Raw genomic sequence first — 144,179 nt, 5'->3', positions numbered from 1 at the left:
ACACTGCACATAAGAGGAGGAGCAGTGCTGCAAGGCTGTTCAGAGAGTGCCTATGAAGGACAGCCACCAGCAGCACACTCAAAATACTCTAAGGAGAGGAGGCAGCACTCCATGGAGAGGGGGAGAAGCACATTACAAGGTACACAGTGTCCTTAATTTGTTCCTTTGATTTTGTTGTTTGATGGATGGAAAGGGGAAGGCAGAAAGCAGAAGTGTTCTGGTGACACAGAAATGAGAAGGAAATGTGAAGAGCAAGTGCAGGGAGGGAGGACAGAAAAGGGGTAGTGGAGGAATGGAGAAGGAGGAAGGCAGAGAGATGAGGGATTTTTACATAGGTGAAGCAGAGAGGATACGAATTTTAATATCCAGTAAGCCAGACATCCTCCCAGCAGCCCTGCCTCCCTCTCCTATGCTCTGCTGCTCCCACTCAATTACTCTTGCACTGTGATTTCCACTTCTTCAGCTCTGCATCATTTGGGGCATCAGTAGGACATTTCCTGCTATCTAGCAGAGCTGGGAGAATTGTCAGCTAGAAAGAGCTGACATCTCAGAGGTGGTGAATACTGGAGGAAATGGGAAAAGGCTAGGACTTCAGGGTCCAAGGAGAAGGGCCCTTTGCTTCTTTGCTCTTCCTCTGATACTTCGACAGCAGCGGTTTTCAAACTGTGGGTCAGACTGCAAAGTGGGTTGTGACCCCATTAAAAGGGGGTTGCCAAGGCTGGCTTAGACTTGCTGGGACCCGGGCCTGAAGCCCAAGCCCCACCACCTGGGGCTGAATCTGAAGCATGAGGGCTTCAGCTTTGCCCCCCACCCAGGGTTGTGGGGCTCAGGTGGGCTCAAGCTTCGGTCCCCCTTCTGGGGTCATATAGTAATTTTTGTTGTCAGAAGGGGGTCGTGGTGCAATTAAGTTTGAGAAACCCTGCTCTACAGGGAGCTGCTGTGCTTGTCTCTCATATTGCACCTGGGTCTGTTCCAGGCCATATTAGCAATCTTATGTCTGCCAGATAGGTGCAGATTCTGCTGGTAGCCCAGGCTAGCCTCAGCTTCTGCAGGAAGTCCTGATGGCTTTTTTCAACTGGATCACTGCCTGCCAAACCAGACGCTGTAATAGCATCCCTGCTTAATAGCCTTGTTTGATTGTGTGCACCTAGCCCACAGTGGATGGGGTACCAGCTAGTTTGGTGGTAATAGCCCTGAACAAATAGTTAATATATTCTATTGTGTCAGTAAACACACAGGTTTAATGAAAAGTATAAACTGGTGAAAGCAGAGTGCAAATCCAGAACAGATTGACATTTTGGAACAGGAGGAAGCAGCTAGCAGCATAGAACTATAAAGAGATGAACTGGGCACAATATTTCCGCATGCTGCCTCCTGTAAATGTGTAAGAAAGTGCAATCATTTATGAATAAAAGACAATGCAATGAAAGGGATAACATATTTGTCTTTTGACTTCGTCAGTCAGTGCCACAAGCTGCATACGTATATATCGACTTGTTACAGTCCAGATTTGAAGGGTGTATAACCAAGGCTGAAGACTGCAGGTACAGGGATAGAAAAGATACGGAAGAACAAAAATAAAGTTTGTAGACAACATAGACAAGAGTTAGGGTCCCCATTTTCAGAACTGCACCTACACAATTGCTCATGCAAAAGTGTGAGTGTAACCAAACATGCAACTTCTGCAGTTGTTTACTCTGTTGTGCTAAATGCAGGCAAATGACAGTTTAGATTTCTCACTGGCTGTTTACCTGCACAGTAACCATCACTATACGCACACAACAGCAACAACTGCCAATGCAGATTAGTCATGCAATTGTGCAAGCATATTTTTTCATGGATAATTCTTAGAATTTGGGGCTAAAAGTTTGAAAGCCAAATTGCGATACAGTAACTCATCACTTGACCTGCTAACTCATGTGAAAACTACAAACTGCCTTAGCTTCACTAGAATTTGACCTCAAGTAAGTTACCTCAAGTTAGCAACATCAAGTTAAGAACACACCTTTTTTTTCCTAATAAAGACAAGGCCATTGAGAAGAATCTGACCCCATGTGAAGTTCTATAAGAGTCAATTGGGACTACTTGCAAAGTAAGGTGCTACCAAACATGAGTAAGGGTAGCATAATGTGGCCATAAAGGAGTAGAAGAAAATAGGTAGAATTCTCAGAGCACTCCTTCACCCCTGTAAAAAAATTAACAGCACTTTTTGGAAGTTCTCATTAAATGACAGTCCAGTCTCTGATCAGCTGGAAATTTATCAAAGTCTGCCTCTGACAGTTTCTACACACCCCTAGCATGGAACTGGTACCCAGTTTAGGGGGATGATATTTGTTCTGCCAGCTTCAACAAATTACAGAATGGTGCCAAGACATTAAAAGTCCAGCTAGCATTTTATGAGTTTTACCAATATCTTTGTAGAGCCTGGCACTTTCAATTCAGGTGTCAAAGAGGAGACTATCTAGTGGTCCAATCCTGTGCGTGTAGAACACTTCCCCTGTAAGGCTGGTGATGGTCAGCATCTCTCAGCATCTGACCCTTTGTTATTCAGTACTAGTTAGTTTGCAATTTCATTTCCCCTGCAGCTCTTCCTATGATCACTATCAAATATTTTATTTAAGAGAGATGGTAGGTGATGGTAGCTGTGCCATGCAGGGAGTGACTGGGAGTTACAGTTGATTACTTTATTTTGCAACCCCAGTCAAAAAAATTAATGATTTTTTCCCCATTTTTCAAATACCCAGTTTTGCAACATTTAGGTCTGATCATGAGCCCTTTAAAGTCAGTGGAAGTATTATAATTGGACCATAAGGATATGTGTGTGGTAGCAATGTATACATTTTAAACAACACACCCGCATATACACACAGTGCACAGCATAAATACATAGCATATGGCTCTTCATGCAGGACCATTGAAAAATAATTATTGATGCAGCCATGAATCTAACTTCACAAGTTTTATAAAAGACACAACAGGGTGTGTGCTTAATTTCATAATAAGATCACACCTAGGTGGCACTGGTAGCATGAGACTAAAGGCTGGGTACGGACTAGCATTTAGGTGTACTGTCAATTTATTTAATGTTGTTGTGTCTGGAGTAATAGTTAAGAGACTGGAGGCACATAAGTATTTATTAAGATGTTTTAATACTTAACTGCAAGAACATCAGAGTTGAAATGTTCTCTTTGCAGGAGGGACTGGTTCAGACCTGTTTTCTGACTGCTCCACCTGCTAAACTTTCTACCAAGACTATTAAGGCCCTAATCCTGATAGAATTTATGCACGTGCTTAACTTCAAGAATGTGAGTCATCCCACTGAAGTCAATGGGACTAGTCACATGTGTAAAGTTGAGGTGCCTTTGAAAGTTCAGGACTGACATCCACAGAAGGGACACAAGGTGGATGAGGTAATATCTTTTACTGGACCAACTTCTGTTGGTGAAAGAGACAAGCTTTCAAGTTACGCAGGACTCTTCTTCAGGTCTGGCAGAAATGGGCACTGGTTTATTGATGACTCTTACACCATGCACTTCCCAAGGTGTGTCTGAGAGCTGGCTTTTTCGGAGTGTCACATCCCTCACCCCCCACCCCGCAAGAAGACAATACCAATCAAAATGTTTTGAAAGAGACACCTTTTCACCTTGAAGTAATTAGCTGTGGAATGATAGGTCAAAATATTAAGAGTTTGTCACTGACCTTTTCAAAAGGTTGAGGTGCTTTCTCTGAGTATGTCTGCACAGCACAAAACAAAACAAAAACACAAAACCAAAAAGCCTGTGGCAGTGAGTCCACAGACAGGCTCACACTATGGCACTAAAATAGCTGTGTAGACATTCAGGCTTGGGCTGGAGCTTGGGCTCTGAAATCCACCTACCTCCTCGGGCTTCAGAGCCTGCGCTCGAACGTCTACACGTCTATTTTTGGCATCTGCAGACCTGGGCTCTGAGACTCACTGAGGCAGGGTTTTTTTTCCGTGAAGACATATCAATACTGTCTGTCTCTGATGGTGTTAGCCCATCTCTGGATACTTCTAATTTATCCCTACAAGAGATGACTTACCCTGGGGCTCATAAAAATGCCTCGGAGGAGCAAAATCTCTTTTCTGTGGAATGCACCAGATTGCACCAGATGGCAGGTACTTTCAAACATTTTCCAAGGGAAAACATTCCAGGCTCTCCTAGATAGTGGATAAAGGAAATCCAGTGGTTATAGTTTATTTGGATTTTCAAAAAGCATTTGACAAAGTCCCTCACAAGAAGCTATTAAATAACGAAGTGGTCATGGCATGAGAAGTAATGTACTGTCAGAGATTTGAAATTGGCTAATGGGGAAAAAAAGATTAGGAAAAATGGTCAATTTTCAACATGGCAAAAGCTTAACAGTGGAGTGCCAGATGTTCTGTACTAGGAGTAGTGTTGTTTAATATATTTATTAATGATCTCTGAAAGGGGGTGAACAGTAAGGTGGCAAAAACGACAAGTGACACAAAATTCCCTAGGTTAGTGAAGCCTATGAAAGATTGTGAGGAACTTCAGAGGGACCTCACACAGCTAGGTGAATGGGCAACACAGTGGTAGATGACACTCAGTATTGAATCATGCAAGTCAATGTACACTGGAAGGAAAAAATTTGGACAACTCAGATGCACTGCTGGATTTTAAATTAACAACTTAGAATAAAACCAGAGGTGAAATTCTGGCTCCATTGAACTCAATGGCAAAGCTCCCATTTACTAATAGTTTCAGGATTTCACCATACACTGCAAGTATGACAAGCTTAATGGAAACCTCTGCTTGGTAAGCAGTGGAAGTCAAAACAAGCGAAATGTTGGACTGTATAAAAAATGTGATTGAAAATAAATCATATCAATATTAAAATGCCATTATATAAATCAATGATATGCCCTCACTTAGAATGCTCAGTTCCTGTCAACCTAACTAAACATATATGCATATATACAGCAAAAATAGAAATGGTCCAAAGATAGGCAATGAAAACTATTAGAGACGTGGAAAAAGTTCCATATGAAGAGAGATGAAAAGATTGGAACAGTTTAGTTTAAAGAGGAGATGAATAAGAGGGGACATGATAGAGGTAAACAATATAATGAATTAAATAGTATAATAAATCAGGTACTCCTATTTACCTTCTCATAATATATGACACAGAGGCTATTCCAGGGGATACTGCAAAAAAAAAATTTTTTTTAACAAAATGCATAATTAACCAGTAGAACTCACTGCCACAAGTCATCATTGAGACTCAGAGCTTCGTAGGATTTAAAAAAAAGATTAGACGTGTATGGATAATGAGAATATTCACTGTTACATTAGATACAGGGCCGGCTCTAGGCACCAGCAAAACAAGCTGGTGCTTGGGGCGGCACATTTTTAGGGGCGGCATGGCCGGCGCCAGAATGCTGCCCCTAAAAATATGCCCCGGCCGCCTTAGCTCACCTCCGCTGCTGCTGCCGCTCCCGGGCCACAGCGCGCGAAACAGCTTATTCGCGCACCGCGGCCACTCGGAGTCTCCCCCTCCCTCCCAGGCTCTCAAACCTGGGAGGGAGGGGGAGATCCCGAGCGGCCGTTTCGCGCGCCGCTGCTCCCCCTCCCTCCCAGGCTTGAGAGCTTGAGGCTTGAGAGCCTGGGAGGGAGGGGGAGACTCCGAGTGGCCGTGGCGCGGGCGCCGCTTCTCTTGAGGCTTGAGAGCCTGGGAGGGAGGGGGAGACTCCGAGTGGCCGTGGCGCGGGCGCCGCTTCTCCCCTCCCTCCCAGGCTTGAGAGCCTGGGAGGGAGGGGGAGAAGCGGCGCCCGCGCCACGGCCACTCGGAGTCTCCCCCTCCCTCCCAGGCTTGAGAGCCTGGGAGGGAGGGGGAGACTCCGAGTGGCCGCGGCGCGGGCGCCGCTTCTCCCCCTCCCTCCTAAGCTTGAGAGCCTGGGGGGAGGAGGCAAGGCTGGGGATTTGGGGAAGGGGCGGAGTTGAGGCGGGGCCGGGGGTGGGGTAATTAAAAAACGGGGGGGGGGGGGGGCGGCCAAAATTGTTTTTGCTTTGGGCGGCAAAAATCCTAGAGCCGGCCCTGATTAGATAAGATTTTTTTTAAATATGGGATATAAATCCTTCATAGCACAGATTACACACTAACTTCTATAGCTGTCTATTAAGAGGATCTTAACATCTTCCTCTGAAGTGCCTGGTTTTGGCTAGTGACAGAGAGAGGTTATTAGACTAAATGTACCACTGGTCTGATCTGATATGTTAATTCCTATATTTCAATAAGTCTTTCACTCCTGTCCACGAGTTCCACTGAGCAAGGAGTTAAATACAGGCTAGTGGGGGAAATGTTTGTGGGAGGGAGTCTTCTGTTTAACTATTGGCAGCATATCACTTCCCATATCAGAACAGTCTCAAACTATGTGGGAATTGGAATCCAGTTCTGAATTTCACACCTCAAGCCTGTCTTTAGATGTAACCAAGCTCCTGCACCCCTTGCGTTGAAGTGAATTCATTTTCATTTTGTCTCCTTGACTCTGTCCTCATAGTCTTTATTCATGTAATTAAACTCCCCACTTGCCACACAGAAGGTATAGTGTAAAGCAGTGGTTCCCAAACTTGTTCCGCTGCTTGTGCAGGGAAAGCTCCTGGAGGGCCAGGCTGGTTTGTTTACCTGCTGCGTCCGCAGGTTCGGCCGATCGCGGCTCCCAGTAGCCGCGGTTCGCTGCTCCAGGCCAATGGGAGCTGCTGGAAGCGGCGCGGGCCAAGGGACATACTGGCCGCCGCTTCCAGCAGCTCCCATTGGCCTGGAGCGGCGAACCGCGGCCACTGGGAGCCGCGATCGGCTGAACCTGCGGACGCAGCAGGTAAACAAACCAGCCTGGCCCGCCAGGGGCTTTCCTTGCACAAGCGGCGGAACAAGTTTGGGAACCACTGGTGTAAAGAATAGGGGCTGGGAATAAAGATGGTCTGAAACTTAGGAAGTGGCCGACAGCAAAGAAAAGTTTGAGAATCATGTCATTTAGCGCTTCAAATGGAAATAATTATTAAAATGCTATTTCCTCTTATCTTGGCCTGCAGGCTGTTTTCACTGAGCTGGGATGGTTAAATTAGATTCCTCAGTTAGTTTTATTTCTAATCACTTTCACTTTGCGGTTCTCAAGCCCTTAGTGCAACATGACAGAAGCTGGACTGAGAAAACACAGCAGGGAAATGTCTACATTTAAATATTTTTATTTGAATTTAAAAACCAAAACATTTCTGGTAATACTAGGTTTGTTTTTTTTAATAACCCCATATCCTGGGCTGAGCTGTGGCCACTTTGCACTGGCACAAAGTGGCTCTAATGCCATTTTAGACAGCCTTAGGGAGATCACTCCAGCACAGATGGATCCTCCACAGGTTTACACAGCAGTTTCTATTATTATTGTTATTTTTATTAGCAGTAGTATTGCATTGATGCCTAAGAGTCCCAGTCACAGACCAGGGCCCTATTGTGCTAGGTGCTGTACAAACTCAGAACACACCACTCTCCCCCTTTACATACAATATAGAGGATGTGGCCAAGGGCAAAGGGGTATGGTTGGGCCTCCCTTACTCCCACCTGACCACTATCTTTGGTCACCTGGCACAAATTAGAGCAGCCTTTAGGTGCACAACTGACCCAGGACTGGAGGAGTACAAAGGTGACATAAAGCCACTATTACACATCTCCTCCTGAGTTGCATTGTATATTCTTTGGGCATAGCCCAAGGTATGGACTCCTGACATTATGATCCAAACTTGCTAGCAGTGCCCTTCCAAGAATTTCTCCCTGCTATTCATTTCTTTATTTTTACCCTTTCATGATCTATTGACATGATCAAGTTGAGCAAGAAACAATTTTTATGCAACTAAATAGTAACTGATTATAAATGCCCACAGAAAAAGTTCACTCCTGGCTTCCTGATATACAAGGCTAGTAAAGCCTAGTGCTGAACTGTTCTAGGGTCTTCCTTAGCTAAGGAAACTATGGAATGTCATTGGAGAAAATAAATACATTCAGGAAGCCAAGATGCATCCATGTGTCTCACAGAATAAGCATGATAATGCCAGGATCTGAGTAGTAAAGCTCCTCAGAACTTGAAATAAGACTCAAAGCAAAAACATCAGACTCAAAAGGAAGTAACATTAACTTGTAACCAAGGAACAAAGTTTGACTGAATAAAGTTCATTCTAAATATAAAATAACCTGTGTTCATTCATTATCTGGGATCAAGTATAATTATAGCATTGGCTATAGTGTCTGCAGTAGCAAAGGGGAATGGAAGATGTGGGAAGATACATTCACTGTTATGTCATAACCCCACTAAGTGCTTATTAGAATGTCCCTCAAATAATGTACACCTCAAGTGCTAATATAGTTGCTGTGTCACAGGCATTGAGGGCTTGACCTTGTACCCACTGAAGTAAATTGAAGCATTGCCACTCACTTCAATGGGCACAGGATGAGAACTTGAAGGCTAAAATTTCAAAGGGGGCTCAGTTCTGCCTCTTATTGTGCATAAGTTGTGTGCAAATGATAGATTTCAGACCTCAGTGATTCTTAATCAGGGGTACGTGTATTCCTCGGTGTACGCAGAGGTCTTCCGGGGGTACATCAACTCATCTAGATATTTGCCTAGTTTTACAACAGGCTACATAAAAAACACTGGCAAAGTCAGTAAAAACTAAAATTTCATACAATGACTTGTTCATACTGTTCTATATACGAGGGGTGGAAAAATGTACTCACTCTCCGAGCTGCATACAATAATCTTCAGAAGTTCAAGAGCTGGGTGAGCCTGCCGGGGCTTGGGACTCCAACCCCACAAGAGGCGCCAGCCAGGGCTCATGGCTCCAGCCCTGCGGGAAAGGGAGTTTCAGGGCTCGGAGCTCCAGCCCTGTGGGGAGGCACCGGCCGGGGCTTCTGCACCACAGGGAGGGGGGATTCAGGGCTCTAGCACTGCAGGGAGGGGCCTGCCAGGCCTTGGGACAGCCTTAGGGAGATCACTCCAGCATAAATGGATCCTCCACAGGTTTACACAGCAGTTTCTATTATTGTTGTTATTTGTATTAGTAGTAGTATTGCATTGATGCCTAAGAGCCCCAGTCACAGACCAGGGCCCTATTGTGCTAGGTGCTGTACAAACTCAGAACATACCACTCTCCCCCTTTACATACAATATAGAGGATGTGGCCAAGGGGTATGGCTGAGCCTCCCTTACACTCACCTGACCACTATCTTTGGTCACCTGGCACAAAGTAGAGCAGCCTTCAGGTACACAGCTGGCCCAGGACTGGAGGAGTACAAAGGTGACATAAAGCCACTATTGCACACCTCCTCCTCAGTTGCATTGTATATTCTTTGGGCATAGCCCAAGGTTTGGACTCCTAACATTGTGATCCAAACTTGCTAGCAGTGCCCTTCCGAGGGTGGGGATGCTGAATGCTCTGAGGTCAGATCCAGGAAGGTCGAAGCTGGGTCAGCTTCTTGCCCTGGTGACAATATGCTCAGAGAGAGGATGCATGCTACACCAGAGTCCTGACTGGCTTTGTATGGAGTAGTTCCAGAGCATCGGCCCGGTGATTCTGTGACACTAGGTAGGTAGGCACTAGGCACTGATTCTGTGACACTAGGTAGGCCTTCATGGGACTGGGAGGCCAGTTGCAAGCATTAATTAGGAGGCTATTCCAGGCATACAGGCCTGCATGAAAGAAGGCATGGAGTTGGGTGTGGGAGGAGGGAACAGTCAAGAGAAAGCACTGGATGGAGCTAGGCAGTGGAAAGGGGTGTGGGAAGAGATACTTAGCATGTGTGTAGTGCTCCTCGCCATCAAAGGGCTTTACAAATATAAACAAATGAATCCTCACTACACCCTGCAATATAGCTATTATTATTATTCCATTATACAGATGAGCAACATGAGGCACAGAGATGTTAAGTGACTTGCCCATAGCCACAGACGGAGTCACTGTCAGGAGTGGGATTAGAGATCAGGTGTTTCGTGTTTCCAGTGCTGTGCTCATTCCAACAGGCTAGTACTGCATTTGATATGAATTGTAGTACACAATCACAGCACAACCCTAGTGGTTTCAAACAGAGCAGGATTAGGCCCAACAGCACACATTTATTTATGCAAATAAGTCAAGCAGGATTTGGGCCAGGTAATGACCCACACTTCTAGACAAAATAAACTTGGCCACTTTCCCCTCCCCCTAAAATAGCCCCAGGTACTCACGTGCATTATAAACGACAGGACTCCGCAACATCAGCTTAAATGACAAAATCATTTTTGAGTGATAGAGGCATAAAAGAAACAACTGAACTCAGCAACTCAATGCTTTTGCTCTCCTGTGACTTGAAAACAAAGACATGGATTTTTTTTTTTCACGTCAGGTTTTAAATCTTGTCTATTTTTTATGGCCTAGCAACAAATGGTGAAATATGAGGTTTCTATCACAGAAATGGTAACAAACCTTAAAGTACAGCCGTGCTAGTGGGCACTGTTATAATAAAAGAAAGCTCCTGTTTGGATACACATGAAATAGAAAAATCGAGTCCACACTCATCCTGTTAATTAACTCCCCAAATGGGCCAGAGTATTAAAAAGATTAAATTAATTTGTCATAAGAAATCTGAAGTCTTCCAAATATATGGGTGTCAGTTATACAGCAACCACCTTGTCAGGCTTTAAGCAGAAGAATGTGCATAATAGATTTCAAGCACCAAGTACAAGAAATAAAGAGCATGACTGCATCTGCATTGCTTACAGCGTTAACCACATTAGCACAGAGGACTGTTCTACACAGAACCAGAGTTTGAGAACAATAGGCAGAAATATTTGTGAGTATGCTCACTAAATCCAGAGCTCAGTTTGATCCAGCCACAATCAGATCATTTTTTGTCTGCTTTTCTACAAACATTGCCTACCTGTGTTGTGTCTGCATAAAGACTTGCGGGGGGGTGTGTGTAATTTTTGTGAATACAGGTAGCTGTTAATGATCAAGAGTATTCTCTGTTCATCTGAGGTCAGAAGGTAGAAACCATATCCTGTGACTTTGCAGGCCAGTTACCCAGCTCGAACAGTAAACTCTGAATACTTAGGCCTGGTCTACACTAGGAGTTTATGTCGAATTTAGCACCGTTACATCGAATTAACTCTGCACCCGTCCACACCACGAAGCTATTTAGTTCAACATAGAGGTCTCTTAAATTCGACTTCTGTACTCCTCCCCAACGAGGGGAGTAGCGCTAAATTCGACATGGCCATGTCGAATTAGGCTAGGTGTGGATGGAAATCAACGCTAATAGCTCCGGGAGCTATCCCACAGTGCACCACTCTGTTGACGCTCTGGACAGCAGTCCGAGCTCGGATGCTCTGACCAGCCACACAGGAAAAGCCCCCGGAAAATTTGAATTCCTTTTCCTGTCTGGGCAGTTTGAATTTCATTTCCTGTTTGGACATCGTGGCGAGCTCAGCAGCACTGGCAACGATGCAGAGCTCTCCAGCAGAGATGGCCGTGCAATCTCAGAATAGAAAGAGGGCCCCAGCATGGACTGATCGGGAAGTCTTGGATCTGATTGCTGTGTGGGGCGATGAGTCCGTGCTTTCCGAGCTGCGCTCCAAAAGACAGAATGCAAAGATCTACGAGAAGATCTCTAAAGCCATGGCAGAGAGAGGATACAGCGGGATGCAACGCAGTGCCGCGTGAAAATCAAGGAGCTGAGACAAGGCTACCAGAAGACCAAAGAGGCAAACGGACGCTCCGGATCCCAGCCCCAGACATCCCGTTTCTACGAGGCACTGCATTCCATCCTAGGTGCGGCCGCCACCACTACCCCACCACTGACCGTGGACTCTGAGGATGGGATATTGTCAACGGCCGGTTCCTCGGACATGTTAGCGGACGGGGAAGATGAGGAAGGAGATGAGGAGGACGAGGCAGTTGACAGCGCTTACAACGCTGATTTCCCCGACAGCCAGGATCTCTTCATCACCCTTACAGAGATCCCCTACCAACCGTCCCCAGCCGTTAACCCGGACACAGAATCAGGGGAAGGATCAGCCAGTAAGTGTTTTAAACATCTAAACATTTATTTTTAACAGAACAGGAATATTAACAATAACAACAATGGGTTTCTCATGATTAGTTTGCCCTAGGCGCTTAACATTTCAGTCCTGGGCAGTGCAACTATTGAAAAAAAATCTAACAATGTCCGGTTTAGCATGATTGTTCTGCCCAAGCCGCTCTACTGTTTAGTCCCTGCCAGTGCAGCTACAGTAAAATGCGGTCTATATGTCCGGGGATAGAGCTGAAATCCTCAATGGACATCTCCACGAAGCTCTCCTGGAGGTAATTGGAAAGCCTTTGCATCAGGTTCCTGGGGAGAGCGGCCTTATTGGGTCCTCCGTAATAGCAGACATTTCCACGCCAGGAGACAAGCAAGTACTCCGGGATCATTGCCCTGCAGAGCATGGCGGCATACGGCCCTGGTCTTTGCAGGCTTTCCCGAAGCATTCTTTCTTTTTCCGTGTCTGAGATCCTCATCAGGGTGATGTCGCTCATGGTGACCTGCTTTGAATTAGGTAGGGGAATGTTAGTATTGGGACTGCTTGCACGTTCCTTTACAGAACTGTAACCGGCGGTTTACAGCCACGCGGTGGAGGCGGGAGAGGGGCAGCATACAGGGATCTTTCCCTGGGACAGCCGCGAGGGGGTGGGACAGGGGCAGAGTTCATGCTTGCCGGATTGCTGGCAGCAGGGACTGGCATTGCTTTCAATGTGAAAGGAGGCCAGTGCAACTATTAAAGTTTTAAGCAGCCACAAGTCTACGGCTTACCATGTCAGCCTGCTACCCAAATTCCGCTGTCCTGCCCCGCTTGTCAGATCTGCACTGCAAGACCCCAGGCACTGAATGCGAAGGCCGAAAATTCGACCTTGTCCTGAGTGCGCATGTGATAGGTGCTGTGCATGGTCTTGTTCACAGAGAAAGACTATGTTCTTTGTTCACAACTAAATTTATCTTTCTGAGGAATTCACTCCCTTTTTCCCATTCCCACAGCTGCGACTGTCTCCCAACGTAGCCTGGCATCACACTCCCAGAGGCTAGTGCAGATTAGGCGTAGGAAGAAGAGGACACGGGAGGACATGTTCTCGGAACTTATGGGCTGCTCCCGAGCCCAGGCAGCACAGCAGACCCAGTGGAGGGAGAACTTGTCCCAAATGCACCGTTCACACATGGAACGGGAGGAGAGGTGGCGGCAGGAAGACCAGCAGGCGACTCAAACGCTGCTTGGACTTATGAGGGAGCAAACGGACACGCTCCGGCGCCTTGTGGATGTTCTGCAGGACCGGAGGCAGGAGGACAGAGCCCCGCTGCAGTCTATCTGTAACCGCCCTCCCCCGCCACCAAGTCCCATACCCCCCTCACCCAAAGTCCAAAGAAGGAGGGGCGGCAGAGTCCGTGAAAACTCTCACTCCACCCCTGCAGACTGCTCTACTACTAGAAGGCTCTCATTCCCCAAAATTTGACAAGTCCTTTCCTTCCCGCCTCACCCAAGCCCCCGTCCAAGTTTCACCTCCCAGTTTCATGTGTAGTTGCTAATAAAAAATATGTTTCTGTTAATTACTGTTTCCATCATGTTCTTTAGAGGAGAGTCTGTCTGAAGGGGGGGAAGGGGGTTGGTAATTGGACAGGACAGTCACCTTTACCAGGGTACAGAGGCGGGGGCAGGTTCAGCAGCAGGGCACACACACATTGCAGTCATTAGTTACCCTGGTCAGTCTGGGAGGTGGTTTTAGTGTTCTGTGGGGGGTGGGGGGTGCTCTGTGACTTTGTGGCGGGGGAGGGCAGTTACAGATCTTATGCAGCGGTCCTTATCCTGGATCACAGAGCCACGCAGCAGGGGATCTGTAACCGTCCTCCCCCTGCCACAAAGTCACATAGCCCCCCCCCCCCCCCCACAGAGTCCCGAACAGGAGGGGTGGCAGGGTCCGTTGAAAGCACCAGTCCACCACTGCGGAGCCTGTCATTCCTGGAGTTTGGAAGCGTCATTTGCATCACTACACTACACCCGCTCTCCACCACAGTCTGCGTCCCAGGTTCAACACTTTCCCACGAAAACAGTAATAAAGAAAACGGTGTTCATTAACAAAATTCAAGTGATTTTATTTTTAAACGTGTGTTGGAAGGGGGGGAACGGGGTATGTAACTGGAGAGGATACTGAACATTTAGTGGGTAAAGAAACGGGAGCAGGTTCAGCTTCTCTGTACACAAACTGAAAAGTCACTGGTTACCCTGCTCACTCAGGAACCTAGCTTTCAAAGCCTCCCGGATGCACAGCGCGTCCCGCTGGGCTCTTCTAATCGCCTGGCTGTCTGGCTGGGCGTAATCAGAAGCCAGGCTACTTGCCTCAACCTCCCACCCCGCCATAAAGGTCTCCGCCTTGCTCTCACAGAGATTGTGGAGCACACAGCAAGCTGCAATAACAATGGGGATATTGGTTTCGCTGAGATCACAGCGAGTCAGTAAGCTTCTCCATCTCCCCTTGAGACGGCCAAAAGCACACTCCACCACCATTCTGCACTTGCTCAGCCGGTAGTTGAAGAGTTCTTTTTCAGTGTCCAGGGCGCCAGTATAGGGCTTCATGAGCCAGGGCATTAGCGGGTAGGCTGGGTCCCCGAGGATGACTATAGGCATCTCCACATCCCCAAGAGTTATTTTGTGGTCTGGGAAGTAAATACCTTCTGCAGCCGTCTAAACAGACCTGAGTTCCTGAAAACACGAGCGTCATGAACCTTGCCCGGCCATCCGACGTTGATGTTTGTAAAACGTCCCCTATGGTCCACCAGTGCTTGCAGCACCATTGAAAAGTAGCCCTTTCGGTTGATGTACTGGCTGGCCTGGTGGTCCGGTCCCAGGATAGGGATGTGAATTCCAGCTATAGCCCCACCGCAGTTTGGGAATCCCATCGCAGCGAAGCCATCTATGATGGCCTGCGCGTTTCCCAGGGTCACTACCTTTGAGAGCAGTAGCTCAACGATTGCGTTGGCTACTTGCATCACAACAACCCCCACGGTAGATTTGCCCACGCCAAAGTGGTTCGCGACTGACCGGTAGCTGTCTGGCGTTGCAAGCTTCCAGAGGGCTATGGCCACTCGCTTCTGGACAGTCAGGGCTGCTCGCATCCGGGTGTCATTGCGCTTCAGGGCAGGGGACAACAACTCACAAAGTTCAAGGAAAGTCCCCTTCCGCATGCGAAAGTTTCGCAGCCACTGGGATTCATCCCAGACCTGCAGCACTATGCGGTCCCACCAGTCCGTGCTTGTTTCCCGGGCCCAGAATCGCCGTTCCACAACATCCACATAACCCATTGCCACCGTGATGTCCTCGGCGCTGGGTCCCGTGCTTTCTGACAGGTCTGTGCTACTCTCAGACTTCAGGCCCTCACCGCGGTGCCGTAGCCTCCTCGCCTGATTTATCTGCATCTGCCTCTGGGAAAGATGGATGATAAGCTGCGAGGCATTGACAACGGCCACAACTGCAGCGATGGTCGCAGTGGGCTCCATGCTCGCAGTGCTGTGGCGTCCGCGCTGTCACTGACCAGAAAAGTGCGTGAACTGATTTCCCGCCGGTGCTTTCAGGGAGGGAGGGCGGGAGTGACGGTTGGATGACAACAGTTACCCAAAACCACCCTCGACACATTTTTTTCCCCAGAAGGCATTGGGGGCTCGACCCAGAATTCCAACGGGCAGCGGGGACTGCGGGAACTGTGGGATAGCTGCCCACAGTGCACCGCTTCCAATGTCGACGCTTGCCCCGTTAGTGTGGACTCACAAAGTCGAATTACTGTCCTTAGTGTGGACACACACGTTCGACTTTGCAATATCGATTCCACATATTCGATTTAAGTAAAATCGAACTACTCTCGTAGTGTAGACATACCCTTAGTATGAATAGTTAGCAAAAATCCAGCAGGCTGAAACATGGTTCATAAACTCTATTAATCAAATAACAAACAAAACAATTAAAAAGGTCTAAATCTGCCAAATTAATTATTTCTAATGAACAGTTCATGCAGTTTTACTCAGAAGATCAGAACCAGGATTTTCAGATTGATGCATGTACAGATATGCACACAAAAGTAGGTATGGATTTACATGTCTAAATTGCAAGTACTAGCAATACTGCTAGTTGGTCATTTGTGTGTACAAGTTAGATATACAAATGAATTTGCATATTTGAGTGTAACACTGTCCTGGGATATTTTCTTAATATGTCTCGTACAAGGAGCACAATATCAGCTCTTAGCACATCACAATTAATTTAAATGTAGTTCAATTAAGTAATTATAAGACTTTCAAGAGCACATTGGGCAGAGAAGATTTCAAATTATTCAGATGAACTCCCCGTTTTTTACACATAGGGGCTAATAAATATGCATTAGCAGGGCCAGATATTTTCTTTTCCAGGTGTTGTGATGCTGACCTACAGAGATGGATTTAGCTGCAAAACTCTAACCTGGTGGGTTTGGATTCGGGATGTTCAGTTAGCCCTGAAGTCAATGTAGTTACCCCTGTGTAAAACTGGTGTAATGTAGTGCAGGCTTAGGCTCAGGGAACCATTAAGTTTTGGAGTATGATCTAGAGTTTGGTTTGAGCCTGAGACCATCTCTGCTGGTAAGTGTCCCACATTTGGCAGCTGCCTTTCTCCCACACTGGGTTGTAGGTGAGTTCCTACATCTTTGAGCATGGGGAAGGAGACAGTGCTAACATGCAAAAGAAAGTAAGGATAGTCTATAGCTGACAGGGTCTCTTACACTCTCTCACTAAGGTCACTAGAACCTCTCATAAGAACACAAAACTAGGTGACTGAGCAACAATATAGTAAAACAAGCTAACAATGTTAGAACCATTAGGAAAGGGATAGCTAATAAGACAGTAAATATCATAATGCCACTATTTAAAGCTATGGTATGCCCACACCTTGAATACTGTGTGCAGTTCTGGTTGCCCCATCTCAAAAAAAGATATATTAGAATTGGAAAAAGTACACAGAAGAGCAACAAAATAATTAGGGGTATGAAACTAATTCTGTATGAGAGAGATTAAAAAAACTGGGACTGTTCTACTTGGAAAATATATAACTAAGGGGGATATGTTAGATGTCTATAAAATCATGAATGGTGGAGAGAAAGTGAATAAGTAAGTGTTATTTATCTCTTCATATGACACATGAACCAGGGCTCACCAATGAAATTAATAGACAACAGGTTTAAAACAAACAAAAGAAAGTACTTCTTCACACAATGCACAGTCATCCCGTTTAACTCATTGCTAGAGGATGTTTTAAAGGCCAAAAGTATAATTGCGTTAAAAAAATAATTAGATAAGTTCATGGAGAATAGGTCCATCAGTGGCTATTAGCTAGGATGATCAGGGGATGCAACCCCATGCTCTGGGCATTCTAATCCTTTGACTGCCAGATGCTGGGACTGGACAACAGGGGATGGATCACTCAATGATTGCCTTGGTCTGTTCATTAACTCTGAAGCATCTGGCACAAGCCACTGTTAAAAGACAGGATACTGGTCTAGATGGACCATTAGACTGACCCAGTATGGCTGTTCTTATGTTCTTAAGTTGAGAGCTGGAGCTCCAGCCTGGGGCCACAACTTCAAAGCGCTGTCTACACAGCTATTTTTAGAGCACTAGTGTGAGCCTCACAAGCCAGAGTTTTTCAGCCTGGGCTAGGAGGCTCACTGTCATGGACTGTACCCAATGGGTCCTAAGCATGGGTTTAAGAACTTTGTTGAATTGGGGCTTTAGTGGAAGCATTGCACTGTCTACGCAGCTATATTCTGATGCTGATACAAGCCATGCATCGCTGCTGTGGGCTGTGTAGACATACCCATTGACTTTAGTGGGATTTAAATGCGTGCTTAAATGCTTTGATGAATCAGTGATTAAGAGTGCTGATTATCCCCAATGTGGACTACTGCAAACCTAAAGTCTGGTCTACACTAAAATCTAGGTGAAAAATCCATACCCCTGAGTGACATACTTAAGCCAACTTAACTCCCGGTGTAGACAGCCCTAGGTCAATGGAAGAATTCTGTTGACCTAGCTACTGCGTCTCAGGAAGGTGTATTACCTATGCTGATGGGAGAACCCCTCCCATCAATGTAGGTAGTATCTACACTGAAGCACCACTGGGGTGCAGCTGCAGTGCTTCAGCTGTGCCCCTACATCATTTCAAGCATATAAAAGCCCTTAGGGTCATTTTTGGTTCTCTCTCTTCTACCTTTAATTCCTATCTATTCCCAGCATTTAGTACCATTTGCATTTTTACTTTTTTTTCCCCAAAAGGGAGATTTTACCTCCTCTTTCTATATCTAGTTTATTCCAAGTAAATCCTGCTTATTTTCCTCCTTTGCTCAGTATTGTTCATATTAGCGGAGGCGGGGGGGGGGGGTGTTCTTGCTGTTCTATAAATATCCAATTCCAAAGTCTTTGCAAGAGAAAGCATGACAGAGTGGAAAAGGTGATATCAAGCTAGAGAGGCCTTTGCCCTGCTCTGAACACAGCTGCTACGGTGGCTTCTATTCAAAATGATTTTTACCTCATCTGGAGAACAACGGTTCAAAGACCAGAGTTATTGCCACTAATGATTACTTGGCTGCACTCAGGTTTTGCTGACATACTGTGTAATATTTTTTGCATGGAAGTGTCACTATGAGGGAAGTTAATTGCTTTTAATGTGGATAGTGATGAGAATGTTTTCAAAAAGCTATTTGCATACATTTTCTAGAACATAAAATGTGTAACTCCATCCAAGGCTGCGTGCTCAGGCAGACTAAGAGTGTTCCAATGGATTAGTCAGCTTCACAGTATCCATCAGAAAAAATAACCACCAGAAATCTCCCAGCATCAAACATAACTAAAACCAGACCCATTCAGTTTGGATGTAGGGTTACATGTAACAAATAAAATAATAATACTTACTCAGAGTACCAAGCCATAAACAATATATATGACATTGTAACAAACCATTAGCTACTTGGGGCTTCATAACCACCACTATGCTGTTCAGTAAGGCCATTCTGAATTTTATAGCAATGGGAATAGAACCCAGGTCCTCTTATTTCAAAAGCATAAGCTTCACCCACTTGAGTCCAAGAAACTTTATTAGTTAGTATATCAATATAGGGCCTGTGACACACAGCTAATCAGTTCTGATTCTTTCCAGCAGAGAGAGAGAGAGAGAAAGAGAGCGAGCGCGCATATACACTCACACACTCCAGTTCATTGCAATACTTTACAAACAAGTTACTATATAGATCCCATCTTTCTTGATGTTCATTGTTGAATATACTCCCCATGTTTATTTGTATGCAGATTTTACTACAAGGAGATTTTAATTCTGTGTTGTGTCTGATCCACGCAAACAGCTCCCTTTTCCTTTAATGGAACTTTTATACGTGGCCCAAGGCCAGCGTATCTCTCCAGTTGTCCTGGATATTTATATAGCACCAGCCATTGTATTCTGGCCTAATACTTTTTACTGAAACACTAAGACTCTCCCTGCCAAATTGCTACGTTTTACAAAAACAGAAAACCTAATGCTTAGAAGCACCAGGTATTGACAAAGACAGGAGTCTGGACCATATGAACCTACCGTGTGGTCTCATCTGGTATGATAATGATCTTACATTTATATAACATCTTTCTGTGCAAGGAGCCCAAGGCACCTTAAAACTGATTTGTTACTGAAATGCAGTCAGCTCTTCGGGAACTTGCAAGATGCAAAGCACTTCCTGTGAGAGGCTAAGTACCCTCAATTCCAAATGAAGTCAATAGGGGTTGTGGATGTTCTGCCTGTCTATCCACCTACCCATCTTATCCATTATGTTGCTCTTGCCACCACTGTATTTGACACCCTGTACTCAGAAGAACACACAGCAATAGTACAAAAGATGGGACAGGATATGTGGAATATCATTTGGCAATAAAAACTCATTGGGAGTTTTAGGGAGGCAGAGTGTGATCATCCATATTGGAATTCAGTCAAGACACCATTGCTAACATTCTGACAGTTATCACAAGTGCCATGTGATCTTGAATGGACACAAGGCATAGCAAGAACCAACACCTGGAAGCTGAAGCCATACAAATTCAAATTAAATTTAGGCACATATTATTAACAGTGACAATGATTAACCATTGGCACAAACTACCATGGGAAGTGGTGGACTCTCCATCTCTTGATATCTTCAGATCAAGACAGGATGCTTTTTGGAAGAGATGCTTTAACCAATCACAAATTATATTTTAGTCAGATCCAAGCAGAGGTGAAAGTAAGCCAGTCCAGTCCAGTCCAGCATACCAGTAAGAGCCGGTACACAGCCGACCGTACCGGCAGGGCCACTGATGAGGGGGGCCAAAAGGGGCAGCTTCCCCGGGGCCCAGCAATTTAAAAGGGCCTGGGGCTCCCGGCAGGGGCCAGAGCCCCAAGGCTCCCAGCTGCCGCTACCGCTACCATGGGGCTCCGCTGGTGATTTAAAGGGCCCGGGGCTCCGGCCCTTTAAATCACTGCTGCAGCCCCAGGATAGCGCTGGCGGCGGCGGCTGGAAGCCCCTGGCCCTTTAAATCTCCACCAGGCCACGCAAATGGCTGGCAGGGAGAGTCTGGCCCCAGCCCCGCCCCTTCTGCCCAAGCCCCCCCCATTCTGATTGAGCCCCCCACACACACATCCCCTCCAATACAGAGCGCTAGCACCACAGCTTGCATATCAAGGTGAATGGATTTTTATATTCTTAAGTATCGTTGATTCGTTCTTCACAGCTGCTGAATGTTGCTAAAGGCTATAGTTCACTAAAGACAGTGCCTTTTAACAATGCAAACTAGATTTTGCTTTTCAATGTGCAATTACAGGAATAAACTCTGAATGTTACATAATCTGTGCTTAAACGATCAAGTTTAAAAGGACATTTTAAGCTGACCAAACACATTTAAGTCTATGTCTTGTGGACACTGCAGATTTCTTAGGTTTGCAGTAACTTAAAATCAATAGTGATCCTGTGAAGCAGAGGGGAATGAAACTTCTAACACCAGGCCAAATCCGGAGACTCTGACTCAGATTTTACTCAGTCCTTTCTCTAGCAAACTCCCATTGAAGTCAATGGAAGGCTGCCTCAGTAAAGACCCAGGTTCTGATTCTGCAGTCACTTATACTAGCTTCACATAGGCAGAATTCCATTGACTCCTAGCTAGTTACTTCAGAGATGAGGGGGTGAGATCAGAATCAGGCCCTGAGGCAGGACCTCAGGTTCTGGCATAGAGAAAAGGAGTGGTTGCTGGAAGATCCCTACTGAGGGCTCATTTTTTACACTATAGAGGTGAAAACAAATGAGGCTAGTTGACATCACTTCTCCGTCAGAAGAGAGGATTCCAAGGAGGATCCCCTCATCTGGCCAAGGAAATAGTCCTATTAACTGGATAACCTCAACCCTTCCTCTTTCTTAAAAGTCCCCCATGAATGTCTCACCTCAGCTTTGGAATGCCTAGCTACATAGTTTCTATTCCATGTTAATTCATCATGTTTATTTGTTTCATTAAATCAACTTTGACCTGTGATCAGGGCTGCACTAGCTATAGGCAAACTAGGCAGCTGCCTAAGGTGGCAGATTCTGCATAGGGTGGCTGGGGCAGCTGGGCCAAACCTGAGTGGTGCTGCAAACCCCATATGCCAGGTCAGAATGCCCCCCACTCAAATTTTGCCTGGCTGTCCCATCATGACAGAAGGGGAGCTGGGCCAACCCTGAGTAAATGGTGCTACAACCTGCAACTTGACACACACCCCCGTCACCTCCCTCCCCCTGCACCCCTACCACAAGCACTGAAACATCAGACGGCTCACTGCATCCCTTCTCCCCTCTCTGTTCTAGAGAGCTGGAGCGGGTAGCATACTGAAGTTTGCCTAGGATGGCAGATTGTCATGAGTGGCCTCTGCCCATTGCTAGTGCTAAGCCTTTATCACTCTGGATTTCTCTTTGTATGTCCCTTAAATCTGCACGTCTCCCTCTATCTCAGCTCCAGAGACCAAGGACCCTATTCCAGTCCTTTATTTAGGGCAAGAAAGGCCATACAGTGTTGGGAACTGATGTCTCTAGATGTAAAATATAGAACCTGTGTGTAGCGTACGAGAAGTGATTTGTATGCTGTGTGTTCATGAGAGCTATGCTTTAAGAAACATAGCCAATGTTATCCTGAGGAGGAATTACAGAGATAGCCTAAGAAGCAGGACATTCTACTGATGAAAGCTTCAGAGATGTGCCCTTGAAAAAAAAATTCCTCTAATAAAAAAGGAACTGTGAGAGAGCGTGTGGTTTGGTAGTTAGAGTAAGAGTCGACACACTGAGTTTCTTATTCCTAGCTCCGCCACTGACTTGCTGTGTCACCTTGGATAAGTGACCTGACCCCATTTTATCCATTAGGAACAATGCTCAACTAGCAGAGGCAGCGTGGTCCAGTGGATGGGGCATTGGCCTGGGAGGCAGAAAACCTGGGTTCTATACATTGGCTGCGAGTATCTGGCACAATGGAGCTTTCATCATTGAGTGGGGCTCCTAGGTTCTACTGCATTATAAGTAAATACATTACTATTTATTTATTATTGTTAATAGTTAGTATTTACAAAGGAGACAGAGGAAATGAGCCTGTGAAATCCCTCAGTGGTCAAGGAGATCTGCACGCCAACTGAAGATAGGAAAAGGCTGGTGAAGACATGGATTATGCAGCATTCCATCAGCCAACTACCAATAAACTCTTCCCTATACTGTCCCCCTTTTAATTAACGTGCCTCAACCCTGACCATGGTGAGAGGGGAGTTCACGCTCCATGGCCCACTGTCCTTGACCATTCTGCTGAGCCTGCCAGCAAGGGTGTGATATGACAGTATCCCTGAACAATGTCCCCTCCCTGTGCCCTTTGGATTCCTGTTGGGCTGGGTTTGTGTCAGTTTCATTCTTTATTATTTTATGACTGGTAACAGTCATAAAGTGTTGACTCTGCTGGTACATCATGCCCAGCACTGCCCACACCCCATAAGGTGTGATTTATTTACATCTCCAACTGTCCTATATAAACTCAGGATTTATTACTTTACAATATAGAAATATTAAGTGAAAAGCAAACAAACCACTGGACTCCAAAGTACCTAACGATTTCCAAGTAACTAATACAAAGGGGGCAGGAGAGGTGCTATCTGCTAATGGCTCATGCTCAGATCTTTCCAAATATATTTTATTAAGATTAAGATAAGAAGATATAAAAACAAATCTGTTATGTGAAGGGTTTGAAACAATTTTCAGTATTTTATCAGTCAGCCTGAGAGAATCCTCCCCATCTGCCCAAAAGCAATAAAGCAAGTACATTACATGGCTGTCTCTTCCTCTCCCTTCTTTCAGTGGCATGCTTAGCCTTCCTCTCGAAAATTAATACATATCCTGAGTTTGATAGCAAAAGTCATTCATCATCAGTCCACTCAGCGTACAATGAGTTCTCTTTCCTCGACCCCATTCTGAAGTGTAGAGGGGAAATAAAATAAGGGACTGCAAGCAGATGATCTTCTGACAAATAGGTAATTTCACAACAGTTCATTAGCATCCACTGTGTCTGGCATGGGTCTGACAGCATTTGAGGAGTCGCTGTGAGCCTGATCCTGAGGAATGCTGAACACATCTCGGGGCACTGAGCACCTCTGAGGTGAGGGCGTTGTATCAACAGGATGGATGCTAGAGCACTGCTGGTATAATCCTTCTATAAACTCACAAACATGCAAGCAAAGGACGTGGACCATCTTAGGCCCATTTAGGTTCTGATGTTACATATCATCTTTAGAACACCCAACTGATTTTGCCTGCAAAGTGGGCCTGCATCCCATTTTCCACATGCAGCTCCAACAGCCAGCCATTGTCCTGCATGTGCAAAAGTGGGCACCCAAAATCAGAAGCTGACTTGAGGTCAGCTGAAAATTTGATCCCTGTCTTATCTTCACTCAAAGAAAGTAATTCCTTTCACTTATTTTTTCCCATTGCAGAGCCAAGATGCCATGATAAAGAACATCTTATAAACATCTTAGATAAAAAGGCCCAACTTCAGCTATTAGTTTCACTGATGTAAGTATATCTCAGGTTCTTCTATAGCTCCCAATTACCACAATCTTTAATGTACACAACACCCTGTGAGGTAGAGAAGTACTATTTTCTCCATTTTACAGATGGAGAATTGAGCCAGGGAAAGACCAAGTGACTTGGCCAAGGTCACATAGGAAGTTTGTGGCACAGCAGGAACTTGACCCCTGGCTTTCTAAGCCCAAGGCTACCACCCAAATCACTGGACCATTCCTTCTTTCTTCAAGAGTAAATCTAAAGTAACTCTGCTGACTGCAGCTAGTTACCTACACATTTACACTGGTATAACTGAGAAGAGAATTTGCCCTAGACCTAAAGATTAATTATTTCTCCCAAGCTTCCAGTGCACGGGTTACATATAGTCAGGTACTCACGTGTGTCTGCTCTTAATTATAATCATAATTATTTATTTAGGCTACTCTGTATTATTCAAGAAATAAGATTAAATACAATGATACCTACAGCCACATCATTTTGGATGAATTTTAAACAATTATGAAATTCCTGGGATCTTTTAAAAGAATCATTTCAACACACACATTTGCCAGCAGATGCTCATTAGACACACATCAAAAAACCACAAATGAAAAGTCTGCAGAAAGTCCTCCTGCAAAAAATGATCAGTTTGTGTTGTGCTGGTGCTCTCAGAGCATGAAGAGCCCATCTGTGCAATTATGCCAGCCTAGTATTTGATTCAGTTACTATCAGTGTCACTGACAGTAAGTTTGTTTTTTGTTTCCTTCAGTGATGTCTCTAGGTCAAAATGTCAAGCACTGTGGTATGTTCCACCTCTGAATCAAGAACAGGAAATGAGGATTGTTCCCGTCATCGTCATGGAGTATTATATAGTTTGTAACCCTATATGGTCTGGGTCCTGGCTGTCTGAGAGATGTACCAATGAGATCGCCTGAGATAACTCTGCTAGCAGTCTATAGATTTGAAGGCTGAGACTTGATTTCAATGGAGCTATAATAATTTACACCCCTCAAGTTCTGCCCTGGAAACTATAAACTCTCTGTATTTCCCAATCTTCATGTATGTCTCCCCAGTTCCCATACACAAACACCTTATATGCCTCCCCTGGTTCTTTGTACCCCCTTCCAGGTCCATCTCCCTTGCCCACATTCCTTGCCCTCCTTTCCTATGCTCCTGGGGTCCCCTGCCCATATTGCAACCCTCCTTCCATTCCACATCAGCACCCTGCCCTCCTCCAATGCATCGCCTCCTTTGGCTTCCTTCAGAGCTCACCCATACTAAGGCTGGGAGCATGGCTCCGTGCCACCCTTCTATGTCTCTCTGATTCTCTATTCTCAGTCCAGGTCCCCCAAATCCCCTCCCCTTTATTCCCCTTCCCAAATTCTTGTCCCAATACATTTTCTCTGGTCCCCTGCCCCCCAATCCGTTCCCCACTTTTGCCCCAGCTGAGTCAAGCAGCTGGAGTTAAACTGACCTCCTTCTATATTATAAACAGTTCTATTACTGGCCTTGCACTTTAGACACATTACAATACCTTTTTATTAAAGGATCATCTCTTCAGCAAAGCCAACAAACAAATGTGGAGCTTCTAGATCAGTGGTTCTCAACCAGGGGTACATGTATCCTCTGGGAGTATGCAGAGGTCTTACGAGGGGTGGGGTACATCAACTCATCTAGATACTTGCCTAGTTTTACAACAGGCTACCTAAAAAGCACTAGCGAAGTCAGTAGAAACTAACATTTCATACTGACAATGACTTGTTTATATTGCTCTATATACTATAGACTGAAATGTAAGTACAATATTTATATTCCAATTGATGTATTTTATAATGATATGGTAAAAATGAGAAAGTAAGCAATTTGTCGGTAATAGTAGCTGTGACACGTTTGCATTTTTATGTCTGATATTGTAAGCAAGTACTTTTTAAGTAAGATAAAACTTTGGGGTATGCAAGACAAATCAGACTCCTGAAAGGGGTACAGTAGTCTGGAAAGGTTCAGAGCTACTGGACTAAATCACACCAGTCAGGAAATATAATAATCCTAAAAAAAGCACCATAAAAAAGAAAACTCCAGCTAAATTTTCAGACTACCATGGCTAGGTCCAAGAGTCTGTCCTTTTGTGCCAGGCACAGCTCAGGTGTCAGGGAAGGGGAAGGGGCACAAGTGGCTAGAAAATACCTTTGTTCCACACCAATCCTAGGACCACTGATGACTGAAAGATGCTTGCTGGGCTAGCTGCCCATGGCTCCCAAGGACCATTCCAGCAGCTGAGGCACATCACCAGGGCACACAACAGCCTTAGCCATGTCCCCTTTTCTCTGGGTATGCTTACTGAACAAGGTTCTGGGGTGGGTAGCATATGAACCCTTATGGTGACTCTAACACTTCCACTGATCGTATCCATCAGCTTTAGAGAAGTATGTTACTACATAGCCACCCAAAGCTGATTGTACAGGGAGAGTTGTGGGGGTATATCTGTCCAGAAAATGACAGGAAGCCTGAGTCATAAACATGACCTTTCTATAAATTGCAAGCATGGTCCTAAAATGGGGGAGGGAGGAATAGCACCTCCTCCAGTTTTAAAAATTTTTTTAAACACACCTACATTTTATTACATTTTAATGCATGTTAGAATAACATTCACAAACACATATACAAAGTGAGTATGTAAGTGTCTGCAAAAACCCTAACCATTACTGGATTGTGTATGCATAATGAATAATAATCCCAATTATTAAACTTGGATTACAACTTCAAATGGGCCTCCAAAAATGCACCCAAAATGTGCAGGCACATATGCCTGTGTGCACAAATCCAGCTATTTTCTTGAGGCACTCTTATTGGAAAGTGAAGTGACAGATCCTTAGATTCCTTGCAGGGGCTGAAAAAGAGCCTTACAAAGGAATAACATGGCACAGCTATCTATTTTAGTACTTACACTGTAGTATCTCACCTCTTTACCATCTTTATTGTATTTTATCCTCACAACACCAAAGCGCTATCATCTCTATTTTACAGATGTAGAACTGTGGCACAGAGAAGTTAAATGATACAGGCCACACAGGAAGTGTGTGGGAAAGCAGAGAATTGAAACTGCATTTCCCTAGTCTCAGGCTTATGCCCTTACCATTCAGTTGTCCTTTCCCTTTCTTGTGGCACAATTTGGTGATATTTTTATGAGTTGGACATTTTCATCCAAGTATGTTTTGACACAGATTTTGAGACACAGTATTCTGATTCAGCTTGAGGGTAGTTTGATACAATGCTATTTAGAGACAATTGCATTTTTGTTTAGCATCAGGATGAAAGAACCATTCTGACACAACATGAAGATATTTTGAAATGATGGATTATCACACTTCAGTGATTGAATCATAGAAGATTAGAGTTGGAAGAGACCTCAGGAGGTCATCTAGTCCAACCTCCTGCTCAAAGCAGGACCAACCCCAACTAAACCATCCCACCCAGGGCTTTGTCAAGCCAGGATAACATCGAGATAATTTCAATGGTGCTTCCGAACCAATCACTGCATCAAAACAGCACCATGATCAGACAAAAATGACACTTGGCCACGCTTCCAGGCACACAGAGTTTCGGTATCATTGAATCGGATCACAGCATAAGGCGACCTGCCAATGCAGAGATGTTTCTTTAGGCAGCACTACACGTAGACGCGGTGTGAGGACCCAGCACGCTGGCACGGCTGCACAATCACACCATCCGCTGACGCAGCGTTGCTTGCCAGCACTTGCAAGTGTAGGGTGAGGCTGAAGATATTGAGTGTTTTCTTACAGCCCCAGCTCCTGCAGCCACGTGATTACACCACGAGCTCGACTGCCATTGAGAAGAGTTAAGTCCGTCCCCCTCCCCCTACAGTTGGCGGCTGTGGTCAGCGCATCGCTTGAAACCGTGGCGTGGCTGTACTGACGTGTCACTCACTGGACGGCAATAATAGTAACCGCGGCGGCTGTTATGAAAGCTCGGGATTCCCGGGGGCGGGGGGGGGGCAATTTCAGATTTGGGGGCTGGTGACACCAGCGACGCGATGACACAGCACGATGCCATGGCAACCGCGTGAGGCCACAGCACACTGGCATGACGCGGTGGCTGCTCTTTACATTCCTCCCCACAAGGCGCTCCCGGGGGAGGGCGGTGGCTCTCATATTACGGGACGGACAGGTCCCACTCGTCACGTGACACCACCCCCGGGTCACGTGAGCTGTTCCTGTACCTTTTCCGTCACGGTTAAACCTCACCCTCCTCGTCCCGCCCCTTCTCTCACCATAGAGTTGCCTAGAGCGCCGCCGCCGGCAGAACCCGGAAGCAGGAAGCGCACTGCGCAGCCGCTCCCGACCCTAAGCGCTGTGGAGGACTCAGGAAGAAGGGGCGGGGCCAGGGCGGAGCGAGCGGCACGATGGCGGAAGTGGAGTGAGTTGATTCTCTGTAGGGCGCTGCGGGACGAGGGGAGAGTTTGCAGGGCGGGGGGACCAGGCCCTCTCCCCAGCGGGGCGGGAATACGGGGGCGGGAGGCCGAGCCCCTCATTTCAGGCCCAGCCCCAGGCCGGGGGCTCTCGCTGTGGGGGAGGGGCAGTGGTAGCCACCCCCTAGCTCCATTGCCCTGGCTTATCCAGTGACTGTATAGCTGCTGTGTGCCCCCCTCCCCCCGCCCAAGGGGCCCTGACATCGCTACTGGGCCCCTTGTGAAACGGGGCCACCGGCCCTGCCACAGGAATCGCAAGGCCCTCTCCCCCGTGAAATGGGTCTGCCTAGTGCAGCCACTGCGAGCCCCTCTGGGGGGAGCGATAGCTCAGTGGTTTAAGCATTGGCCTGCTAAACCCAGGGTTGTGAGTTCAATCCTTGAGGCGGCCATTTAGGGATCTGGGCAAAAATCTGTCTGGGGATGGGCCCTGCTTTGAGCAGGGGGTTGGACTAGATGACGTCCTGAGGTACCTTCCAACCCTGATCTTCTATGAAACGGGGCTGTCTGGTCCCGCTGCCACATTTGTACAGGCATAACAAGCCTCTCCCCAGCACACATGCACTGATGCACAAATTAACCAAGAGGCCACTCTGTGAGGCTCATCTGAGCAGGCTGGGGCCTGCCCCTTCCCTTGGGTTGTGAGTGAGCCAGCCTGCCCTGGCAGGTATGTTTGTCTTACAGTTGAGGTTTGGCATGATGCAAACCCCGTGGATAGGACATGCACAGTCAAATGATGGCCAGGCAGTACTGGTGCACTGGGGTGTAGCAGAGTGGTTTATCTTTAAAGGTGGGAAGGCTTAAGTACCATTAAGTGAATCATAGGCGCATCTCAGTTTTAACATGGTAACAAGGCAAAGAATGGTCATCAAATGTCCTGATGCAGTATTTAATGTATAGGGGGAGGGTCCCTCAAAATATTGCCACTTTGCCTGGTACAGTAGTGTGCAAATGCAATACCATGGCACCTCCATGGAGATTACAGTAGATTTGTTCCACTGGACAAACTAAACAAAATAAGTCCCTGTCCACACTGCACACCTTCCATTCATCTGTGTGCTAAATCCCAGCTCCAATACAGAGTATTCTTTGCACACAGTGAGTGAAAGAATTCAGCAATAAATTATTCCACGAGCCTGAAATCCTAGTACTTGCACATGGGCCCATTATTAGGGACCACTTCTTTAAGGCAGCTGCACATGATTATCATTAATTCTGTTGCCAAGATAACTTGTTGATGAGTTTTGTTTTTAATCTTTCAGTAGTTTTGTGCTTCCCCGTGACCGACCTCCCCCACAATGTCCAGCTTTTGCTAAGTCTAATCATGTTCTGTTTTGCCCTGACAGGTTCTCAAATGCTACCCATGAAGTCCTCAATGTCACCCTCCACACCACGCTGTCTGTTACTACTAAACTGGTGGTTCCTACACCTGCCAAACCTATCCTTCCAGTGCAGACTGGAGTCCAAGCTCAGCAAGAGGAGCAATCTAGTGGCATGACTATATTCTTTAGTCTCCTTGTATTAGGTGAATGCTGAACTGAAAAATCTCTTATTGTTCACTGTTGAGTTTGTATTATGTCTGAAACATTTGTAAGATGCATGAGTCCTGGGGATACTTTTTTAGTATGGTGCTGTATTTCTCCTACAAACCCCTAGCCATGAAAGTTTGTCATATCAACCCAGATTTTTAGAAAAATTGGATATGCAATTACGTGTTCAAAAAGGTGAGCTTGTGGAACTGAGTGACTGTGGAATAAACTCCTAAGGGAACTAAGGACCCTCACAGACCTCACCACCTTCTGCTCCAACTGCAAGGCATGTTTCTTTGCCCTTGTCTTTAATATAAACACATAGCAATGTGTGTGTGTCCTACCAAAACAAACTACTGCACTATGCACAGTTTTTCCCTTGAGGAGAGGATGAGCGAACACATGAGAGACATTAGTCACGTCGCTTAAAGCACTGCTGGAAGGCGCTCAGCGATGGTGAAGAGTGCGGTGTAAGAACCTGTATAGCATTTGCATGCACAGTTACCGTAATTATACATACATTAGGTAACTATAGTGAAAATTGCCACCGTTTTCCATAGGCATGTACACTTACCCAATTTGAACACTAATTTGTGATAATTGCACAGATATTTTGCACATACAGTTGCGCACACAATTTTTCTGAAAATCTGGGCCATCAGTAAGTCTGTCTGTTTACATTATACAACTTTTTGATAAACAGTGTTAATTGATATCTATCTAGTGCAGGGGTGGGCAAACTACAGCTCGCGGGCCACATCCGGCCCGTGGGACAGTCCTGTTCAGCTCCCGAGCACCTGGCCCGGGAGGCTCACCCCGGCCCTTCCCCTGCTGTCCCCACTCCCCTACAGCCTCGGCTCTCTCGCTCTGCTGCCAGTGCAATGCTCTGGGGGGCGGGGCTGTGAGCTCCTGGGGCAGCGCAGCTGCAGAGCCCAGCCTGACCTGGTGCTCTGTGCGGCGTTGTGGTGGCGGCGGCGGCGGCAGAGTGGCCCGGCTCCAGCCGGGCAGTGCGGCTGTAGCGCCGCCAGCCACTGGTGCTCCAGACAGTGCAGTAAGGAGGCAGGGGAGTTTGGGGTGGCGGTCGGGGGCTGGGGTGTGGATGGTGGTCAGGGGGAAAACGGGGTTGAATGGGGGCAGGGGTCCCGGGGGCAGTCAGGAAGGAGGGGGTTGGATGGGGCAGTCAGGGGCAGGGGTTCCGGGGAGAGTCAGGGGACAGGGAGAAGGGGTGGTTGGATGGGGCAGGGGTTCCAGGGGCGGCGGGGGGCTGTCAGGAATGAGAGGAGGGATTGGATGAGGCGGCGGGGGTCCGGGGGCAGTCGGGACAGGGAGTGGCGGTGTGTGGATGGGGCAGGGGTTCCAGAGGGGCCGTCAGGGAACAGGGCGGGTTGGATGGGACAGGAGTCCCGGGGGGGGGGGGGGGATGGCAGATAGGAGGTGAGGGCCAGGCCACGACCCCCTACCCTAACCGGCCCTCCATACAATTTATGAAACCTGATGCGGCCCTCAGGCCAAAAAGTTTGCCCACCCCGATCTAGTGTAAACTATACGGTAGTCAAAACTGTAACAACACAATTTCAGTAGCGTGTTTAAGGGTTTTGTCCTACCTCTTGCTGTATGAAATACAAGCAAAGTGGGGGACCTATAAACAAACCGCAATAAGAGATCCTTTCTGAAGAAGTATGTAATATTACTTGCTTGGTTCTTCAATATCTTCTAGATCAGGGGTCGGCAACCTCTGGCACGCGGCTCGCTAGGGTAAGCACCCTGGCGGGCCGGGCCAGTTTATTTACCTGCTGACGCGGCAGGTTCGGCCGATCGTGGCCCCCACTGGCCGCGGTTCGCCGTCCCAGGCCAATAGGGGCGGCGGGAAGCCGCGGCCAGCACATCCCTCGCCCGCGCCGCTTCCCGCCACCCCTATTGGCCTGGGACGGCGAACCGCGGCCAGTGGGGGCCGTGATCGGCCGAATCTGCCGCGTCAGCAGGTAAATAAACTGGCCCGGTCCGCCAGGGTGCTTACCCTAGCGAGCCGTGTGCCAGAGGTTGCCGACCCCTGTTCTAGATGATCACTGTTTGCAGTGTTGATATGTGGTTTGTGTCACAATCTGGCAAACTCAGTAGGAAAGCATGTGTGTATTTGTCGTAACAGCAAATTTTATAAGTCCACTTGGATAAAATCCTACCTGTGTCACCCTCTTTGAAGTATATTTTATTAAATGCAACAAAGAGAAAACCCAGTCCTTTAGATATATGCACATCTCCCTCTGATGTTCTCCCTGTGACCAATACCAAAGTGATATTTGAGTAGGTATTAAAGAAAAATCAAAACAAAATGCAATAGATCAGAAAAAACATGAAGTTTAAAAGAAAAATTCTGTGTGTGTGTGTGTGTCAATTGGAATTTAAAAGGCTTATTCATGGTAAAGTTTCTGCATCTTTTCCTAGGGCTAAAGAGTAGGGCCACAATTCTTGGCTACATTCCAGCCCCGTTACACCACTCCAGCAGCATAATGGATCTTGGAAGCAGCTGAATTTCCCTTTCCTCCCTCTTTTCCCCCTCCCCCCAGCAAAGGCGAGTTTCCAGAGCAGTGGATAGCCAGTATAAGAGCTCTGTGCTGCCCCATTCATAGCATCTGACAGAGAGTGTGGTGGGGATGAAGGAGGGTGTGGCCAGAGTGCTCTGGGCTTTGACTGTTTTGGATTGTAAAGTGGCCCCTAGACAGCTATGGGAAGCTGCCCTAAATTAGAGTAGCCAAAGGAGCTGCTTTACTTTAGGGCTGGATAGGTTCCCATCTAAGCCCAAAATTCAGCAGGCCAGAAGTGACACTGCTTAGTCTCTGGCCCCAGGTTTCTGCAGTCTGCTTATCTATTAAGACAAACCCCAGTTTAACTTCAGTACCTTGTTTGGCCAAAAGGGCCTATCTTTGTAACACTTCTTTCCATTTTATACAGCATCCTAGTAGATAAACGTGGCCCGCAAGCTCCCCTGACCTGTGTTACGGGCCCTTAATCTTCTTTGCCTTCCTTGTGTGACACTCAAACCCTCCACGAAACCATTTGAAGCATTTTCTTGTCAATCTCTTGACTGCTTCATGTCATGCCCATAGAAGAGGGTGCGGGCAGAGCAGATTAAATAGTCAATTACCAACTGGACAAACTATTGCCAAGAGAATAGGTATCAAATAGCTATGGAATTAGATGGGCAACCAACCTGCCACTCATTGTAATATCTGTACTGGTAGGAGTCCATTATCTGAGCCTACAGTTGCACCACAGTATTTCTTTTTTGTTCAAAGAAATAGAATAGAAGTAGGAAGGTGCTGGCATTTGGATCTGCTAAACAGAAATTGTATTATTAATAAGGCAGTAGTAAGAGCTTTACATTCACAAAGTGCTATATAAACATTAATTAATCGTCCAGATTCCCTCATGAGGTAGATATTATCCCCATTTTATAGATATGAAAACCGAGATGCAGACGGTAAGTGATTTGCCCAGGGCCAACACTTGTCAGCAGTACAGCTAGTATTACTGTATATATCAGGAGTCTCTGCTCAGTTCTCTAGTCTACCGGGCCTGTCACTTGTAAATTTACTAAATGCAAAGCACGCTGTGTGTGAGGTGCGTACCAATATGAGTATAACAATGTGCAGAATTCTGAACACAGTGGCATGACTTCCATTTCTGAACAGTATAGAGGGAAAGTCCTTTTCCGTGGGACAAAGGACAATAAGTGACAAGTTCACTCATGCTGTAGGTACTTGAAAATCATTATTTTCAGTGAGGCCATATTCCAAAGGAATAGCATATAAAATAAGTGATCTGCTTGAAAGCCACAATCAACTCTAGATCAGAAGCACATCAGATTGCCCCCTTGAACAAAGACAGTTCAGTGGTAGGTAGGGGGAGTTGCTAAAGCTTACCATTAGTAAGAGCAGTTCAGAGAAGCTTTTTAGTTCTTGAGTCAGAAACAGGTTTTGTTGCAGTCTAGTTGCAGGAGCCTTGTGGAGGCTGGAAACTGAATTAGCAAAAGACCCCCAAATGATTATTTGGCACAGTGAGGTAAGGGAATGAAGATAGCCTTAGTAATTCCTTTTCTGCTTTGTCACAATTAGCTTTATCAAACAGAGTTTAAAGACACACTCTTGGGACTGACAGGTCCATAATTTGATCCATCCCCTGTTAATTTGTGTGTGTGTTTATATATATATATATATATAATGTGTGTGTGTGTGTATATACATTCCCCTTCCCCTCTGACTAATTCATCTTTTAATTATTTTAACCCATTTCTAGGAATCATTGAAATATTTGAACAACAGTTTATAATCTGATTACTTTCAGATTTATTTTTTACTAGGAAAGTTTCACAGTTTGTATTCATGGAACATTGTTTAGAAGAATGTCTTTTTCTGTCCTACCAGTTACATATTTTAATACTGTTTTACTTCTTGCCCACAGCTATCTGCATCATATTGGTGCATTTACTGATAAAATACAGACTACATTTCTTGCCAGAGAGTGTGGCTGTTGTTTCTTTAGGTGAGTATTTCTGTGACCACACTTTTAATATTTTTGAAGAAAACTTGATTTATGTTATAATATTTTTGGATAAAAATAGGGTTTACATACTTTGGTGCCCTCTTTAACTGGTGTGACAATGCCTGAACTACTTACTGTGTTCACTTCTGCGCTGACTATTACTAGAAAGATGTAGGCACACTGGACATAGTTCAGAGAAGAGCAACAGGAATTCTAGGGATGGAGGGACTAATTTATGAAAGAGTTAAAGAGCTAAGCGTGTGTTATGACCCTGCAAAGTGATACATGTGAGCAGACCCTTATGGCTGTGTGGAATCCTATTGAAATCAATTGGACTCCATGAGAGCACATTTACATGGACCACTTTGCAGGACTGGGGCACTTGCTTGATGTGTTTCGTGGGGAATCATGATAACGCTCTAAATATATAAAGGTGCAAGCACTAAGTTGGGAGACGAAATATCTCGCATGGTAAAGAGGGTATAACTGGCATTAAATTAATAAAAGGAAACTGGAATGCTAAATATCATGAGAATCTTTCTGATAGTGAGATCCATTACTTTGGAATAGTTTCCCGTAGGAGGAAGTGGAAGCCCCATCTTCGAAATGATTTGAAAACTAGACTGGACAAAGCAAAATGTGTTACTGCAGGGAACAATCCTACACCAGTTGGGAAATGGACAGAATGACCTAATAGTGCTTTGCAGTGTTGTAGCTGTGTTGGACCCACCTTGTCATTTGTCATTTTTAACATCTAAGGGCCAGATTTTCAAAAGAACCCTGTTCCTATTTCGGCATCTAAATGAAGTGACTAGATTTTCAAAAGTGCTCAGCACCCAGCAGCTCCCATTGTTCTTCATCAGCTGATGAGTGTGATAAATCAGCCAGTAATCAAAAAGAAAAAGGAATCATCACCCAGTGCTAGTGCTAACATTATAGAATCTTCAGGTCAGATTTTCAAAAGGGCTGATCACTGCCCTCAGAGCTCAAACGAAATTGCTGGACACTGAGCACTTCTGAAAATGTGGCCCTGGGATTCTGTAATTTTAACGCTAGTGCTGGGTGATGGTTCCATTTTCCTTTTTTATTATTCCTACCTGACTTATCACAGTCAGCTGATTGGAAACATGAAGATTGCTACTCTGCCTTTCAGAAGTTAAAATCGGAAGAGGGCAGGAAATCACAAGACTCAGTGAACAAGCCAAGCTTAAAAAGATAAACTGGCCAGTAAGGTCAAATGGCAGGATGTTGCTAGTATGCCATATTTCCTTACAGAGTGCTTTATCTTGCTGTCTAGATTTTGAGACTCTGATTCAGGAGAGCACTTAAGGATGTGCATAAGTCCATCCCTGGACAGGAAAGCACTTCAATATGTGCTTACGTCCCATTGACTTCAAAGGTGGACCTGAGGGAGGTGTAATTCTCTGCAAAACTGGGATGCATCTAGGAGGAGGGGAATACTTTACCAACTTCCTCTCGCTCATGCATCCTCACTAGCCTGGGGTAAGATACAATGGTAGCACCTGCTACCATGAATCTTATCTCCATTTATGAGGTCAGTTTATTTTAATTGCAGAAGAATTTTATGTGTGGTACATGTGATTTAACCTACTCTGAGAATATAAATTTCACTAGTAGCCTGAAAACTTGCCTGGATTACTAGATACTGAACTGTCCCTATTGTACACATGGGCTCTTTCTATGACTTGAGGCAAGAGAATGCCACCCTTAATTCAGATCTAGCTCTTCGCTACTTCTTAGTAAGTCTGAAAAGTTCACGAGCCTGATTCTGCTCTCACAGTGGTTATACATTGGTATAACTACTGATTTCTGTGCAGTTACTCCTGATTTACAAATCTGTAAATGAGAAGAGAATCAGGACTCAAGTAGATATTATATTGTCTAGAGATCCCTATCACTGAAATAGAGTATTTTACTTCATAAATCACCTCAGGCAGCAGCTTTTCAGCTGTCTCTGTAACTGCTTACCATAATCTTTGTGCAGTGGTGATATTTTTACTTCAGTCACTAGTGGCACTCACACTGTCAGTCTAAAAATACACCACAAAGGAAAAGATGCTTAGCTATAATACTAAACTAAGGGTATGTCTTCACTACCAGCCGGATCGGCAGGCAGCGATCGATCCAGCAAGGATCGATTTATCGCATCTAGTGTAGACGCGATAAATTGACCGCCGAGCGCTCTCCCGTCGACTCCTGTACTCCAGCTCGGCGAGAGGCACAGGCAGAGTCAACGGGGGAGCGGCAGCAGTCGACTCACCGCGGTGAAGACACCACGGTAAGTCGATCTAAGTATGTCGCCTTAAGCTACGTTATTCATGTGGCTGAAGTTGCGTAACTTAGATCAATCTCCCCCCATCCCCCCAGTGTAGACTAGGCCTAGGAGTGTAGTAGTGTCATACCTACTGAGCAAGTAGTTCTCATCTTTCTCCTGGACTTCTGCCTGCTGCATTTTCTGGTAGGTTAACTGTGTTTTCATACAAATTCTCAGAGTTCTCTCCATCAGATTACTGTGCTGGAGGAAACAAAGCCCTCCGGTGCTTGCAAAACCTTAGGGCTTTCACAGAAATAAGAATGTTGCAACCTTCTGGGTGTTGCGCCAAAAGGATCTGAATTCAAAGTCCTTTCTAAGTGGAAAGGAAATCAGATTCTCTCCTCCCCAAGCATAAGACGTATTGCAGTTGCTTTTTAGTTCACAGTACTTGATTCATGGCACATTACATTGCCCACAGCAAGATCTATATTAGGAAATCCTTTAGCTTAAAGCAGGCCTGCACAACTCGTAAAGCGGCGAGGGCCATATTACTCCAAAGAAAACAGCTGAGGGCCGAAACCTCCCGGCCCCGCGGGTTCCCCCCACTCGCTAGTTTCCCAATACACACAGATTTCTCCTCCCTCCCTCCCAGTGCCCTTCCCCACAGCCCCACCACCACAACTAAACAATGCCCCACACAGACCCCCCAGTGCCCTGACACACACAGATCTCCCTCACTGCCCAGCACCCCCCAACAGGCCCCCACTGCCTAGCACCCCAAAACACACAAACCTCCCCCACTGCCCAGCGCCCTCCACACCCTCACAGCCCAGCACCCCCCGCACATCTCCCAGACACTCACTCCACCACACCCTTCCCCCTTCCCTGGCCGCACTCACCAGCCCTGCTGGGAGGTCTCTGTCTCCTAGGGTGAGAGCGGCAAGGGGAGTCTCCAGTGGTGAGCGGGAGCCGGTTCGCACCGGTTCGCGGGAACCAGTTGTTAAATTTAGAAGCCCTTTTAGAACCAGTTGTCCTGCGCGGGACAACCGGTTCTAAAAGGGCTTCTAAATTTAACAACCAGTAAGTTGAAGTGACCAGGACCGTAGCTGGGGGGGAGCAGAGGGAGCGGCTGCTCCCCCGGAGCACATTATCCAAAAGTGGCGCCTTAGGAGCCGACCCCATGGGTGCTTCAGCTCTCCGCCCCGCTCCCCGGCCCCAGCTCACCTCCGCTCCGCCTCCGCCTCTGAACACTCTGCCCCGCTTCTCCCCATCCCCCCGCCCGCTTCCCGCGACTCAGCTGTTCGCGCGGGAAGCCTGGGAGGGCAGAGAAGCAAGCGGTGGCTTCGCGCTCAAGCCCAGGGAGGCGGAGACGGAGCGGAGGTGAGCTGGGGTGGGGGGAGCCACCCGCGCCACAGCAGGTAACCCGGGGGGAGGGGCGTGGAGGGGAACCGCTCCCCGCCCCAGCTCACCTCTGCTCCACCTCCCTGGGCCTGAGCGCAAAGCCGCCGCTTGCTTCTCAGCCCTCCCAGGCTTCCTGCGCAAACAGCTGATTTGCGGGAAGCAGGGGGGCTGCAAGCTCAGCCTGACCCGGTGCTCCAGGCACTGCACGGTGGCGGTGTGGCCTGGCTCCAGCCGAGCGGCGTGGCTGTAGCGCCGCCAGCCACCTCCAGGCAGCGCGGTAAGGGAGCAGGGAGGGGGTGTTGGATAGAGGGCAGGGGAGTTCAGGGGGGTGGTGGGGGGGCGGATAGGGGTCGGGGCGGTCAGATGGCAGGGAACAGGGGGATTGAATGGGGGCAAGGCTCCCGGGGGGCAGTCAGGAAGGAGCAGAGGTTGGATGGGGCGGTGGGAGGCAGTCAGGGGCAGGGGTTCCAAGGGTGGTCAGGGGACAGGGAGAAGGGGTGGTTGGATAGGGAATCAGGAGAGGAGTTGGATGGGGCGGCGGAGGGCAGTCAGGGGACAGGGAAGGGGGTGGATGGGGCAGGGGTCGGGGGGGGGGGGGAAGCGCTCAGGACGGGGGCGGTGGCTGAGCCCCATGTCCCTGCTGGGGGGGGGGGCGAGGGCACCGTGCCCGTGTCCCGCTTGGGGCAGTGGGGAGGGGCAGCGGCGCGCGAGGGCTCCGTGTCCTGCTTGAGGCCTGGGGGGTGCGGCGCCGTGCGCGGGCTCTGTGTCCCGCTTGGGGCGGGAGGTGGAGGCGCGGCAGTGCACGAGGGCTCCCTGCCCGTGTCCCGCTTGGGGCGGGGGGGAGGCACGGCAGCGCGCGAGGGCTCCCTGCCCGTGTCCCGCTTGGGGCGGGGGGGGGGCGGCAGCGCACGAGGGCTCCCTGCCCGTGTCCCGCTTGGGGCGGGGGGGGGGGCGGCAGCGCGCGAGGGCTCCCTGCCCGTGTCCCGCTTGGGGCGGGGGGGGAGGCACGGCGGCGCGCGAGGGCTCCCTGCCCGTGTCCCGCTTGGGGCGGGGGGGGAGGCGCGGCGGCGCGCGAGGGCTCCCTGCCCGTGTCCCGCTTGGGGCGGGGGGGGGAGGCGCGGCGGCGCGCGAGGGCTCCCTGCCCGTGTCCCGCTTGGGGCGGGGGGGGGAGGCGCGGCGGCGCGCGAGGGCTCCCTGCCCGTGTCGTTTGGGGCGGGGGGGGAGGCGCGGCGGCGCGCGAGGGCTCCCTGCCCGTGTCCCGCTTGGGGCAGGGGGGCCGGTTTCGCACGCCGCGGCCGCTCGGGATCTCTCCCCCCCTCCCGGGTTTGAGAGCCTGGGAGGGACAGGGAGACCCCGAGCGGCCGCGGCGCGCGAAACAGCTGATTCGCGCGCCGCTGCTCCCCCTTCCTCCCAGGCTTGAGAGTGAGCCCCCGCGGGCCGCACAGTGAGCCCCCGCGGGCCGCATGCGGCCCGCGGGCCGTATGTTGTGCAGGCCTGGCTTAAAGGGACACTCATCTGAAAAAACATATTTGGGCACAGATTAGTCTCAAATTGAGAAGCAAACAGTTCATAGACTCCAAGGCCAGAAGGGATCACTGTGATCATCAAGTCTGACCTAGATAGATTTCTGGAACAGCGGTTCTCAAAGAGGGATCCGGGACCCCTTGAGGTTGTGCAAGCAGGTTTCAGGGGGGTCCACCAAAATATACCCAAGAACAGGGCTGGCATTAGACTCCCTGGGGCCCAGGGCAGAAAGCCAAAGCCCAAATCCTGCCAACCAGGGCTAAAAGCTGAAGCCCGAGCAACTTAGCTTTGCAGGGCCCCCTGTGGTGCTGGGTCCTGGGGAATTGCCCTGCTTGCTAACCCTTAATGCTGGCCCTGGCTTTTAATTTACTGGGTATTCAGAAAAACAGTTGTTGTGGCACAGGTGGACCGTGACATTTTTATATGTTGGTGGGGGGGGCTCAGAAAGAAAAAGGTTGAGAACCTCTGCCCTAGGGCAGGGTTTCTCAATGACTGCTGCCGGTCTCTGAGATCTCCCTGACATAGTTTAGGAAGGCAGCAAGCCAGTCCCTAGTATCAAAATGATCGAAAGACACTGTTCTAGAAAACCAAGCGTTTCCTGCTGTATCAAGATTTATTCCAGCAAGAGGTAGATTATCTGTGTTTATCTAATTTAGACTGTAAGATCTTTAGGGTAGGGTAGTATCTTTTCATGTTCTGTAAAATGCCTTACATATTTCAGAAAATCTGTTTCTTTTTCCATTACTTGGTGAGGTGGTTTAGAGCAATAATGTACACACACTTTAGTGGGAATGTGGTATTTTGCTTCGACTGCAGTAAAACCAAAAGAAAATATGATATATGATGGGGTTAGAAAAGCAGCTGACAGGAAACAGGGATACATCAAACATTGACTATGACCCCTTAGGGTAATTTTCCTTTTGCATCAAGCATCAACATGAGGCTTAATAATGCTTCATTGTGAAATTATGGAATGAGATTAAATTGTTGATATTCGGTGCTTGTTAATAAGTAAATTTGCCTAATAACTATTTCCTGAATGTTTTACATTATTTGTACTACTTGAAGAGGCACATACATTCTGGGCCAAATTCTGCTTTCAGTTACTTTACTCAAGTCAGTTGGAGTTACGGACAGTAGAATTTGGCCCAGCATGTGCAGTGTTCCCTCAGAAACTGAGTGACTTTATCATTAGGGCAAATATATTAATAGAAGTCATTGTTAGAAAGGGAGACTGCCAAAATATCTCCTTTGTGCTTTCCATATCAGGGCTTCAGTGTAGTGTTAGTCTGTTGGAGGGACAGAAGAGAATATCACCATCCCTCTTTCCCGCACCGCGCACACAACTTCCGATGAAAGGGTAGGCATTTCGTTTGGCTCCTAATCCAGTTAGCTGTCACTGTGATTTAGGTAAACTCAGATGCAATCTCCATCCTGAAATGTAGCTATTCACTGATAGCTCCTTCCGGTTTGGTTTTGGCCTCTGACATTTGGCTTATTTGAAGATTCCGCCCCAAGGGCTTCACAAACAACAGAGTTAGTTTCTCATATCAGTAAAAGTCAGTGTTGCTTTACTACTCCTTCTGGGGAACACTGCGCAGGAACAGCAGAGGCTCTCTCTCTCCCTTCTGCAGAGCATTCACAGCAGCAGTGGAGGACTGTGGCTAGGCCACTGTGGTCTGTACTCCTGCTCATAGCACAACCCCAATAGAGACTGCAGTGAAACTTTCTAAGATCTCTAACTAAGTAAGGCTGCTACTGCAGCTCAGGGTTTGTAATAGGTAGTGGTGGTCACAGCAAAGGCATCTAAAGATGTTTCCAAATTGGATGGAGTATAAGATTGGGGGGGGAGGGATAGCTCAGTGGCTTGAGCATTGGCCTGCTAAACGCCAGGGTTGTGAGTTCAATCCTTGAGGGGGCCATTTAGGGATCTGGGGCAAAAATCTGTCTGGGGATGGGTCCTGCTTTGAGCAGGGGGTTGGACTAGATGACCTCCTGAGGTCCCTTCCAACCCTGATATTCTATGATTGTCATGGGCTCACAGGCCCCATGCTCTCTTGGCTCCCTATGATCCCTGGGAGGAACCCCCATGAGTGTGACAGCCTTTCTTATGGGTCACACTCACTCTTGTGGTTAAGCTCTGGGCTCCACCACCTTCCAGAACTGCACCTCTCTGAGCCTTCAGCATCCCTGTCTCTCACTGTGGGCCTCCTCAGGAAGTCCACTCACTCTCTGGACCCCTGGGGCCTCCACACCCAGAGGGCACAATGCAACCCCGATCTCTAGACTGCAGTGACTCTCAGCCAGCGTAAAACAGAAGGGTTTATTGAATGTCTGAACCCAGCACAGGAAATTCTCAGGGCCCTTGAGCCTGGCACATCTCAGCATAGTCCAGCTGGTTCTGTCTCAGTTCCAGTGGGCTCAGGCTGCTCTATGTCCCCAGTCCTTCAAGCTGATCATCCTATGTTGCCTTCCTTCTCCATCCTTTGTCTGTGGTTCCAGGCAAACAGGTTACCTGGGCCTCTTCCTTCCATCCTTTGTTCCCCCACTGACTGAAATCAGGTCACTGGGGTCCACTCTCCTCAGCCCTTTGTCCTCCCACTGACCAGAATTGGCTGACTTCCAAGATGGGGTGGGCCTCTCAGTCAGCAGTTGCTAGGGTGCCCAATCTCCAGGCCGTTGTCTGGGGTCCCAACTGCTAGGTGAGGTCACACCTGATCCTCTGCAACAAAAAACACCCTCTCCCCTCACCTCGTTAAACATGCAGCACATAGGAGAAACAGAGACACACACAGTATTTATGCAAACCATTAAGAATAGTTCCCACTTTGTCACAAGGATAATACATTCAATGCTGTTTTGAATGTGAACTATTATATAAATGCTGTCTTTCCAAATCTAGACCTGGAGTAAGCAGGTTCAGTTGCACTGAAGTAAATAGGGGTTGTGGCCACTTACATCAGGGCTGTGTTTGGCCTTGATCTTTTGAGTCTTACCTGTTTAGTTTACCAACAGAATCACATTTTTGCTCTTGTCAGCTCTGTAGAGGAGATACAGCTTCTGCTTCATTAACAAAATTGCCAGCTAATTGCCATAATAAAGAATCCTCATTACTGGTGATGATCTATGCAGCTGAAAGAGCACAACTACATTTTCAAGTATCCAGTTCTGCCTGTGTGCCAGAAGTTAGATATAAGCAAATGTGCTGTGGCAGTCACTGAGGGAGAATTAATAGCACAGCAGAACAGTTATTTTTATAATCGCTTTTCTGCCAATGATCATCTTCTTAATTGTTTGTTCCTTTTGCTTTTAGCAATTTCTAGCTACACTTCTCTTATGAGGGGCAGGAGATGAGTGCATTCACTGGACCAGATTCTGATCTCCCTTACTCAGATGTAAGTCCCAAGTAGCTCCATTGAAGTGAATGGAGTTACATTGGTGCAACAGCGATGGGAGATCAGAATCAGGCCCTTTGTTTATCATTGAACAGTAACTCATTTCTCGAGCCAAAGATTATTTTCAACAAGGAGCTGGATATAAAGTTATCAAAGGAAGGACTTTTGGCCTTTGAGACTATTAACTTTCCAGCTTGCACTTTGACGAAAGCGTTGAGCAATAACATAGTAAGAAATCTGCTCTGATAAAAGTGCAGCCATTAAACTAACCTCTAAGGAAGAGCAGTTTTAGTGTCTGCTACAAAACGAGGTGGGTTTCCTCCATTATCTAAAACCAGCACAGGAGGTTTTTTTCATTCTGCATCCCTCCAAACTAATATACTGATGAATTCTATGTGGACAGCTGTCCTTCCTTTTTTATGGTAATCATAGTGGTATCTTGCATGTTATGTAGCTAGAACTAGCTTGTACCCATTAAAAAGTCATAAGCTTGGTATAGCTTGTGCTTCCTCCCATGGGCGGTGTGTGCACCCCCCCGTTTGGGAAGGCTCCTTCCATTTCCCCCCCCCTCTCTTGCTCTCACCGGGTGACCCACCGATGCCGCCCTGTACCCCGGCCAGACTGCCAGTGCCTGGAGCAGTCCAAAGGAGCCCTGAGCCTGGGCCACCCAGAGAAGCTCTGAGCCCTGCCGTGGCCCAGCCCTGGGTCTGCAGCGGGAAGCATTAGCCAAGATTTGGGGGAGTCAGCCTCCCACAGCCTCCATTACCCCCCGCCAATGCTTCTTCCCTTTACTCCTCTTTTCCACTCACACTCTGCTGCTGCCTTATGAACTGCTTATTGTTCAGTAGGCTTATGGTATTAGGGGAAACTCCCATCTACCGCTGGGGGATATTGGGACATTAGAGGTTGTCACCCCTCCTGTTCATCCTTTTTTCCTCATTGCCTTCTATTAATTTTTGTGTACAAGCAGGCTGTAAGTGCTGCATAAGCCCTGTGCTGGTCCTCTGCTTGAAGCGAGTTTCACCAAGATCCAAGATACGCTGCACACATTTTGGGTATCTCCTGTAATAGCTGAGACAAACTGCTGGTTCTGTCCTCTCTCACAGTTCAGGGCAATTGCACCCTGTGTCTCCCCCTCTGTGGTCCAGCAAGGGCACCTACTCTAGGCTCCTCAGCCATCCCTTCTCTTTGTCAGAGACCTGCCTCTCTCTCCCTCCTGACTGGGTTTTTCCAGGCTGCACAGGTCCCTGCCTACACTGTGTTATTTGCAGAAAGCCACATTGCCTAGATAGACCAGCATCTGCAATCTCCTCAGAGGCTATGAATAACTGTAATTGCCCATACTTACAAGTTACCACACAGCTCTTTATAAGCAAGCACATTTATTCTTAAGGTGAAAGCATTACCGAGAAAACATATAAGAACTAATAAAAATTCCTATTCACATGCTAAATGCTTACCAGAGGTCACCCATCAGTCTTATGTGGCCTCAGTAAGCCAAAGTCCTTCCAACCCTTCCTAGAAAGGATTGGATCCCTCCTTGGACAGACCGACCTGTATGTTTGCTTGGTCAGAAAGCAGTCCCTGAGTCAGTTTAAACTCAGGCCATTTATCCAAAAGTCCTTTCTCTGCCTATTGGTCTCTGGAGAACCCAGTTTGAGCTAGTATATGTGAGCCTCTCCAGGTGGCAGTACATCTTTGGAGACATTACAGCCTGAGTGCATTTGCCTTATCACCCTGCACTGTTCTTAAATCTTGGAGTAGGTGTGGTCATGCTCCCCTATGGAATTATATACAGTGATACATAAACTTAATACAGTAAGATCTTCCAATGATATTGCAGGAAATTGCCATGTCTGTCACAACGTCCCCTCGAAGTATTTACATCTTGAAATCCTGATGTCTGTTGTAATTCAAGTCCATTTGATCATATCTGTTACCTGCAATATCTATTTAAAAATAAAACAAATGCAAACTTCAGTGTTAGATTTAGAGCAGAGTTGCAAACTTCTGCTTTCCCAGGGCAAGAGATTATTTTTCCCAGGCAAGGTAAAATATACATACATATATATTTATCATCATGGAAAAGATAAATGGGTAAATTTTGATTTATTTAGATTGTAGTTCTCCAAGTAGGGACTGTCTGTTACTCTAAGTTTGTGCAGTGCATGGCACAATGGGGCCTTAGTACGTTCCTCTTTATGCATTACTATAGTAAACGTGATTAGTAATAAATAATTTGTGCCTAAACTGGTAAATTTTCATGAAGGTTTTGCAAAACTGATTTAGAGGCACGCACTAACTGTTTTTATCACATTGTCTTAACTACTTGATGAATTCCTAAAAGCAGTTTGTAATAAAGTCATGTAATAAATGAACTTTGCAACACTACAGAAGACTAAAGATTATAGTTTATATTTATTATGTTGATAAAGATTCCACCATTTTAATGCAGTTGCATATAAAACAAATAAAAGGAAGTATTTCTTCACACAACGCACAGTCAACCTGTGGAACTGTTTGCCAGAGGATGTTGTGAAGGCCAAGACTATAACAGGGTTCAAAAAAGAGCTAGATAAATTCATGGAGGATAGGTCCATCAATGGCTGTTAGCCAGGATGGGCAGGGATGGTGTCCCTAGCCTCTGTTTGCCAGAAGCTGGGAATGGGCAACGGGGGATAGCTCACTTGATGATTACCTGTTCTGTTCATTCCCTCTGAAGCACCTGGCATTGGCCACTGTCAGAAGACAAGATACTGGGCTAGATGGACCTTTGGTCTGACTCAGTATGGCCATCCTTATGTTCTAAAGCTAGAAATGATATATCTATTCTTTGCGAATAAGCCACCAAAGAAATCTACACAAGCATTATAAAAAGGTTATTAGCAAACATACAGATGTTATATCATCATTGCTAGTGTGACTACAGCTTTGAGAGGTAGTTGAAGTGTTAGATTAGAATGTAACAGATTGCATTCTTTGACAAATCGCTACCCAGAGGTGTCAGGAGTAAGAAATAAACAGGGAATGAAGACAGTAATTAAAATAGATGCAGGAGATATGGTGACTGCAGAGGTTTCAAGAAATAAGCTAAGTCGCTACCATTTACCAGAGTCAAACAAAGCTAAAGTGGAAAGTTCTCTGAACAAATTTCAGGAACTGGTACAACAGACAGTGATTTTTCTGGTGCCCTGATCAGAACAGGGAACAAAAGGCTTGGTGAAAGGCCTTCCAATGCCCATGCAACTATTGTGTGGTGCAGCTTGTGATTCAGCTCTTCCATCTTCCCAGAAAAAGAAGTTCTCCCAGATGGGGCAAATCTATTCATGCATCCTGAACACACAACTAGATACCTGTGGATGTAGAAAGCTAAAATCGATAGAGGGCCTCAATTCCTGTGAGGTTCTGAACAACATCTGTTGGCTGCTGAGCATCCTCCACCCCTCTTGACATCAGTAAGAGTAAAGGGTGCCCAGCAAGCACCTTGAAGGTTTGGACACATGTCAGGTTGCCTGTGCCCCTTCTTCAGTGCTCCTTTGCTCCATTACTCATGTGTACCTAACTGTGTAGTGGTGGTGTGGTGGAGAGCAGATTGAATTGACCTAGACTGTTAGCCACCCCTCAGTCAATGACAGATTAGTGTGTAAACCCAGGCTATAGCTCAACTCTCTTGTCTGGAGCAATTTGAAAGTCATATATTTACCCTCAGTGTTTGATGATAAATGTTATATAACATCTTTCATATCCACTTCCCGGTATTAATAATGTTACTACAAAATTATATGTTGCAATATCTAAAGTAATTACAGAGCAGCAGAGGGAGAAAGAATCCTTCCCTGGGCCATATCTATACAATCATTTCCTCTTCCTCTTCCAGTTTCCACCGCTTCTTCCTCCTGAATGTTCCATTTGTATCCACCTTCCACTCATCTCTTCATGCCTTTGTGATTGCTTCTGCTCCACACCTGTAATTCCCTCCCAATAATTATTCACTAAGTCACTTCCTTCTTGTCACTAAAGTACCCCTCTTAAAACACTTATTCCAGCGGGGGGAGCTTCTCAATGAAAATCTATCAAACATAGAAAGTTCGTTTGAAAAATACACTTCTTGAAGTCTCAGCTGCTGATTTTTGCTTCATATATGTGGGTTATACTGTTTTTCTCATTTGGAATGTATTTTCCCTGGGGTATATTCTGTCATCAGTACTGTTTCTAACACAGTCAAGCCTACTGTTGGTGCTCAGCAAATAATAATCAATTTCCCAGTCATTGGCTTCCAACGTAGCTCCCATCCCAGAGTGGAAGGGCTACAAATTGGTAATGGGACTTATGAATTACCATGGCAGATTCCATCCTGCATCAAAGAACAGCAGATCTTTGATATTCCTGTATTAACATTTTGTTTTTGGTCTCCTTTCAAACCATCTCACTGAGCAATTATTTGTATCCGCTTGGACAAGCCCCTTGAAATATTTTTGTATGAAAGAAGGCTTAGTCCTCATGGAACATCATGTGTATGATGCATCCATCAGGAGTGGTCCATGTGATGCTATTGTGAAATTCTTTTGATAACTACAGTGTGACAGAATAAAACGTACATCAGTTTCCTTGAAAACATACTTTAAAACTTCTTAGTTACTTAGTCATCTTGTACTTTTCATGCAGTGTATTTCACCTTTCCCAAGTGCTATCATTTGATTATTACACCCACACTCTGTAAACAAACAGAGAAACACAAAAACGGAGTCTGAGTAACGAGATGAAGCCTCATCCCTTTCTGTAATCCGTTTGGGGCAGGCTGTGAATTATGCCCCTGACTCACACTAAAACCTAGTTTGAAGTCTTCATTCAGATCTCTCTGGAGATGCATTCGGTGGGAGAGCATCATGAGCTTTAGCAATTCAGCCTTTAACATATTTGGTTAGGCTAGTAATTATTCTATAAAATGACCATGTGTGAAATGGGCAATATATTTAATACCTGCTGGTGACTTTTACAGTATGTCCACCCATTTGAGGAGTGGTTCTGTCAGTTTCCCCACTCTGATCAGAAGTGGGTTCCTAGTTTGCTGCTTCTTGCTCACATCAGGGTGAAATCCATCTCTTTGCAGAGGGTCTGTGCACTCTCATTTTCCACTCCTGCCCTGTTCTGATGGTTTAAATGGCCTTCAGTGTTGTGCAGACCTAGTGCTGACACAAGGTTGGATTTCACCCATCAGTCCCTATTTGACTAATTGACTCAGTAGGAAGAGAAATAGGGTTTCTCATTTGCATACTGGTGAAGAACCTTTTTAAGTAAGTAAACCTGCTGTTCACACTTGATGAAAGAAATGAAAAACAAACAAATTGCAAAGTTACAAAAGTGTTCTCCAAAATCTATTTTCCTTATTAGTTGTGAACAAAACCCCCTCAAAACTTGTGTACAGCATTTAAATATCCTATCTGGTAATCTTTGGTGCTGTATGAGCATGTTTTATTTTGAAATGTACTACAGAAACTTTAGTAAGACAGAAACAGTCCTCTAATATGCTGTTCTAGGAATGGGAAAATGTTTTGCTTTATTTATATCTTGCCTTGTCTTTTGCTTTTAATAATGTTGTTTAGTATATGCAGAAAATAGGTCTATGGAGTTGCAAATAACAATTTAAGATCCTCTCGACAGAGAGTCAGTGACAGTAACCTGAAGAGTTATGTGTTTCATGATTAGTGAATTAAGAATGTTCTCTCTCTCGCTCTCTCCCTCCAGGTATCCTCATGGGAGCATTTATAAAAATTATAGAGTCTCAAAAACTGGCCAACTGGAAGGTATATTTGAAGCAATTCCTTTTTAATTGTAGTCATGTTCTCTTTGTTTTTTTAAATGTTGATTATTGTTTGCAATATTAATTATTTTAGGCTTAGTTCCGAAGGGTGTTTTTTTTATTTTTTTGGGGTGGTGGTTGGTTTTTTGCTGCATACCATGGTTGTTTTCGAATAACCACAACCAGATACTTGTTTCCCTGTTAAGGGCCTGATCTTGCTGGATAGTAGGTACCTTCTCCAAGGTGTCTTGCCTCTTCTATTCCCATTGAATTAAATGGCAATAGAGGGTGCTCAGTATCTTGCAGGATTGGAACAATTTTAGTAAGGAACAAAGTTCAATGATTTTTTCTTAACAACTCCCCTTCTGGTTGAATCAACGTGCTTGGTACAGTCACTGTGGTCGGTCAGTAGTGTAGGGGCTCTTCTTATAAAATACTGTTCTTATACTCATACAAATGCAATTTTTTTTGCCTGTGACTGTCGAGCCAGCCTTGGCAGAGAAGAGCAGAAACCCTTCATCAAAACTATTTTGCTAAAAATCAAAAGAAGCTGCATTTACTGATTTTATATTTTTAAAATGGCTTTATGTTTTGAAAATTTAGCAATTGACTGTGTTTAGCACCAATGAGTAATAAATCAAACCCTTCCTTAATACACTCGCATTTTGCACTCCATGTTTCTTGGGAACCCCTAGAATTGTTTACCGATAAATGCTACAGAAGCCAGAGGTGCTTGGAGCAGCAGCATTTTCCATACTCTGGGAGCCATGTTGGAAAAGTCACAGAGCAAAGCAGGGCATGCACATGAGTCCTGTTTCCAGGACTTAACAGAGGTGAAGTAGCTGTGCAGAGGGGCTGGCTTTGTGCAGATGTCCCAGGACCCACACCCTCCATAAGGTTTCTAGTCTGTGCCTCTGCATAACTGTAAAGCCCTCCCCATGAGAGGAGAATGCTACAGCAGTGACTCCATGAGGTGAATCCTACAGTTATAGGAGGATTTTATCCCCTGCAGGCTAACCTGCATCAGGAAAGCATTTCACTCTTGATTATTTGATGTTTTACTGCTGATTTATTTTAAGATAATTTAATCTTTAAGCGTTTGTCCTCAACAGCCTCTGTGCATGAGAGAGGCTTGAGAGAAACTTGGTAGAATGATGATAATCAATGGGGCATGGTAATATCAGGGTACAAAATATATAGGAATGACAGAGTAGATCGGGGTCTCAAACTCAAATGACCACGAGGGCCACATGAGGACTAGTGCATTGGCCCGAGGGCCGCATCACTGACACACACACCCCCTCGCTGCCCCTGGCTCTGCCCCCACTCCACCCCTTCCATGAGGCCCCGCCCCTGCCCCGTCTCTTCTCCACCTCCTCCCCTGAGCGCGCGGCTCCCTGCTCCTCCCCACTCCCTCCTGGAAAGTGCTAAGTGATACCAACAGTAATGCACCTCACTCAAAGGACAAAACATGCACTTAGTTAGTTTTACTTCTGTTAAAGCCCCCCCACTGCACTGGGTACACCACCACTCCACCCCTGCTCTGCCTCTTCCAGGGGTGGCAGGTTTGTAGAAATTTTGGTGGTGCCCAGAACCTGCCCCCCCCAACTCCGCCCCCACCTGCCTAAGGCTCTGGGAGGGAGTTTGGGGATAGGAGGGGGTGCAGGGGTGAGGGCTGGGGATGAGGGGTTTGGGGCATTGGAGAGGGTCGCGGCATTGGAGAGGCTCAGAACTAAGGCAGAAGGGAAGGGGAAGGGCAGTGCCCTGGCCTTCTTGGAAGGGGGACACTAGGACCCTGCGGCAGCAGGTGATGCTGGAAGCCGGCAGAGCTGAGCGGAGTCAGCATGAGCTGCAGGCTCCGGGCAGTGAAGGGGCAGCAAGTGAGCCCGGGGGACACTCGGGGGAGATGCGTGGGGGTGGCAGGCAGGGCCGGGGGAGAGACCCGGCCCCAACATTGGGGAGCAGGGAGCTTAGCTGCCATATAAAATAACTTCGGGGGGGGGGGGGCTCATGCGGCCCGCAGGCTGCGTGTTTGAGACTCCTGGAGTAGATCATGCTATTGGGGAAACGGCACTATGTGTTGAAAGAAAGCATAGAGTCAAAATCTTAAAGGACTCAAACTGTACCATAGAATCTCTATGGATAGAAATTCCAGGCTTGAATTATAAGAGTATAGCAGAAGGAATATACTACTGACCACCTGACCAGGATGGTGATGGTGAATGTGAAGTGCTCAGGGAGATTAGAAAGGCTATAAAAATAGCAAACTCAATAATAATGGGGAATCTCAACTATGCCTGTATTGACTGGGTACATGTAACCTCAGAACAGGATGCAGAGGCAGAAGGGAAGGGGAAGGGCAGTGCCCTGGCCTTCTTGGAAGGGGGGCACTAGGACCCTGCGGCAGCAGGTGATGCTGGAAGCCGGCAGAGCTGAGCGGAGTCAGCATGAGCTGCAGGCTCCGGGCAGTGAAGGGGCAGCAAGTGAGCCCGGGGGACACTCGGGGGAGATGCGTGGGGGTGGCAGGCAGGGCCGGGGGAGAGACCCGGCCCCAACGTTGGGGAGCAGGGAGCTTAGCTGCCATATAAAATAACTTCGGGGGGAAGGGAGGGGGGGGGCTCATATGCGGCCCGCAGGCTGCGTGTTTGAGACTCCTGGAGTAGATCATGCTATTGGGGAAACGGCACTATGTGTTGAAAGAAAGCATAGAGTCAAATATAGTCAAAATCTTAAAGGACTCAAACTGTACCATAGAATCTCTATGGATAGAAATTCCAGGCTTGAATTATAAGAGTATAGCAGAAGGAATATACTACTGACCACCTGACCAGGATGGTGATGGTGAATGTGAAGTGCTCAGGGAGATTAGAAAGGCTATAAAAATAGCAAACTCAATAATAATGGGGAATCTCAACTATGCCTGTATTGACTGGGTACATGTAACCTCAGAACAGGATGCAGAGATAAAATTTTTAGACTGCTTTTTGGAGCAGCTAGTCCTGGAACCCACAAGGGGAGTGGCAATTCTTGATTTAGTCCTAAGTGGAGCACAGGATCTGGTCCAAGAGGTTACTGTAGCTGAACCACTCGGTAATAGCAACCGTAATGCAATTAAATTAAACATCCTTGTAAGGGGGAAAATACCAAAGAAGCCCACCGCAGTAGCATTTAATGTCAAAAATGGGAAATACACACAAATGAAGATAGGTAAACGGAAATTAGAAGGAACAATCACAAGAGTGAAATGTCTACAAACTGCATGGAAACTTTTTAAAAACACCATAATAAAGGCTCAAATTAAATATATACCCCCAATTAAAAAAAATAAGAGGACCAAAAAATGCCACCATGGCAAAACAGAATAAAAGAGTTGGTTAGAGGCAAAAAGGCATCCTTTAAAAATGGGAAGTCAAAGCCTACTCAGGAAAATACAACGGAGCATAAACTCTGGGAAGTCAAGTGCAAAAGTATAATTATGCAGGCCAAAAAAGAATTTGAAACGCAAAATTAAAAGACACAAAAACTAACAGCAATTTTTTTAAAAATATATCAGAAGGAGGAAGCCTGCCAAACAATAAGTCACCAGGACCAGATGGTATTCACCCAAGAGTTCTGAAGGAACTCAAATATGAAATTGCAGAACTACTAACTGTGGTATATAACCTATCACTTAAATCAGCTTCTATACCAAATGACTGGAGGATAGCTAATGTGACTCCAATTTTTCAAAAAGTCTCCAGAGGTGATCGGCAATTACAGGTTGGTAAGCCTTACCTCAGCACTGGGCCAATTGGTTGAAACTTTAGTGAAGAACAGAATTATCAGACACATAGATGAACACAATTTGTTGGGGAAGAGACAACACTCCTTTTGTAAATGGAAATCATGCCTCACCACTCTATTAGAATTCTTTGAGGGTGTCAACAAACGTGGACAAGGGTGGTCCAGTGGATATAGTGTATGTGGGCTTTCAGAAAGCCTTTGACAGGGTGCCTCACCAAAGGCTCTTAAGCAATCATGGGATAAAAAGGAAAGTCCTCTCATGGATCAGTAACTGATTAAAAGTCAGGAAACAAAGGATCGGAATAATTGGTCAGTTTTCAGAATGGAGAGAGGTAGATAGTGGTGTCCCCCAGGGATCTGTACTGGGACCTGCGCTGATCCACATATTCATAAATGATCTGGAAAAAAGGGGTAAACTGAGGTGTCAAAGTTAACAGATGATGCAAATTACTCAAGATAGTTAAGTCCAAAGCAGACTGCGAAGAGTTACAAAGTCTCACAAAACTGGGTTACTGGGCAACAAAATGGCAGATAAATGCAAAGTAATGCACATTTGCAATCATCATCCCAACTATACATACAAAATGATGGAGTCTAAATTAGCTGTTACCACTCAAGAAAGAGATCTTGGAGTCATTGTGGATAGGTCTGTGAAAACATCTGTTCAGTGTGCAGCTGCATCAAAAAAAGCTAACAGAATATTAGGAAAGGGATAGATAATAAGACAGAAAACATCATAATGTCAGTATATAGATCGATGGTATGCCCACATCTTGAATACTGCATACAGTTCTGGTTGCCCCACCTCAAAAAAGATATATTTGATATAAATGGAAAAAAGTACAGAGGTCAACAAAAATTATTAGGGGTATGGAACAGTTTCCATATGAGGAGAGATTAAAATACAGGGACTATTCAACTTGCAAAAGAGATGACTAAGGGGAGATACGATAAAGGTCTATAAAATCATGAATGGTGTGAAGAAAAGTGAATAAGGAAATGTTACCACTTCACATAACACAAGAACCAGAGGTCACCCAATGAAATTAATAGGCACCATGTTTAAAACAAAGGGAAGTACTTCTACACACAAAGCACAGTCAACTTGTGGAACTTATTGCCAGAGGAGGTTGTGAAGGCCAAAAATATAATGGGCGCAAAAAAGAATTAGATAAGTTCATGGAGGATAGATCCATTAATGGTTATTAGCCAAGATGGTCAGGTCAAGATGACTCACTCGATGATTGCCCTCTGAAGCATCTGGCATTGGCCACAGTTAGAAGACAGGACACTGCTAGATGGACTTCAGACCCACTAGAGCCATTCTTATGATCTTAATTTGTTTCAAAGGATGTAACAATCCATTAAAAGTAGTATTTCCGGTGTGGAACAGCAGCATGTTGAGGTGCAGGTCAAGGTGACACTGGCTAGGAAGCAAACAAGGTCTTGGACAGCAGTTTTATTGTTTATTGAACTTGCACTGCGTTCAGTACAAACATAAGGAAACCCATCCTTGCCCTAAGAATTTTACAACTTAGATTTCGTGCAGCCAAGTCTGAGTTAGAGATCAGCAAAGCTTGTACTTACTTTCATATGATTCTTGGTGGCTAAAACAGACATCATAATCACTTGCTTGTCCTGTGCTTAAATTCGTCCTCTTCTTTTCCTATGCTCTCACTTTTACCTAGATTTTAAAAATTGTAATACTAAAGAAAGAATGTGTTTAGTGGGTAGCCTAGCGTACAGTTATTGAATCAGAGTGAAAACCTGGTATTATTAGACATATTACTAAACTGAATTTCATATAAAGGAAAAATCTAATAAATTATATTTCCATGAAATAAACTTCAGTGTAAGAGATGAGTTTCGTATGCTGATGAGTCCACATGACTCCTCTGTGTTAAGAAGGTAAATTCATTACATGTGCAAATGTGAATGAGGTTTTAAATAGATAAGTGTTTCTGTTTTGCAGGGTGATACTAGGAACAAAGTTGCAGTTTTTCCTTGCAAGGATACAGCGTAGGAGTTACAGTGTCAGGACTTAATATTGTTCAACCTGAATTTAAAGAATCCTTGTTGCTGTTTATAAAGGCAGCAGGCTTCTTAGGCAGTGCCCCTGGAATCTTGAGGGAACCAGGGGATGTAAAGAGAACCACACTGGGCCAAAGATTGTGCACGAATGATTCAGCTTCTTTGCTCAGAGTGCCAGCAAAAAAAAAGAGAGCCATTTTTGAGGGTGGCTTTTTGTAAGGCAGTGCGGCCCAAGTGCTTAGAGTAGAGGACAAGGAGTCAGGAGACTTAAGAGCCTGATTCTCATTTACATTAAAGCTATGTCAACACAGCAAGCTAGGGATCTGATTGTCTTGCTCGTGGACACATACTCGTGTTAGCTCTCATCAAGCTAGTGTGAGTATAAAGAGCTGCGGAGCTGCACTAGCGCTGGTAGCGGCAGTGGAGGCATTGAGGAGCTGTGCTGAGTACTTACCTGTGATGAGTATGTACTTGGCATGTCTCAGCCATGCCTGTGCTACTGCTACGAGTGCTACTGTGCATACGCTGCTATTTATAGCCATGCCTAGCGTAATGATAGTATGTGCACATGAGCAGGGGAATCACACCCCTAGCTTGCAGTGTAGAAATAGCCTAAGGCTCATTTACATCACTGTGACAGTGTAGAAGGGCATTAACCTGGACATAAATTACATTTGCAAATGAGACTCAAGCCCTTTAAATTTTTTCATTGGCATCCTGTGAGCCTGATTTAAAGCTCATGGAAATAAATGAGTCTTTTCATTGACTGCAGTGGACTTTGGATCAGGCCCTATGTGACCTTGATCTCTTTCTTCATTGTTTTCTCTCTCTGTAAAGAAAGGGATAATAAAGTTTACTCACCTTTTGTAAAGCACTGTGAGGTCTTCACTTTAGAAATGCAAAGTATTTAAATGCACATGTGCCCACCAGGAACTGTACTGAGACCATGAACTGATTTCACATGGTACCCTGATCAGCTATCTAATGGCAACAGTATTTGGCAATTACTGTCCTGGACTAGATTCAGATCAGTGACCTAAAGGTGAAAGGTGTGTCCTTTTAGCATTTTCCACCAATTTCCTTTCAGGCTTTGAAAGCCTGCAATAAAAATGGTAATGCTTCTGTAATATAGAAACATTTTTCTTTTTTGCAAGCAGTCTGTTTTCCATACAGTACATTTGGGAACAGTGGTTCATGATAAATAACATGTCCTGTCTCAAACATCAGGTAAAAAAGTTATTTAAAAGGCAATCCTACAGTTGTTTACCATCCTGTAATCCTCTTTTATTTAGTGGTGGAAAATGAGACAGGTTAAATATAATTTGTATTTCCAAGTATTTTTGCTTCTTAAAAATGTTTCCATTTAGGTAGAAACTTGAAGGGACTAGATTTGGTATTATTTCAGTTATTGTGCAATCCTTGAAATCCCTTTGCATTTTTTATTTTGCAGGAGGAAGAAATGTTTCGTCCAAATATGTTTTTTCTTCTCTTGCTTCCACCTATTATATTTGAATCTGGATATTCATTACACAAGGTGAGATACTGCCAGGTAATCATTTTACAACTTGATCTCTCCTTTGGACCAAATTCTGCCTCAGTTACTGTGATGCAACTCTGGAATAATTGCATTGAATTCCACCATACTTACACTCATGGAATTGAGAGTGGAACTTGGCCTCTTGGACCCAGAATGCAGGGCATGTAGTTTCTGCTCATATTAACTGAGCATTGGCAATGTACTAAGTACTATAAAAACATAAAGAGTCATGTTCCATTCTCCAAGAAGTTTCTAATCTGATGCAGGCAAATCAAAGAAGAAGGATCTAAGGGCACGTCTTCACTACCCGCCGGATCGGCGGGTAGCAATCGGTCTATCGGGGATCGACTTATCGCGTCTAGTGAAGACGCGATAAAATCGATCCCTGATCGCTCTGCCGTCGACTCTGGAAATCCACCGCGGCAAGAGGCGGCAGTGGAGTCGATGGCGGCGCGGCAGCAGTCGACTTGCCGCCGTCCTCACAGCCAGGTAAGTCGACCTAAAATACGCCACTTCAGCTACGCTATTCACGTAGCTGAAGTGGCGTATCTTAGGTCGACCCCCCGCTGTAGTGTAGACCTAGCCTAAGAAGAAACCTAGGCTATGTCTACACTGGCAATTGAATGACAAAACTTTTGTCTTTCAGAGGTGTTAACCCCCCGCACCCTCCAAAAGACAAAAGTTTTGCTGCGACAAGTGCCGGTGTGAACAGCGTATTGTCGGCAGGAGAGCCGACAAACAGCGGCTACACTGCGTGACTTTTAGCGACACAGCCATGTCGCTAAAAGCTGTGTAGTGTAGACATAGCCCTAGAGAGTTTTCTCTTCCTTTTTAGAACTTGGCTGTAGTGTCCACACTTTAAGCCTTTGCTTTGGGCTTGGCTGAAGTCAAGAAGGCCCTGTTGTATTTTAGTGACAAGCTGGAAGACACATTCCTTGCCCCAAAGAGTTTAAAATCAAAGCTATTGGCCCTAAATAGGAAGTAAATGTATTAAAATATATTCTTCATGTTATTAAAAAAAACAGATGGGTTTTCTTGTTACAACATATTGGGAGGTACTTTTAGCTGCTCAGCTCTTTAATAACAGCTTAAATCTGAATGAACTTTTAATTCCATGATTAATATCAGCCAGGGCTTCTAGTATCACTGTGTGGAGAATCTTAATAACCATACTGAGCTAAATGAGAATTAGATCCTGCATAAAGAAGACCAGGAAAGAGATTAGTATAATCTATTTTAATTATTAGGAGTAAAGTAAGTATTTGCAATGAAATAAAATTTCACTTTAATCATACTTGTAAAGTACAAACATCAAAATGTATTAGTTTTAAAAAAGTATTGCACATAAAGGATTTCCAGATTTATAGTTGGAGAATATGTATTTAATTTGAAGGATGCAGAACAAAATAACAAAACAAGCAAGGAGATTCTGAGTTAAGGGTGAAACTCTGTTCGTAAAGGGTCAAGACTGATAGAAATAAACGAAGGCCTCCCAGCTGTGCTTTGGTACATGTGTATGCACACTGTCAAAGCAAGTCTTGTAAATGTCTTTCCCCTGCCTGCTTCGTATAGATATGAATATGGGTACATTGAGCCCAGTCCAACCAAGTGCTAAGCACAGATAACCCAGCAATTGGAAGACAAATATATAGGAATCTGCTTTTAACTTCTTAGGTTGTTTTGGGGATTTTTAGTTTTACAGTTTATTTTCACTACCTCACTCTGTCTTGCTTTTGTGTTTTCAGGGTAACTTCTTTCAGAACATAGGTTCCATCACTCTGTTTTCTGTGTTTGGCACAGCAATTTCAGCTTTCATTGTAGGTGGAGGAATTTATTTCCTGGGTCAGGTAAGAAAAATGTCTTTGAAACTCCTGCATGTAATAGGATGGTCCTTCGAAAGCCCATTCTTTCAAAGAAGGGTCAATAGTCAATGGAAAAGATTATATAAAACAGGAACTGATGATAAGCTTTACATTACCATGTATCCCACACATTACGTTACAAAAAGTGGGGGAAGGTCTATCAGTGTATGTAATTTCCTAGTTAGCTCCTGAAGTCAGGCAACTGAGGTGCACAAAAGGTGGATCAAGGTGGAAAAGTGCATTAAACAGGAGAATCAGAATTAATTGCTTTTTCAGAAATGCAGCATGGGCTAAACTAAAGAAGTGATCATAGGACCGGAGTAAGGCACCTCTATGAGTTCTAATCTTAGCTCTGTCACTGACTCATGGAATAGCTTGGGCAACTTCATTTAATCTTTCTCCTATCTCTTATTTCCTCATCTCTACAATGGAGCTAATAATAATTCCCTACCTCACTGATGTCCTGTGAGTTCTAGTTAGAATTTACAGTCTGTAAAGCACTTCTTGGGTATTAATTATTAATTTATTATGACATTTTTATCATTTTGCTGTATGATGCATGCGTGTACATCAGGATTAAAGTGAAGTTTGAAACAAAGCTTCTTATGAAATTATACTAAATGTATACCTAGTAAAAATAATAAAATGAAATCTTTACACAGCTGATTGTAACTTTTTTTTTTTTTTTGGCCTGTCCTTTTAGGCTGAGGTAATTTATAAACTGAACATGACAGACAGGTACGTTCTTGGTAAAATTGCCTAGTATCTTCCAAGAGGCATTCTCCAAAATACTGCAGTAGATGTGATGAACAGTACTTGCCCAGGTGTTCTGATTGTGTTCTGGATCGCTTAGATTTAATATCACTTGTAAAATCATTAATCAGAATTAACATTTTTAATTCTTGTAATGCCTTTTTCCTAATGAAGTATATTAAGACTTACTAATCGATAGCATTATCTGATCAAAGTGACTGGAGCAGCAGAAACACAATAACGAACAGCTTGGCACAAAAATATTTTCACAGTATTTTTTTCCTTGCAAAATCTTTTTTCCCAGACTTCAAAATTAAAATGTGTAAATTGTGATGTGTGTTTGATAACCTGCCATAATTAAAATATATTATAAAGGGATGGCCTCCTTACCCAGAGCTTCTCCTTAAACAGGGAGTGAACTTGTGAGAATTAATACCATAGACTTTTCAGAGCACTTGGCTGGCAAAGGCACAACATAGTTTTCTAGAAACTCCCCAAACTGCACAAGAGGTCAGATTTCTGCTCTTGGTTACACTAGTATAAATCCAGTGTAACTGGATGGAGAACTTGCATTTACTTTTTTGGTTTTTTGTTTTGGTTTGTCTTTTACCGTGTACACAAGCACAGAAGATTTGTATTAAAGTCCACAAATCTGTTGGCTTAGTCAGAACCAGAAAACATGACAAGAAGAAGTATGCATGAACTGCAAATGTCTTCCTTACTGGCTCCAGCATCTGGCTTTGCACAGCTGACAGCTCTTGATTTTGTGGTCTCTACCTTTTGGTATAAGATCTAAGGAAGCTTTAGCATCTTTTTTTAAATGTTTCCCTTTTGTGCTACATAGTATTGTAAGTAGCAACTGATAGCATGGCTAAACCAGCTCCTTGTTTTGGTCTGACTCAGTCTTTTCTGTTAGTCGCCTAGTCTACGAATAAGTATGTAAGAGTCAGTTCCTATGTCAGGGTTTTTTCTGACAAAATAATTAAGTTCCCCACTATGTATGCACAACTAAAACCCAACATACTGATGTAAGGAAACCTACATTAAAAAAATAAAATAAAAAAGTTTGACAGTCTGACAGTGTATGTGAAATCTGAAATGTAAAATACTCTAAATGTGAAAGAAAACTAGGCATCACCTAGTTGATAAAGCCTCTTTCAATTTCAATAACTTTAATGGCATGACAGTAAATACAAGTGTGACCACAGTCAGTTTTTCAAGTAACTGTCTAGGGCAGGTTTTACATTGTTAATGGGATTCTATACAGTCTGTTCACTCTGTATCATTGTTCATATCTGATTTGGTGGTTTGGATTGTCACATATTGAAAATCTGTTTCCACAGATTTCCCTTTCTTGCTTTTAGTGGGACACTTTTACTTATTTCTGAAAGTCTGGGGAGGCATATTGCTCCTACTTCTTTGCAACTTGGACATCCATAGGTCAGCCTGAGTTATCAGGCTTGGTGGAAAACTCAGAGTACACAAGATCCCCATGAATTCATGGTCTATTAACAAGTTTTGCTGTATTTAACAGATGATCCTTTCTTCCAAAAAGAGAGAAAAAAATTCTCTTACTTTTTGTTTTAAATATTGCTAGTCAAGTGCTCCTTAATGAGAAGATACAGCTTTCTGCAAAATATACCTATACTGTTCCCTAGAAAATCCACTGGTATTTTCCATGCTTTTTCATTCGTCAGTATTATCAAATATGCTGTACATTTATATTGGCATGTTTTCTTTTTTGGATTTTATTTATTCTCGTAGTTTTGCATTTGGCTCCTTAATATCTGCTGTGGACCCAGTAGCTACTATTGCCATCTTCAATGCCCTTAATGTAGATCCTGTGCTTAACATGTTGGTTTTTGGAGAAAGTATTCTCAATGATGCAGTCTCTATTGTCCTGACAAAGTAAGTGCATTTGAATTTGTACTGTACTGTAGCACTCCCTTGTAGATGGCCATAAAGCTCTAATTAATTTTGTTACAGATCCCCTTTTAGACTTACAAAATTCCTGATTCGTAACAAAAACTGTATAGGCAGAAAATACATGTTTTTCATCTCATATCGTTGTGTTGCTTGCCTATGTATCCAAAGTTATAACAGGAGAACTAAGTATTGTCATTCTGCTTCTATTCTAATATTATAATAGCAATCACATTAGCTTGACTATCTCTTATCCTTAAAGTGCAGTTCTACTCTGAAAAATTACCTTATAAAGTGACTTTGTTGAGCTCTATTTCAGTAGTATTTCATTGATTCCAGATCAGATTTGCTCAGTTTACTTGTTAAATTTTTTCCCTCCTCACCCCAGTCCTGGGATCTGAAAAGCAAGCTTTGTTCTTTCTGGCTTGTTTAGAAAGATTTTGCTAGCCAAATCCTTCTGTCATTGCTCCTCTTTGACTCCTGGTCATTGGTTTATGGAATCCTGACTGCAAGCCAGTGGGGTTGCACTGGTGGCCCTGCAAAGGGAATTAAGTTAAGAATTCTATTGACAGTACATGAGCCAGAAGAGAATCCAGTTCACCCTCTCTTAGCTATGTTGGTTCTGCAGGGCTGACAGGAATAAAATGTTCCCCAGTTTTACTGTTTTCATTGAAGTCAGTAGATGTCACTAAGAATACATAGGGACAGCAGATCTCCTGAGTAAAAAGGTGCTATATTTACATAGCCATTTTTAGGGAAGAAATGTACTTTAACCACTATCTATCATAGGTACTTTTCAATAAGGCCATGGGGTCTGTGAGCTCTAACACAATTGGGCTCTTTCTTTCCATATTGCCTCATGCTGTAGCAGTTTCATATTCCATGGGATCCAAAGAGCTCTCCCCTTTCCTCCCAGCCTCTCCCCTAAATCACTTATTTTGCCCTTCTTCAGTGACCCTGCAGCCTCTCTCCTCCATATGGGGATGGGGCTTTCTGTTTGTTTGTTTACTCTCCCACATAAGGATCATGTGATTTGTCTTTGTATTCCTTCTCCAACCTTGAGTTTTTACCATTGAAAAATGCATTTTCTTTTCCCTGCTAAAAGTGTGGAACCTGTGTTGCTGTGCTGGGCATCGTTGTAGCCTATTGATCCATTGTGAGAAGATTTCACAAGAGCAATGTTAGATTTCCAGATTTTTAGTGGAATTAGGTTTCCCTTTAGGGATTATACCAACACTTGATTTAATATCTTCTGACATTGCTCTTGTTATATCACAGTAAAAGCCTTTTAAAAGCAGTAGCGACAGAGAACTGTAGGTTGCTTGAATTTTTTTCTAAAGACATTTGGCTTTTTCAGATCAAGTCTTCATAACTGTTTGTTGCTAATGTTTTTTTCTTTTTTAAAATCCTTCCCAGCACAGCAGAAGGTTTGACAAGAGAAAATATGTCCGATGTAAGTGGATGGCAAACCTTTCTCCAGGCACTGGGTTACTTTCTTAAGATGTTCTTTGGCTCTGCAGCACTTGGCACTCTTACCGGCCTTATTTCTGCATTAATATCCTTTTTGGGGGTCATGCGATGCACATGCACAAATTGGTGACGTCTACCGTTCTAACAATGATTTTCATTCAGTCATTCTGTAATGTTCCTTAGAGGGATGATTTTTATATAAGGGCTTTTTGTGGGCATGATATTTTCTCTCGCTTATTTTGTTTGTAATATTAGTGCTAATGGGCCTATTTTTAAACCTTACATAAAAGCTTTGTATGCTTAGATGATTGTAATTAAGGTCTAAATTATTGTATACTATTTTAGATTATATGTAGATAGAGTGTTATAAATTTGCTAGTTGTTTTCTAAATTCACAATATTAATTCTGTTTTCAACATTGGTCCATTTTAATAGCATACGTCCTAGTTTTCACATGTAAAAATGGTAAATTAATTTAAAAAAAATAAGAAAAATATCTTTCCCCAAGAAATTTTAAAGTCAGACCATGAAATCTTCCAGCCTTACATGTCATATTCAGCGAACTGAATATGGATACCGCTCAGTTTGGGTTTATATGCTGAATTATATCTGTGGCTTTCTACACCAGCTTGAATTGGTTGCTAAACAACCCGAGAGCTTCTCCCCTAAGATAAGGAAGGATGTTTGTTTAAACCAGACACCTTTGTTGCTTTTGAAAGCTTGCTTCAATGTTTAAAATAGAAACCTGTTTCATATTTTTTGCACTAGCCTTATGCTACAGTTATTTGTTTAACCTGTCCATATTGTCAAGTACTTTGTTTTGTAAATGAGAGGACCAGAGTGTTTGTTTAAACATGGGCACATTTGCTATCTTTGTTCATTAGAATTGTTCCATGCACTTTTGATTCATTCAAAACATCTCAGCAAAAGAGAGAGACTGACATTTTCCTGATGCAGCTATTTTTCATTCAATAATATCTAACTGAAAAAAGCCAAACAGAAAAGCAGTTTAACTGCTCTGATATTTTATTGTTGTTTGAGCCTGAAAATATTAGCTAGAGCAAAATATTTCTGTGAAGCAAATAAAATTTATAATAGTTGCCGGCAGATAGATATGATTGAAACTTGCCTGTTCATTAGCCTGGAGGAACCTGAACTTCCATGTCACAGATGTCTTCTGAATTTTAACAAAGATGAATGTGGACTATTTTGAAAGTGAGACAAGAGCATGATTCGTCAAGTGCATGAACATGTTGATGTAGATGTTATCGCTGATCAGTCATGTCCTTTTGGAACTAACTCAAAATCTAGCTGAATATACAACTGATGACATATAGAGCATGTTTGCCCTACTAAACATATAAGGTGAAATCTTGCTCCCCTCCTCTGCAACCATGTTGTATTTCCACTGCATGATATGGAGAGGGGACGCTCTCATACAGGTAGTAGAGGTCTGCTACAGTGAATCTGAACTGGTGGATTACACTGATTCACAGGTAGTGTATGCTGAGCCACTGGTTAAATCTCCTCCTGAGTTGGGAATTCACTTGCTTTGGGTGCTGCTGTAGCCCTGGGGCTGTAACCCCAGCTATGGAACAGCTCTGATTCTGCTCTGCTTCCTTCTTCCCGAGAGAAGCCCAGCTCGCAGCCTGGCCAGCCAAGATGTGGGGGTGGGGGTGGGGTCCAGGTTTGGTTGTAACTTAAACTCTTTGCACTTTCACAGTAAAGAATCATTTTGCTTTTAATTTTTTCCAATCTTTGATGCTAAGTGGGAAATAACTGTATTACAGCTGCTTCAAAAGCAATCTAGGCCAGGGTGAAATCCTGGCTTCATTGAAGTCGGTCCTCACATCTTCTTGTCAACTGTCTAAAATCTTGATTATCACTCCAAAAGTTTTTTTTCTCCTGCTGATAATAGCTCATCTTAATTAATTAGCTTCTTACAGTTGGTATGGCTACTTCCACCTTTTCATGTTCGCTGTATGTGTATATATATCTACTTACTATATGTTCCATTCTATGCATCTGATGAAGTGGGCTGTAGCCCACGAAAGCTTATGCTCAAATAAATTTGTTAGTCTCTAAGGTGCCACAAGTACTCCTGTTCTTTTTGCGGATACAGACTAACACGGCTGCTACTCTGAAACCAGTGGAAGCTATGTCATTGATTTGAATGGAGCCAGGATTTCACTCCTAGTAAATCTTTCTAGAACAAATACAGATGCAGTCAGAAGTTAGCTCACATTTTCATAAATGTCTCAGCAAGGACAAAAAAGGATTTTATTTCTGTCAAAAGTAGAAATGAGAGAAAATGTGTGGGCCATTTCAGTTCTGAGTCCCAGCTTCTGACCCATCCCATATTGATAGAAAGCCATTATTGTTTGAAGACTGTTCTGTGACTTCTCTGCAATAAATTTGATGGTCTCAGTTCAGTTCTGAAGGAACAGGAATACACATCATGATTGGAAATGTCTGCTAGTCTGAGTGGAGGGGTCAACACGTGAATGTGCATACAAAAGTGGTGCTTCCAGATCCAGGTTTAAACACGTTGGCATGCTGCTGTCCATATTTTATGTACTTGGTAAAAAACAGTGGCCTTCAGTCTCTAGGGCTGTCTGTCTAACAGCTTTCACCAACTTTAATTTCACTTCAAACCCTCCATCCCAGAAATGATTAATCAATCCACAGGATGTTTTACAGGCTTAATATTAGCTATTCACGAAACAAATATATGAAATGTGGTGAGTGGTGAACCTATATGGAATAGATTAGAATTTTTCTGTGGATTTCTTTTCTTACTTTTTCCTTAATGGTTTGATATGTACGTACTAAAGCACATTGATTTAAGGAAAACACCCTCCCTGGAGTTTGGGATGATGATTATCTTTGCTTATCTTCCTTATGGACTTGCAGAAGGAATCTCACTCTCAGGTAGGCAGCAAAATGAATATATGCAAAATTAGTTATTGAATTGTAAAAAGTTAGCAATCTGGATGTACAGGTTTTTCAGTTTCTGGTACTGGGTTCTCTTCCCCCATTGTTCCAATGTGTGTGAGATACCTATTGACACGAATATTAATACTGTAGTTTCAAATGACTCATTCTGCATATTTGCATGCACAATTACTCTGTGCATACAGTCATGTTACTAAGGCATACAAATGGAAATGTAAACTATTTTGAAACCTGACCTAGTGGTTTAATGTGTTAAAGTATTTGGTGTTGCTGTGAAAATAGGCTTTGCCCTGTAAACAAGCTATGCTAAAATACTGAGCATATTACATAAACATTTCAAAACATGAAACCTTTTTATTCCTGGTACGTATTGCATAGTAATATAAAAATCATAGTAAAATACTGTAAATTAGTCATTAATTATTGTATATGGCAGAGAATGTTTACAAATATGACTTCTTAATTGCTGACATTAGAAAGTACTTCACTTCTTTTTTAAGTACGTAACACATTGTAACGACAAACTCCCTTATTTGTTCAAACTACTTCCAAAAATGATTTATCAGAAGAGTAGAAACTCTGAATAACCTTGGTCATGTTCTGTAACTACAAAGGTCATCTCTGCATTCCAAACAAAGGATTCTTTTGAGTACACTTCAGATACGTGTTCTTTTCCTTCCATTCCAGTTCATCAGGGCCACTCCTGTTTGGGCATGTAGCTGTAGTCAAATACTCTTAGCTTTTCAAACTTTCTTTGTTTTTGACTAAACAGGGCATTGTGTTATAATCCTCGATTAAGTTTATCATTATTCCCAAATGTCATTTAGTCCTTTCCGTAATCTTCACCGCAGTTGATTTCCTCTTGAGGAACATGTTGTGGCCTTGTGCTTACTTATTCCACAAATTCCTTGCAGGTGACAGCATAGTAACTTCACAAGTGAGTAATGTAATGTGTTTCCACAGAACTGCAAAAATCACAGCCACCATCTTGGATTCACTCTTTCACAGGAACAAGACCCTGGGGTTGCTTTTGAAACTTTTAAAGCCTTTTTTAAAATGTTCAGCTCTCCATGAACAACTGAACACTGCACATAATGCTTTCTTATTGCTTCTTGAGTGCTCAGAGAAAGTAAAACATATAGCCCAAGAACTGGATGGAAAATGGAGTAAAGTAATCCTCCCCCAACTTAAAGCAAGGGTGCAGGACTGCACCATACTACCTCACTTTCTAAGGCTGCTGCTCCAGCCCATGGGGTGGAATATCAACTGCTGGCTCAACCTGCCACTTGCATACGGTGTTAGGGCCACAGGATCTTTATAATTGTAAACCTAATGTCCCCTCCCTTAGCTCTCTCCACTGCTACCTTCCATGCTAACCTAAAATGGCTGGGTTAGAGGCCCCCTCTGCATCATTCTAGGAGTGCATAGGCCCACCTTGCACAGCAGTTTTACCCTGGCTCCATCATGGGCCGTAAGGATTGTGCCATCTCTCCCTACCAATGATAAAATTCCCCCCCGTCTCAGATTGATAGTGAGCAGTGTGTAGAGTGGGGAGACAAACTTTGCTTGGAGAATTAAATGATGCAATTTCCTAGCCCCATAGATTTGAGTTTTTCCCTTTTGATCTTGACTATCTTTGCTGTTTGTCAGGGAAATTTAAAAGCAGGAAAACATGGTTTGGGTTCAGCGTATTACACACCTCATGGACATCCTGATAGGAAAACCTGAAAGAACAAGGGTTTATTCTTTAAACTAGACATGGAGTTCCAGATCCTGCCCTTGAATACACCTGTGCAAGCTTGATGTGGTGAATTACATTCCAACAGCAGCCAGCAATCCATCTACACTAGAGCTCCCAATGTTCCTATGACTATGGCGCTGAACCAGTGTTAGCAATGATGGGAAAATTTCCCCTAGAGTAGACACCCCCTTAACCTCTTCCTCAGCTTTCCCAACTGTAAAATGGGATAATCCTACCTTGTGATGGTGTTGTGAGGATTAAGTAGGCAGTGTTTGTAAAGTTCCATATAAATGCTAAGTATTATTCTGCTGTTTGACAGTTGCACTGTATCCACAGGTATCATGGCAATCCTGTTCTCTGGCATTGTGATGTCTCACTACACACACCATAACCTTTCCCCAGTTACACAGATCCTAATGCAACAGACACTGAGAGCCGTTGCTTTCATGTGTGGTAGGTACTACCTTTAGCTTGAGCCTAATATCCATTAGATTAATATTTGTTTTGTATGAAAGGAAGATTCTGTTAGGGTCAGGAGGGAAGGCTGAGTGATCCTCTAGCCAGTCGTATATCAGTACTACATGTCTCTACCAACACACTTACTACTATGAAGGCTGCCAGGTAGTCTAAAGTCACCTTTACTGACATATTGGGTAAGCTATACAGTAAATCTTCTCCCTCCCACGTCCTTCAGTCCAAGCTCTAGCTAAGACTTGACACACAATTGAGAACCAAATAGATATTCTTGCCTCCTTTTCCCCTCTGGCCTAGTTTCAGTTGAAGGAGACTTGAACATGTCCCTATTTTTAAAATGGTTTTGGATATAAAGAAGCTATTTGAAAAAATAATAGTGTTTCAGACATTGGCAAAGATTAATAGGTATCTCCAGTCAAACCGCCCGGAGCAACGCAATTGGTAGCCTTTCCTTTTTTTCCTGTTGGCCAAACTTGTGAGGAAGAAAGGGAGAAGATTCTGCATCACAATATAAACTTAGATTTAAGGGCACCTGCATGATACCATACCTTGTGCAAGAGGAATAGCAGGGTATGTCTACACTACCCGCCGGATCGGCAGGTAGCGATCGATCTATCGGGGATCGATTTATCGTGTGTAGTGTAGATGCGATAAATCGATCCCCGATCGCTCTCCCGTCGACTGCTGAACTCCAGCAGTGCGAGAGGCAGAAGCAAAGTCGACGGGGGAGCTGCGGCCGTCAATCCCGCACCGCGAAGTACGTAATTTGAATTCGATCTAAGATACGTCGACTTCAACTACGCTTTTCTCGTAGCTGAAGTTGCGTATCTTAGGCCAGGTCTACACCCAGCCGCTAGTTCGGCGGCTGGGAATCGAAGTTCTGGGTTCGATTTATCGCGTCTGGTCTGGACGCGATAAATCAATCCCGGAAGCGCTCGCCGTCGACTGCGGTACTCCAGCTCGGCGAGAGGAGTACCGCGGAGTCGACGGGGAGCCTGCCTGCCACGTGTGGACCGCGTCTGAACCGCGGTAAGTTCGAACTAAGGTATGTCGACTTCAGCTACGTTATTCACGTAGCTGAAGTTGCGTACCTTAGTTCGAATTTGGGGGGTAGTGTAGACCAGGCCTTTTAGATTGATTCCCCCCCCCCCCCCCGCCAGTGTAGACCAGGTCTCAGTGTCTCTGTCTCTCTTCGTAACAAAGAGCCCGCTTTGCTAGGACTAGATCAGCTGAAAATGCAGTAATCATATACATGCAAAGTCTAATAATTTTAAAACACACTGAATGTTCTAAATAGCATATTGACTTTGTGCTTCAGAAATAAAGTGACATTATGAAAATGCCTTAGTAATTGTTAATGGCACTATCGGAGACATTTGTAAAAATAACTTCCATGTGTTGTTAGAACAATATATTTGCTTGTATAATGCAGTATTTTTATTTATCATGCAAAGCATTAAGAAGTGCAGTAATTTAGTAAGATTTAAATATTTATGCATGTAACGTTATAATAAAATGTTTGACTCAGAATGTTTGAAAGTTCTGTGAGATATTCATTTTTATATAGGGCCTGATCTAAAAAAATCCACTAGGGTCAATGGGCGTCTTTTCATTAACTTCAATGGGCTTTGAAACAGGCCCAAATTCTTCAAGCAGGCAAGCATACCAGTGAAGACATTTTTCAGTAATTTAGGGTAAAATTCTGCTAGCCTTCTTCACGCTGATTAATATTTACTCCTGAAATCAGACTACTCATGGAATAAGGTGCTGCTCAGTGAGAGTAAGGGTGGCAGAATCTGTCCCCTGCATTATGGCAGATATGTCTATTTTGAATCTGGCCTGAGTCAAAGAAGCAGGGAGTGTGTGCGCGCATATATATAATGTATGTAATAGCCTATTACAGGAGTAGGAAAGGTTTTAGATACCAGCTTTTATTGACCAGCATAGTTTTATTTGAATAACTAAGTTTGATCTCTTTTTCAGAAACCTGTGTTTTCGCATTTCTTGGTCTGTCCATTTTTAGTTTTCCTCACAAGTTTGAAATGTCCTTTGTCATCTGGTGCATAGTAAGTATTTACTTTCCTCTGAAAGCTTTTAAAACCTTTTACAGTATTTGTTAAAAAAAAAAAAAAAAACACACATTACAGTATTTTTCATGGTCTATAGGGCTCAAGAGTTATGTTTTTACAAAACCTCCTATGTTTATCTTTTCATAAAATATTCTCAGGCTATTTCTATATTGTACATCATGCATCCCGAATCCCCAGCAGTGAAATGAAATTAACTATTTCTTCTGATTGTCCACACGACTTTGGCATGGATTTCTAAGAGCATATTTTAAGGCATTCTAGTGTAGCTAGTGCAGCTTGTGTGTATGAGATTATTTGAAAAGACCTGAAGAATCCCTGCTTGAGTCTGACTTTCAATCAGAGTCATTAAAATAGCACCTTTTCAGAAGTCCCAAAGGGTGGAAAGATTATGAGGGGAGCACTTCTTCTCTACGTAACATTTTAAGTTCCTGAATTTTTTACATATTTTAATTACAAAGTAAAAGAAATAAATTATACTTTAGATTATGCCGCACATGAGGATAACGTGCCTGTTACTATTATCATAATATCAGTCTACAAATGCATAACATGCTCCCCTTTCACAGAGGGAAAAGAACAAAATATTAATCCACAGTGGGGCTGGCCTAGAGGGTAGCACCAGATGCTGCCACATTTGAGTGTATACTTCAGAAGCGCCCTTGTTCTGCCATGAGAGACGTTGAGGTGTTGGTCTCATCTGTGGGAGCTGAGAGGCTGCTCTCAATGCATTACATTTAACTACCTCTTCTCACAAGCAGAGTGGCATTTCATTCTTGTTGGAGACTGCCTTCACAGCCCAAAGGCAAAGGCAGTAATTATGGCTGGTTGCCATGCAGAAAAAGGGCACAGCCCTAGGAACTCCCACACGTTCTAGCTCTAGGATATTTATCTTGTCAAGGCATGTTTGTTGCGGTGTTCTTTCATGAGCAGCATTACCGGAACTCCTCCTTATTAAGCGGAATTTTCCTTTACATTTGTTGACATTCATTGTGTAGAAGAAAATTATCCTCAGTTCTCATAATTCTATTTGCATATATTGGGTATGTTCTTTTACAGTGATCTCTGGGAAGTGCTGAGGGACTGAATTATAACCAGCTGTTTGGCTTTCCGCCCATTTCTCTGAGGCACTGGCCTATGGGGAGGCAGCAGAAATTTCTGCTTGCCTTTCAGCTGCTCCACAAATGATTAAAGGAGCTGGACTGCTTTTGGGGGGCTATCAGAGGCGCTCAACCTGCACTCAAATGAATCCCTGGGTTTTTTGGAATGCCCTCTTGGCTTTCAATTCACTTGTCATTTGTAAAACAGCATCTGGTAACTTTTTCAATTATTTCTATAGTCTCTCTGTAATGAGTTTTAGTTCCAATGACTCGGTGTTTGAAAATGTAAGCTCCACATTGACCTATGCTGAGCAGTTGCTTTAAGTTGCATTACCAGTATAGCTAGTTATGAGGTATGTATGTTGAGAGTAATACATTACCTTGACTATTCACAAACTGGTTACAATTTATACTGCTCTATAGAGAATGGATGTAATGCATTAAATAGCCTTTAACTCATTATCTAATTTGTTGCTGTTAACAGGTGCTTGTCCTGTTTGGCAGAGCAGTGAATATTTTTCCTCTCTCTTACCTGCTCAACTTCTTTCGTGATCATAAAATCACTCCCAAAATGATGTTCATCATGTGGTTTAGTGGTAAGTCTAAGCTTGGAGTTTACAGCATAGTGTATCATAGTAGGTGCTGCTCTGCATGATATTGTGCCTCTGTCTATGGTGCAAACGCTAAATGGGCATTTGTGTCCTTCTCAAATCTACATGCAGCCGCGATGCTATGTTTTCCCTATGCAGGTGAGCCAGGCAGTAAAGAGCCCAGCCCGGGAAAGTGTACAAAGACTGCCTTTAAAATAGCCTGATTTTAGGGACCTAATAGCTTGACAGATTTGCATTCAAAAGCTGTAGAGATCTGATTTGTTTAGAAATTCAGATAGGCAATCAAATGCTAGGGTTATGGGCACAGCATACGAACCTAGATAGCCTTAAAACATGAAATAGGTTTAGAAGAAGAGACTTCTAATAGGTTGAACATCATGTTCATTTATAAGGATGCAGAGGCCAAATCTTGCTGTTGATGTAGTTTTTATTCTTGGTTTATAATCCTCTCTGATCAGGTTTACGTGGGGCAATTCCATATGCCCTGAGCCTCCATTTGGGCTTGGAGCCAATAGAAAAGCGGCAGCTCATTGGGACCACAACTATCATTATTGTGTTATTCACAATTTTATTGTTGGGTGGAGGAACCATGCCCCTTATCAGACTGATTGATATTGAGGATTCTAAAGCGCGAAGAAGGAACAAGAAGGATATTAACCTCAGCAAGACTGAAAAGATGGTTTGTTCCTTTTATTCTGATTTTTTTTAAATGAATGATCATTGATACTTTTCTTAAATTTTCAAAAAAGATCAATGCATAATAAATATACAGTGGTACTTTCTGTTGGAAAAAGAGATGAAAGCAAAGAAAGGAGTTTTTAAATTAAGGGCTAAGACAGTGTGGAGGGAGCACACAGTTCAGACAGAGACATCCTTTAGGGGAGGATTTGTTTAGGGCAGGGGTTCCCAAACTTAGTTTGCGGCTTGTTCAGGGTAAGTCCCTGGCGGGCCACGAGACACTTTGTTTACCTGAGCGTCTGCAGGTACGGCCGCTCGCAGCTCGCAGTGGCCGCAGTTCGCCGTTCCCGACCAATGGGAGCTGTGGGAAGTAGTGGCCCAGCCCGCGCCGCTTCCCGCAGCTCCCATTGGTTGGGAACGGCGAACCGCAGCCACTGGGAGCTGCGAGCGGCCGTACCTGTGGACGCTCAGGTAAACAAAGCGTCTCTTGGCCCGCCAGGGGCTTACCCTGAACAAGCTGCGAACCAAGTTTGGGAACCCCTGGTTTAGGTGATTCTCTTTATTGTTGGTTTTCAACTTGTGGTCAAGATAGTTAAGTCCAAAGCTGACTGTGAAAAGTTACAAAGGGTTCTAGTAATTCTACCCATGTCAGTCCCAGGATATTAGAGAGACAAGGTGGGTGAGGTAATATCTTTTATTGAACCAACTTCTGTTGGTGAGAGAGACAAGCTTTCGAGCCACAGAGAGCTCTTTAGGTCACTATTATAGTGACCATAATGCCACTATATATATATATATATATATATATATATAAAAAAAAAAAACCTGAGGAAAAGCTCTGTTTGGCTCGAAAGCTTGTCTCTCTCACCAACAGAAGTTGGTCCAGATGAAATTCCATGTTGATAAGTGCAAAACAGTGCACATCGGAAAACATAATCCCAACTGTACACACCAAATGATGGTATCTACATTAGCTGTTACTACTCAAGAAAGAGATCTTGGAGTCATTGTGGATAGGTCTCTGAAAACATCTGCTCAATGTGTAGTGGCAGTCAAAAAAGCTAACAGAACGTTAGGAACCATTAGGGAAGGGATAGATAAGATAGAAAATATCATAATGTCACTATATAAATCCATGGTATGCCCACACCTTGAATACTAGATGCAGTTCTGGTCAGCCATCTCAAAAAAGATATATTAGAATTGGAAAAGGTACACAGAGGGGCAGCAAAAATGCTTAGGGATATGAAACTGCTTCTATCTGAGGAGAGATTAAAAAGTCTGGGACTGTTTAACTTGGAAAAGAAACGACTAAAGGGAGATACAATAGAGGTCTGTAAGATCATGAGTGGTGTGGAGAAAGTGAATAAGGAAGTGTTATTTACCCCTTCACATAACACGGGAGCCAGGGATCACCCAATTACATTAATAGGCAGCCGGTTTAAAAACAAAAAAACTTAAGGATGAACTTCTTCACACAATGCAGAGTCAACCTGTGGAACTTGTTACCAAGTTATGTTGTGAAGGCCAAAATATAATTGGGTTAAAAAAAGAATTAGATAAGTTCATGGAGGATTGGTTCATCAATGGCTATTAGCCAAGATGGCAAGGGATGCAACCCCATACTCTGTGTCACTAAACCTCTGACTGTCAGAAGCTGGGACTGGACAACAGGGGATGAATCACTCGACAATTGCCCTGTTCTGGTCATTCCCTGTGAAGTATCTAGCATTTGCCACTGTCAGAAGACAGGATATTGAGCTAGATGGACCATTGGTCTGACCCAGTGTGGCTGTTCTTATGAAAATACACTAAGGGATGTATTTTCATCCCTAGTCATCAGGGCCGGCTCTGGCTTTTTGGCCGCCCCAAGCAAAAAAAAAAAACGGGGCGGCCAGAACGGCAAAGGGGGAAAAAAAAAAAAAAAAAACTGCGGCGCGGCCGGAGTGCAGGTGCAGGGGGACCGGCTGGGGGAGGGAGCAGGCGGGATCGAGAGAGAAGGGGGCGGCCAGGGCTACAGCAGGGGCGCTGCCATGCGGCTCCTCCCGCTGCGCCGCCTCCTGCCACCTGGCGCGAGGGCTCCGCTCGGCGGGGAGGGAAGGAAGAGGACTGCCCTGCAGGGCGCTCTGGTTCTCCGCGCAGCCGCCCCCTACAGGGCGGCCGGAGCGGAACAAAACAAAACAAAAAAGCTGCCGTGCCGCCTCGAACAATCTGCCGCCCCAAGCACCAGCTTACTCAGCTGGTGCCTGGAGCCAGCCCTGCTTGTCATTTTAAAATATTGTAAAAGCATTACTAAACCAACATTTATGTGAGTAACTCTATTGAAAATGTAGGGATCTAAAGTAATGACTATAACCCAATCTAATGACAAATAAATCAGCACAAAATAAAGTAACCCCCATGGAAACACAGGCAAGATTCAGGATGGACTAAGTCATATACAAATCGATAATAGCTAGTCCCGTGTCGCTGAGGGAGGCCACTGGCACCTCAATCATGAGAGGCAGGTGAAAGTTGTTTAAAGGAACAAGTTCAAAACAAAAGCAAAAGGTGCAGTGGTCAGATTTATAAGGTTATTCCAATATGTCTGATCTTTTTAGGGTAATACCATTGAATCTGAACATTTATCAGAACTCACAGAGGAAGAGTATGAAGCCCACTACATAAAGCGCCAGGATCTCAAAGGCTTTTTGTGGCTTGATGCCAGGTATTTGAATCCGTTCTTCACAAGACGGCTCACACCGGAGGTGGGTTCTGCTTGTTTTGTTGTTCTGTGGGAAGTGTTGGCATAGCATTTTGTGGAATTCCATTCAAAGGCTTGCAACTTTTGAGCTGGGCATAGTGAGGTGACCAGTCTTACTTGTTTATTGAGAGTTGACTGCCTTGTAAAATGCTAATTTGATTTAAGTTAACACTTTTCATGGCTTCCAAAGTTTGTAATAAATGTACAGAAGTGTGAGCTTTTATTAAACTCTTCTTTAATGTTACAGACTAAGATACCTATATCAACAGTTTGGTTACTAAACCTAGGCTTAGTAGACATTTGTGCCTAAAAATGGAAGCATCAGACCTGGCAAAGCTAAAATGTTAGTGTAAAATGTTGCCCACACACATGCATGCTTTTTAAAAACCCTATGGCACAAGCAGGTGCAGTACTGGTTATACCCAGGGCCCCGTGTATATTGCAGCTGTGGGATTTGCTGTAGAATTCACCCTTTGTCACAGAGTTGTGCACTGGAATTGCAGCTCTCACTTAAAAAGTTTCTGCTCCTTCTCCTTGTGAAGAGAATTTTGAAACTGTGACTCGAAAGCAACCTGATGCCTCTGCTTCAGGCTCTCTACAAATTATGACTGAGAGGTGTGAACTGCTCTACTCTTCTCACTCAGAGCCCCGTAGACTCTGGGATTCTGCGGCCACAGATTGTTTTTCCCCACATGCTGTGGAATTCAGCCTTTTTTGTTGCGGAATTCACCGTTTTGCTGCACCATGCATGTTTTGTTTTGTCTCTGGGCCCTGGTAAAACCTGCTTTCAGGCTACTTCTTGCTCTGCGCCTTTCCCTGCAAGAGAAAATTAATTAGATTCCAGGGCATGCTCCCTGCACTGTTCCATAGAACCAGGCAGTGGGGGGGGGTTGGGAAACCAGAGCTAGAGTCCACCTTGTGCCAGGGAGCCAGAATATAGGCTGCCGGGAGAACAGAGCAGCATCCAAGGCCTGGGAAGATGGAATGAGCCACTGAAGCTGACTACAAGCTTCCTGCTTCAACCTGACGCACATACAAAGAAAGGCGATTCGGAGCCAGGCCACCCAGAAAACATTACTGCTGACAGCTCAGCTCTGTGGGCCTCTGGAGAACACAGGGGGGGAAAATCTGTCATCAGAAATAATCGTTGCTGAAAATAACCACTGACGGATTGTACATTGATGTTTATTTTCCACTGTGAGCATAACTGTGTCTATGCTTAGGGACAGGAGCGATGGGAATGAAGGGTATTTAATGAAGATGCAGTAAATCGTCACTCTCACTCACACAGTGCTGTATCTAAACAGCAATTTTGATTTCCTTTTGCCTTAGGACCTACATCATGGACGCATACAGATGAAAAGTCTCACCAACAAATGGTATGAAGAGGTGCGACAAGGACCCTCAGGGTCTGAAGATGATGAACAGGAGCTGCTATAGCAGGCTAGAGGAGGAGGATTGTAACGAGTTTATCATAGAGCACCAAAAACTAGATTTAAGTAACAAAAGATTCTGACTGTACAAAAGCCCAGGGTATTAAGAATGAAGACTTCCCACTGCAGGTCCCACCATGTGCTGTTGTACTTAGATTTCACAGAACCATATACATGGTACTTCATAAGACCGGTCACTGCAGGACCCCCCCTACAGTAACACAAAAGCAGAATGTGGGCTGAGGATAGAGCTGTACCTTTTAATTCTGAATATCACAGCACTTGTAAGTTTCACTCAGCCCATTCAAAACTGCATTGAAATAACCTTGAAGAAGAGTGTCTTCCATTCTGGTGTAAGCTGTAAATGCATGTTACAGTACAGGTTCCATAATACGGCTCCACAAAACAGAATGAGTTGCACTTTATTGTATACTTTAATACTCATTCATATCTTGGGGAGTCATGATGGTTTATACTGTGAATTTGTGCCAATAAAAATAATTGAATCTTTGTCTGGACCAAAACTGTAATTTGCATATTATGGATCCAGAATGCATAGTGAGCCCCCAGACAAGAAGCAGATATTGTACATGGACAAAAGCACCAGAACCTTTTAAATACTCAGTGTGTCTGCCATTGTTGTTTTTTTAATGTTGAAATGACTTAATCCACAGTACTTGCCATTGCCTAAAGTGTGTTTTTAAATGAGAAAGCGTAGAACTGGATTTGAAATCCATAGATTTTTTTACTTATCCCCCCCCCACCACACACACACACACTCTCCTGTAACTTATAAATGGTTACACTTTTTAAACAAAAATTATAATAAAAAAGGTTGCTCCTAGCTACAGACTTTGAATCTCAGGAAGCAGCCGTTTTTGCTTTGCCTAAATTCCTGAAATATCCCTAACACGCCTGAGGGTTCATGAGGAATGTAGGGAGGTTTTTAAATTCTAGAGGCATCAGTAGCAGGCTTTTCCATATAGTTTTTTTGGAAACACAGAAAAAGTCCCCAGAAAACCTAACCCAGCGGTGGAAGACTTTATTATGCATTGCTGCAGCATCCTCTGTTGGGAAATGCCAGACACTTAGCATTCCATTAAGTTGTCCTGCTACTTTAATTTTTTTATGGTCATAGTAGTGTGTAAAAATGATCAGCACTGTTTTGCTTTTCCCACATGCAATGGACCATTTGTTCAGAACTGCACACACACACGTGTGCACCTTTTCATGGTGCACACTTACTGTGTTTCAGCTACAGTAAATACAAATTTTTATTGCCTAGTTGGTCATTTGCACATGCTTTAAAAAAAAAAAACTTTACTGAGCATTTTCAATCATGGATCTGTTGTATTTTTTCTGGACAAATAAAGGACACTTCAGGAATGTGTTCAAAAAGCATAAATGCTCAAAATCCTAAATATGGATTGACTTACTAGTTTTTCATATGTGTGTGTTTGAAAGCTAGTCCTGATGTTTAAGAAAAAAAAGTGCAGCAGTTTCTGGCTAATCTCTCTGGTGAGCATTCTGTACTTTCGAGCCACCGTTAGTGATATCTGCACCCCCTAAATCAATACAGATTAAGGTGAATAGGGAAGTGAATTAAAGTTTTGGTTCCCTTTTCTACATACCCACTTTGAAACAAGTCTAGTGGCAGCACTCGATGCTGGCAGCTTTCCAACAGCTGTAAATTAGACATGCTAAAGTTAGGCATTGATATCTGATTAATTTAGCTTTGAAGCAGAGCATTACTAAATATGTGGGCCTCCTAAAGCTATGCCCCATGCAGAAGCAGAACTGTTAGAGAATGTGCTCTCACCAATGAGGGAGACAATGTGTGATTTGCATGATGCTGCCATTAAAAGGTGATTGTATAGTCCAGCCCTCCTCACTTTAATTTCAGACTCACTTCTACATTTTCACTTGAAAACTAATTAATCTCACTAGGAAAGAACACGCTTTTGGGGGTAACAAATCAAGGAACCTCTCTCTGCTAATCAACCATGAAATGCACTTTATTTCCTACCCTTGTACGTGAACAGAATTTGGCTTCATGCTTTATAGAACTGGAACATGCTGCGTAATGTGAGCATGAAGGGGAATGAACTCAGATTGTTTCCAGTGTTGAGTACTGAAGAATCACATCTTGCTTGTTGTTTGGGAGGAGAACAGATCTGTAAAGAATCATACTAACCAGGCTGAAGGAAACTAATATTTGATCTTTGTTCCTAGTTCAGAGTTAGGGGTATATGCTTGAAAACATTTTTTAGGATGTGAAAATGCTAGCTGCAGTACTATAAGGTAGGGGTGTGTGATAGAGAGCGAGAAAAATGTAAATTCCACTTTATAATACAGCTATTTCCTCAGGTGCCCATCCAGAGTAAGCACCCGTTTGTATGTTTTTTTATGGGATGTCACACTTGCTCACAAAGAATAGTTTAAGCTATGGGGGCTAGGAACCTTTTGAGGTTGCTGAGTATATGAGGATCGCTTTGCCAGATGCATATGCTCTTGGCTTACAGGAGAATGGTAGAAATTGTGGTGTTGGTTTTTTTTTAAAGACACGTGAGACCCAGCTTTCCCCATTCAAACAATGGGCTGCGTGTTAGACAGAAGTTTCTGTTGTTTTGATGCACTATGGTAACTAAATAATTGAGGTTAATTGTCAGTTCTTGCAGGTATTTTTGTATCCTTGAGATGTCAATCATTTCAACTTTCTAGTAATAAATAGCAGCTATTGTCCTGATTTACCTGTTCCTAAGAATTGTGTGGTGTAGAACACAATGGTACCAATTCTTGGCTATGCCTGCATCGTGCACTGTGCACCTCCAGATGGAGCAGGAGAGCTGCAAAGACAGTTTTAAGTCACTCTGTGCTCCCTTTGTTTAGGGAAGTCTTGGCCATACCTCTTGTTCTGTAGACATTCCACAGGTTAGCTGTGGAGAGAAGGATAGAGAGCACATGAGCTGCCATGTTGCCTCTTGCACCACTGGAGTCCCCTGATTGCCCTGTGGCCATTAGGATGGGTTTAGAGCCCCTTTGTAATGGTGATGCAACATAAAACAGCCGAAGATCAGAGCCACTGTTCTCAGTTAGCTAGTTATTTCACTGAAAGACGAGGCAATCTATAAAATGAATGAAGGTTCTATGCTAATATATTGGACTTCTGTGGAAGTTCGAGATCATGATAAATTGATCATTTCCTGCCCTCTGCTGGTAATTTTTGAAAATACAGTTGGATCTAAATTAGGAAACATTTGCTGCGAATAATTTAATACACATTAAATGGATGCATTGAACTGATATTTTCTGAATTAACGAAAGCAGCCTGAAACTCCTAATTTCAAGGCATATTTACTTTATTTAAATGTAAAAAGCAACTGTGCAAAAGCTTTAACAACGAGATCCTATTTAATGGATTTATCAAAGACTTGCATCTGAGAGGAAAGGATGGGTTTGTGGTTGAGGCACATCACTGGGGAATCAGGACTCCTGGGTTCTAGTCTAGCTTTGCTGCAGACTCACTATGTGACTCTCAGGCAAGCCAGTTAGCCTTTGTGTGCCTCAGTTTCGTTAGCTTATTCTGGTTTTTCTTCATTTGTGCCTTTAGGATTGTAATCATTTCAGAGATCTGTTTGTCAGCCATGACCCACCACTGCCCAGCTCTTTGTCCATTTGCAGGACTATAGACCTGAGGTGCCATTTCGGGTAATATTTGAGAGCTTCAGAGACACTGAGGCAGGCTTTGTGTGAACCATTCTGAACATCATGTTTTAGTCTTGCTTCTTGCAGTAACTGGGTTTTTCCCTGACTACAAGACAAGGCAGGGAAGAACCCAGTTCTGACACTTTATGGTGATGACTGATTTGTAGGTTCATTTATAAATGTGTTGGCTTTTCTGTGGCATTGATCACTCTATTGTGGGCAGCTCAAACATGAACAGATTTATCTTTACAACACTTCTGTGAGGAAGGCCTGTATTATTACTCCCTTTTCACAGAGGAAACCAAATTACAGAGAGATCAGTGGCTTGCACAGGGTGCCACACAATGGCTGTGGCAGAGTAGTGAATTGAATCCAATTCCCAGTCTGCTACCACAACTGCAACCCCATCCTTCTGCTGGGATCTCAACTTTGAGTAGCTTTCATTTGAAAAGGGAGCAGAAATCATGTTTAAATGGAGACTGTCAAGGTGCAATGATGAAGAGAATGTCCTCTCGCCTTTTGAGAGCACTGTTAAGATCTGCCTCAAATCCAGTGTTTGCTCACTTTCTCCAAGCATCCACATGTGAGTTTGTCTAGTTAGTTCTTGTGCCACTTGCTGACCTTACTCCTGACTACTTCTATTGCTCAATCCAATTTAGTCTGAGTCCTCCTATCACAAATATGAGCAGTAGGTCTTGGAATAATGTCAGGGTTATAAACGTGTTTGCTAAAAAGGTGGTACATGAGGGCAGGTGTCTGAATGTAGGGAGTATCATTCTTGCCAAGTTGACACAAGCAGGCTAACAATTCTCAGCTAACAGCTCTTCTTTACAATTGGGCGTGTCTCTCTGAACAGCCTGTTTCATGGTCCAATGATAAAGGATTCTGTAGTATCAGCAGAAAAGTTTGAGCCAAAAGCTAGGATTTGCTTCTCCTCCATGTACCACCAGAAATTACGTTCTAGCAACATGAAGACATTGAGACTGCCATTGCTGTAAAAAGCCCCCTCTCCACCATACCGAAGACACAAAAACGTACAGCTTTTACGAAAAATCCTAAACTGTTGACAGTGATATCCCCTGTCCACCTCCCCCCTGCAAAATCCCAAGTCAACCTATGGCCAGATTTTCCTGTCAGTTACACTGGCATAACTCCATTGAATTTGACCACTGTAGAAAGCAGATTCCAGAGCAAAACAGCTGTCCGCTGACAGCACCCTGCCACTGGGCCCTAGACATTCTGATCCAGGCAGCATTAGCAAGAGACCTTTTATACTATCTCTCAGCAATTCTACAGCTCCTGTCATCATAGTAGGTCGGTGTCTGAAGTAGACAGGACCAATCGGGCTGGGAAGATCAATAGCAAGATCTTGAATTATAGTTGGAAGGGACTAGGGTGGTTGTGCAATATTGGGGAAATCAATGCAAAAGCTTGTAAATTAATATAAAATTTCTGGATAGATTTGGTGTCTCCGTTACCTTGGAGATGAACGGATTGTCACAGTTCCAACTCCAATGAACAACAATTTACCTTATCACTGCCATGCATTTTATTTAAAGAGGCACGATGAACATTTTGGCTTGGCTGTATTTCAGCGTCAAACATTTCCCATTGCTCAGAGCTTCCACTCGAACTGCTAAAGGAAATGGCTAGCGTGAGTTGCACTATTTTAGTCATAGAGTTTCTTTGAAGGTGAGCAAAGCACACTGCTAGTCAGCTTTCTTGGAGGTGAAGCTGCCCTTTTGCTTCTATTTAACAGTTTTTAGTAGGAGTTAAGCTCAGTGATAGGTTTTCAAGGGTTAATATTTTTCACAGAGATCACTGATGGACAGGGTGGACAACTGAGGAAACGGTTAGTCTTGAAACTCAAATGGAGTGGGGAGGGAGATGGCAAAGGAAGGTTATTTGCACTACTCTGAGATTTCGTAGTCAGAGCTTTGCTGTAAAGCATAAGCACAGAAGGAAACCTGGTCATACAAATACTTTCGCAGTCCCTGCCAACCCTAGCCTCTGTAGTGCTTGGTAAAGCAATATACTAGATTGAGCTGAATGAAGCCTACAGATAAATAACTTTTTACTGGGTTGGAATCACAGGCTGCCTGTTTTATCTATGCTCAGCAGCTAGTGTATATGAAAAATGTACAGTTATATGCTCACCAAGAGATGCTCAAAACTGAAGCATAATCCGACACTCTCTTCACCCATTTTGTAATGTATTACCAATAAATCCAAGGTGGCATTTGGTTCCGTTCTATTATGTATCATTTGAAACTGTTTCTAGAGATGTCCTGTACAAATTCTAGGGGTTCCACTACACCATGTTTCCATGCACTTGTGCACACCTGGGTATTAAATAGCCCACAAAATGTATCCAGACTGTTTTTAAAAAAATGGATCTTGAAAGGCTGCAATGATTTAAGATCATGTGGAATATGTGGAATAGCACTGCTGTATCAGGGTTCATGCTGCAGTGTGTAATCACGTGAATGAGGCTATAACTATACTGCCCTGGCTTTGAAATGAGTAGCTGATCACATTTAAGAATTTACTTTCTAGTTTAATGGAAACTGAGAGAGACATTTTTCTATTGGAGTACACATAGAATCATAGGACTAGAAGGGACCTCAAGAGGTCTTCTAGTCCAGTCCCCTGTACTCAAGGCAGGACCAGTTATTATCTAGACCATCCCTGACAAGTGATTGTCTAACCTGCTCTTAAAAATCTCGTATGACAGAGATTCCACAACCTCCCTAGGTAATTTATTCCAGTGCTTAACTACCCTGACAGGAAGTTTTGAAGCCCTTTAGAATAAATGGGAACTCGTGTCTAAAGCCGTGTTCCTCTGGTTGAGGATCTACACAAATCTAAATACACAGATTTTAATTATTTGGCTCTATAACGCTCTGGAGAGATCCAGAGGAGTTGGGATGGGGCAAGGTTCACACCATAATTATTGTATTTAAACTTTGACACTAATGGAACAGGGGAAATAACTACCCCTTCCCCTCATGTAATTTTATTGCATGACCCAGAAGTTTTGCTTTTGATTGTATTTTTGCAACAATAGCCAGTTCTGCTGTGCAACATGTAAAAATTGATCTTTCAGCTGTTGAGCACCACTCTATACAATTTTGCAGGGTTTTTTGCCAACTTCCCCCCCACACACACACTTTGCAGTGAAATATGAACACCTGCAATGTTGTATATACTTTGAAGGACGAATGGAATCTGGGCTGTGCAAACAAGTTTCTCCAGCACTTTTTAATACAGCTTTAAGTAATTGGTGTTGCATCCAAACAGAAGTTATATTGATGGTCATTTTCTCCAAATCCTGAATTTCAATGAATGTCACAATAAATACATTCCATATCTAAAACACAGTTTAAAATCCAGCTGTGACAATTGTATTCCCAACCAATTATTCAGGCCTTTTACTCAAATGACATGTATGAAAACATACATTTCAATTTCTGCTCAAGTTGATAGTGGAGAAATGCAGGAATGGTGAAGGAAGCTGATAGTCAGGCACTTGCTAACACTGTATAGATGTTTGTATCAAAGTGATTTTAAATTACTTTATTTGCATGCATAATCATGGTCTACTTATGTGCAAATTAAACCCACAATTCTGAGAATCTGGGCACAGATATCTTTTGAAAATTGCCTTATGATTGTAACTGGGGTCTCTGTTTCAGTCTTTATCAGATTCCTGCCTTTGAGAAATGGTTCTTATTGCAATGAATTTTTTAGTAAATTTGTGTTATTTATAAGGGGTGTACAGAATCCAAACAGACATATTTGCCTGAGCAATATAAACTTCATGGAGTTGTAAACTGAATAGGACATTTATTTATTTTGAAATAAAAGTTATAACTAGAAAACTGCAGTAATGTGTCTTATTCCAATACTACAGGATGTGTAATGTGATGTAATTCTGCTTCATACTATTCATGATTTATTTTGATTTATTGCTGTTTCTGTGGGGTTCACTCTTCTAGTGTCCGAGTGCTAAATACAACTGAAGTAGTGTGGCGTAGCTGCAGTTTGTGCCATGCTGGTAGAAATCAGAGATAGAGAAGTGGACTATTTGGTCTTTTCTGCCAGGCCGGATTGTTCTGTCAATACTTTCCAGATGTGCATGGTGGCCCGTGACACACATGCTGCCCATCTCCCCCATGCAGACGTGAAATATGTGGTGTATTGGATTGGGGCTGCTATGTTGTATGACCCTGCTAGCTCTGAGCTCAAAAGTTAAATCTAGTTGTACCAGGGGTTGATGGGGGTGGGCGGTCAGTATCATGTATTCTACAGTTCTTCCTTCCGTGTTTACTTTAAAATGTCTTGAAATCCAGTCTTGTTGTATTAGTTAAGTCCTGGAACTGTACATCAAGTTTAGAATAAGTGTTGTTGGGAAAAGATATAGAAAAACTGAGGTGGCTCAGGTGAGGGCTTAGTTAGAAATAAAGCCTTTTGTCTTGAAGTCACAGGTTCAAATCCTTTTAGACTCCTCATCTCACAGTGGTTTGATATTGAATGTGACATGAGCTAGTGAGCTCCAGACAATTCTTAGTGGGCTGATACACACCCTTTCCAGCAGTAGACCGTGACTGAATTAGCACTGTGCCTACCCCTGCTCTAGAAGGTAGATTATCAGTTTTTGTCAAGGTCCAGACACAGGAGAAAATAATTAAAAATAATTCATTTAATAAAATAATAATTTAATAAAAATAAAAAGATTTTGGGGTCCATTCAAAAGCATCTGGCAGTCCAGATTTGGCCCATCGTCTGCCTATTGCCAGCCCCTACTCTAGCGCCTAGAGGTCACTGGGTGAGGAAACTTGCATTACTGCTCTCTGTTCCAAAGCTAAATAGGACTTATTGTTCCAGAATTTGCATTTGGCCCTCTTAGAGACCCAGCCACTAAGGCCTATCGACACACAAGTTGCATCAGTCTAACTCAAACTTGGTTTAGTTTAAAACAAAAACCCCACACACAATGCGGCCCCATTGTGTGGACACAAACTGATTTAAGAGTACCTTATATTAATTTAACTTAAGTTGGTAAGGAACTGGCTTAAGTACCATTGATATAAGGCACACTGACTCATTTAAACTTCTGACAACAACAACTTGAGCATCCAGGACAAAAGTCATTTGCAGCTTTTCCTAGAACAAGGAGGGGGCTCTCCCTATTTTCTGTACTGGTTTGTGGCCATGTTCCTTTTTACCGAGCCCATTCACAGGAGAAGGTAGCTGGTGACGTGGCCTTTTAAGCCAGCGAGGATATAGTGCAATTATTTATTTATTCTGCAGTGGCACCTAGGAGCCTCGGGCATGGCATGGCCCAGGACCCCACTGCACCAGGTGCTGCATAAACAAAACAAAAAGACAGTCCCTGCCCAAAGCAACAACACTAATCCGTGTTGCACCTAAACTGAACCATTCTGCTGCTTTGAGGCGATAGCTGGGGCCATAGCACCCATTGCAAAGCATGCTGAATTAGTGAGTGCAGGCAGGGCCTGTTGACCTGCTGCTACTTCAATAAAAAGTTAAGAAAAACACTGGGGAAGGCAGGGGTTTTCCACAGATCAGTTTTGTAACACATTTAGAAAAAGCCAGCTTTTGAAATGCAGTTCATATGCCAAGGCAAGATCATAGCCCCATTAACTTTCTTCTGTGTTGGCTTGACCTAAAATTCAGCCGTCTAGGTGTTCTGCCTCCCTGTCTACCAAGCCTCTTTCAAAACCAAGGCTGCACCAGTGACAGTCCTTTGTATAGTTTAAACACAGGTTTAGAAGACAAACCATCACCACTAGAGGACAGCAGTTATTCATATTTACATTCCATTTGTGGCCTATGGATCTAGGTGCTTGCTAGGAAAGGCATCAGGCAGTAATACAATGAGCCTACAAGCGTCAAGGCTAGCAAGGCAATAAGCGTATCTAATCGAGTCATAAAGCCCAAGAAGCTTTAGCATAAGCAGCTAACCAGGAGTAATCATAGAGCAGCAGATATACTTGTCAGCAGTTTAGCCAGAATGCTCTAAAACAGGGACATGATGCCAGCTTATACCATCTTTAGGTACTTTAAGTTGGGGGGAGAAATCAGCAGACATTCGATGACCAAATGCCAGGGTAACTGATGTATAAGCATGGAGGTAAAAGGCCTTATCACCTACAGGAAAAAAAGCACCAACATTATGAGGAGAGGAAATACAAAATATGGGAAAGGGACGGAAGTCCCTACCGAATATGCATTAGGCATAGTGGGAGTCCGCATAACATTACAGACGCTGTATCCCAACCTGCATGACTTGGGAGACGCCAGGACAATGACCAGACTGATGACGACGGTGGTGAGGATGATCAGGATAATAACCAACACTTCAGGTTTTTCTGCAAGTGGTGGGCAAGTATATGGATGCTGGATGTTTTGACCATTTTGTATTATCTCTGTCTACTTTGCTGGATGGGTGTGTTTGTGCTTTTGTTAATGGGGCTAACAAAAATATTACAAGGGCAGAACCCGTTTCCTAAGCATAATTGCCTCTCTCGTGCCCAGCAGAGCCCATTTAATAACTAAAACTTCAGGATCTGGTCACAAGGCCAACCCCTGCAAAGCTAGAGTGTAAGTGGTATTTCTAATCAATCAATCAATCCATAAATATAAGTAATGGAACGAAAGACAAGGTGGATGAGATAATATCTTATTGGACCAACTTCTGTAGGAGAGAGACAAGCTTTTGAGCTTCCACGGACCTGTTCTTCAGGTGTAGGAAAGGGGCTCAGTGTCACAGCTAAATTCCTTTCCTACACCTGAAGAATAGGTCTGTGGCAGCTTGAAAGCTTGTCTGTCTTACCAATAGAAGTTGGTCCAATAAAAGATATTACCTCACCCACCTTATCTCACTAATATCCTGGGACCAACAGGGCTACACCACTGCTTACACAATCAATATATCAGGCAACACATTGTTTGTAAACAAAGCACTGTTAGCCAAATTTCTAAAGACTCCAGTTCTGCTCCTCCCATCAACAGAATGTAGATGCTGAATGACCTGACTGTTCCTATAGTCAAGTAATACGAGCCATAGTCTAACAATGGCAATGTCAAGAAAAGATGCCAAGGGCTAGATCCTCAGCTGCTGCAAGTTGTCCTCAGAGCTCTCTCAATGGATTCCTCGGTCATGATGGTGCTCTAACAAATTGACACCAGCTGAGGATCTGTTCCCAGGTCTCTGTCCATTTGATCACAGCTGTCTGTAATGGTATCTGAATCTTTTCAAGACAGAGAGAAAAAAAAAAAACCACCACACACACACACACACACACACACATCAATTGCCTTAGTATTACTAATGAGCTGCTACAGTGGAGATCCTATTACACTTCATTTTAATGTTCTCCTTGACTTGTTTTCAAACTGAAAGCTATTAAAGGTAGATGATGGAACAGTGCCAACCTCTTTCAGATTTCCTCATCTGATACTGTCACAGGGTGACTGGCCCCTTTAAAGGAGAAATGGGGCCAGCTCCACTTGTTCCCATAATTTGCTGCCTCCCAGCCTGAGAGGATGGGACGAATGGGGTCAGACATGGGTCTCATAAAAGGCCAGAGAGAACTCAGGAAGTGAGAAAATACAGGAAGCAGGGTCCGCCAGAAGCTGCTGAGTCCCCTGAGAGGGGAGGCAGTGGGAGCCTGCTAGGAAAGGTTCAGGGCAGAAAGCTGTGGGAGACAGTGCTCAGTTAAAGGGCAAAGAAGAACGCTGTAGGGCCCAGGAATAGGGGCAAAAAGCAGGGAACTTCAGTGAGAGGTAGACTGCAAGAGGGACTCCAAGGAAGGCAGCCCAGGAGTTAGTACTCTATAACAGCGAGGACTGAGAACTGAGTACTGAAGATGGGGCTTGTCTACATGACAGATGCTAAAGCGGCACAACTATGGCACTGCAGCTGCTCCTGTAGCACTGTAGACACTTGCTACAGCAATGGAAGGTTTTTTCCCCCCACTGCTGTAGTTAATCCACCCCTCCAAGAGGCAGGAGCTAGGTCAATGGAAGAATTCTTCACAATTCAATTCCTACCTGTGCCACACACCTCTGACTTCGGGATCTCTGTGCCTCTGTCCCCTATCTGAGCAGCGGATAGCATACTTCTTTGTCAGTTTTGTATATTTAGATTGTCAGCACATTGGGCAGGGCCCATCTCTTCCTATGTGTTTGTACAGCTGCATTATGTGTACAGTTTGTACACTCCTAGTCCAGAGGCCACTACCCACTACAATAACATGGTTGCTGAATACCCAGCTAGAAAATTCAGGATTTATAAAGTGTCTTAGCCATAGCAAAGGTCTGCTGGTTTTCCTGGCAGCTGTGAACTGTGCCACTGAGCATATTGCTCAGGTCAATGACAACACAGCAAGGGAATTCCACATGCAAAATTCCCCCAATGGCAAAGCCCATTTGTAGAAAGTTTTATCTTGGGTTTGCAGCAGGATCTAGCAAAACCGCCCAAGCAAAGGAAGCAAGTGGTTCTGCAGTGGAGATGAGAAAACAACCAGCAACATCTTTACATGCATCCCTGTTCTTGGCCCTCTTTGCCATTGTTTTCCACACGGTTACAACAGATGAAAGGACACCTAATTTGAGGCACATGAAGTTGCTGCGTCACCCTTCCATGAATTCTCCTGCAGCTGCACAGTGGTTGTCTTTAGACTTTCTTCATGGTTCCAATTCTGTCAGGCTGTACTGGTGCATGGAAAGAGAACAGATGTTAGAGCAGGGGAATGACCAAGAACCATGTGCATATCTGGTAGTAGCTCCACATCTAATCAGCACATTTAGACTCCCAGTGTGTGAGGGGCTTTGAGAAAGCAGAGCGGTGCACCAGGAAATGACCATTTCATGGGACGATAGCCAGCTGCTTATTCCCTAAACGCTGATGGGCAATGTTGGAAGCCAGGGGACCTAATGTCATTGAATTAGCAGATCTCCGGCTCTCTGAAAGGCTTGATACCATTTGGAGTGACTGTTACTTGTCACTCAGAGTGAGCCAGTCTGGCAAGAGCTGGCACACTAAGTTATCAGAAGGCAAGTCTGTGTACCATGGTGATGGGCGCAGCACAAGAACCTGAAATAGCATAGAAATGAGAATGCAGGTTAATCAATATTTGATGTTCAATCTCAGCATGGATGGAAGTTCTCCAGGCATACAAAGAAATTAACATCCCAGCAGCTCTGCTGAAGTGGCCTATTTCAGGAGGTGGCTTTTTAAACAATTGTAAACAAATTAAAAGCTATGGATAGCGCTCCATGCAATGCTAAACTTTTAAAGTGGGGTGTTAATTGTGCCAGCTAAAAACAGTGCTTGATGGAAACAGTATTACTGGCTTGTGTTCACAGAATTCCTTCCAGCAGCACAGAGCAGTTTTCACGGAATTCAAGAGGAATAAAACTGACATTCTAAGCTGGGACTTTTATTATGAGCTTCTTGGTCCAGGAGTAGCTGGAAAATGGCTTCTAGGACAGGATGTGACCACCAAGAGAGAACTGTTCCACTGCATGGGAAACAGCTGGGTCTAAATGGGCTTTCCCAGTAAGCTTTGCTCAGTGAGGTTCTCCTTTCAGAATGCCCCGGTTCATAGTCTGCACAATTTAATAGACCCAGTCATTGGTCCAATAGAGTATCCCACAAGAAGGCAGCCGTTGCCACCTTTCCTCAAGCAAAAGTTGAGCTGAAGCGGTTTTATTCTGAGGAATACAAAGCCCCCCCATTTCTATTTCCTTAAAAACAAGGCAACCTGCATTGTACAGTAAACCCTCTAAAGAGTTAGCAATCTGATCTTTACATGGTCTCCTACAAGCTGTCTTCAGAGGAAGCATGTGAAGGCTAGAACACGAAAAAAAAAATCTGTTGACTGTTTATTAGCTAACAGAACCAGGTAACACTGAGCTCATCTAGGCTGTAGCTTGTAAGTGGACTGAGCTAATTAACCTTTGAGCTCTAGGAAGAAGCGCGCAGAACACACTGCTTTGAAGGTGGAAAGCGTAGTGTACATGCTGAGCCCTGAGCTGTCACTGGTACTGCACAGTCAAGATATGGCATGTAGGCACTGTGCTAATGCAAGCAGGCTAATGGGGTGGGGCCAGATTCCCTCTTGTCTTCTGCCCTGGCCAGCAAAGCGAACCAAGGCTGGGGAGCATGTGCTGCCAACCCTGGGGAATGTTTAAAGCCTGCCTTGTTCACTTCTTTATTGCAGTAAAATCCAGAAGTGATGCCGCTGGAAACAGCTTTGGGGCCTGAGCAATGCCCGCCTCTCAGTTATTGTGCCTGAAGTCCTGGTCAGTGGTTTGGCACAATCAGTGAGCACTTCAGCACAGAGAAGTAAAAATTAATAATGATCATTTTGCTGCACAACATAAGATTAAGGTTTAAATTAAGATTCAGGGCAGATCAAAGAATTGTGATAAGAAAATAATTAAACTAACTGCAGGGCAGTAACAACAGGGCCCTAATTGCTTCTGCTGGAAAATCAGAGGAAAGGACTGAAGGGGGATTGAAAAGATCCTATTGTTTCTCCTCTTTCAGTCCCTGCAAGGCCTGAGGCTGTTCCAGCCGGACCCTTGCGGGTTGTTGGGTTGGGCTGGGCAGGGCAGGTCAGGTCACAGGCAAAATGAGGACCTCTCAGATTCAAAGCACCATCCACTGGCTATTACACCTTGGGGAATTCTGCGCCACTGCGCATGTGCGGAATTCATGTCCCCCACAGATTTCTTTGCTTCCCCACAGAAAAATGACTTTCTGACAGGGAAGCAAAGGGAAGCCACAAGAGCGGTCATGCGACCATCCCCAGCAGTAGGTTTTGGGTGTCCAGGGCAGCTGGCAGACAGGAATATCACAGTGGGGAAGAGGGTGGGGCTGGGGACTCCTATCCTGCACTGGGCTCAGCTGCTAGTCCCAGCTGGGCTGAGGAAGACAGGACTTCCTCGTCCCATGCATGGCAACTGGGGCTAGGTCAGATCCACCCCCAGATTTCTCCCCAGGTTGCAGGAAGCTCTGCAAAGTCTCTTCCCCCCACTTCCTGCACCCATCACTCCTCAGCTGCAGGGGAAGGGATCACTGTACAGGAAGCTGTTCCTCCATCTGCCCAACCCCTGTGCATCCAGACCCCCCTCATACCCAGACCCTCTTGCTAAGCCTCACCCACCCATACCCAAAAGCCCCCCTGCCAAGCCACACTCCCCCTGCACCTGAACCACCCTGATGAGCCACCCACATCTGGAGTCTCATTACCACTGCACCTGGGCATCCATACCCCTCCCTGCACCCAGATCCCCCACTGAGCCACCTGCTCCTAGATTGCCCCACACAGAACTCTCTCAACCCATACCTGGATTTCCCTTCTCCCGCCCCCAATAAGTCCCTCCATACTTGGATCCTGCCAGAATGAGCCTGCCTGCCCATACCTGGTGCACCTGGCATGGAGGGGCAGGGCCCTGGGGTGTTTCTGGGGCAGGCCCGGTCCTTGCTCTGTGTCAGGGTTGGGTGCAGCCTTACTGCTGAGTCCATGTCCTGCAGGAGAGTTACAGAGTGATCTCCCACCTCTGTGCAGCCAGTGGCCTGTGCTCCCCAGTGCCATGCTGGCACCTCCACATTTATTTGACAAATCAAATTTGCAGAATTTTAAAATATTGTGCACAGATGGGTTTTTTTGGCACAGAAATTTTAATTTTTTGGTGCAGAATGCCCTCAGGAATATGGCTATGTTTAAGAAGTGGGGAGAAGAGGCAGCACCGGGCTAGAGTAGCCTCTGCGGGAGTGAGACTCTCCATAGCTCACCCAGAGGAGGAGATAGAGGTGCCCTGCTCACTGGAAGAGGCTCTTCTCTGGTACTGCAGCCACCATCACCGTTTCTCCCCAACGGGAACTACAGCAGCAGCTTGGGAGCAGCACGGCCAAGCAGGATGCTGCCTCCATTGCTCCAGAACCACAAAGCCCATTGTATAGCTGGGTCAGGACAGCAGACCCTTGTCCCTCATTGGTGCTGCTGACAGCGGAGCCGGTGCTGCTGTCAAGAAGGTGAGGCCGGCTGTTCACTGGCCTTTGGGCAGGGGGGCTTGCCCCCACTGCTGCTACTTTTCCAGATGGGAGTTTCCAGTGAGAAGTGGAGGACTCACTCCACCCTCCCCCTGCTATCACGGTTTCTGGGTCCCAAGAGACCGGTGCGGTTTCAATATTAGTTATTCTTCCAGAAGGAAGCGCTGCTCCTGGGGGAAGCTGGGCTCAGGTAGGTCGTTGCCTTTCAAAAGGACAAACTGGAGGGAGCTTGGCAGAGAGCAGCCAAAACAATGCATGAGCTGGAAAGTCAGAGCTCTGGGTAAGAGCTAGGTATGGGCACTGTGGGGGAAGACCTAGGGGAGGCCTGACAGCTGTCTACAGATATGGCAAGGGCCAGTAGAAAGCAGAGAGGGATCAATGATTAGTCATGAATCTATGGGGATAGAACAGTGATGGGCTTCACTGCTCCAGGGCAGCCCAGGCAGAGCCTTAGGCATGCGTTCACATTGGGACACGCTGCCAAGGGCACTGGTGGAATCACATGCCCTAGAGAGCCAAGGAGAGACTGGACACCCATCTCTCCCCTGTTCTTCCTCAGGACTTGCAGCTAGGCACCATGGGAAAGGGTGGGGGGATGGACTCAGAAGAGCTAATACCCAGGCGTGTCCATTCCTGCTGCCCCAGGAAGTGACATGCAGTAAGTGAGCCAGGCACAGCGAGGATGTTGGCTCTGAAGCCAATGTCAAAGGGAGCCCACTGGGTTGTGATGCTCATCTCTGACGGCCATTTTCCTGTCCCCCTGCTGTCTTGCACATGGCTGCAGACAGGCCTTGACATGAAGCTGCAGCATCTTCTGGCTGGCCAGATTGTCTCACTCTCCCTTGTCTGTGCTACAGACAAGTTAAAAAGTCTCAGGCTTTCACTCCCCCCAGCTCCTTCTGGAAACATCCCCCTTGACCTTCACTGTCATTTATTTAAGGCTACAATTCTTTAAAAATGTATTAATGTGGGAATCGTGGCCCAACACAAGGGGAGGGGGGTATTGTCAAGTTCCTTCCTGGCACAATTCCAGTGAAGTAAGTGGGTGAGACTCCATTGCCTGCAGCCCAAGGGCACAGCTTACCCTCGCCTGCCCCAGGTCTCGTGCATTAGCACGGTTACTAGAATCCCAGTCAGGAGATACCACCGTTGCTCTCAGAGCATGTAATCTACACCCATGCCTGGCAGCAGGAGGCTTTTTCTTTCGCCTGAAGCATCTCCTGTGGCTGTGTGTCAAGTCTCATCTCCGATCTCTAAGGACACCCTAAACACCTTTCAAGTCAGATCAGGAATCATTAGCTGCAGCCTTCACCCTCCCCCCAACCCCCACCCCCCCATCAGAGAGGTGTGAGCTGGACCCAGGGTCACAGGCTGCAGGCAGATCAGAGGACTATTTAAATAGCGACCAACGCTGGTGGCTGCAGCTTACTTGTAGTGCAGATAGGAGGACAGCCAGTCTGTCCACCAAAAGAGATTTGTTCTCTTCAGCAGATATTTAATAAGCAGATAGTTCACTTGTTCTTGATTTTACAGCTTCTGAGTCTCCAGACTTTTCCACCCTGCAGATTTTTGGGCAGATGTGCAGAAGCTGGTATTATGCAGCATCACAGCAGTGCTGAGCACTAGGCAGGCAGCACATGGGCAGTTGTGTTAGTTTACAGTAGCACTTAGAGACCCCAGCCAGGATAGAGGCCCCATGGTGCAAGGTGCTGTACAAACACCATGAGACAGTCCTGCTCCCAAGTGCTTACAGTCTAAACAGACAAAGGGCGGGAGAAAGGAAACACTTTCTTTTATATTGATGGGAAAGGAGGCCTAGAACAAATAAGTGACTAGCCCAAGGTCACACAGGTTGTCTGTGACTGAGATGGAAATTAAGAGATCTGAGCTAAAGTCCTAGTTCAGTACCCTAAGAAAAGCTCTTCTCTCTAGAGAGGAAGAAGGATTCTTATTTAATCCCCTTTTGCTAAAAATAGGTAAACATTGGACATTAGCATGCTTGTACTTGAAGCCATTTAAGCTGTATTATGCTAGCTCTGTGTAGCTCAATGGCTTGTCTCTCTCACCAATGAAAGTTGGTCCAATAAAAGATATCACCTCATCTTTATAATAGCCTGTAATTCTATAGTACTGATCACGCCAAAGATTAGTACCAACCAGCCCTTCCTGGGTGTGTCACTGTCCCTCAGTTTCTGCTCTGGGAGATGATGCTCATCTGCCTTTGTAAAGTTCTTGGAGATCCTCGGAGGAGAAGTGCTACCCATATACAATGTAAGAGCCCGATCCTGCAAACATATACCCAGATGTGCAATTTTACTCGTGCTAGTGACCCCATTCAATGGGACAACTCATGTGACTAAGGTTACCCATGTGCCCAAACGTTATTACCAAAAACTTTAGAATGGTAAGTGAAATTGACACCATCCAAATTAAAAAAAAAAAAAAAAAAATTAGCCAGGCTAGTAGGACACATAATTAGTTTATAAGTATTTGAAGGCTGGAAACAACAAGGAAGAGGAATTACATGCAGCAGAGGAAGGGGCAATAACTTGGGGTTAAGGGGATGAAAATAAGCAAAGGAAAACCTTCCTGACAGCAACATCTGCCAGCTAAATGAATGGTCTCTTCCAGCAGAAGTGCCATCACATAGGACTTTTTAAATGAATAGGACAGAACCCTACAAGACATGCTCCAGGGAACAGCGCTACACTGACAGGTGGAGAGACAAGTCTCCAGTTTCTGTGACTCATCCCTGCACATGCACACACAGTACCATGGCTTGATCAGCTGCTGACAGATCTAGCATATGCCAGTAAATGCATCACATTGAGTCTTTTCAACCAGACAAGGGACTGTAAATGTCACATTATAACTGAACACTGATCCAGAGTCTAATCCCTCACCCAGAGATTTAGATTAGAGAGGGATGGGAATCCCCAAAGCGGAGAATGCTCCAAGGCTGGATCTGTAGCCTTTCAGGTTACAACACTAATGTAAAATCAGAAACAGCAGTAAAGTCAGTGGATCCCCCTTAACAGGGTTCATTCACTGTTAGAGTGTTTCCTTGTGGCTGCACCTGAGGATTAGCACCATTCAGGTCTGATACCCTCCTTCCAATGGCTACTCACATGGTGTCTCTTCTCATTCTCCAGGACTTGTAATGCTCCCTTTTTGTGACTCAGCCCTCCAGACAAGTCACTTCTCCTTCTTGAGTATCAGAGTCCCACTGGATCAGCTGTCCACATGCCATTCCAAGTCTCCAAGGCCAGGTCCTGGGCCACATGCTGGTAGGGGAACCCAGGCCTACCCCCTACTCTAGATTCCAGACAGGGGCTCTACATCTAACAACTACAGTTTGCTTGCTCCTAGACCCTAGACTCCCTCTTCCTTCCCTTCTGCCCACCCCCTCTCCTTTAGGTTCCCAGCCCAAACTTCCTCCTCCCAGGCAATGACTATAGATTACTTCTCCTCTTTCACATTTCACTAGGTTCTAGAGCCCTAAACAATCCTCTCTTCTCCTAGGGAATGACAACAGACTATTTCCCCAGCAGTCCTCTTCTCTTTGCAGCTTCCTCTCTTTATACAGGCCCAGCCTGCTCCTTCCCAGCTGAACTTCATCTTCCATTAGGCTTTATTGAGTGCTGGCCTCCTCCAGGTGCAGCATATAAAGTTAATTTATCTAAATTAAACTACTCTGCCTTGTGGGTGGGGGAACACCCTGTCACCACCCTCAAATGGCCATGTGATGCCAGCCCCTCCCCTTCTGGTGCTCTTCTGTAATTGTGTCCGTGTGCTCAATGAATGTTCTTGGGACATAAAGGTCACTCTTATGCGAATGTTGATATGAGACAGTAAAGAGAAATATGGGCCACTGTTGAAGGGATAGTTTTGTTTCAAGATGAGATTTCTCTCCTGCTGCACGCTGGGATTCTAACCTTCTGAAGTCGCAGTCTGTTTTTAGCACTGAGTGGCAGAAGATAAATGACACAGAGTCCCTTGAGACAGCAGCAGATGGATTAAGATTGTCAATATCGTTGAGAAGTTGAACATAGCTGCGTGCGCTAAGTGTTGTTCCTACATTGGGCATGAACAGCAGCTGGGTTAAATGCACTAAGCAAATAACCAAGAGATAATCTCACCTAAAGGAGGAAATGAGGCTCTCCGAGTCTGGCAGATTGGCTTGTCACTGTATGTGCTTTGGGATCCTTCAGCATGGCAGGAGCTAGGAGGCAGGAGTGTTTGTGGAGGGGTGTTGATAGAGGATACAGACCTCCCTCTGCAAAGATACGTTGCCTTGATTTTTGCAACCCTGTCTGGTAGTAGCCATGGCAAGAAAACCTAACAAGCTGCAACGGGCCCCAAGCCCAACGAGCAATGAATGAGTGCCGTTGTAATTCAGAAAGACATGGTGCCTCTAATTCTAGGTTGAGCAGGTTTCATGGGGAGTTTAATAATTTTTATTGAGAAACAACATGTGCTGCTACTCTAAGTCTCCAGGTTTGGGAGGGTTGCAGCCTGCTGGATCTGACAACGAGCAAGTGTCTGTGTTGATCTGTTAGTTCAACAGCCTTGTTCTTTGGGGTTATTACAAAGCCCCTGTTGGTCTGTCCTGGACATGCTAAGCTCTGAGAGACATCCCTGCAGGTCAGCGATGGGCAACTAATAGCTATCTGGCGAAACAAAATCCTATTCACCCAACCAGGATTAGCAGTTCTTCAGAAGTAACTCAAGGCCACGTCTCTTTTCAAAGGAGAGCTAAACCTAGAACTATAAGCCTGAGATGAGATGAGATGCTAACGGTCCCTCAGGTGCTCCTTACCTGAAGGCTGAAGGTGCTGCTGCACTGCTTAGGAGTTCTAACTGATTACCTTGTCTGCCACCAAATGAGTCTTTTTAGCACTTCAGGTTGTTTATTCTCTTTCTATCCCCAGGCCGGAAAATAGGACTTCCCATCTTCTAGTCTGCATTGGTCCGAGACCGCTGGGATCAGTTATTTCCATTGGAGTGCAAAGCTTGCCCTGTAGATGAATGCAATCCAAACGGACAGGGCAGCTGAGGGCCGTCTGGCCAGAGAAGCTTGCACAGGGTGGGAATCAGGCAGCAGGGGGAAAGCATCAGGAGAGAAAACACCCTGGACCTGCGTAGCAATCTTTTAAGGGAATTTCACCACTGTGATGAGCTGGGAGCACACTCTGACCATGCAGACCCCAGCACATGGGGGAACACAGCCCACATCAGCGCAGACTGTAAACTCCTTGGCCATGTCACAGAGAGAGAAATATTCTTCATCTTGCCACACACTAATAATGTTAAAGGGGACGACTAAGCAAGTGAACTGATGCTTTGCACCTAGCAAGGGGCAGTGGGCCATGATCGCATGCATGCCCCATTTCACAGCCTTCTCCTTGAGGGGCTTCATTCAGAGCCTTCTGCAGCCATGAGCCTGTCCCAGGGCCTATGCTGAAGCCAGCTCTCACTCCCTGAGCTGGGGGTGCTGCAGAAACCTGTAGTGTCTGAAATAGCATTGCTGACGGCTCCAAGGTGGCTTGAGAAGGCTGGTGGAATGAGTTAGTGGCCAGTGCTGGGGGATGGAATTCAGAGAGAGGCAGCAAGGTCTGTTCCTCAACGAATAATGTGAAATAAGGGAGCAGAAAGAAACAAAGGAGCCCAAGGGCAATTTCAGCCCAGTCCTACAACGCTGGACAAAATGCCCACCCCCCTCCAAGGACAGGCAACCATATGGACAATTTTTCTGCACTAAGACAGGGGAAGCTCAGCTGAGGTTAACCCCTCGTTCCCTGGGAACCAGGGCCTATAAAACCTAAGCTCACCAGCCCAAAAGGCCCGCCCCCACAGATGAGGGAGGGACTACAGAGCTCTAGGTTCAACTAGCACTGGGAAGAATGACTGAGAAAATAGGGGCAAGGGCAGTACTTAATTTGCGCCAGGGCTTGCCCGTTCATAGCCCCGGCACCGCTGGGCTTGCCGCATCAGTTATGAAAGTAAAAACAGTTGCTTGATCCCTAGCACCTAATTGGTTGAGCCCTGGCATCTCTTTCATTACAAATTAAGCACTGGGCAAGGGTGAAGTTCACGGAGAGCTGGGAGGGACACGGAGCAGAGGACCTCATGCCAGGGCCCAGGCTGTGACATGGTGCTTGGAAGGGAAAGGGAGTGTGTTCAGGACACACAATTCAAGGTCAATTCCCAGAGCTTGGTCTTCGTAGGCAGCTTTAATCCCCATCCCTTGGGGAAAAAGCAGCAAGCTGAGGCCAGGTCACAGGCACTCTGCAGCTGCTGCACCTTGAGATCAGATGGAGAGTTTAGTTAATTGTCTGCTCAAAGCAAAGAGGTAACAGTAAATCAGAACCTGCCTGTGGGAACTCAAAGCTGTTAAGGTCCAGGCAGGCTCAGGAATCCAGCTCCCCTCTCTGTCCTCAGTGTGGTTTGCCAGAGCGTTTTCTGAGTGGTACCTGGTGAGATCTTCCCTATGGCGCTGCTTTCAGGAGCCTCTGGTTTTCAGATAACCCTGAGTGACCTTTCTGAGAGGGTAAGGTCAGCAGGTGCTTGAGGGGGTATGTGAATGGCATTGCATGACTGGGGCTACTTTTGTGAGTAGATTAGGCTTGATAAGTTTATGGAGGGAATGGTTTGATGGGATAATGTGATTTTAGTCAAATAGGCATTAACGGGCCATCGCGGGTAAAATGAGGGTCCGGCTGTAGAATCTTGCCTGTATGCTCGGGGTTCTGCTGATCGCCATATTTGGGGTCGGGAAGGAATTTTCCTCCAGGGTAGATTGGCAGAGGCCCTGGAGGTTTTTCGCCTTCCTCCGCAGCATAGGGCAGGGGTCGCAGGCTGGAAGATTCTGTTGTGGGTGAGTTAGCTTTTGTGGCCTGCATCATGCGGGAGGTCAGACTAGATGACCATATTGGTCCCTTCTGACCTTAAAGTCTATGAGTCTATGAGTCTATGAGTAAGGCTGGCAGGGTTGGGCCCGCAGCACAGAGGTGCAGGAGCAGCGGCTGATTCGTGCTCCTCTCTCCCAAAAGTTGGGAACCAGAACGTTCCCTGATTCAGGGCAGCCCACGGGAGTGTTCACAAACCACAGCTGAGCAGACACCGCAGTGGTCCTGGGGTTGGCAGGAGCAGCTGATCCCCTGTTCTGGTCTGTCAGGCCAGATGGCCTGTTCTGCTCTTTGGTTCTGGAGACAGCAGGAAATGCTTGTGCCTTGCCCAAATGCAAAAACAAGTTGTCAGCTCAGGAGTTTGTTCCCCTGTCTGAAATCCAAGTGGGTGTCCTCAACTGACCACGCATCACTGATCAAGGGCAATTGCACTGACAGCTGCAGAAGGTCCTGCAGAGCCAGACTTGTGGCTGCTAGGAGAGCTGATTAAAACAGAGACAGCCTGGAAAAAGGAGCTCTGTACCTGGCAGTAAAATGTAACCAAGCTAAAGCACATTGGCACAGGGCTGGCACATAGGACACTGGACTAGGAGGGCAGGATTCTGTTCCCAGCTCTGCACTAACTGGCTCTGTAACCTAGACTTCATCACTTTGTGCCTCTGTTTCCCCTCCTACCTCTTGTGTGTCTTGCCATTTAGACTGCAATCTCTGGGGGGCAGGGACTGCCTCTTGCTATGTGTATGCACAGCACCTAGCACAATGGGGCCCTGAGCTCATAAAAATTATAAACAATAATGGGTGTTGCCCACCTATTGGCTCTTCCCCTCAGATTTTAGAGGCCGCCTCTTGCTGATAGTGCTGCAGCCTAAGTGAGGCCGTTTAGCTCAGGCAAGCTAGCCCCTAACATCCAGCCAGAAAGGGGCCCAGACTTGCTCTCCATGTTGCTATTTTAGGCTGAATCGGAGGAAATATTTCCTTATGGGGAGATCAAGTGGACTGTGGAGTGGTCTCCCAAGGGAAGTGGTGGCCTCCCAGCTTGTTTGAGGAGTTATATACACTGCATTAGACAAAGCTCAGAAGAATAAATTGTAAGGAACAATCCTGAACTGATCTGCCCAATGGTTTGGACCTAATTGCTCCGATCCCTTGTCTGGAGTGTATGAGCCTTTGATACTCAATAGTATGTTAGTTGGCTTGATTCTCTCCTGGTGTCACCCCACTGACTCACTGCAGTTATTCCTCGTTTACACGGATTTGAGTGAATCAGAATTGGGCTCAGTGTCTATGGGGAGTAGTGTGGGGTGAGTGGCTAATCAGCTGGCTGAGGAGATGTCCCTTCGAGAAGGGCTGAAATTTTGGAGAAGAATTTCTCTCCCAGCAATGCTAGTACTACTGACAAATGAGCCATTCCTACCATCTTCTTGATATAGTGCTCTTAATCCATGAGATTTCCGTATTCTCATGCCCAGGGGGGACTCGCATTAGCAGTTATATTAGTTCAGCAGAAGGTGGAGAGCTATCTTATACAGGAGAGTGAATACCGGCCTAACTGAACTGACTTCAATACAAGTTTTGCAGGAATGAATTTATTTTAAAAACATACAATTTTTGCAAGACAATGAATATTAAACAGAGAAAGAGAGTGTTAGGTATTTCCTCATGGGCAGGGGTGTCACTGTGCTGGGGGCATTCCCAGCAGTAGCCCTACATATTTCTGTAGCAACTACTGAATGATCTTGGCCTGGCTCAGGTGGGATTTGCTGTCTTGACTGGCCAAGGCGGCTGTGACACACAGATAGCTGCAAACATTTGAAACTTGGTTTTCCTTTGGCTGTTGTCTTCGTTTGCTGCCCTGGGTTTTTTTGTTTGTTTTTTCCCCCCCCAGATTTTGCAAATATTGTAAGTTTTTGCAGAGCATGAATAGAAACCAAAGCCCAGATTTTCAGAACTTGACCTGTTCCATTTGTACAAATGGATGTCTAACTGGTCACTTGCACATGTACATGAAATCACAGTACTCGGGAGAGGGGTAAATGTGCACTCAGTTCTGAAAAGCTGAGCCCCATTCTTGTTCACAAACCCACTCACATCATAGGGAATCATTAGTTAGAAGAGGCTAAGCAGAGACCACTGAAGCACCAAGGCATATGCCACCATTCACATGACTGTCATGCTGTCACATGCTAGTTATAGTTATGCAGCAGAAGCTGATAATGATCATACACGTAGAAAGCACCTTTCATCTAGAAGGTCCCAGAGTACTGTTACAAGCCTTGCTGACTGATTTACTGTCAATGTACAACAATCACTTTCTCCACCATTGGGGTGCAGCCACTTCTGGGTTAAAGTGCAGCAACCATTCAACGATCCATAGCAACGCGACACAATAGTCTAAGGACAGGACATGGAGGATACTATGTGCAATAGAAACTGCTAGAAAAATGTAGGTAGGAAGAATATAATGACCCACCTTGGAATTCGATCAGGACATTGGGGGCTAACACCCTGTTTCTTTTTTTTTTTAACTGCCTGCATATCTGCCATCCTCTTTAAACCCGAACGAGACAAAGCCCCTAGAAAATACACAGTAGGGAGTGAAGCACTGGAGTGAAATCCAACCCCCACTGAAGTAATGGGAGTTTTGCCATTGGTTTCACTGGGGCCTAGGATTTTGCCCTGGGTGACCAATGGAAGGTGCCTTCTATCTCTAACCCCTATGATCCTATTTCCCCACACTTCCTCTGTTTCTGCCTTGCTCCAGCCCTCAGTCCCTTCTGGGAGTCTTTACAATTTCTACAGCATCTGGGTCACACAAGCAATGGTCCTGGATAACTCTGGATAAGTCACTTGTGCATTTGCACACTGCCTGATTCTATATTAATTGAAAAGTGGGCGGGAAGGTGTGTCAGTGCAGCCAGGAACTGAAACGAGTACGGAATTCACAGAATTCGGGTTTGGGCCTTGGAGGGCGTCCTTTGACATGTGGAGAATGAAGATTTGCTGGGATGTAATGATGGGCAGCAAACTGCTTTCAGCTCAGTCAGTGGCTGGGTGTAACTGGAACCCTTACTGTCTCCTCGCTGGGCAAGGAGCAGCTGCTCCCACTGCAGTCACTTGGTTTACAGGTGTCTCTTCTGGACACCTGTAAAGCAACGCTTGTTTCTGATGACATTTTTCATTTCTCTGGACAGTATTGGCCCAGTGGAGAGAGACACTTTCTTGAGGCTTCCTCAGTGAAATGGGACACCCACAAATTTATCTCACATGAAGCCCCAAACCATAGCCAGTATCAAATTACAGGAGAAACTTTTGGACCGTGTGTCATCTTATCAGCTGATGAATAATTTGCCTCCTTCCTGTTTCCTGCATGGAGTGTAACTCCCTCTCCCCAGGAATGTGAGATTTGCTTTCCTCTTCGACCCTGTGGCCATTCTTAGCCCTAGATGTTTTAGGCACTATTGGATAAACTCTGTGAACAGGGGCAGGAGAAGTATGCACCAGAATTATAGTCATGGTGAAGGCCTGAATTGTATTCCCTGCTCTGCCACGGATTTATTGGGTGGCCTTTGGCAAGTCTCTTAACCTCCCCATGCCTCAGTTTCCCTATCTGTAAAATGGGGATAACACTTTTCTCTTTTGTAAGATGCTCAGATTAATTAATATTTTGCAAAGTGGTTTGTGCTCTCTGAATAACAGATGCTGCTACATAAGTGTAAAGTATTAGCATTACTGAAAAGTCCACACAGTGCTAAGAAAAGATAGCAATATTCCACTGCTCAGAGAGTGCGTTCTAAGAATAGCAATATCTGTATCTGCAGAGAATAATCCATGAGAAAGAGATAAGAATCAGATTACAGAATAGAGAAGACAAGTAATTTATTGTGTGCTGTGGAAAGAATACAGAGCAACATGTTATCACAGTAGCACTGTATATGTGAGATGGTATTTGCCAATAGCTCACTAGAGAGAAAATAATTTACCATTCCAGTTAAGTGGCTTAATGGTCTAATGCCACTCTCCTGCAGTGTTCCTGAATGGATTGTGGAGCAGGGTAGTTTTGTTAATTAACTAATGATACTGAAAAATTGATGTAGAAAATCACTGTTAGGAGTAGCTCATTAAATGTGACCAAGAAGGCAGCTTGCTCTAATCACTACACGAGGGAGCTTGGGTTTGTTCCCACCTCTGCTACTGACTCTTTGTGACCTTAACTGTGTCTCTTGACATCTCTGCTTCTTGGTTGACCCTTTTGCAGATAGGTATAACAATTCTTACCTACCTCACAGGACCGTGGGAAGGCTAAATTACTTGCTGACTGCAAAGTAATGTGAACTCCTGTGGTGAAAGGAGCTATGTGATAAGCATCATGATTTCAGTGGTAAACAAAATTATGTGAGAGCATAGAGGGCTGGATTCTGATCAGCACAGCTCCATGACCTTGGGCTGGTTCCGTGTTGGCCTCAAAGTATTTCAAAGCAGCTCAAAATTATTCTGGGTTCCAGGAGCTAGCTGTATCTGCTCTATGCTAGCTAGAGATTCTCCCAGCAGAGCGGAGTCCCCAGCTAAGGAGACCTGGTTGCTTTCCAGCCCCATTTGCACTACCCAAGAGGTGTGAAGAGGCCTTAATGCAGCTTAGACCCAGAGAGATCATGCCCTTCACTTGAGGGTTTCAAAGTAGATAGTGAAAACAACCTCTTTCTGTTTTGGCTTCTGCTCTGTCTATGGGCCAATTGTCATGATGTGGTCTAATGGGTGTTCAGGGTTTTCAAAATGTTTTCCTTGTTCTGCCAGGTGACTCTTCACAGTGTTGCCAACAATTTCACAATATTTAGTGTTTTTCTTAAAGCTCCAGCTCCCAGATTCATGTGATTAGGTGAGAATTTCACTTTTCATTTTATTTATTTATTTCATACTTATGGGGGCTACAGAGAAAAGCTTGAAAACCTCGTGGAGGCTCAGCAGCCAGAGGGAAGTATAAATTACCCCAAATTAAATCTCAGGATGTTTAAACCAATCTCCTGGATTTCTGGGACCTGACTCGGGATTTTTGAACAGTTGGCACTGGCAATTCTGCTCCTGTGTTTCTTATTGGTAGTTAGTGTCCCATCTACCTCCATGTGACACTGACTGGAGCAGCTGTTACCCAGTCACTGGCTCCGAGAGTTACTCTGGTTTATGACAGACCTACATTTCTTAGTATGAAACAGAAGTAAATACTTAGGATTCTTATTTTCCAGGATCTCTATCAACAATGCTTTTGCATTTCAATAGCCCCTTTCATCTCAGGATCTAAAATCACTTTAGAAACCTTAGCCATAATCAGGCTTTCACAGAGGCTAAACTATCTTACAAATGAGGAAACTGAGGCACCGAGAGGTGATGTTAGTTACCCAAGGTGATGCAAGAACTGAGTGGCAAAGCTGGGAATAGATGTTGTAACTGATGCCTCCCAGCCCTGAGTGCTACATTAAAGTAATAAGAGTCAAACCAGGGGGGAGAATTTTGCAATCTTGTTTTAATTATGTTTGTCGAATTTAGTTAGTCTGGAAGCAGTTTCTGTATTTCAAGCAGTGGGGGGGGGAGTTCTTTAGGCATCTGGCCAGCTGAATATTAGTGCAGATACTGTGAGCCATTTAGTGTCTGAGCTGCTCTGTCTTTCCAGTGGATGGGAGCATCTGTTTATTTAGGGCCAAAGTTTGCCACCCATACTCACACTCAGTAGATCCTTACTCTGCACGTAGCCCCATTGAAATCAATATAGCCAATTGTGTTCGTACGGTACAATTCAATGTGAGTGTGGGTTGTGGGGCATCAAAATCTGGCCCTTTGCTGTTAGGAAACATGTATTATCTTCCCCCTCCCCCACCTTCCCTGGTGATGGAGTGTAAATCCCACACTGGTCCTGAGAGGGTTAACAGGAGCCTGTGAACTCAATTAACCTGCCTGCTGGCACCTGTAGGGGTGGTAAGTAGGTCAATTAGCAGATCCACCTGAAGAAGAGTCAGGTGTTCCTTAAAAGGACTTAGAAAGCGCAGTTAGAGAGAATGCTATGAGCTCTTGCTCTCTGCGATTACCTCCCTTAATAAGGGAGTGGGGATAGGAGGGAGTTAGCACCTATGGTGGATTTCAAAAGAGGGATATGACTTCAGGGAGGCAGCCCTGGGGAGCTGGTCTTCAGCTGAAGAGCAGAGTATCAGGGAGGCATTCTGAAGGACTGAAGCCTAAGTCTAGTGAGGGTAGAGGTGGTTTAAGTTTATATGGTTGGTTTGGGATCCTTTAGAGAACCCCAAGGGGACTCCTGCAAACCGCAGCCCTGTAGGACAGGTGAAGCCTGAATCCTTCGGGTAGGTGTGAGGAATGGTGCTACATGGTGAGCCCAAGAAGGGGCTGTTAGGGAGGCCTGCAGATAGCCGAGGTAGGAAGAAGCAGAGGGCCTGAGTAGACAGACCTTGCCTGCTTGATACAAGGTCCCTGGCATGGAACCTAGAAGAGAGGGAAAGCCTGGGTTCCCCTACCAACCACTGGAAAAGGTGGTTGAAGACCCCAGATACTGGGGGGGGGGGAGGTAATACTAACAAGTCCAGACTTGCGCCAAAGACTCAGCTTGAGGCCATGAGACTATTGTTTGTTGGACTTTAAGGGGCGGGATGAAAAGCAATCTGGCTGGAGAGCTGAGTCACAAGATGAGCCACACCACTGCAAGGCTGGAGCAGCTGTGGGCAGGGGTTGCCAGACAAGGAGGGCCTGCTAGGCCATCCTCAGTCATGAGGGGGCGCACCAGTGATGAGCTTACTCTTCTACATCTCCGTTCTTCTTTTATTATATTTTTGTATTTCCTAGTCTGAACATATTGTCATTCTCCCCACCCCCACTGCTGTCTTTTAAGGCGGAAATTTTTCTTAGCCAGTAACTTATTTCAAAATGCAGAACGTGTATGAGTTACCTGGCTTCTGCTCCATTTCCAGTGTGTATTGTTTTCTCTCACTCCTCATTTGATTAGTGGTCCTGGTAACCGACAGAGTTTCTACAGGATCTTAGAAATGTTTTGCATATTCTACAACATGGTAGCTAGCGTTCCATGTGCTGAGGGTGTTGTATTCATTTCATTTCCCCAGTTTGTTTTATGGTTCTGGATATGTAATTCCAATAGCCAACTCTATAGTAAAGAGACTGGACATCTCTCTTTGTCTTCCATGTAGCCACTCTTTCTCCAGTCTGGGTCTCTTGGACATGGCATTTCTGGAGTTGGATCCTTTTGTATATATCCAGGATATAGCAGCCTTTTTTCTGTCACAGAAGGATATTCTTGTTTTGGGATTCCCTTATTTACCCAAATGTTCTAGTAAATTGCATTCCTTGCAGTGCTTATGCAGGAAGAGTTGTGCATATATATAGTATTTGTGCCCACTTTGTCAGTTTTGCCATTAGAAGGTGGAGTTCTGAGAACAGGAAGCAATGCGAGCTGACCAGGTTGTGTATTGGTGCACGGGCTTCTCGCTTCCATCTTTTTCTGCCTCGTAAATTGCCCTGTGACAGGGTTCAGCACGTAATCAGGAATTTTTTCATCAACTTCAATGGACTTTGGATCATGCTATTTGATAACTGCTCTGCTCTCCAATACCCCAGTCCCCTCCCCTAGGAATGTTTTGCCTACATGTTGTTTAAATTACACCTAAAAGCTAAATGGACAATAAAGCCCAGTCTTGCATCACTGCAAATCTACCTAAACGGATGTCCTGCAGTTTCAGTCTTGCTGTTCACACTGTGGGGAGCAGCACATGGAATCTGTACTAGTTGAACAGGATCATCTTAGACCCAAATCCTTATTTGTAGGACAGGGCTTTATTTTATATTAGGCCTGGTCTACACTACCCGCCTGAATCGGCGGGTAGAAATCGATCTCTTGGGGATCGACTTATCGCGTCTCGTCAGGACGCGACAATCGATCCCCGAATCGACGCGCTTACTCCACCAGCGGAGGTGGGAGTAAGCGCCATCGACTGGGAGCCGCGGCAGTCGATTTTGCCGCCGTCCTCACAACAGGGTAAGTCGGATCTGATACGTCGAATTCAGCTACGCTATTCGCGTAGCTGAATTTGCGTATCTTAAATCGACCCCCCCCTGTAGTGTAGATGTAGCCTTAATGGTGGTGGTTTGGGTAATATGGCATAACACAGAGTGATGTCTCTTGAGATTTAATACAATACTTAGTGCTTATATAAGGCTCTTTGGAGTCAAAGCACTTTGCAAACATTAACTACTTAATCTTCACAGCTCTCCTGTGGGGTAGATGAGTGGGAAAACTGACATGATTAAGTGACTTGGTTGCAAAAGGCTACAGGAATCTGTATCAGACCTGGGATCAGAACTTCCTAGCTCCCAGCCTTGCATGCTAGACAATGCTTCTCAAGAGAATAAAGTTCATGCGTGGCCATCAAAGCACCAGAATATGGAAAAACAAAGATAAAGGGCCCTGAGGAGCGTATTTCAGTGGAAACATCCATAACTGTAATACACAGTCAGATTTTCAGACACCAGTGTCCCTTTTTACAGGGGCAAATTGTAGGTCCAAAATTGCAACAGCAAAAATGGAAGGCTGGTGTACAGTTTTCTGTATCACATAAAGGGCGTTTTTGCAGGTTAGGACCCATCAGGCATATACACAGATTTTTTTTTTTTTTAATATATGAAGCTAAAATATTCCCTGTTGTCTAGGATGGGGAGGCCTAGCCCTGCTCAGGAGCTCCTGGCCTCTCTGGATGCTCAGATAAGATCTTTCACAAGGTCTGAAGGCAGAACGTTTCCTGCCACGCTTGTAGTCCCCATTCCCGACTTCTTCCTGGTAACAAGCACCATGACCTGCACGGTCCTTTTCAGAGCCGGCTGGCAAGCAGGCCTGTCTGCCAGGAGATTGGGCCTGGTTGTAGGGTCGGGTTGCTGGGTGAGCTTATAGCACCTGGGATAGTTACTGAAACATTCAAAAGTGTCGTTGCAGTTCCTGCAAGCCCCAGGGGACTCAGGGAAGGCTGTGGAGAGCCTGGCAGAGGTTCTGCCCTCTCTGGTCTGGAAAGACTGGAGTGTGATGACACTTTGGTGGCTGCAGCAGATGACGGCACAGATGGCCTGCAGCAGGGACAGGTCTTTGGAGAGGAATTTCTGGAAGTTGGGTTTGAAGAGCAGATAGACCAGAGGGTTGTAGGTCGTTGAGGACTTGGCAAAAACGGCAGAGAGTGCAAAAGCCAGAACTGGAACCTGGCTGGCATCTCCAAAGGCTGCCCACATGGCAACAATTGCATACGGGGTCCAAGCAGCCAGAAATCCAATGCACACAGCAACGCTTAGCTGGAAGAGAAAAGGAAATGACTATGGTATGAAGCATAGTGTTCCCCCAACACTCATGAAGTGCACACAGGCCTATGCCAAAATCCCAAGGCCAAGCAACCCTAAGCTTTGAGAGGATGGGAGGTTACACTTTGAACCTAACTCCAATTCAGCCATGGTCCCTAAGGGCCAGAGCCAGCCCTCTGGCTCAAACGTTCCAGATCAAACTTTTCCTCAGCAGCCCCTCTGTAGCATACACATGTGTACAAAGAATAATAATAAAGACAGCTCCTAGCTTTGCAGTGAGCATTTTGGCTGCCATCCCATCTGCAGCAATGTATCTGAGGGGAGAAATGATGTCACAGACCCCTGGCACAATAGTTAGGTGGGTCTCTGTTTTTCAATATTCCCTCCCAGTCACCAACAGACCATCCACACTAGATATGTTTGTGGGGTCAGGAGGCCTCACTGCAGGAAATAGATAGCTCCTGAGAGAGACTGTGGTGCTGAAAAGAAACCAGGTGGTGTGTGTGATATCCCCTTTCTGCCTTCTCCTGCTGTGAGGTCTTAACCCTATCTGTATGTTGGGATGGATGTCCGTTGGGGTGGTATTTTGAACACAGTTTGAGAGCCCTATTCCTCTGTGTATTTAAATAGCTATGATCTGAAAAGCTGTGTGATGCTTGGACGTGCAGGAAGGTTCAGTATGTAAATGGTTAAATTGCCAGCCGGCAATGTAACATAGGCAAAGCAAGTCAGCATGTTACAGCTCAGATACGTTAGTTGCTTCAACCATATCATTCTGTTCTATATCACATAGGACGTTTGTTGGGGAAAGGTTAAGAATCCTGAGGCTTTCCTTATCATGATGAGCTGTGAAGGCAAAAAGCACAAGTAGGCTGAACATAATAAGCTCTTTGGGACAGAGAAGAATTATTGTATTACAGTCACACCAAAAAGCCCTAACTGGAACAGGGCCCTGTTGTGCACAGTGAGAGACAGTCTCTGTCCCAAAGAATGTATAATCTAGAGAGAGACAGCAAACAAATGGGGGGAGGGGCATTTTTCCTCCCATTTTACAGATGAGGAACAAAGGCACAAACAAAAGAAGTTAGTGGCAGGGCTGGGAGCTGAGTGCTGGTCCAGTGGTTTCACCACAAGTCCATCCTTCCTCCTATACCGCACGCACATTTGAGTCTATGTTAGAAAATCAAATTTTCTTCCTTTAAAAAAGGCATCAATTCTTTTGACAGACTTCTCCCGCACCCCCTGGTAAATTATAGTATTAGCGGTAGACTGGGGAACAATGAGTCATGAAGGCAGCATTTTTTTTATTATTTCCAAAGTAATTTAATATGAAAACAAATCCATCAGATGGCTTTAAATAAGGAGGAGGAGAAGGGATGTATTACTAGCAGCACAAATATAAACACCTGGAGAATTAATCTGGCTTGGTAAATACTTCTACTTTTCAGAAGCCTTCAAGGAGTCTCATTATTTTAGGTGCAAATAAATATGGACTCGTGTGGACTCATTCAAATGCTTGACTCAGAATTCCAAACAAACCAGTGTTTGATTGAGTGAGCAAGACCCTAGCATGTTTGGATATTGCCTCCAGGAAGCTGCCTCCATCTGTCACTGGTGAAGGTGGCTTTGCCACCCTGGCTCCAAACTCCTCCATAATAAAAGGAGAATGTGTTTGCCAACAAATCAAGGCAGCTCTGGGAACAGTCAGTTATGCTGCTGTCACTAGATAGTCAGGAAACGCTCAGATTTTGAGATACGGGGGTGGGGGTGGTCATATTTTCAGCCTGCACTTGCCTTTGTTTTAATGTTTTGTGCCTGGGGAATGTGGGGGAGGGATGGAATAGTTGCAGACAAGATTATTTGTTGCTGATCTGATAAGATTTTTTTCTTCTTTCATGATCCTGTGTGTTTCTTTCATGTGTCACTATACAGGGAAATGGTAACAGCCATCTTTTCCCTTCCTATTTTCATGTTCTCAATTATTTATTAGCCACGCTTTCCCACCCCTCCATTGTGTGTCTTGACTGCCAGAGTGCTTAGGTGGTATTTGGATAGTAGTATACGTATTTTTCCTTTTGGAGAGGAATAGAAATAGGATAGAGCTTCAAAATTTGGAGCCAGGGTTCAGATCCAAATTTCACCCAAAATTTGAGGGCCTAGCATCTGGCTTTTGGTTTGGGCCTATTTCTAGGGAGGAGCAAGTGTCTTCAGAATTCTTAGTCTTCTGCTGAGTTTGTCTAGATATACTTGGGCCGATCTTCCAGTGACTCAGCAACTACAAGCCTAAAATGTGTGTGCATTTACTGCAGCTGTGCAATCAAATGGGCTAACTGTGGACCTAATGTAACTAATTAGCCATGTGCATGCATATTAGGCATATATTTGCATGCCTAGCTTGTTTGAGAATCTGGCCCTCAAATCCTGGGCAGTGTTCAGGGCGTCTCAGCTGACAGAGCAATTAATTGCTCAGGAAAGGGTAATGAACCCTCAAACTTCTGGCATCAGCTGATCCCTACTGGTGTTAGGAAGGAAAGGCCCATGCGATCAATTGACCAGCAGCATGGAGAAGAGGAGGGCACTTTGCTCTCAAGCAGTGGTGCTCAACCTATTTACCATTGTGAGCCGCATACACAGCTCTCTCTGTGTCACGTGGGCCGCATCCACACAATATGTATACTACCTGTATGGCCCTGAGAATGTCACCTGGATTGCAGCTGTGTGCTGATTGGGCCACAAGCAGGTTGAGAACCACTGCTCTAAAGCATGAGGTATTGGCCACTGCCAGAGGCAGAATGCTGGACTTAAAGTACTAGTGACCTGATGCAGTAAAGCAAATCCTGTGTAATGCCATACTGTCCTCTTCAACCAATGAGCTGGGCAGGAGTTCCAGCTGCACTAGAAGACCATAGGAGTGAGAGATCATTGAGTCCATTCCCCTGCAAGATCATCCAGCCCCCACAAGCCATGTATCAGGCCCTACCCTGGTAAGTGATGATCAGAGAATGGAGAAGAGATACAGGCAGTGTCTGATGTTTTACCTTGTCTTAGAAGCTATGCTCAAGCTGCAGAATTCTGCTGCAAACTGGCTCAGAGCTTGAACTTTCCCAATAGTTCAGCAGGCTCAAATCAGATTATTTTTTCCAGTTATTTTTTGTTTTAAATAATTGATAATACTTAGCACTTTGCATGCAAGGATCTCAAGGAGCTCCACGAAGCTGGATGAGTATCATTATCCCCATTTTACAGACAGGTAAACTGAGGCACAGAGAGGGGTGTTGGCCTGCCTGAGGTCACAGAGGAAATCTCTGGCTGAGCTGGGAGCAGAGCCCAGAGGTCCTACATTCCAGTCCATGCTGTATCCCCTTAGTAACACTTTCCCCATGTGTGGTGAGAGATCTCCCAGCAAAGCCCCTTTGCTTTCATTGCTGCACACAAGCCCCATTGCCCTACCTTGACAATCAAGCTGTGCACGCTGTTGGCTTTGCTCTGCAGTGACATGTGCTGCTTCACGGCTCTTCGGGACACTTTCACAGTCCAAAGGATGAGCGAGTAGGAGATGAGGATCAGAAGGCAAGGGAAGAGGTAACAGAAGATGAAGAGGGCCACGATATAGATCATTGCCTCCCTGGTTGAAGCTTTCCACTTAAGGCAGCAGGCTGTTCCATAGGGCTCTGGTCCGTAACTGCCCCAGTTGGCTAGAGGAGCTATGGCAAAGACAAGGGCGTATGCCCAGACACACAGTAACAGGACACCAGCGTGTGTGGGAGAGAACTTATTGCCTGCAAAGAGAGAAATGACAGCAGTTGGCAGGTTTCCAAAGAAAAGGGCTGAGCTCCCTCAGTTCTGAGGGGATGGCTTTCAGAAAAGGGCCATAATCTGGAGCCGTTTATCTGAGCCAACCCCAAATGTAGGGCATTGAGATGAAATAGGACACACATATGACCGCCACCCTCTAGTTCTGGTTTTAGAAAGGCAGGTTAGCATTATCATCCCCCATTTTAAAGATAGTGAAACTGAGGCACCACAGACCGGCTAAGTGACTTGCCCAAGGTCACAGACAAGAGGCAGAGCTAAGAACAGAACATGTTTCCTGCTCCCCAGCTCTGGGCTTGTCCCCTGATGCATGCTGCTTTTGCTGCAGGTAGCAAATGCTCTTTTGGATTGATGAGATTTTTTTACAAACCCAACCACCCTTAGCAGAGATCCCCTCTCCCCTCCCCCTCCCCACCCCACTACGCTTCTCAGCTTCAGTCAGTAGCGTTACTTGAATAACTATTGTTCTCAGTTTTTACTTTCAGAGGAATTGTGTGAAAAAGTGTGGGTAGCTCCTCCAAGGTTTTCAACAAAGCTTTACATTTTACATTACATGGGCTCAGGACTGCGTTTTCAAAGGGCTTCTGGAATTTGATGCACAGTAAATAGTCTGCACCTCTGCGCATGAAACGTTGCGTATTTACACACATGCACGGCTGCACCTGCAAATACTTTCAGAAGCCATTTGAACATGTGTCCCTTAATGTCAGTGCTGATGGACAGCTCCAGTCCCAAGGGGTATAGCCTCCTCTTGGTATGTGCCAGTCACTGCCATTTGTTTTGATTGTAGTCACTGTATGGATGCATCAGCAGCAGATTATGGCCCCCACCTTCCCAAGTAATACTCTAGCAATGCTGACTGTAACCCAAAAGGCAGCGTTTCCTCGTATCTGCCATGGGCAATGATCAGAATGGGAATCCAATACACATGTGCACTGAAGGCTGATTTTGCGTGTGTGTGTCTATATACCTGGAACAGGCTGGATTGGGTATTTTCATACATTACCGTATGCAGGACAGTACTTAATATTTGACTTTAATTTGGGTCTGAGTCTCCGGTGACTGGTGTCCTAGCTATCAGAGTAAGTTGTTAAAGACAGACACCAAAAATATGGTGCTTTGGAATTAGTGTTGCTGAGGCCTGCATTTTCAGTAAGATGCATGTGTAATTACACACCTCAACCGGCACAAAGTTACCATGAACATGTGCACAGTCATGGTCACTGCATGCACAAATGCACCAGTCTGTCTCTCTGGGTTCTGAGTATGAGATCCACGGTCGCTCTGGTCTTCCCCAGGAAGGTGTGCCAGAGCCTGGGCCCTGTTGCCGAGAAAGCCCTGCTCCCACAAGCTCCACTGGAGGTTGGCAGCTTCTTTGTTCCTGAGAAAAGCAGCTGTGAGGGAGGTGTTACTTCAGAGGGCGCCTCTCCCTGTGACATCTCAGGACAATCCCCTGTAAGGCCTTGAAGTTTAGCTCTGAAACCTTGAATTTGATGCAGTGTTTCACAGGGACCCTGGGTAGTAAGCAGAGCATCAGGAGTTGGGGAGAATGAAGTGCTCCTGGTGACTGGTGTTGCTGAGGAGAAGACTGCTGTCTTCTGGAGTTACTGAAGCTTTCCTGATGTTGGAGTGTTCATATCTAGATCCAGTGAGCGGCAGGAGCCCAGCCTGGAGGGTTGGAGGGCCTTGATCTCTACGGCCAAGCTTCTTGGCTAAGCTGAGGTGCAGTTTTCTGGCTAGTCACAAATAAAAAAGAACAATGTGTGTGGTCACAGTGTGACATATGCTCATCAGCAGTGAGGAGTCCAGGAGGGCTGATGCCACCATCTTCAGCAGAGACCTTTGATGCAGGGCAAGGTGATGATAATTGGTAGGTCTCCAAAGTGTTTCTGTCTTCTCCCAGCATCACCTGTGTCGTGCTTGGTTTCTTCTTCAGCCAGGCAGAGGGAGATGAGGCTATTTGCAATGATATATAGATGACGTCCTCTGTGGTGTTGGCATTTGAGACCATGGTGTTTCATAGTTCCCCATAGGTCTTAAGAGTTGGAGAAGGAGGACTGAGCTTTATGGGACTCCACAGATCCTTGGTCTGAGGGGGGAGGAGGATTTGTCTATCGCCCTTCTCTCTGAACATCTTATAAGGTAGGACAAGAGCTATCCTAGAGCAGTCCTGTCAATTTCTGGTACAAATCAGGTGGCTTTCTGGAAATGTAGCTTGAAGTCCTCACGGTTTGCAGGCACATTGTCCTATATCCAGTGGGTTAAAGTCATCCCTGGTGTAACTCCAAGTAGGATAGAACAAAAAGCTGTCAAACAGTTGGTTGCTGGGAAATGAACCTTTTCCACTTCACTGTAGTTACTTTCAGTGAGATGAGATGCTGATTGTTACAGGGAGCTCTGCCCATGTAGCAAACTCTGGGCAGGCAGCCTGAGCCGCCTGCCATTCATCACTTTGACCTGTGTCCAGCCAGGAGGATGTCTCCGTGAACACTGTGCACAACATGGCACTCCTGAGCTGAAGCAATCAGCCTTGGCTTAGCAGAGAAACACTGGAATGGATAACAACAATCTGCCTAGAGCTGAGGACCTTGGAGAACTTAACAAACACTAACTAATGAAGCCTCACCAAGCCGCTGGGCCGGGCAGTACACCAGGGCTTAATTTGTAATGAAAGAGGTGCTGGGGCTCAAGCAATTTTTTTTACTTTCATAACTGATGCACCAAGTCCCAGAGGTGCCGGGGTTCTGAACTGCCAAGCCCCAGAGGTGCCAAGGCTCAGCCCTGGCACAAATGAAGCACTGCAGTGTACACGTACTCTCATCCCCATCAGACAGCCAGGGAAAACGAAGCCCAGAAGGAGGTTGAATGACTTTCTCCAATTAGCGGTAAAACCCTGACTGACTGTAATAGCTAGAAATCCTGGCCTTCCTCTTCCATGTGGGGGCCCATGGAATTCATGGTAAGATGATTCACATAACCAGGGGAAATTGAGGTAAAGCCTGTTTCACCTGAATAACCGGAGAAATACCCAAGAGTGAGATCTACTTCACTGGCAATAGTCTCACATGCAAGATATGGAGAGCATCAGCATTTGGATAGTTAAAACTGGACCAGGCACTTCTACTTCGTAATATTCCCTTTCCCCCACTCCTTGCCTTCTAGGGCTTGTCTACACAGGGGAAGGAGGTGGGGTTTACTATGCACTAATTTTGGGGCTGAGTTCATTGAAATGACCTGTGTACACACAACACAAACCCTTCAAGCATAGTAGCTCTGCAGTTAAAGTGTACTCTATGCTACACTTTGAAAGTTCACTGCATATTGAGTGTGTACATTCTTTAGAGCAGGAACTGTGATTACTTAATCATCTGTATAGTGCCCATTATATACATTTATGTATGACAAGCGACCTACAGTATAAAGGCTAGTAATCAGGGCCAAAGTGCTGAAGAATATGCTGAGGGGCAGTCCTGCAAGTTCTGTCCTGTACTGGTTCCAGGGAAGATGGCTTTGATGGACCTTTTTCAGCTCCAGTTTCTATGAGTCCCTAAAATTCTGGAGGTGAAATGCTAAGTAAGATGCAGATTTCCTAAACCTTGATGAAAATAAGGGTTTGGGGGAGGCGCCTGGGGGGATTTGCATCTGGAAATGGAGAAAGATCAGAGCTTTTATTTTAAGTTTTAAATCAACAGCGTTATCAGAGTTTCCTTCAGAAAAGCCAGTTGATGAAACATGAGTTGGGTTTTTCTCTGAGTTCCCTCCCCCCTCCCTTAAATCCTAAACTCTCTGATCTTCTAAGGGCTTAATTTAAAGAGCTAAATCTTCAGACATATGTCGGAATAACTTTTCTTTGAAACTAAGCAATTAAAAATATGCTGAGATTAGTCATTTCCTAGTGGAAAATGCACAAGTGCATTACAGGAAGATAAGCTTGAGAAGCCACACAACCAAGTGCAGTAATCATCTAGAGAGCAGAAACAGAAATTGCAGAGGGAAAAGATGCTGGTACCTGGCTGTCTTTTAACGGCCAAATTTAATCTTTCTTTTTTCCCCACCTTTTGTGATAATTTCTGCAGTTATACAAAGTGATCCCATAAGCTTTCTGTTGGCTGCTTAACTGAGGTGACTTCCTTCCAATGCTATCTCTATGAATTGGACCGTTAGCCTCTAGGGACAATCTGCTTTGTGGCTGCCGGTCATGCATCTGCAAAAGTTTGCAAGCAAATCAATGTGTCCCTGCAGCTTGGCAGTTGAGTTCAGCTGTGGCAAAGCAGGGGTTTGCATTGTGCAGAATGGAGGCACACAAGTTTGACAGAAGCATTAATGAGAAATCAGCTGAAAGTTTGGTTCTGACTTTCATCTAGTAATATGCTAAGTAACAGTGGCATTTCTCTCGTGTCCTTCATTTCTTTCAAAGTACTTTACATACAAGCAATTAATTATTGCAAATCCCCAAATGGTAGGTCACTATTTATTATCTCCATTATACAGCTGGCAGAAGCACAAACAATCAAATTACTTCTGCTAATGTAACACAGGGAGTCATTGGCAGAAATGGGACTAGAACCCAGGCGTCCCTGCTCTAGCTACTGGGAGTCCCTTTCCCTACCACTAAGGTCTAGGTTCTCCAAAGAGATCGCAGACTTCAGAAATGTGAAACGTACCTTCCTGCACACGAATGGGCATTTTGCACATGGAAATGGGGTAACTCCTCCTGTCAGTATTTGTGTATGTGCGATCACACCACTGGGGTATGCAAAAGTGTGAATTTGCAGGTGCCTTGTGCCGCTCCAGTCAGAGAATGTGGCCACTAGTGGCATTTGCCAAGCAAAGTTCTATAGGAGGTTTTGTGTTTTGTTTGTTTTCCTGCAGAATTTAAAATTTGCTTCTCTCCTTCTGGTGCTGCTTCCTCCCACTGTGTGGCTGGGCTGGGAGAGTGTAGAAAAGAAAAAGATTGAGAGGGGAAATGCCAGACATGCCTGCTAGAACAGAAGGCACATTTCCAACCTGGCTGGAGGTATATGCTCCCAAGCGGGGCACAGGCAGCTGCCACTGGTGGTTTAAGGCTCAGGAGCTGCAGAAGCTCATTACCACAGTTTGTTCTTTGGGTACTTATTCGTTACCAAGAGGGACACCAATTTAGTCACTTAGCTGTGTCTGGATTCCTACAAGGTACATGGCATGTTCTGCTAAGCATGATACAGCTCCTCAAAGGGCTCTATCCTGCTTATTGGAGTCAATGGCAGAACTCCCATGGAATTCAGTGGTGCAAGATCAGGCCCTAATTACCCAGCATCGTGGCCTCCTTTGAGATGCTGCTTTGTAGGCTGGCCTGGGCTTCCCTTCCCAGGCACACCATTTCAGAAATACGCTGCTGTGTGTTAGTTAGAGTGTGTATAAATCACCAATCTACCAAATATCAGAGGGGTAGCCGTGTTAGTCTGGATCTGTAAAAAGCAACAGAGAGTCCTGTGGCACCTTTAAGACTAACAGATGTATTGGAGCATAAGCTTTCGTGGGTGAATGCCCACTTCGTCGGATGCATGCATGACGAAGTGGGCATTCACCCACGAAAGCTTAGCTCCAATACATCTGTTAGTCTTAAAGGTGCCACAGGACTCTCTGTTGCAATCTACCAAACTCAGCCACAAGATGGATGCCAATGCAATGAGTGACTGAAATCCAGCTATTCAGGTCCTTCCCACACAGTATCCATCCTGGGTTGCTACAGAGGGATTTTATTGGAGAATATATCTTGGAGAATTTGTCTGCAAATCAAGTTAATATTGTTGGTTTCTATTATATTTATATTTGTCTGTAATCCAAAATCTGTGAAGATATATGTTGGTTGGCAGGTTCAGCTGTCTAAATGAGAAAATGCAAGTAATTCCTGCAGGACAATATAAAAACATATAGGGTACATTTACAGATAGGTGTCTGGACCTCAGCTCTTCTTTTGTGGGTGCAATTTGTACCCCAATGTTTGTACCCAGACAATGAACTGCAGGTGCAAATCTAAGTACATGTCTCTTTAACTACCTGATTCATACCCACATTTGGTGTGTTGCAAGCACTCAGATTAGCATCTACAACTAAAGTCCAGGCAAAAATAATGCAGGTGAAAATTTTGCTGCAAAAGGGAGTTGCCCCATTGTGAATTTGGCCCCACAATGTTAATTATTTCCCAGTGTTATATATGTCTTGCCAATAGTGGATCAAAATAAAAGGTCAGCACTGAACATGTCACAGTCAAGCCTGCCCTCCATGTCCTCCTGGTACAGCCATAGGGAAATACTGCGTTTTCTTGCAATATCATGGTTAGATAAATAGCAACAGTTTAGAGCCAGATTTTCATGCCACACCTCATTTCTCATGCATGAGTCTGGCATACGCTCACTACGGTGTGCCTATGTATAAAGATTTAGGCTCTAGTTTGCACCACTCAGATTATGCTTCATGATGCAATGTACTTAAAATACAACCCTCCGGGAGTGATGTTCCCACTGGGATGAAGCCTAGGCAGGTTATTGTCCTACTCACCCTTCCCTTCCCAAAGGCTGAATGGAATTCAGCCCAACCTGCAGCCTCCGTGCAGCCACTAACTCGCCGTGGCTGTTCCAGAGCCCACCTCAGACCCTCCTGTTGGGGGTGGGATGTTCCTGGCCCCTGCGTTTGTGCAGTTGTGGATCCAGCGGCTCATCCTCCAGCCTTCCTCTATTGCCCACTGCACTGGCCTGTCTGGAGCAGGCAGGGAGTCCCTCTCCATAGCACACAGAGGATTCAAAGACTCCCATAGACAGCTGGTCTTCCTGAGGCCCCCATACATGACCCCACTGTGGGGTTTAAGTAGTGTGGAGGGTGGATGTTACCCGCAATGACTACATCTGCCATCCAGCCCTAATTTGGGGGTGGGAATTCTCCCAGGCTTTCCACGCATGAGATTATGAAAACAGCTCTGACTCGCTAGTGTTTTCTGGCCCTGCTATGAAAGCTGCTTCCTTGGCATTAGCTAAAGCACACCACTTTGCCAGAAAAGATTCAAGTCCTTTTTGCAGCATTCGGCTGTCTTTTTATTGGTGCCCCAGGGCTCTTGCCCTGGCTGTATGTAAGAGCAGTGCTGGTTCCTGTAGCATGAGCCTTTTCCTCAGTGGAAAATAGCCTTTCTAACAATCAACTGCAAATGAACAACTAACGATCCCAGCAGCCCTCCAACTCAGTCTTCCCCCAAACTTCTCACTCCCTCACCAATCTCAGCCCCTAATAAACCCCTATCTCCTAACGTGTTTTGGGGCCTGCTTCTGCCACCCTTACTCACATGGGCTAGTATCTGACACTGCAAGTGCTTCCACTGATTTCTGAGAGACCACTTGGAGTCAGGTACTACTCCATGTGAGTAAGGCACTGGAACTGGGCTCTCGATAAATGCATATGCCCTGTATTGTGCCCTGAAGGTCCAGTGACCTGAGCCGTTTCAGACTGAGGGCCCCTCATGGAGAATGTTCTGTTGCCACCTCCCTCTCTTTTAAGTGGAGGCACTCTCCAAAGTAGGAAAGCCCCAAGAAAGCTATCCGCCATGTTTCACATCAGAATACATGAGACAAGAGGTCTATGAATTCACTCTATCGAGGAGGGGTGGGGAGGGGAGATGAAGGCCCAGACATTCAGAATTACAAGTGCTCATCTGTGCATGCTGTCTGTGTACCTAATTTGGGTCCACAGCTGCTAATCATCCTCCAAAATGGCAATAAGCATTTACATGTCCAATCACAATAATTGTGTGCACAGATTAGGTGTGCAAATGCATGCAAACTTATGCATATACAGTCCTAAAAATCTGGACCTAGAATACATTTTTGTTTTGCTATCTCTGCAGTGTAATCTGTCAGAAATAGGGCCCTACCAAATTCACGGTCCATTTTGGTCAATTTCACGGATGTAGGATTTTTTAAATCCTAAATTTCATGAATTCAGATATTTAAATCTGAAATTTCACGGTGTTGTAATTGTAGGGGTCCTGACCCAAAAAGAAGTGGTGTGGGGGGTCACAAGGTTATTGTAGGGGGGGTTGCGGTACTGCTACCCTTACTTCTGTGATGCTGCTGGCCGTGGTGCTGCCTTCAGAGCTGGGTGGCTGGAGAGCAGCGGCTGCTGGGCCGTCACTCTCTGGCCATCCAGCTCTGAAGCAGCAGCGCAGAAGTAAGAGTGGCGTGGTATGGTATCGCCACCCTTACTTCTGCGCTGCTGCTGGCGGGGCGCTGCCTTCAGAGCTGGGTGCCCGGCCAACAGCCTCTGCTCTCCGGCCACCCAGCTCTGAAGGCAGTGTGGAAGTAAGGGTGGTAATACCGTGACCCCCCCAAAAAATAACCTTGCAACCCCCCCTGCAACTCCCTTTTGGGTCAGGACCCCCAATTTGAGAAACACTGGTCTCCCCGTGAAATCTGTATAGTATAGGGTAAAAGCACATAAAAGACCAGATTTCACAGGGGGAGATCAGATTTCATGGTCCACGATGCATTTTTCATGGCTGTGAATTTGGTAGGGCCCTAGTCATTAGGATCAGTTTGGATAAACCCTGCCTTGATTGTGAACAACTGGGGGGCCGGGCTACGATTTTCTTTGTATTTCTGTCTTGCACAAAACCAGCCATATGGCTAACATTCAACTAAAAGATGGTGATTAGATCTGAATAACCCTTAGACTGAGAGCCATAATCCAGGGAACTTCCTAAATCAGATGTGCAGCATTTCCACTATGCAAGGACAGAGTCAGTCAAGCAAAATGCATTTAACACTAAGGTAGGAGCTCACACATGCAGCATAACTGTCTTTATCTGCAGCCCAGCACTCAGACTGGTGTGAAATTGCCTGGCCCGAAACAATCCATGAAATCCTTAAAACCAAAAGACACACAGAGCAGTAGGGCAAAGGGGCAACAACCACACTGGCACCCCTAGGAAATAGCTTTTGGAAAGGAACTGCTGATCCATAGATCCCAATGATCTCTGGGAGCAGCGATCACTCAAAGTGACGCCCCGTTGTGTGTACAATTAGTACATGGAAAGGATACTGGAGCTCTAACACATCGCCCTATTTAATTAGGGGTTGTGAAATAATAAATTTAACTTGCTCCCACCCACACTTCTAAAGACCTGCTGCGTTGATTGTATGGCACCAAACAGTAAATGGGATGGTGATGAATTTACACTTGCAAATTAAAAGAGGAAAACAAGTAGCTATGGTATTATTGTTTGTGTTAATTAGAGTAATTTAAAATGTTTATGAAAATGTTCCCTAATGGAGAGCTTTTCAGGGGGCTGTTGCCAAGAGATTTGTGACTAACCTAAGTTGTGAAAGAATGGGGACGATGGAGTGAGGTTACTGGAAGTAATAGCCAGATGGCAGAAGTGGAGAGAGTAACGTGGGTTACACATCCCAGCACCTACCACATGCTGGATAACAGACCTTCAGGCAGCAAACCGTACTTAGCACTGTCAGGCTGGTAAGACTGCAGAGGCCAAAGAACATGCCGGAGAATGCATAGAATGTGCACATCGCATGGTTAAACAGCCATCTGGAAGGGAAAAAGCATCAGGTAAAATCAAAACCTTCACGTTTACACCACGTGCTGAGCTCGCAAGGCTTGTGATTCTGTTGAGAGGGAACTTGTCTGAGTTGCTTTGTGCAGTTCATGAAGTCACATGGGTATTTCCCACCCGGCATTTCAAATCAGACACTTGATTACAGAAGTTTGGCACCACTCCAGCTCATGGTTTGACACAGAAAGCAAAACTACCTAAGCGGAAGAGCTGGGCTCTAGGAGGCTGTTCTGGTGGATGCAATGGAATGGGGAAATAAATGCCTAGGGCCTGATTGTCTAAGGAGTTGTGCATGTGGTTGTGCCCCTACGGTACACACCGTTATCATGACTGTGAGCACAAACTGAGTCATTGTGAATGCAAATTACCATGATTAGCTAGTCCCACATGCAGTTGTACACACAAGCTGCATGTACTGCTTTTAAAAAAAAGCCTTCTATATATTTAACTGAAACAGTTTCACTCTTTGCACATTACTGTTGGAGTGTCAGTTTCAAGGAAGTAGTAATAATGTTTAGCACTTTTCATCCACAGACCTCAAAGATCTTTACAGAGGATGGTTAATATCATTAGCCCCATTTTACAGATGGGGAAACTGAGGCACGGAGAGACAAAGTGACTTGCCCCAGGTTGCACAGCAGGTCAGCGGCAGAGCTGGGAATAATCTCTGGTCTCTTGACTCCCAGTCCTGTGTCCTAACCACTAGTCCACGCTACCTTCCTCAAAACAGAAAGGTGATAAGTCGGTTTCAGAAGGACGCTGCACGTGGCTGAAAGGTTTTGTCCTAGCAAAGCTCAGTTTAAATATGCTGCAGCACCTGCTGGTACATACTGTACAAGTCCCGCCAGCCCCCTGCCATTGGGTGGAGCCAGAGTAGAGGTCTGCTTGGGCCTAATTTTAATTGGGCCCAACCTGGACCCAAACCTGACCTGAGCACAGCCGACCCCAACCCAACTGGAGCGTGTCAGGTCAGTTCTGAAAATTATTCCACCCAAATCCAACACTTTGCCCTGAACCTGTGTCGGCACTGCCCCCTAGTCCTTGAGTCCCTGGGCCTGGTGGGGGCTTCCTGTGCTCTACGTCCCATGGCCACTATCTGTCTCTGGCTGCTTCCCTGTGGGGTTGGGCTGGCGGCTGCGTGTTCTGCTGGTGCCACGCTGTGCTGTGTGTCGGCATGCTCACACTGCAACACACACAGAGAGCAGCGAGGTGGTGCCAGCCAGCAGGAGTGGGGCACGCAGCTGCCACGGCCTACCCCCCGGCCAGCAGAAGGTGAGCAGAGATGACCCAACCCGAGGCTGGGAGGGTCAGGTTGTTTTCATACCCAAACCAAACCCGACACTTGTCGTCAGGTCCTGCAGGGTTGCAAGGCACTAGAGTAGGGGACCTACAGCTCATGAGCCACATGTGGTTTCTTTGGACCACGTTTGTGACTCTCCCTACTGCCCCATGTGGATACATCCCCACAATGCCACATGGATTCAAATAGACTCCAACCTGCAACACCAGGCACTGGTCAGATTGATGGCTGGGCTCGTATCTCTTGCTGAGCTGTGGGGCAAACCAGAGGAGGGTGAACAAGGGAGCAGCGTAAGCCAGTGCAGGGGACTAATTGGAGCCACTGCCTCTGAGAGGTGCGTATGTGGTGGCCACAGAAGGGCCAGCAGCACTAGCCTATGTCTTGGGGGGGAGTTGCCGAGGGGAGGCGGGGGGATGGCTCTTCCTGCTGAGGTGGCTCGTATCTGATTATATTTGGCTCAGTCCCTTGGGAATGATCCCTGTTCCCAGTGCAGGATATGAATTCCTATTAGGACAGATCTGGGGCCAAACTCTGCTCCCACTTACACTGGTGTAAGTCCCTTGCCTTCAATGGGATTATTTCAAATTTACATCGCTGTGATTGAGCTCAGACTTTGGCCCCTAGTCTTCATTCCTTCTCCAGGTCAAGGCAGGATTGGCAAACTGACACCCGCAGAAATGCCCGTTAAATGCAATGCCATGCAAATGAGCTACCTGTGTGCAAAGAAGGATGGCGTGGCCAAAGGGAAGAGGGTCACCGTCATGCCCAGGTCACTGATAGCCAGGTTCACAATGAAGAATTCAGCAGGCTTCAACATGGATCTCTTCCGATAGGCCACCAGCAAGAGCAGGGAATTTCCAAAGAGAGAAACTATGCCTGAGAAAAGGCAGAGAGAGACAGACCCAGTATAGGATACCCAAGCTCGATAGCAGCAGTGCAGTGCATGACATAGGGACAGGGAGGGCATGTGTGCAGGTCTGTCTTGCTGGTCACCTACTATCCTCAAACACTGATGGGTTGTGTTTATTTGGCAGCCGTGTACGTGCAGAGATGCCGCTCACTGCATGTATGAATGTGTAAAGGGAAGAACAGACACAGATCTCACACATGCAGATTTCCCACTTTAGGATCTGTGGGGCCCTATAACACTCTGGGTCACATCCCTTGTTAATTGCTAACCAGGACTTTGAAACATGCAAGGAGAAAACTGCTTCTCAGCTTTTACCCAGCGTCCACTGTGTGCTGGTGCAGGAATTTGGAGTGTAGTGAGTACATGGGGAATACTCAGCCGGGACAGACGTGATCAATAAAGCACTTGGCTTTGTACCTCTGCTGCATCAGCACCTTGTGCAATGGTTAGCGAGCATTTGGCAGGCAGGCTGGCTGGAGACAAGAAGAAGGGTTTTATATGGACTGCTCAAGCACTCTGTCCAATCTGTCTGTTCTAGCTCTTGGAATGATATAGTTCACACTGGGCATGCTCCTTCCACACTAACATTACCTCATCTCCTCTGCATAGTCATGGCCATTCTAAGAACTTGGTAACTGCCCTTTCAGTTTGCATTAAGGAGCTCCAGGTAACCAGATATAGGGCAAGAGCCAGGCAACTCTCCAAGCTCTCCTGGATGCCTCATTTTCACGCTATACAAAAGGCGGAAGTGTCTTCAGGCTTTTCAAGGCTGGTCACCCCCTGGTATATGATCTGCTTCCAGGACTTGCTGTACTTGGCAAAAAGAGTGTCTTCAGCTGGCACAGTGAATAACAACCATTAGAAACCTAAGGGCATGAGGCTGCCTGAGCACTTTTAGAGCAACTTTAAATGGGAATGTAATTGTTAGATGCTTTGGGGATGGGGCTGCCGGCAGAATGTCAGTGAAACGGACTCTGGGAGCAGAGTCCAAGGCAGAGCTGAATTCCTCTGACTGAAGACAGGGAGCCTCCAACCCTTTCCAGCCGGATAAATAGTGTGAGCTTTGTGACAGTGTTGTTATGGTGGTGATGCCAAGAAGCTGAGCATGTTCCGCTTTTAATTTCTTCCTGGCAATATCTCTAGTGTGAGTCTGTGCTGTACAATATTGTGTTTACAACATAAACAAAAGGACATTATGAAGATTAGGGTAAATCCAGCCTAACCAACAGGAAAAAGCCATTTGTTTCCTTGGAATGTATTTAAAACAACAGTGGTAAATAAATGTTCATACCAGGGTTTTCTTCCTCTGTTAAGTAACATTAAAAGAATTTTCCTGTGTATGCACAAAGGGGAACCTAGCTACTCAAGGGGCAGGTTATGTGGGACTCGAATTAATTCCCAGTGGATTAGCTTGTAAATGAAATATTATAGTTACAATTACATGCCAAAGCTGTATAATGGCTAATATAAACATGTTATCCTCAATAAGTAGGACTCCTGCAGGGGAGACTTGCTCCCAGATATATAGTTTTTGAATGCTTTTTATGGGTCACTTAAGGGGAACTAGTTTGCAAATGCATATCCTTGTTTCCAGCACTGCTAGAGGACTCCTCCACAAAGCTATTTTGACTCCTTCCCTCGCCTCTTCATTAGCTGTATTCTACTAGCTTTATTATCTTCTAGGATCTTTCTTAGCTGCATGCAAGAGCTGCTGACTTTCTCAGTCTTACTCAGAATGGCATGAAGCAGGCTGGTTTTTTCCATGTATGCCATTTCATTATGTGAGCGGGTGCACGCCTGTGTGCACATGTGTGTTTGTTCCTGTGTCTGTTTCCATATGCGTGTGTGTGTGTTGAGAGCTCTGGTATGCACACGTCTACCTGTGTGTGTGTATGGTCATTTGTGTAGTTGTGTGTTTGTGTTTCTGTGTACTCCTGGTGTGGTTGCATGTGTCTGTGTGTTGTATGTGCACTCTTGTGTGTGCATTTCTGTGCATTGCTTGCACACCTCTCATCTTACAGAGGTCAACACATGGGACACAGAGTGAGTGTATGAGCTCAGGCTGTTTAAAATGACATGGGATCCATTTCTTCAGCGTAAGTTCAGATAAGATTTCCTGCGACCTTGCTTTGCGATCAGTTCCTGGTTTTTGAAGTGAGTTTTCTCTGATAGTAAAAGTGGAAGATCACCACCTTTGGGTGGGATGGAGGAAAATTAGGGTGTGAAATGCAGCATCCCAGGCAGGAGTGTGGGCAGACTGGTCCTTCCCTTCCCTCCCCTCCCTGGCTTTGACTGGGAATCAGCTATTGCAATGTTGCTAACCTCAAGCATTCAAAAGTCGACTTGGGCCCTTAAAAACCAGGAGGTTTAAACAACCCAAACAAGCTGGATTGTTTTTCTTTTACCTTATAGCTCTTGAGCCTTCAGGGGGCACTTGGGGCACATTTTCAAGTTTTTCCTCCACCACAAGAGCCAGAAACTTTGTTGAAAGGGGAGATTTACATGTAATCACATGACTGCATGTGCCTGGGCTCTGTGAGAAACACCAGATGTCACAAGACTCATGATTAAATCTCGAGAGCTGGCAAGGCTGCTGTTGGGAATCTTTCGCCTTTAGAATAAATTGCCACCTACACACACAGCTCACAAGAATGAAAATACAAGGACTTGACCAGCCTGGGCCTAAGCTGTGGGGGGATGCAGAGGAATGGCACAAGGCCGGCTCGTTGGTCAGGGGACAGAATTCTGACCTAGGAAGTGGTCTTTGAGATGTAGGGCCTGGATGATCTGTGTCTAGGTCTGGCGCCCATGCCTGATCGGACGCCCTGGGTGATCACTTTATGTTACAAACTATTTATTTTTTCCAGAGGCATCCAAGCCATTAATTCCTTCTCTCCCTCACAGCAGAGATCCTTTGTTCAGCGCCTCATTAAGCATCTCCTAGCCGTAGACAGAAGAGACGCTGATTAATTTACCTTGCTATCTATTGAAACCTGAAATGAACAAGTCATTGAGAAGGCAGCTGTGTGGGACAGTGTGTCAAATCCTGTTTTCAGTTAAACTGGTAACTCTACTGGCTACAATGGAGTTATTCCACTTTTACACCAGTGTAACAGAGACCAGGATCTGGCTCTATGGATGTTTGCAGATTATCCTTCATTTTCTTTCAGGATTTATTCACCTCTCCTCACACCACAGTGTGTGTCACAGGGCTTCACTCACAGCTCACCCTCATTCCTAGAGCTGGGCGAAGAGAGCTCATTCCTTTCCCAGAGGATTTCGGTATTTCGACATTTGGTTTTGTTTCAGTGAGGAACTAAATCAAAAATTCCAACATTCTCTTCAAAAGTGAATGGAGCCCCAGCCTCAGGGTGGTTTGCCTGGTGACAGGGCCGGCTCCAGGGTTTTGGCCGCCCCAAGCAGCCAAAACAAAACAAAAAACAAAAACAAACAAACAAACAAAAAGCCGCGATCGCGATCTGCAGCGGCAATTCGGCGGGAGGTCCTTCGCTCCCAGGCGGAGTGAGGGACCGTCCGCCGAATTGCCACCGAATACCTGGACATGCCGCCCCTCTCCGGAGCCGCCGCCCCAAGCACCTGCCTGGAGCCGGCCCTGCCTGGTGAGCTGCCCTGCAGTCACAAACCCTGCAATCCCTGGGGTTCCCATCCCCAAGGCAGTCTGCAGGGGCAGCCTACCCCAGAGCCACACACCCTGGAAATTCAGGCTCACCAGCTGGGCACCAAGTAGCTGCCCAACAGCCAGAAGGACAAGCTGGCAGGAAACCAGGCATGTTTCTTACAGGAACTCCACTGGCACTTTGGCCAAATCGAACCATCTCCACAGAACATTTTGATTTTGCGGAATTGACAAATTCTGCCAAAAAATTGTTTTATTGGAATTTTTCTGACCAGTTTTTCTCCTTACTTTCCTCATTGTTATTTTTACAGACAAAACACTGCTTGTCTTACTCATGTGAGCAGGAGCAGCCCCATGGGAATCTATGGCATTGCTCACTTTAGCCAGGATTAGGCCTTGTCAAAGCATGTCTTTACACCTCAGCTTTGCTTATTGGCTTTCAGATGTCACCAGTGCCCCCTGCTGATAGTGAAGGGCAGTTCAGAGGTGTACACACTCCTTGAGGTTAATGCATTTTGCATGCTTGAAGCTAATAATAATGCTAAGTAACTGAGGCCTGATTCTTCTCCCAATGGCTGGCTGCGGTAGGAGTTGTATCAGGGCCTTATATATCACTCTTCAACTTCAAAGCATTTTAAAACATGAATAAATCCTCACAACCCTTTGTGAGGGAGATATGTACTACTAGCCCCATTTTGCATGTGGAGAAACTGAGGCACGGAGCACTGATGTGGCTTGCCCAAGGACCCAGAGGAAATTGGTGTCAGGAGTAGAACCCAGAAAGTCCTGTGTTCGTGCCATACTTGTCTGTGATGGAGGAGAGTGTGGGAGGGGTGAGCTCAGATGAACCCAAAGGACATGGAACACTTTTCTGGAAGTAATAAACTATTAGTGGAAGTGAATGTAAGGTGCCTGAATCTCCCTGTGACAGACATGTCAGTAGTTTTTGCCATGGAGATGGGTGTGAGATCACCTGCGTAAGAAGAAGTCTTTCCTTACCAAAGAGCAAATAGAGTGTGCCAAAAATCAGGTCTTCTCTCTCTGATAAGGTGGACGTGAACGCTGAGGAATCAGAGGCATTTCCCATCTGCAAAACAGAATACAAATGTAAGGGGAGGTGAATTTTTGTTAATTAAGGAATGTTCAGTTTTCCCTCTTCCTGCGGGAGCATGGCTGTTGGAAAGACACATTTTTGGCATGAGGCCTTCCTCAGGCTGTGGACAAACAAAAGTCAGCGGCTGGAACTGCATGTACATTGCATGGGTGCCGTGAATAAAGGGAGTGACACAGTTCATAAAGAGTGTGGCGCTCGGCTAACTGGCTGCGCAATGGGCTGATGGTAGGATCAGACTGGACTGCATAGCTGCTGGTCATCTCACTCAGAGCTTGGTATAATTAATTACAAATTACACTGACTAGCTGCAAGTTCATACTTTTTAAAAGCATCTGACTTAGATATTTCACATGACAAAAAGGCCACTCGCTGATTCAATTGCCATGTTCCTCTCTATGGGTGAAACCTGGCCCCATTCAAGTCAATGGGAGTTTTGCCCTATTTTAGCGAAGTGGTTTTATATCAAGCATCTTTCTCATCTGCCAGTGGGATTCCTTAGGGTCTGACCTCCATTTTTCACATGTGTTAAACTCATGCAGATTGCAATGGGCTATATATGCTCACAAAAGATGACCAGTAGAAACTAAAACTGAAGGGCTAGGTTTTCAGCCAAGCCTAAGGCAGCCTCCAAATATGCATCACCACTTCTTTGCATGTGCAAAACCCTCATTTCCACCTATGTGCCTGGCCTCTGCACACTGATAGCCATTTACACACGCAAAACACCCCCAGAATCACTTTTGTTAGGCCAATCAGTTGCTCACACAAAAGTGGGGGTGCTGAAAACATGGCCTTGAGTGGCTGGTTATGACTTTCTGCCCACACAGGCAAGAGGTTGGTTATGGTATACATCAAATACAAATCAATGTCTTTCTGATGGATAGATTTATCTGTTGTGGTATTTGTGGTGTGGATAACACTAGAGACTGGACTGCAACCACACATGCCACTGGGCAACATTCAGTTAGTTGTCTGAAAACATAGGCTCACTGTGCAATGGCAATTAAAACAGCTAACAGGATGTTAGGAACCATTAGGAAAGGGATAGATAATAAGACAGAAAATATAATGCCACTATATAAATCCATGGTACGGCCACACCTTGAATATTGTGTGCAGTTCTGGTTGCCCCATCTCAAAAAAGCTATATTAGAATTGGAAAAAGTACACAGAAGGGCAACAAAACGATTAGGGGTATGGAACAGCTTCCATATGAGAAGCGCTTAATAAGACTGGGACTTTTCACTTAGAAAAGAGACGACTAAGGGGGGATATGATAGAGGTCTATAAAACTATGAATGGTGGCGAGAAAGTGAATAAGGAAGTGTTATTTACCCCTTCACATAACACAAGAACCAGGGGTCACACAATGAAATTAATAGGCTGCAGGTTTAAAACAAACAAAAGGATGTACTACTTCACACAACACACAATCAACCTGTGGAACTTGTTGCCAGGAGATGTTGTAAAGGCCAAGACTATAACAGCGTTCAAAAAAAGAATTAGGTAAGTTCATGGAGGATAGATCTATCAATGGCTATTAGCCAAGATGGTCAGGGACACAACCCCATGCTCTGGGTGTCCCTGAACCTCTAATTGCCAGAAGCTGGGAGTGGACAACAGGGGATGGAACACGTGATAATTGCCTAGTTCTGTTCATTCTCTCTGAAGCCCCTGGCATTGGCCACTGTTGGAAGACAGGATGCTGGGCTAGGTGAATCATTGGTCTAACCCAGTATGTCCGTTCTTACGTTCTAATCAGGTAGTAACCACTTTCTGTCACTATTAACCTGAGCTGGATTCAAACTGACTCCTCTGTTTTGAAAGGCTCCCCAACCCATTGCCTAGGCCCAGAATCATCCAGTTCCCTTCTTTTAAACTTTCCTGTTCGTGAGTCTCCTGGTTTCATCCAGGAACCTAGCAGAAATACAGTTTTCATGGTATACAGCCCAGGCAAACCCAGGTGCACTGTGAAACATTCAAGAAACCCTGTTCCTGGGAGATTCCCACTGCAAAGACGTTCAGGACTATTGGATGCTCCTCTGATCTGAACCACCAAACCTTTTTCAGATTCACTTGCAGCTAGTATGTCTTAGCCAGTTCTGTCAAAGATGGCAGGCAGGAGGACCTTGTTGAAGGCCAGCTGCTGATCTGAGCTCCCCTGGGTGAATGTTATTTGCTAAGGACTGATAATGTACTCAGCCCTGTGCAGGGCAAAACCAAAGACAGGCCCTGCCTTAAGCAGTTTACACTCTAAGCATAAAAGAAGGGGTAAATCCTGCTCCCTTTAAGTCAAAGGCGTCAAGATTTCAGTCAAGATTTCACCCAAGATGCTCAGGAAGACCCAGAGGAAGAGGTAGGTTTAAGGCTTGATCCAAACCTCGCTGAAATCTGTAGGAGTCGTTCCATTGACTGCACTGGACTTTGGATCAGGCCCTTACCTGTGAGCAGTTGTCTTACTGTGGGGCTTGGGGTTTGTTTTTATTAAGTTGATGACGCGTTAAAGTTTGTTAGCCTCATGGACTATGTGGGTCTGTAGAAACTTCCCCCAAACAAAAAGGATTACACAATTTTTGTCCTCAGGTTTCACCCACGTCCTCCCTCCAACAAAACAATCAACTTTGTATTCAGTTAAAGAGTGCGTCCTGGATTGAAAGGCAAACAGCTAAAGCGCTGAAGGCAATTTAATAATGTGGTCTGTGGTTATGTCTCCATGAGCACTGTCTAAAACTTCTTTTGTTGATGTTGCCTGATTACTCCTTTCAAGCACTCTCGTGATGGGTGTAGTACAAGAACCTGTACAAAGTAGAACAGAATGTTCTACCCCATCAAAGCTGCTGTTTGTTCATTAACTCAGTTTACCTAAAAATCCAAAGCCAGATCCCCAGGTGACATGAATCAGTCTAGCTCTCCAGCTATCCACAGAGCTAGGCCAGTTTACCCAGATGAGGGTGTGGCCCCAAGTTTTAGAAAAGCAAGACTTTTCCCACAGGAAACAAATTATGATCATTCTTCTCTTGCAACGAATGGACCTTAATTTTTATTTTTCGTTAAGGACAATGGGATGCCAATAAAGAACACAATACGGCCACACCTTTATTCGCTTCCTGCCTGTGCCTGCAGCATCTTCCATGACTCCATGTAGCCTGCAGCCTCGCTGCCTCCTCCAAGTCCCTCTTAAAGGTTCACTTGGTGAAGGTACCCTCCAGCACTGATCTCCTGTCTTGCTTTCACCCATCTCTATCCCCAGATTACATGCTGCAGTAACAAACAAATGATGCCGTTTTATTTTGAAATGATTCACTCCTCTCTTTATCTTTGAAAAAAGAGACCTACTTGGCTGAGGCCACCCAGAGAGGGAATGACGGAGCTGGAAAAAGAGCATCAGGGCCTGATTTTCACAAGTGTTTCACACCAACAGTTCCAGCAGATTTCAATAGGAGCAGAGATTGCTCATCACCTCTGAAACCCAGACACCAAGAAGCTCTAATCACTGTGGGCCAGATTTTCAGGCACACAATATGTGGAGCATACACTTGCGCGCCCCTGCTTTACGCCTGCAAACGTCAGCACACATGCATGCATCAGTGTAGAAAATGTGAGGCTATATGTCTACTATATACAGGGCTAAATTGTGCCTGTCCCTTCACACAGTCGCACAGTTGTGTAGGAGAAGGATACAAGGAGTCTGTCCCACCTTACGGCATGCATCTAAGAACTAGGCACAATTGAAGTTCTGTTGCTGTGAGGAGCTCAGGGACTGCTCCCTCCCTGCTCCCATGGAGAGCACCCTGTGGTGCCTCAAAGGGGCCATGGTCCCATCTTCCTCCATCTTACCAGCCCATAAAGTATGACTGGCATGTTGGGGGGGGGGGAGTAATTGAGCATTCCTAATGCTCACCAAGAAATTTTATGGGATGTTGTGCCTTCTAGTGCCCACCCTCTGCTCGGGCGACTCCACCTCACCCCCACTACAGGGATGTGCCTTCAAATCCCGAGATCCTGTCATGATTTGTAAAGAAGTAGTCAGTGAGCATTCAATAAAAAATGTCCTTGTCAGGGTAATCGCACACACAGCCATGCTTTTTGATTCCAGCTGCTAACGGCACTTTCCATATGGCCTCCAATTTTACAGTCCATCCAGGGTAGGTTCACAGTCTGTGGACACTCTGCCATGTGCTACCCCTTCCATGAGTTGCAGCACCTCACATGCAAAGAGGCTGGATTCCAATACATGCTTTTTGGAAAGAGATGATGCTTCATACCATTAAAAAGCCTTCTGCAGCCAAGGATGTATGGCTGCATCTTGAAGATGCACCAAGTGCCAATATTGGTACATCAGCCTTAGGGTGTTTTTTAATGATGATCCTTTCTTATGCAATTCAACTAACTGCTATCCTGTGGGTAACAGCAAATTCCCAGGCCATGGAAGGCTACAGGATTTGCTCCTGGCAACCCAAATTCTAGTTGTGGGGTTTGTTTTAAACCATTTCTGTACTAAAATGATTGCACAAACTGCTTCACGGAGATTCCTGCTCCATAACAGGACTTTGATTTTACAATCAAAAGGAGTTAAATTAAAGGAATTGTCTATTTTATATCCTTGGAGCCCACACTTTTTAAAAAAAAAAGTCTTGTTGTTTCTTGCACTATACACCAGGGGCCTGATCCTCAGCAGGTGTAAATCAGCATTGCGCCACTGAAGTCAATAGAGTGACACCAGTTTTACACCAGCTGAGGACCTGGCTGCAGTTCTTCATTTGGTGATGTGCTGTGAAACTTCCGAAACCATTCACGTACCAGCGGGACCTTTTCTAATTTCCATTGCCATGTGATATCTGAAATGGCACTAGAAAGAAGATGAGGCAGACACATCTGTTTGTGAGGAGCCATTGAATCACCTTCTGTCCCCACATTTCATGGCTGTTTCTGGTTGGTAATTTGTTTGTTTGTTTGTTTACTCCAAGTACTTCCTCATTTAAAATCCTGGCAGGATAGACGGTAAGCTTGCTGATATGGGTGTATTTTTAAAAAAAAGTTAAAAAGTTATGTTCACTTTCTTAGGATGCCTAAGTCATCATGTTTTATTGGTCTAATTAGTTTTCCTGTTATTTCATGCAGCTGAGCCAAAGGTTCCAAGGTGCTTAGAAAGTTAATAGGGGGTAGTAAAGTGGAACGTTTGATGCTTTTCAGAATATTCACTCCCTCTGCTGATAACAAATAAATGGAAAAATATTTTACTCATTTAAAAAAAACAGGGGAGGGAGGGGAGGAAATAATGAGATAATTATGTTTTAATGGCTGCTAGCCTGCTTCTGGGATGTTTAATACCTGCATTATTTCTGTTCTTTTCTCTCTGCCCCCCACTTGTGTACCATATGAGCCCCTTATAAATAGGAGCCATGCCAATGAGTAATAGAATGGCAGGTGTTGTAAAAGGAATTCTGCTGAAGACAATGTGAGGAGAGGGGTCCCCATGTGCCGGGCAGGACAACTGACACCCGCACTAACTGTTGATGGAATGAGGAGCTCCCACCCTGCGATGAAGTGCGAAGCCAGAGGTGATATGTGCTGAGGGTGTGTTGGGTGAGTTCTGCTATAAGAACCATCCTAGAACTAGTGCATACTGGAGGTAAGTGGACATCCAGAAGTGCACACACACACCCCTGCCCCAGGCAGAGCAGCTCAGAAGAGCAGGTCCTAAACAGTGTGCTGGGGAAGCAGTTATGAGATCCATTCGACAGATAGTGCTATCCTAGATGCATGACTAGTCCGTCCCCCAGTGATGTGAGAGAATATTGAATACACAGTAATACTATAGCTATCTCCAAAAAGAGAGAAAGTGAGAGTGTGCTGGGGTGAGAGCCTTCATCCCTTCAGCTCCTTCAACCAGGCAACAGCTTTTCTGTGTCTCTTCATCGCATTGATTAGCTGGGCCCTATTTTCAGAGACGTGGGATGCAATAGAATATCGAAACACTGGGTTTGAATGTTCTGGTTGAAAGGACATTTAAATGCTGAACTGAGCTTCCATGTGCAGGATTTAAATGTCTCAGTAAGATGCCAGCAGGTGTGAAAATGATAAAAATTTGGCTCCCTGTCTCTTTTTGGATTTTGAATTATTTAGGAGACCCCCTGGGGGTATAACCTGGACTAATAGGCTGGAACTGAGAAAGGAGAAATGTGAACTGAATATCAGGAAAAACTTCTTGACAATGAGTTGTGTCAAGCATAGGATTGTCTCGAAGGGGAAGGAGTGGAAACTCCAGTGCTTAGAATTTTAAAGCTGGACTGGACAAAGAAATAGTAAATGTACTGTAGGGAACAATCATGCATTGCTCTCAGGGATATGGGCTGGATCTCTTCCACCTTCAACTTCTGTGATTCTGCAAGCAAGATAAGTAGTATTACCTCCATTTTACAGATGGGGAAACTGAAGCACAAAGCGGTGAAGTGACTTGCCCAAGACTACGGAAGGAGTCAATATCAGTCTGGAATTCAAGCTTACAAGTTCCTGGCTGCCAGTCCTGTGCTTAGTCCACTAGACTACACTGCTAACTGTGGGATGCCATGGAATTGCTAACAGGCTTTTATCTGCAGCATTTCACTTAAGACACAAGACTACCTAGAGGATAACTATTGGGCTAATAGCTCTGGGGGGTAGAGTATTTCTTTTCATGGATTACTGATGACAGTGGATCTCACAAATGGAGCAACCACAAACTGTTATTTATACATGGGTAAAAAAGCCAGACTCCCATCCAAAACTGCACTCAGACAGATGAACCTAATTACTTCAAGTAGCAACTAAATTGGCTTTGAGTGTAAATCTATTTTAAGGCACTAATTGGTGTTAAACTGCCAATAGATCCTGCCAATACATCTTCATTCCCTGAGTTACTGGTCCCTGTACACCACTTCACTGTGGACTCTAATTAGTTTGGCCTGGTTCATGACTTTCTCAAGACATTGGGTTGGTTTTGCACACAAGTCACAGGGTTTTTATAATTTGGGTAGCTTTCCCCACCAGTAATCACAAAGGGGAGTCAACTGGAAACATTTCAAAGGCTTTTTAGGTTGGACTGGGGATTAGGGTGGAGGCTATGCCTTAGCCAGCCAATAAAAATGCTTTCATGATCAAATTATTCCCATTGGATTAATGTTCAAGTACTATGAAAATGGTGGAGCTGCCTGGAGAAATTAGATAGAATGCTGGCCAAGTTAGTTAGGGTGAGTTATGTTGTGACAAGTGGGCCTACGAATTTACCCAAATTGTGAGCTCAACTGTCAAAATTATGTAAAATTTCATAATGTTACAATAGCCTAGAACAGTGATAAGCAGACCTCAGTGGTTCAGGGGCCAAATTAGTGATCAACATTATTCAAAAGAGCCACAGTAGTGTGAATTCATTGTTTCATTTACTATAGTACGATATAGTCATATTTAATCAGTATGACAGGAAATATTTAGTGTATATATATATATATATATATATACACACATTATTCTCACAGGAAAATGACTGACCAAGTATTATTTTATCAACTACAATTGGTTAACATAGTAAAAGCATCCAGATTGGTTAATAACTTAGATGGTTAATAATTAAATCACACAGTGTTTTAATATCCTGTGCTGCAAAGAGCCTCAGGAGACACATTAAAGAGCCAATTGTGGCTCACGAGTCTCAATCTGAGACGAACAAATGGTGATGGGAAACGGTATGAAAAGGAGACAGAATAACTGAATTAGTCTAAACAAAAAGGCCAAGCTGATATGATTCAAGGACTATATTGACATTATGCTTTTTTTAAAAACAGGAGCTGTGGAGCCAGAAGTTAATAAGCCAAAATTAGTGTGTCAGATATTAGGCCTAATTGGTGGACAAAATAATGAAGGGATGGCCTATTCCACCCATCACTCCCTTTTTGGTTCCATAAAAGAAAGAGGTTTTGTGGGGAAAGGACAAAAAGAAGAACAGATGGAAAGAAGAGATGGAGGCAACTGGAGCAGGCTTCACAACCATGGCTGCCACTCGCACCACTTCCTGGCACCCCGGGTCATCTTCATCCTGATCCTGAGAGGTGTTCTGACCAAAACGGGCCAGAGAGAGCAGGACCCAGATGACATCATCATCCCTACCAGCTCCCGCTGAATCCCAAACACCACGTGGGATGACAGTTATTGCTCTCTCTGATACCATCTAAGAGACTGTCACACAAGGGGGCTTTTCCTTCTAAGATTGGGCTTCAATGACAACAGCAGCAACATCTCCAGCCCACCTCAACTAACTTCTTCTCTTTTCTGCAGAAGGACAGTTATTACCATCTTGTATCTAAGAGACTATTAAACACAGCGGGTTTTCCCCTCTAAAGACTCTCTCCAGCTGAAGGAAAGAGAACAAGGAACGTTGTTAGAATGAAAGCTTTATTTAATATTTTACATTTCAAATGCTTTGACTGTTTTTCCTTCTTTTCTGTATCTTTAATAAAAGGTTAAAAGGATTTTAATGGTGTGTTTGCCATGGTGCTAAGCAGGCTGAGGTCTCTGTATACCAAACCCCAGACCTTGTTTAACATTGTTTAATGTTGGACAGCGACTGGGTTATGATAATACCTTTAGCCCATTTATCCCATGTAAATTAATATAACACTGCCTTTCTGCACTGGTTGTTTAGGAATCTAAGCCCCATCTACAGAACATCTAGACTCCCTGGGAAAATGGGTTCATATGCTGGAGCCCTTCATTACTCCATGGTAGGTTAATTGAGCGTAATGCAAGTTTCTGTATGTGGGCCTTCAACAAGCAGTACTAGTTCTCTGGGGCTAACTGGGAGAACTCATCTGGGATTAATCTATTCCACACTGACCCTTTCAAAGGAACCCGATTAACTCTGTGCACACCTTAGGGATGTATGCAGGCCTAGCACAAGTTAAGAAATTGGAGGGTTATAACCTGTTCCATCTGTTCAGTGGGGAATCTGGAATGTCCCAGACACATACCAGAGAGCCTGTATCTCGGATGTTTGTGTTTCCTTTGGAAAGCAAGGTGAAATTATTGGGAAGTATTAGTAATAATACAATGGATATAGGGCCACATGGTATTTGAAATGCATTAAAAAGTCATTGGACCAAGGAGGAAGTGCCTGGCTCTGGATTAGTCTGAGACTAAGATATTGATTTTGCACTGAGAAAGAACCATACAAATATAGGACGGGAAAGGACCTCAAGAGGTCCTCTCTCTCCTCCTTCCCCCACTCTCAGGCAGGATTAAATGTAGCCAATCCAGATGAAGATTTGGATTTGGACACAGATTAAATTTCAGCTCAGGGGAGGTCACCAGCAAATCTGAGTAAAGGGAGGTTTCACCTCCTTTTCTTTGTTTCTTTTCACTAAATATTCATCAGATTGGTTTGAATGCTGCTAGGGCTGCCACAGGAGACTGGAATCTCTGTCTGGCAAGACACACACAGACACCTAAGGAATGGAGAGGCCCCAGTTCAGTCAGCAGTGGAGAAAGGTGCCTTTGTCCATTATTGGGAAATGCAAATAAAACCTGCATAGCCCGAGTCTGCACCCTGGGGAGCCATTTCTACCACTTGGATGATGCAGATGTTTAATCCCTGGATTAAAGCTTTAGCAGACAAAAATCGAGAGAAGAACAGGCAGGTGCAGGGGAGCTCTCGGGAAGGATCTTTGACTTCCAAAGGATGGCTAGGATTTGGCAAAAGGAGATGTGGAAGGGGGAGTGTGCCCATTGGGATGTATCTGGGGAAAGGGTGGTTGCTTGCCTAATATCCCATAACACAGGGAGGTCTGCCCAGTGCCCACTGAAAGCAGGCTCACATGGCCAGGACAGGGAGAGGCATCTTTCTTTCCACCTGAAAACTGCTCCATTGCTGTGGGTGTTTATCTACTCCTTGCTTCAGATCAAACCCTTTTCTGATGCCAAGGAAGCAATCGTTGACCCCATGCTGCAGGGTAGCAGCTCCTGGGCCCCTGTGGAAGATCACAATACACGGAGCTGACAAATTCTCTAGCCTTCCTCCAACCAACCTTGCCACATGCCCTAAAAACTCCCTGCATAATTGGACTCCACAGTGCATAGCCCTATGTGGGCATTCCAAGTTCCATCCTCCTCCCTTTTGTGCAGCAAACCCACACCAGCTCCACTGTGTCTGGGAGAACCTCTGCAGCCATGGAGAGGAAGGGGCAGGATTTGTCCCTTGGAAACACCTTCAACAGTGCCAAGGGGACAAAGAGCACCCCTAACTGGGAAGATGAGGGATGCAGCAGGAACCCCTGGGTGGCATTAATAAAACCAGTGTAGCTGTTTGTATGCCAGTTGTTTCCCCACCCCAAGTTCAGAGAATCTGTGTGACCCAGGGGCACAACAACGACACAGTTTTAGGTTGCTGTAAGTTAGGCTGCAGCTGGTCCCCTCCCCCAGCCCCATCAGGCTGGAACAGGGGACCTGCCTTTCTACCCCACACCAGGTCAGGTGCTGAGCACAGCTCTACTGAATACAGGGATTTGGGTCTCAACTGTAAAGCTCAATAAAAGAAGCAAAAAAAAATGTTAACACATATTTCAGCAAAAGCATTTCCAACCGAAATCCCCTACTGAGCTGCTGCATCTGCACAGAATACTGTTTTAACTTGTAATGACTGTTAATGAACAAAGCAGGGGAGAGAGACCAATACAGCAGCTGAGCTATGCAAACTTGGCCACTGCACTCGTGTTTGTCCTGTGGAACAAGGTGTTGTATAACACGGCATCTTCATCACAGGGAACAACAAGCCAGTTATTGGCTCCTTCAGCAACAGCCACAGCCAAACTGTTGTGCTGCTGGCAAACTCTCAAATCCTCAGGACCCCTTTAGTCCTGGTTAGTGGTTAGGCAGCACAAGTGTGAATATGATCTTAAATTAAGCACAGCCCCCTGCTAGTCATCCTAATGAGTCTGAAGAGCCTCTTAAAACCTATCACATTCATTTGCCTTCATTCCTCCCCCTTCTCTTTATTTGATAATGAGAAATACGAACTGAACATCCTATTTAGAAATGTCCCAACCTCATGAATGAGGTTGCACAGTATAATGTGTCCAATTAGGGGACATATGTGAACACCAGGATGATGACCTGAGCATATTTGTTCAGGTTTTGCACAAAAAAGCTATCCAATCAAATTGTTCTATTCCAGCCAAACTCCAGCTACAGCTGATCATCTCAGACAATGATGTCAAACTTCTGTGAAACAGGTTTTCATTGTGAAAGAAAAAGAAATATTTACAGGTGAGTAGGGCTGTTTTTATGCAGTAAATGAAATAAAAGGCTAGACCCCAATATAGATACAGGTCTTCTGCTTCCCAGCTCTGTGCTGTATCTGCTGGACTGAGCCACCTCCCTACAGAATAGCAAATCTATTAAGTACAATGATGATGGTTAAATTCAGAGTCAAAGAAATATTGTGGCTAGTGAACACATTCTGGTCATGCATTGGAACAAATTTTCGTCCAGCCTCAAGCTGGGTTCTGATTTCATGCACTGAAACCCTACATCTTTTTGTTCTGTGTTTATCCAGCACCTAGCACAATATGGTTCTGGTCCATGACTGGGGCTCCTAGTACTACAGTACTACTAGTAATAAAAATAATAATTAATTTGTGAATCAGGCAAAACTCTTAGCTGGTTGGCCAGTTTGAAGGCACACATGGCTTCTAGTGTCCACAGAAGAAGTGCATGCTCACTTTTGCAGGTGAAATCAACTGTGTGTACAGAAGAAAGTGTGTAAAATTAAGAGGCCAGGACAGATAATCTGAATTATAGTAAGATCTTCTGCATTTCACAGGGAAAATGTAAGCCCCTGCTACAATCTTCCAATGCAACTTCTACACTATAGTTGTTGATTTTCAAAACTGCACTGTCACAGGCAGACTGATCCTTTAAGGGGAGTCAGGTTCAGCCTTACCTGTGAGATCAACTATTCTCCCAGCTCATCCTGATCAGCTGGGGATCAGGTGGCCTTGGGTAATGATTGGACCCTGCTGAGAAGGCGAGAGGATTTGCACAAAAGATTGAGAAAGCTAAGCTGCTGGGAGGATTGTTGCATCCTGGGGTTGGTCCTGATGGGAGAGGGTTGTAGGAGACTCCTGAAGTAAGACAGAGAGAAGGCCAACGTACAAGCAAATGCTTGGGAGTGCAGACTGGAGTTGATCTAGATTAGGGGAAGAGTCTCCAGGGAACAAGCTCTTATGGCCAGCAGCACAGGAAGTGCCAGGCCTCCAGGGAGACAGCCTAGGGAGGCAACATTCTGAAGGAGCGGGGGAACTGTAGAGCCTGATGATGGTGGAGTTTGCCAAGGATGGGGCGCAGAAAGGGTGGAAGAATTTTTTTGTTCCTTTGAGTTGGGACAGTATTACCTCAGAATGGGGGGATTATAAGTGACCTGCCTGGAGGGCTGAGTTAGGGGGAAAGTTAGATCACTGCAGGGCTGGAATGGCTATCAGAGGGGTGTGCCAAAGGAGAACATGTTACCCCATGCCCAGCATCAAGGTGATGTGCTGGCTGGTGAGTGTCTCTTCTACGTGTGCATGCATAGTTATGGATGGAAAAAGACGTGTGCATGTACACTCATGTTAATTTGCTCAGTCATGCACATAATTGCCTATCTGCACATAAAATTTGTGAGGACAATTGCATGTACAAATTAGGTATGCAACCACACCGTTTTTGATGTGCACTTTTGACATTCAGGCTTAAAATTTAATTCTGTGTTAATAAACTGGCAGTAAAAATATGAAAGAAGAAAATCAGTTAAAATTTGCATCCTGGAGGTCTTCCGCTGTGAAGAATATAGAGCTGGTGTCAAAGAGGCAACACCAAATACCATAAATTCTACTTAAAGAAAAATACTCCCTCATTAGTATGTGCTTTACCGTTACATGGACTAATAGCTAATATCATCCTGTTTTTCTTGAATTGTCTTGTTTAATGAGTGTTGCTGTTTGTTCTGCAATGATTATTTTGGGAATATAATAGTTCCTACTGATAATCCAGTCCATCTTTGTTTGAATATACTCATTTGCATGACTGTTGGTTTCTAAAGCATTTGTAATTCACAAGTGTTAGATTTATTCCATTCCCCCTCCCTGTTCTTCTGGAGCTTTCCTAACTGCTTATAATGCAGTGGAAAATGTAACTGTCACAGGTGTCTCCTCAATAGCAGAATACACCCATGAGAGGATTATTATAAATCTGAGGCCTCCACCCACCCACTTAGGTTTCATAGTTGTTCTGGGCAGAGTGGAAACTCCCTGACTCTCCTTAGGTAATTGTTCACATAGCATAATTACCTATATACACTGAGTACATCCTAAGGAACAGGATGCAAAAAGTCACCATGTGCTGTGTTTGCAGAGTAAAAGTAGAACGAGATCTGCACGGGAAATCAACGCAACTAATGTTAACTCCATGAAACTGCCTACTTGTTCTTAGCATGAGCTAAATAACCAAGGGAATCAATCCACTCCCCACTCCTTCCACATTTATATCATGCTAAGTGCCCCTTACCTTTCTCACAGGCTTTTCTGCATTGATTTATAGTGAGAATGACAGTCCCCTCTCTGTGTCCTCTGTAAGACTGATGGAAACTAGAAATCCAGCAAGCTTCCTCTTGCTAATTTCCAGGTCAGATGGGTGTGATCTACAGATTTACAGTCTGAGACTTTTTTCCTCCTGTAAATTGTGAGGGACAGTGAGATTTGAATAGATGGGGCTATTTAATCTATGTCCACAGTATGAGTTCCAGCCAAGGAGCACCCAGCATAGATCAAGAAATTGAGTGCAAAGGTGGCTTTAAATCACATTTATGCTCCCACAATCCTGGGTTGTTCTGTGCTGTGCCAGGCTTCCAGCATAACTAAAAGCAGCCTGAAAACTGCTGTACAGTTTTTTTTCTGTCTGCTAATTGCCCCAAGGGTCCCACATAAACCTTAGCCACACTCCCTTTCCTGGCCACAACCCCTCCTGTGTAGTTGCTGCTCTCCTGGCCAGTTACATCCCAGTGCATTCCAGGATCTGGCTTGCTGTGTCCGTTTTTTTGTTTGTTTTTGTTTCAGGAGAGTAAACAAAAAACCTTCACAGCTTTTCCCCCACCCCTTTTGCTGGAGCAAATGTGTTAGCAAATGAAGCTTGTTGGATGACAGAGACAAATAATCTGAGTTACACCAATGAAACCCTCAATGAAGTGATCGGGGCTGCACCAGCATAACAGGAGAGAATCTGGCTCATTGTATTTAACCAGGGTTTCTGGGTCTCTCTTAAAAATGAAAGTTCATTTTTGACATAGACAAGGTATTGACTTTGAGATGTGAGCTACCTGCAAATGTAGCAATTGTTTTTGCACCAAGTTGTCTTCACTCAGAGATTCAACTCCACCTGAATTTTATCCTTTTATTGAGTGTGTGCTGTTGGCTCATTTATCTGAGTTTCCACTGAAGAAGCCAGACTTGTTGCAATGGAATCGTGATGATGAACACACAAGAACCTCTCCAATGAGGAAGGGAAATGTTTCCCAAGCCTCTTCCATCTGCCCCATGCAGCCCTCATATGCTCCCCTCAAATCCCTTCCCTCCTTTGCTGTGACTGCAAAGAACTGAAAAACAACTTGGGTTTGTTTTTCTTTCATTTCTTTATGATGGAGATAGAGAGGCTTTTAAAATACTATTTGTTTTCTTACCTTAGAAAAATTAGCAGGTCTGGTCTTCCTTGGTTTTGCTGGACAACCACTGGGAGGTCTCAGTGGTTTATTGCTCTAGTACCTTAATTGAAGGGGTGAGGATTCTGGATCTTTAACAAAGGCTGCCTTTAGCCAAAAATGTTAATTAGCCATTAATAAGTAGTATTAAAAATACAATTAAAAAAAACGCTTTAAGCAGCCTATCCAAAAGACACTTCCCTTCTTAACAGTACAGCTATTACTCTCTTGGAACTTGTGATGTCACCAGTTCACTAGTACTTGAGTCATTATAGTCTGTCAGCCTAGACAGGTGCTTTTTAATGTAAAAAGCAAGCAGAATAAAAAAATCGAAAAACCTCTGGGATTAACCTTCTCTATCACAAAGAAGCAGAGAAGGGCACAAGGCCAAGTCTCCCCCCCTTCACGTCACCTTTAATGAATTTCTGAATTGCAGGAGCTCTCTTCCAGCACAATGGCACCCAGCTGGGCTCTCCTCCTGACTTGAATGCACAGAAAGGAGCATGAGGACTGGGATGAAAACCCTGCTTTCTTAAGGTGTTTTCATAATTGTCAGAATGAAAAAGCTGCTGCACGGTATTTAATTTCACAGCTAAGGACAGTCCAATCTCACTGTACTTTGTATGATGAATGTCCTTAGGCGCTCACCCCTCACTTCCTTTTGTGTCTAAGCATTTTAATTGATGCTAAG

At 45.0% G+C, this 144,179-nt stretch overlaps 2 protein-coding genes across 2 annotated transcripts; one reads left to right on the top strand and one right to left on the bottom strand.

The window, feature by feature from the left end:
- The first annotated feature begins 28,572 nt into the window (after positions 1 to 28,572).
- SLC9A8 (solute carrier family 9 member A8) lies at positions 28,573 to 77,574 on the top strand. Its single transcript, XM_065414422.1, has 16 exons — positions 28,573 to 28,619; positions 30,015 to 30,193; positions 34,656 to 34,736; positions 49,077 to 49,135; positions 56,396 to 56,479; positions 58,228 to 58,329; positions 59,048 to 59,082; positions 60,862 to 61,005; positions 62,437 to 62,575; positions 65,316 to 65,421; positions 67,523 to 67,639; positions 69,644 to 69,726; positions 71,332 to 71,443; positions 71,917 to 72,137; positions 74,737 to 74,883; positions 76,212 to 77,574. The coding sequence occupies exons 1-16, from the start codon at positions 28,606 to 28,608 to the stop codon at positions 76,317 to 76,319; spliced, it is 1,731 nt and encodes a 576-aa protein (XP_065270494.1). The 5' UTR covers positions 28,573 to 28,605; the 3' UTR covers positions 76,320 to 77,574.
- A 30,205-nt stretch (positions 77,575 to 107,779) lies between these two features.
- LOC135887224 (opsin-5-like) lies at positions 107,780 to 128,706 on the bottom strand. Its single transcript, XM_065414996.1, has 5 exons — positions 128,619 to 128,706; positions 123,786 to 123,948; positions 121,620 to 121,747; positions 111,815 to 112,143; positions 107,780 to 108,358 (listed from the first exon to the last, which is right to left on the bottom strand). Exons 1-5 carry the CDS (start codon positions 128,704 to 128,706, stop codon positions 107,780 to 107,782), a joined length of 1,287 nt encoding a protein of 428 aa, XP_065271068.1.
- Between the last annotated feature and the right edge of the window lie 15,473 nt (positions 128,707 to 144,179).

This window comes from Emys orbicularis, chromosome 12 (assembly GCF_028017835.1).
Source record: "Emys orbicularis isolate rEmyOrb1 chromosome 12, rEmyOrb1.hap1, whole genome shotgun sequence".
Taxonomy (NCBI): Eukaryota; Metazoa; Chordata; order Testudines; family Emydidae; genus Emys; species Emys orbicularis.
This window is presented reverse-complemented; position numbering and strand designations above follow the sequence as displayed.

What these genes read in the sequence shown, in the direction of transcription:
- SLC9A8 (XM_065414422.1), top strand. An exon ending in AAAAACTGGCCAACTGGAAG is followed by an intron (nt 49,136 to 56,395) that starts GTATATTTGAAG and finishes TTTATTTTGCAG; the next exon opens with GAGGAAGAAATGTTTCGTCC. An exon ending in GTCTCTATTGTCCTGACAAA is followed by an intron (nt 61,006 to 62,436) that starts GTAAGTGCATTT and finishes AATCCTTCCCAG; the next exon opens with CACAGCAGAAGGTTTGACAA.
- LOC135887224 (XM_065414996.1), bottom strand. Translation starts at nt 128,706, where the DNA reads ATGGGAAATGCCTCTGATTCCTCAGCGTTCACGTCCACCTTATCAGAG. An exon ending in CACACTCTATTTGCTCTTTG is followed by an intron (nt 123,949 to 128,618) that starts GTAAGGAAAGAC and finishes GCCTTTTCTCAG; the next exon opens with GCATAGTTTCTCTCTTTGGA. An exon ending in TGCACAGCTTGATTGTCAAG is followed by an intron (nt 108,359 to 111,814) that starts GTAGGGCAATGG and finishes TTTCTCTTCCAG; the next exon opens with CTAAGCGTTGCTGTGTGCAT.